Raw genomic sequence first — 102412 nt, forward strand, 5'->3', positions numbered from 1 at the left:
CCAAGGGCAAGATGGGTGGATGGCATCCTTGAAGTGACTGGACTGACCTTGAAGGAGCTGGGGGTGGTGACGGCCGACAGGGAGCTCGGGCGTGGGCTGGTCCATGAGGTCACGAAGAGTCGGAGACGACTGAACGAATGAACAACAACAACAAGCCAAATCAACACAGAAAAAGAAAATGGAAGGAATGATAAATACGATAAAAGATAAAACAGGTGAATTATGTAGAGCTATGAAAGAAAAATGGAAAGTATTTGAAGAATTTTATAAAGAATGATATCAAACCAAAGCAAGCCCCATAGAGGCAATTAGGAAATATGTGGAGGAAAATTGGGAGAGCAAGTTGGAGGAGAAAGATAAAGAGCTACTGGAACAACCTATTAAGAAGAAAGAAATAGGGGTACAAGAACCCCAAATAAATAAATAAACAAATAAATCAATAAATTGAGGCTGAAATACAACACTGCCTGAGCTCTGCGAGTGCAGCATTCTTCTGCCTGAAGCAGAGAGTGCTGTGATCAGGAATACCTAAAAGAAAAGAGGCTGAGACAGTGGCACCTTTTGCTTCCTGATGGTTTAATTAACTAATTCACACAAAACTCAAGCCAATACATACAATTATGTATGTATGAGGTGCCTATGAGGCTAAGAGGCTGGAGATGCAAATGTCTCCCAATCTCAAAGACTTCTGGCCCCAAGCTTACTCTGCAGCCACATTTTGGGGAGGGAAGCTCCTTCTACTTACTGAGATGCCTTGGGGGCCTCACTAGAGGCTTCCATTTCCCGGAAGAAGAGCTCTCTTCCCTCCAAATCCTTTCCTTACTTCATTTCCTTCCACTTGGAGGAACAAGACGATAGATTTCGCTGGGCTAGAGGCGCCTTTAGTCTCAGTTCCGGTACAAACCGGAAGTGCAAAGAGTAAACAAAGTCTCAAAGCAGCTTTCCTGAGCTCACGTGCGGCCCAAACCGGAACTGCGCTCTAGCCGTTGATTGGCCGGAGGGAGGCATGCAAGGGGCGGGGCTTAGGATTTAAAAAGACAGAGGCCCCTTTTTAAACTTGGTTCTCTCCTTGGTATTAAATATTTAATGCTTATTGTACTTAAACCATATTTGTCTTTTCTAATGTAATGCAAATCCTATGTAAAACCATGCTACGTATTTTTGACATTAATATTGAACTCTGAAATATGTACAGAAACCTATAGTCAATTTTAATTTTGAATCTATATATCTCTATGCATGTTCAGTGAGAGGCCGAGCTTCTCAGATGCTTCTGCAAAGGTGTTTAGAGTGGCTTGTGGGTCTTCTTCTGAATGCGCACAGACTACGTTATCATCAGCATATTGGAGTTCTATAACAGATGATGTAGGAATATTGTGTCCAATTCTGGGCACCACAATTCAAGAGAGATATTGACAAGCTGGAATGTGTCCAGAGGAGGGCGACTCAAATGATCAAGGGTCTGGAGAACAAGCCCTATGAGGAGCGGCTTAGGGAACTGGGCATGTTTAGCCTGAAGAAGAGAAGGCTGAGAGGAGACATGATAGCCATGTCTAAATATGTGAGAGGAAGCCACAGGGAGGAGGGAGCAAGCTTGTTTTCTGCTTCCTTGGAGACTAGGACGCGGAACAATGGCTTCAAACTACAAGAGAGGAGATTCCATCTGAACATTAGGAAGAACTTCCTGACTGTGAGAGCCGTTCAGCAGTGGAACTCTCTGCCCCGGAGTGTGGTGGAGGCTCCTTCTTTGGAAGCTTTTAAGCAGAGGCTGGATGGCCATCTGTCAGGGGTGATTTGAATGCAATATTCCTGCTTCTTGGCAGAATGGGGTTGGACTGGATGGCCCATGAGGTCTCTTCCAACTCTTTGATTCTATGATTCTATGATTCTATGATCTGCGTATGCTATCGGCTGTCCGTCTTTCTTCATGAAGAAACTAAAATAAAAACCTTGTTTTTTTCAATCTTTCATTGGGACTGTCTCCATCCTTCCGTGTCCCCGCGACGTGGACCTGAAAAGACAGTTCACCTACAATCAAAGCCCACCAACGATGGAATTGAACAGAAATTGGCACACCGTTCTCCCATGATCAACAGAAAATACTCAAAGGGTTTGGTGGGCAGTGTCCTTTGATTTTGGAGTTGTAGTTCACCTAAATCCAAATATGACTGTGGACTCAAACAATGATGGATCTGGACCAAACTCTACACGAATACTCAACATGCCTAAATGTGAACACTGGTGGAGTTTGGGGAAAACTGAAATGACCCAAACTTGGCACACAGAACGCCCATGACCAGCAAAAAATAATGAAAGGGTTAGGTGAGCATTGGCCTTGAGTTTGGGAGTTGTAGTTCACCTACCTCCAGAAAGCATTGTGGACTCAAACAATGATAGATCTGGACTAAACTTGGCACAAATACTCAATATGCCCAGATGTGAACACTGTTGGGAGTTTGGGGAAAATAGACCTTGACATTTGGGAGTTATAGTTGCTGGGATTTATAGTTCACCTACAATCACAGAGCATTCTGAACCCCACCAACGATAGAACTGGGCCAAACTTCCCACACAGAACCCCCATGTGGGCCACAGCAACGCGTGGCAGGGGATGGCTGGTATAATTGTAATATCTTATTATTAGTAGTAGTATTAGTATTATATTGCATTACATTATAACATTATGCATTATTTCTGCTGTGCTGGTACAGCTGTACAAGGAGCTCCAACTTCTTTTTCTTTCTATTGAGTGTTTGCATGTATTCCAAAGTTCCATGCATTTTGCAATAAGGTGGCTTCCCTTGGTTTGCAATCATAGGGCCAAGGACCCATCAATTATCATTATGTTCTTTAGTTCCGCCCCTTTTTCTGGGTTAAGGAGGGAAAAGGGGGACCTCTAGTTCAGTTCACACAAAGAAGCCTTTCTGACAGGACATGAATCACTTCCACCCGAAGAAAGCTTCGTCTTTTACAGCTTTGCTGGGGGGATCCAGTCCCACAGCTCTACAGAGAACAACGGCTTAGCCTTTGTATTGTCGAAGGCTTTCATGGCTGGAATCATTCAGTTCTTGTGGGTTTTTCGGGCTATATGGCCATGTTCTAGAAGCATTTCTCCTGACGTTTCGCCTGCATCTATGGCAAGCTTCCTCAGAGGTGAGGAAGCTTGCCATAGATGCAGGCGAAACGTCAGGAGAAATGCTTCTAGAACATGGCCATATAGCCCGAAAAAAACCAAAAGAACTGGGCTTAGCCTTTGTTGGGGAATTTAGTTCCACAACTCTACAGCCAGCCTTCACTGGGAAACATAGGACTTCTTTCCTCTTGGAAATCTACACAGAGACTTTGGCCTGGTAAGGACCTCTCATGGCAGCCATAAAGCAAATTGGAACCGGGTGTAGGGGCCCCACGCCAGCAAAGCCTAAATACAGACTGTCCAGGGAGGGGTGAAGGATTTCCCTTGTAGAAGGAAGAAACAGTTTATGAATGTAACGAGAGCATCTGCTTGTCCAGTTTTATTGGATTCTTTTCAATTGGTTCAACTTGAGGATGTGGACAGGATCCTTGGAGAGGTGCGACCCACCACATGCATCCTAGACCCCTGCCCATCCTGGCTGATCAAGGAAGCCAGAGGGGGTTTGGCGGAGTGGGTGAAGGTGATGGTTAATGCCTCCTTACAGGAAGGAAAATTTCCAGCGAGCTTAAAACAAGCTATTATAAAACCGCTGTTGAAGAAACCATCACTGGATCCCACTCAATTCTATCGGCCAGTTTCCAATCTCCCCTACTTGGGCAAAGACATAGAACGTGTGGTGGCAACACAACTCCAGGGGTTTCTGGTAGACACTGATTATCTAGATCCAGCACAGTCTGGCTTCAGGCCGGGACATGGAACTGAGACAGCCTTGGTCGCCTTGGTAGATGATCTTCGCAGGGAACTGGACAGGGGGAGTGTGTCCCTGTTAGTTCTGCTGGACCTCTCAGCGGCTTTCGATACCGTCGATCACGGTATCCTTCTGGGGCGCCTCATGGACATGGGGCTCGGGGGCACTGCTTTACAGTGGCTCCGATCCTTCCTCGAGGGACGGACCCAGAAGGTGTTATTGGGTGACACCTGTTCGGCCCCACAACCGTTGTTGTGTGGAGTCCCACAGGGTTCAATTCTGTCCCCGATGTTATTTAACATCTACATGAAGCCGTTGGGAGAGATCATCCGGAGTTTCGGAATGAGATGTTATCTCTACGCAGATGATGTCCAAATCTGTCACTCCTTTCCACCTGTCACCAAGGAGGCTGTCCAGACCTTGAACCGGTGTTTAGCTGCTGTGTCGGACTGGATGAGAGCTAGCAAATTGAAACTGAATCCAGACAAGACAGAGGTCCTACTGGTCAGTCGTAAGGCCAAACAGGGCATAGGGTTACAGCCTGTGTTAGACGGGGTGACACTCCCCCTGAAGACGCAGGTTCGCAGCTTGGGAGTGATCCTGGACTCATCGCTGAGCCTGGAACCCCAGGTCTCGGCGGTGGCCGGGAGAGCTTTCGCACAATTAAAACTTGTGCGCCAGCTGCGCCCGTACCTTGGGAAGTCAGATCTGGCCACGGTGGTCCACGCTCTTGTCACATCCCGGTTGGATTACTGCAACGCACTCTACGTGGGGTTGCCTTTGAAGACTGCTCGGAAATTACAACTAGTACAGCGGGAAGCAGCCAGATTGCTCACCGGAGCGACGTACAGGGAGCACACCACCCCCCTGTTGCGTCAGCTCCACTGGCTGCCGATCCAATTCCGAGCACCATTCAAAGTGCTGGTTTTAACCTACAAAACCCTATACGGTTCCGGCCCAGTGTATTTGTCCGAACGGATCTCCTTCTACGTCCCACCTTGGAGTTTAAGATCATCTGGGGAGGCCCTGCTCTCAACCCCGCCTCTATCTCAAGTGAGGTGGCGGGGACGAGGAGCAGGGCCTTCTCGGTGGTGGCCCCTCACCTATGGAACTCACTCCCCGGGGAGATCAGATCAGCGACCTCCCTTCTGTCATTCAGAAAAAAGCTGAAGACCTGGATTTGGGACCAAGCTTTTGGACATTCTGGCAGCTAAAATAAGGACCCATTGATGAGCAGGAATTGTTGGAATGAATGGACATTTCGGAACTCTGAATCTCACTGTGCATGATACTGTTTTTATTATATTATGTAGTGATATGTTTTAATGCTGCTAAATGTTTATACTGTTTTATATATGCTGTATATTTTGACAGGCATCAAATTTGTGCCTTTGTTTGTAGGCCGCCCTGAGTCCCCCCTTGGGGGTGAGAAGGGCGGGGTAGAAGTAACTGCAATAAATAAATAAATAAATGAAGAAAGTTGCCTGTCCCTTGTGGACAAGATTTAAGCAAGCCACCAGTTGATTCAAAGCCTTGAAGTATTTGTTTGATTTATTGAAGATTTAAGCAACAAGAAAAAAAAATGTTGAACTTTCTAAGTCTTTAAAAGAACTTTGTGTGGAGAAATCCGAAAGGCCTCTCAACCGAGGCCCCCTCGGCCTCCCGCTGGGCATATAGAAAACACGTCCTGCCTCTTTCATAGGCCCAGCGCATGACAGCACATCTGCAGTGTAGATGCACCCAAAAACAACCTGTATTTTTATTTTATTTCATTTTATTTATTATTATGGCATATATTTCTATTTGTCCTTGGCACTTTTGGCAGATCTCAGTGTCATCAGTCTTTGCTTTGGCTTCAGGGGGAATGAACGGACCCTCATGCCACTTCCAATGCCGTGGCCCAATACTGTGTAGTTGCACATAGCCGTGAGCCTTTTCCACCGAAGGGAGTTGCAAACCCCAGGGTCCCATAGCCCTAAGCCGTGGGAGTTCCAAACCGCATTCATTCTGCAGTGTAGACGCGTTGCCTTTTGGCCTTCAGCAAATGTAGTTGAAGAACAGCCGGATTTGGCTCCAAACCACATCGCCCCCGGGGTGGACCTGGTTGGAACCGTAGGCGATGGTCATGTCCCAGGCGTCGATGAAGGCCACTCGCAGACCTTTAAAAATGTCCCGTAGGACGAGGTTCTGAGCAAAGCCATGGAAGTCCCCCAAGCGCTCCACATCTATGTCCAGTTCCCGAGTGTTTTCTCCCTTGATGACCACTTTCGTCTCGGGGCTCCGCAAAAGAAGGCGCTGGACGGCCTCCCGGATGTTGATCATCCGCCGGATAAAAATCTGGATGGGGAAAGGGCGGAAGTGTTGCCCGAAGGCCAGGACCAGGACCGTTCTGGCATCCCCCGCTATGCGGTCGATCTCTCGGGTCACGTAGCTGTGGCCCTTCGTCGTGTATTCCTGGCCGCTGAGAAACGGGTGGTTGTGCTTGATCCACCTGATGTGGATGTTTGCGTCCAGGTCCACCGCCATCATGTTCTGGTGGTTTCCAACTCCATGAGTGTCGAGGTATTGAAACCCTGTGATGAGAAGAGACACAACATCAAGGCAAGCCATGAAAGTGAAGAAACCGCAAGTCCAAAATACCCTCCTCCAGATATTAAAGTCCAAAACACCTGGAGGGGAGGGCCATAGTTTGCCCATGCCTCCAATAAAGGTATTGAAGGATGCTAAGCAAGGGGCTTGGAATGAAATTAACAACAAAATAGAAATATACCCTTTCTAAATGTTTTTAAGAAACAAGATGTGACATGTAGAAGATACTTTCTTACACAGGATGTGTTATGGTTAACTTCAAAGGTTGTAATATAGTGCAGAGTCTGCATGTACAAGAAGGTACTTTCCTTCGAAAGGTCTGTAGAAAAAGGGCAACATGGAAGAAAATGTTTTTAATAAACAAGATGTGACATGTAGAAGGTACTTTCTTACACAGGATGTGTTATGGTTAACTTCAAAGGTTGTAATATAGTGCAGAGTCTGCATGTACAAGAAGGTACTTTCCATCAAAAGGTCTGTAGAAAAAGGGCAACACGGAAGAAAATGTTTTTAATAAACAAGATGTGACATGTAGAAGGTACTTTCTTACACAGGATGTGTTATGGTTAACTTCAAAGGTTGTAATATAGTGCAGAGTCTGCATGTACAAGAAGGTACTTTCCATCAAAAGGTCAAGGGAGAGGGGCTGGAAAGAGAGTACTTTCCATGACAAAAAAAATGTTCTTGTTTACTTAAATAAAATAAAATACAAATCCAGGCTGTTTTTGGGTGCATCTACTCTGCAGAAATAATGCATAATGTTATAATATAATGCACTATAATACTACAACTGAAAGGGTCTTTGGGTGAAATTTGCAAATGCTAAGCATTTTGAATGAAATTAACAGCAAAAGAGAAATATACCCTTCCTCTGTAGAAAAAGGGCAACACGGAAGAAAATGTTTTTAAGAAACAAGATGTGACATGTAGAAGGTACTTTCTTACACAGGATGTGTTATGGTTAACTTCAAAGGTTGTAATATAGTGCAGAGTCTGCATGTACAAGAAGGTACTTTCCTTCGAAAGGTCTGTAGAAAAAGGGCAACATGGAAGAAAATGTTTTTAAGAAACAAGATGTGACATGTAGAGGTCGGAAGTTGTGTTGTGGTTAAGTTCAAAGGTTGTGGTTAAGCGCAGAGTCTGCATGTACAAGAAGGTACTTTCCATCAAAAGGTCAAGGGAGAGGGGCTAGAAAGAGAGTACTTTCCATGACAAAAAAAATGTTCTTGGCTGCAGTTTTTATGTAGATATCTATCTGTGTGTGTGGGTTTTCTGTAAACGGTGTGACCCAATTGTTGATCTGGTTTACGGATGACGAGAACATCTAGAAAAAGCAGTCTTCCTTCATTTTCTTTTTCCATGGTGAACTGGATGTTTGGGTGGACACAGCATATTATTCAAGAACACAGAAATGCTGGACCGCTCTCACAACCACCATGTCAGACGACACAGAGAAGCCATGGAAATCCACAAGCATGTGGACAGTTTCAACAGAAAGGAGGAAACCATGAAAATGAACAAAATCTGGCTACCAGTATTTAAAAAACTCTAAAATTACAACAGCACAACAACAGAGAGGAAACAAACAAGGACATCTAATCACCTCTCAACAAAAGATTGCTCCACGCACTGCCAGGCAATCAAATGCTAGGTTCTTGTGGGTTTTTTCGGGCTATAGGGCCATGTTCTAGAGGCATTTCTCCTGACGTTTCGCCTGCATCTATGGCAAGCATCCTCAGAGGTAAGATGTGCCTGGTCTTAACACCTCTCAACAAAAGATTTTCCCAGGCTCAGCCAGGCCTTCAAATGCTAATGAAGGTGGTCAGTTGAAACATTCACACCTAGCTCCAGCAGTGAAGAGCTCTTTGCCCCACCCCAGCCATTCCACAGATATATAAACCCATTGTCCTAATTCCAACAGACCTCACTACCTCTGAGGATGCTTGCCATAGATGCAGGCGAAACGTCAGGAGAAATGCCTCTAGAACACGGCCCTATAGCCCGAAAAAACCCACAAGAACCTAGTGATTCCAGCCATGAAAGCCTTCGACAATAAATCAAATGCTAATCAAGGTTGTCAGTTGAACCATTCACACCTAGCTCCAGCAGACAAGAGTCCTTTGTCCCAACCTGGTCATTCCACGGATATATAAACCCTTTTTCCTACTTCCAACAGACCTCACTACCTCTGAGGATGCTTGCCATAGATGCAGGGGAAACGTCAGGAGAGAATGCCTCTAGAACATGGCCATATAGCCCGAAAAAACCTACAACAACCTATTATTATGATTATGATTATGATTATTATTAGACAGCTAATCACCTCTCAACAAAAGATTGCCCCAGGCACTGCCAGGCCATCAAATGCTAATCAAGGTGGTCAGTTGAACCATTCACACCTAGTTCCAGCAGACAAGAGTCCTTTGTCCCACCCTGGTCATTCCACAGATATATAAACCCCTTTTCGCTAGTTACAACAGACCTCACTACCTCTGAGGATGCTTGCCATAGATGCAGGGGAAACGTCAGGAGAGAATGCCTCTAGAACATGGCCATATAGCCCGAAAAAACCTACAACAACCTATTATTATTATTATTATTATTATTATTATTAGACAGCTAATCACCTCTCAACAAAAGATTGCCCCAGGCACTGCCAGGCCATCAAATGCTAATCAAGGTGGTCAGTTGAACCATTCACACCTAGCTCCAGCAGACAAGAGTCCTTTGTCCCACCCCGGTCATTCCACAGATATATAAACCCCTTTTCGCTAGTTCCAACAGACTTCACAACCTCTGAGGATGCTTGCCATAGATGCAGGCGAAACATCAGGAGAGAATGCTGAAGAGAAGGCTGAGAGGAGATATGATAGCCATGTATAAATATGTGAGAGGAAGCCACAGGGAGGAGGGAGCAAGCTTTGGCAGAAGCTGGGGCTAACAGTGGGAGCTCACTCCACTTGTTTTCTGCTTCCTTGGAGACTAGGACGCAATGGAACAATGGCTTCAAACTACAAGAGAGGAGATTCCATCTGAACATGAGGAAGAACTTCCTGACTGTGAGAGCCGTTCAGCAGTGGAACTCTCTGCCGCGGAGTGTGGTGGAGGCTCCTTCTTTGGAAGCTTTTAAGCAGAGGCTGGATGGCCATCTGTCAGGGGTGATTTGAATGCAATATTCCTGCTTCTTGGCAGAATGGGGTTGGACTGGATGGCCCAGGAGGTCTCTTCCAACTCTTTGATTCTATGAATGCCTCTAGAACATGGCCATATAGCCCGAAAAAACCTACAACAACCTATTATTATTATTATTATTATTAGACAGCTAATCACCTCTCAACAAAAGATTGCCCCAGGCAATCTAAGAGCTGGCGTTGTCCTTAGACACCGCCAAGGTCTTGTGGCCAACATGACTGCATGGAGCGCCCTTACCTTCCAGGTGGATCTAGTCACATTTGCATGTTTTTGAACTGCTAGGTTGGCAGAAGCTGGGGCTAACAGTGGGAGCTCACTCCGCTCCCCGGATTCGAACCCGCGACCTTTCGGTCAACAAGTTCAGCAGCTCAGCGGTTCAACCCAGTGTGCCACTGGGGACTCCATGTATATATATTAATGGGAACAAGAAGCCATAGGCGAAAGTGCTATAGGGATACTCGGAGGGTGAACATACTGTGCACTTTCTTTGTGAGATGCTCGAGCCATTGCCGCACCGTTGAGTCGCCCATAAGGTAAATGTGCTTCCCTCTCAGGCAGGTGTTCATCATGTAGTCCATGTGGCTGTAAACGGGCACAGTGCACAAAACGGAGTGCCAGTAATTCTGCCAGAAGAAGCCGCTGGGCGACGGGGAGTTCATCCCGAGGGGGCATTTGTTGTCTTTCGGGGTCCTCTCCTTGCCTGGAACAATAGAAGGCAAAGGTGTCTATGGCAGTGGTTCTCAACCTTCCTAAAGGTGGGCATTGACTTTGAGTTTGGGAGTTGTAGTTCACCTTCATCCAGAGAGCACTGTGGATTCAAACAATGATGGATCTGGACCAAATTTGGCAGGAATATTCCATATGCCCAAATATAAACACAGATGGAGTTTGAGGGAAAATAGACCTTGACATTTGGGAGTTGTACTTACTGGGATTTATAGTTCACCTACAATCAAAGAGCATTCTGAACTCCACCAACAACAGAATTGGGCCAAACTTCCCGCACAGAACTCCCATGACCAACATATATATGCTGGAATGATTTGGTGGGCATTGACTTTGAGTTTGGGAGTTGTAGTTCACCTTCATCCAGAGAGCATTGTGGATTCAAACAATGATGGATCTGGACCAAAGTTGGCAGGAATATTCCATATGCCCAAATATAAACACAGATGGAGTTTGGGGGAAAATAGACCTTGACATTTGGGAGTTGTACTTACTGGGATTTATAGTTCACCTACAATCAAAGAGCATTCTGAACCCCACCAACATGCAGATGAACATTGACGGCACAACGTTGTCAGCCATTTTGGATGTGTGTTTAACCCACATACATTTGACCCCGCTTTAACTACTCACTTTGACAAGGTAGGACGCGAATCGATCCAAACCGTTTAGAGGTTTCAACTCCAATGTTGGAACTTCAAAGAGAGAGAGAGAGAGAGAGGAAAGAGTTGCTAGGATGATAACAAGGCACAACTTATCAAAAGAGCCACTGTTTTAATATACAATTAAGCAGACTGAGCCCTGGTTTGTTCTTGTATGGGCGACTGCCAATGAATACAAAGCACTGGGGGTTCTGTTTCGGAGGAAGAAGCTGACTGTGAGGGAAATAAACTGTCAGTTGGAACTTTGTTGCGTTCGCTACTGCATGCTTTTGAATTAAAGCCTTCCAACTTTGTTTCTGGGGTCACTATTTCTCCAGAAAGCTACAGATCCGGACACTGACCAAAGCATCTTTGGGTATTACTTATTTATTATTTCTTTATTTACTAGCTGTACCCGGCATGCTTTGCTGTGGCCAACCTTCCCTCTTTTCTCTCCTTCTTGCCCTCCTTCCTTCACTCCCTCTTTATTTCCTTCCTACCTTCCTTCCTTCCTTCCCTTCTTTCTGTCTCTTCTTCCTTCTTTCTCTCTTTCCTTCCCTCCCTCTTTCTCTACATCTTTCCCCCTTCCTTTGCTCCCTCTTTCCTTCCTTCTTTCCTTTTTTTATTTCCTTCTCTGCTTCCTTCCTTCTCTAACTTTCCTTCCCCTGTTTTCCTTTCCCTCCCTTTCCCTCTCTTTTTTCCTGCCCTTCTTTCCCTCCTTCCTTCACTCCCTCTTTCCTTCCTTCCTTCCCTTCTTTCTTTCTGTCCTTTCTTTCTTCTCTCTTTCCTTCTTTCCTTCCCTCCCTCTTTCTCTACATCTTCCCCCCTTCCTTCGCTCCCTCTTTCCTTCCTTCTTTCCTTTTTTCCTTTCCTTCCTTCCTTCTCTAAATTTCCTTCCCCCGTTTTACTTTCCCTCCCTTTTTCTCTCTTTTTTCTGCCCTTCTTTCCCTCCTTCCTTCACTCCCTCTTTCCTTCCTTCCTTCCCTTCTTTCTTCTCTTTCCTTCTTTCCTTCCCTCCCTCTTTCTCTACATCGTCCCCCTTCCTTCGCTCCCTCTTTCCTTCCTTCTTTCCTTTTTTTCCTTTCCTTCTCTCCTTTCTTCCTTGCTTCTCTAAATTTCCATCCCCCGTTTTTCTTTCCCTCCCTTTTTCTCTCTTTTTTCTCCCCTTCTTTCCCTCCTTCCTTCACTCCCTCTTTCCTTCCTTCCTTCCTTCCTTCCTTCCTTCCTTCCTTCCCTTCTTTCTGTCTCTTCTTCCTTCCTTCTCTCTTTCCTTCTCTCCCTCTTTCTCTACATCTTCCCCCTTCCTTCGCTCCCTCTTTCCTTCCTTCTTTCCTTTTTTCCTTTCCTTCTCTCCTTCCTTCCTTGCTTCTCTAAATTTCCTTCCCCGTTTTACTTTCCCTCCCTTTTCCTCTCTTTTTTCTCCCCTTCTTTCCCTCCTTCCTTCACTCCCTCTTTCCTTCCTTCCTTCCTTCTTTCTGTCTCTTCTTCCTTCCTTCTCTCTTTCCTTCTCTCCCTCTTTCTCTACATCTTCCCCCCTTCCTTCGCTCCCTCTTTCCTTCCTTTTTTCCTTTTTTATTTCCTTCTCTCCTTCCTTCCTTCTCTAACTTTCCTTCCTTTCCCCTTTTCCTCTCTTTTTTCTGCCCTTCTTTCCCTCCTTCCTTCACTCCCTCTTTCCTTCCTTCCTTCCTTCCTTCCCTTCTTTCTGTCCTTTCTTTCTTCTCTTTCCTTCTTTCCTTCCCTCCCTCTTTCTCTACATCTTCCCCCTTCCTTCGCTCCCTCTTTCCTTCCTTCTTTCTTTTTTTTCCTTTCCTTCTCTCCTTCCTTCCTTGCTTCTCTAAATTTCCTTCCCCGTTTTTCTTTCCCTCCTTTTTTCTCTCTTTTTTCTCCCCTTCTTTCCCTCCTTCCTTCACCCCTCTTTCCTTCCTTCCTTCCCTTCTTTCTGTCTCTTCTTTCTTCCTTCTCTCTTTCCTTCTTCCCTCCCTCTTTCTCTACATCTTCCCCCTTCCTTCGCTCCCTCTTTCCTTCCTTCTTTCCTTTTTTTCCTTTCCTTCTCTCCTTCCTTCCTTCCTTCTCTAAATTTCCTTCCCCGTTTTACTTTCCCTCCCTTTTTCTCTCTTTTTTCTCCCCTTCTTTCCCTCCTTCCTTCACTCCCTCTTTCCTTCCTTCCTTCCCTTCTTTCTGTCTCTTCTTTCTTTCTTCTCTTTCCTTCTTTCCTTCCCTCCCTCTTTCTCTACATCTTCCCCCTTCCTTCGCTCCCTCTTTCCTTCCTTCTTTCCTTTTTTTACTTTCCTTCTCTCCTTTCTTCCTTGCTTCTCTAAATTTCCTTCCCCTGTTTTACTTTCCCTCCCTTTTTCTCTCTTTTTTCTCCCCTTCTTTCCCTCCTTCCTTCACTCCCTCCTTCCTTCCTTCCTTCCTTCCTTCCCTTCTTTCCTTCTCTCCCTCTTTCTCTACATCTTCCCCCCTTCCTTCGCTCCCTCTTTCCTTCCTTCTTTCCTTTTTTTCCTTTCCTTCTCTCCTTCCTCTAAATTTCCTACCTTCCCCCTTTTCCTTTCCCTCCCTCTTTCTCTTTTCTTCTATACCTCTTTCCTTCCTCCTCTCTTTGCTTCCATGCTTCCTTCTCCCTTTCCTTCTTTCTTTCTCTTCCTCTTTCTTTTTTTTCTCCCCTTCCCTCCCTCTTTCTTCCCTCTTTTCTGTATTGTCATTTAGCTTTTCGTCATTTAGTTTTTGGGGGCTTTGTAAGTCCCTTCTGCTATGTTTTTCAGTGTTTTCATGAGTGAAGGACATACATCGGGTTGTTAGGTGTCTTGTGTCCAAATTTGGTGTCAATTCATCCAGTGGCTTTTGAGTTCTGTTCATACCACAAACGAACATTACATTTTTATTTATATATATATATATAGACTAGCTGTACCCGCCACGCGTTGCTGTGGCCAACCCTCCCTCCCTCTTTCTCTCCTTACTTCCTCTTCCCCTCCTCTTTTCCTTTCCCTATTTCTCATCTTTCTTCCATCTCTACCTGTTTCGTTCCTCCCTTTCTTTGCTCTTTGGTTATATCCTTCCTTCCTTCCTTCCTTCCTTATCTTTCTTTCCTTCTCTCCTTCCTTCCCTCTCTTTTTCCTTTCACTTTTTTATTTCCTTCTCTCCTTCCTTGCTTCTCTACCTTTCTTTCTTTCCTTCCTTCCCTATCTTTCTTTCCTTCTCTCCTTCCTTCCCTCTCTTTTTCCTTTCACTTTTTTATTTCCTTCTCTCCTTCCTTCCTTCCTTCCTTCCTTTCTTCCTTCCTTCCTTCTTCCCCTCCCTCCTTCTCTCCTTCCTTCCTTCCTTCTTTCCCTCCCTCCTTCTCTCCTTCCTTCCTTCCTTCCTTCCTTCCTTCCTTCTTTCCCTCCCTCCTTCTCTCCTTTCCTTCCTTCCTTCCCCCTTTCCCTCCTTCATTCCTTCCCTCTTTCCCTCCTTCTCTCGTTACTTCTTGACTGTCCTATTTAATATTGTATTTACATCTTACATAGAAAGAAGGAAAGGAAGAAGGAAGGAAGGAGGGACAGGAAGGAAGGAAAATGAAAGGAAGGAGGAAAAGAAGGGAAGGAAGGAAAAGAAAGGAGGGACAGGAAGGAAGGAAGGAAGGAGGGAGGGAGGGAGGGAGGGAAAGGAAGGAGGGAGGGAAGGAAATGAAGGGAAAGGAAATAAAGAAAGGGAAGGAAGGAGGAAAGGAAGGGGGAAGGGAGGAAAAGAAGGAAAGGAAGAAGGAACAGAGAGGAAGGGAAAGAGGGAAAGAAGGAAAGGGAAGGAAGGAAGGAAGGAAGGAAGGAAGGAAGGAAGGAAGGGAAGGGAAGGGAAGGGAAGGGAAGGGAAGGGAAGGGAAGGGAAGGAGAAGGAAGAAAGAAGAAAAGAAGAAGGAAGAAAGGAGGGAAAGGAAGGGGAAGGAAATGAAGGGGAAGGAAATGAAGGGGAAGGAAATGAAAGGGAAATAAGGAGGAAAGGGAGGGAGGGAGGGAGGAAAAGAAGGAAAGGAAGAAGGGACAGGAAGGAAGGGGAGCAGGGAAAGAAGGAAAGGAAGGAAAGGAAGGAGAATGAAGGAAGAAGGAGGGAAAGGAGGGAAGGAGGGAAGGAAATGAGGGGGAAGGAAATAAAGAAAGGGAAGGAAGGACAGGAAGGAAGGGAAGTAGGGAAAGAAGGAAAGGAAGAAGGAAGGAGGGACAGGAAGGAAGGGAAGAGCAGAGTGTGGTGGAGGCTCCTTCTTTGGAAGCTTTTAAACAGGGGCTGGATGGCCATCTGTCAGGGATGATTTGAATGCAATATTCCTGCTTCTTGGCAGAATGGGGTTGGACTGGATGGCCCAGGAGGTCTCTTCCAACTCTTTGATTCTATGATTCTATAGGAGTGGGAGGAAGGAAGGGAAGGGAGTGAGGGAGAGAAGGAAGGTCCTTCACTCAAGCACCGTCGACCTTCCTCGCCTCCTCCTCCTCCTCCCTTTCTTCCTTGCCTGGGGCCTCCACTGCTGCCTCTGCCACTCATCTGCCCCTTCCTCTTCCAACAGGGAAAGGAGGAGGAGGAGGAGGAGACCGCCCTTCTGACATAGCAGGGAAAGAGAAGGGGCTCCATGCGGCAAGCCTCCACCTCCACTCCCGTGGTGCCCACTCTTGCTTGTGTGTGTGTGGTCATGCATGCATGCCTTTAATGGCCGGATGTTTCCTCGCGAGGAGAAGGGGCCGTGGCCATGAATCTCTTTCTGGGCATGCAGTTTCTCCTTTGTGGACATGCAGTTTAGAAGTCCTTTCTGCTTTTTGTTTTCGTCGGTTTTTTTTTTTTAGTGAAGGCCATTCATTGGGCTGTTAGGTGTCTTGTGTCCAAATTTGGTGCCAATCCCCCCAGTGGTTTTTGAGTTCTGTTAATCCCACAAACGAACATTACATTTTTATTTATATAGATTTGCCGTATTTATATACCGTCCCTCTGAGCCCGGAGGCGATTCGAAGCTCGAGATGAGCACCAACCTCCAGAGTCGGACACAACTGGACTTAACATCAGGGGACAACCTTTACTTTTTCATTGTATCTAATGGGTTGCAACCGTCAACTCCAACCCAGCGGATACCGAGGTCCCACTGCCTTTGAGGGTCTCTGTTGTCAGAGGTGCACAGCAGAAGGATTGCTAGATCAGCAGACACTGTGTTTCAAAATAAGGACTCTAGTTACAAAAGAAACTAAGTTTTACTAAGCACGTTCAAAAGACACGTCATACTACAGCGAGCTACAAATCAGGAACTAGTCAAAACGAAAGTCTCGTCACATCTGCTTATTTATTTATGTATTTATTTACCTTACTTCTATACGGCTGTTCTCAGCCCGAAGGCGACTCACAGCGGTTCACAACAAGTACGAACAGCAAAAATTCAGTGCTACAGTATAGAAACAGTTAACAACCTAACACACATTACACGACCCATTCACTGTCGTCTCATCATCAAAAACATGTTCCAGATTCGTCATCCATTGTTCCATTCCAGTGTTCATTAACCAATCATTGCACTAATTATTCGAACGCCTGCTCAAACAGCCAGGTCTTCACTTTTTTGCGGAATACCATTAGAGATGGTGCTAGTCTAATGTCCGTAGGAAGGGCGTTCCACAGCCGAGGAGCCACCACCGAGAAGGCCCTATCTCTCGTCCCCGCCAGCCGAGCTTGAGAAGCAGGTGGGATCGAGAGCAGGGTCTCCCCGGAAGATCTCAAAGTCCTGGTGGGTTCATAGGCAGAGATGCGGTCAGATAGGTAGCTTGGGCCCGAACCGTTTAGGGCTTTAAAGGCCAACGCCAGCACTTTTAATTCAGCCCGGTAGCAGATCGGTAGCCAGTGGAGTTGGCGCAACAGGGAGGTTGTATGCTCCCCTGTTAAAATCATGGCTGCCGAGCGTTGGGACTAGTTGGAGCTTCCGAGCTGTCTTCAAAGGCAACCCCATGTAGAGAGCGTTGCAGTAGTCTAAACGGGATGTAAGCAGAGCGTGGACTACCAAAAAGCCAATGGGATTTTGGCCTGCATCAATAGGAGCATAGTGCCAAGATCCAGGGAAGTAATGCTACCCCTCTATTCCACCTTGGTTAGACCGCACGTGGAATACTGTGTCCAATTCTGGGCACCACAATTCAAGAGAGATATTGACAAGCTGGAATGTGTCCAGAGTAGGACTAAAATGATCAAGGGTCTGGAGAACAAGCCCTATGAAGAGCGGCTTAAAGAGCTGGGCATATTTAGCCCGAAGAAGAGAAGACTGAGAGGAGATATGATAGCCATGCATAAATATGTGAGAGGAAGTCACAAGGAGGAGGGAGCAAGCTTGTTTTCTGCTGCCCTGGAGACTAGGACTCGGAACAATGGGTTCAAACTACAAGAAAGGAGATTCCATCTGAAAATGAGGAAGAACTTCCTGACTGTGAGAGCCGTTCAGCAGTGGAACTCTCTGCCCTGGAGTGTGGTGGATGCTCCTTCTTTGGAAGCTTTTAAACAGAGGCTGGATGGCCATCTGTCAGGGGTGATTTGAATGCAATATTCCTGCTTCTTGGCAGAATGGGGTTGGACTGGATGGCCCATGAGGTCTCTTCCAACTCTAGGATTCTATTATTCTATTATTCTATTATTCTACCATGGCCAAGTCAGACTTCCCAAGGTACGGGCGCAGGTGGCGCACAAGCTTTAACTGTGCAAATGCTCCCCTGGTCACCGCCAAAACCTGGGTTTCCAGGCTCAGCGATGAATCCAGGGTCACACCCAAGCTGCGAACCTGCGCCTTCAAGGGGAGTGTGACCCCGTCCAACACAGGCTGTCACCCTATACCCTGTTCGGCCTTGCGACTGACCAGGAGTACCTCTGTCTTGTCTGGATTCAATTTCAATTTGTTCGCCCTCATCCAGACCGTCACAGCGGCCAGGCACCGGTTCAGGACTTGGACAGCCTCCTTAGTAGCAGGTGGGAAGGAGTGACAGAGTTGGACATCATCCGCGTACAGATGACACTGTACCCCGAAACTCCGGATGATCTGAGACTAGTTACTCCCTTCCATTCCCAGCAAGAGCAAACATTATCTTATTTCTCTCAAGGTTACTTAATCACAGCCTCATGGAATACTTCTTGGGAGGAGAGCAATGTCCAATCTCGATAAAATAGTAAAGAGTAGAGACATCAGACTGGCAACCAAGATCCATTGCCTAGTCAAAGCCATGGTATTCCCTGTAGTCACCTACGGATGTGAGAGCTGGACCTTAGGGAAGGCTGAGCGAAGGAAGAGAGATGCTTTTGAGCTGTGGTGCTGGAGGAAAGTGCTGAGAGTGCCTTGGACTGCGAGAAGATCCAACCAGTCCATCCTCCAGGAAATAAAGCCCGACTGCTCACTGGAGGGAAGGAGACTAGAGACAAAGTTGAAGTACTTTGGCCACATCATGAGGAGACAGGAAAGCCTAGAGAAGGGAATGATGCTGGGGAAAGTGGAAGGCAAAAGGAAGAGGGGCCGACCAAGGGCAAGATGGATGGATGGCATCCTTGAAGTGACTGGACTGACCTTGAGGGAGCTGGGGGTGGTAACGGCCGACAGGGAGCTCTGGCGTGGGCTGGTCCATGAGGTCACGAAGAGTCGGAGACGACTGAACGAATGAACAACAACAACACAGCGTTTCTAATACACTGTGTAATCCATCTTGGAAATACATAGAAGCACATTTAAAACACATACATAACTAAATTAATCCTGACGTCTATGAGAGCCAAATACCTGTGCAAAATACTCCGCTCCAAGTAAGTGAGGTGGGAGACCTTGGTGTGGGAGGACTTGAGCCCGACGAAGGCTTGGCAGGAGATGTTCTTGGGCTTCAGGCAGTAGAAGGCCTCTTGGTCGCGTCGGTCTAGATATTCGCACAGCTCTTCCTTTGGGATCCTTTCCATGGAGCATTTGGTCGAAACCCTGGCTGTCCCGTTCAAGAAGAAGCCCGTGAAGGTAATTCTGTCGTAGCCTCTCTTCCTCGCCACCCAGAGTGCCGAGACCCCTTCACTGGGATGGAAGAGTAAGATGGAGACCCTCACCTCCCCTTCCCAGAGTAAGGGGAAGCGGATCAAGTACGTCCCGTTGCCAAAGTCTTGGATGTTCCCACTGGCTCCGGCCCTGAGGTACGGGGAGAAGATCCTGGCCCTCAAGAAGTCTCCTCCGTGGGTCTTTCTCTGTCTTGACTGGTCAAACATGTCCAGCCGGACCATCAGCTGCTCCCCAAGACAGTAGGCCGCCTTGGGGTTGTACAACCTGGCCCAGCTCGGGTGAGCGTTGGAGACGGCCCCGAGGTTGGGCAAAGGCACCCGGGGGAAGCGCCGGTCCAGTTTGGCCACCAGCTCTTGGACTTCTCGCTCTATTTGGGCCTGAGCCTGGCTTAGAGGGGCATCTCCGCTGGGAAAAATGTTGCTCCTGCCATCTTGGATTGAAAGATTAAAAAATATATTCTGAATAATGGATAGATAAATAAGGATAGAACAGATATGGGCAAACTTTGGCCCTTCGGGTGTTTTGGACTTCAACTCCCACAATTCCTAACAGCCTACCGGCTGAGGCTGTCAAGAGGGAAAAGGAAAGGGACTGAGGCTGTCGAGAGGAAAAAGGAAAGGGACTAAGGCTGTCGAGAGGGAAAAGGAAAGGGACTGAGGCTGTCGAGAGGAAAAAGGAAAGGGACTGAGGCTGTCGAGAGGGAAAAGGAAAGGGACTGAGGCTGTCGAGAGGAAAAAGGAAAGGGACTGAGGCTGTCGAGAGGGAAAACGAAAGGGACTGAGGCTGTTGTGAGGGAAAACGAAAGCTACTGAGGCTGTCGAGAGGGAAAAGGAAAGGGACTGAGGCTGTCGAGAGGGAAAAGGAAAGGGACTGAGGCTGTCGAAAGGGAAAAGGAAAGAGACTGAGGCTGTCGAGGGGGGGAAGGAAAGGGACTGAGGCTGTTGAGAGGGAAAAGGAAAGGGACTGTGGCTGGCGAGAGGGAAAAGGAAAGGGACTGGGGCTGTTGAGAGGGGAAAGGAAAGGGACTGAGGCTGTCGAAAGGGAAAAGGAAAGGGACTGAGGCTGTCGAGAGGGGAAAGGAAAGGGACTGAGGCTGTCGAGAAGGGAAAGGAAAGGGACTGAGGCTGTCGAGAAGGGAAAGGAAAGGGACTGAGGCTGTCGAGAAGGGAAAGGAAAGGGACTGAGGCTGTCGAGAAGGGAAAGGAAAGGGACTGAGGCTGTCGAGAAGGGAAAGGAAAGGGACTGAGGCTGTCGAGAGGGAAAAGGAAAGGGACTGAGGCTGTCGAGAGGGAAAAGGAAAGGGACTGAGGCTGTCGAGAGGGAAAAGGAAAGGGACTGTGGCTGGCGAGAGGGAAAAGGAAAGGGACTGAGGCTGTCGAGAGGGAAAAGGAAAGGGACTGTGGCTGGCGAGAGGGAAAAGGAAAGGGACTGTGGCTGGCGAGAGGGAAAAGGAAAGGGACTGGGGCTGTCGAGAGGGAAAAGGAAAGGGACTGAGGCTGTCGAGAGGGAAAAGGAAAGGGACTGAGGCTGTCGAGAGGGAAAAGGAAAGGGACTGTGGCTGTCAAGAGGGAAAAGGAAAGGGACTGAGGCTGTCGAGAGGGAAAAGGAAAGGGACTGTAGCTGTCAAGAGGGAAAAGGAAAGGGACTGAGGCTGTCGAGAGGGAAAAGGAAAGGGACTGAGGCTGTCGAGAGGAAAAAGGAAAGGGACTAAGGCTGTCGAGAGGGAAAAGGAAAGGGACTGAGGCTGTCGAGAGGAAAAAGGAAAGGGACTGAGGCTGTCGAGAGGGAAAAGGAAAGGGACTGTGGCTGTCGGTGGGAAAAGGAAAGGGACTGTGGCTGTCGAGAGGGAAAAGGAAAGGGACTGTGGCTGTCGGTGGGGAAAGGAAAGGGACTGTGGCTGTTGAGAGGGAAAAGGAAAGGGACTGTGGCTGTCGGTGGGGAAAGGAAAGGGACTGTGGCTGTCGAGAGGGAAAAGGAAAGGGACTGTGGCTGTCAAGAGGGAAAAGGAAAGGGACTGAGGCTGTCAAGAGGGAAAAGGAAAGGGACTGAGGCTGTCAAGAGGGAAAAGGAAAGGGACTGAGGCTGTCAAGAGGGAAAAGGAAAGGGACTGAGGCTGTCAAGAGGGAAAAGGAAAGGGACTGAGGCTGTCAAGAGGGAAAAGGAAAGGGACTGTGGCTGTCGGTGGGAAAAGGAAAGGGACTGTGGCTGTCGGTGGGAAAAGGAAAGGGACTGTGGCTGTCGAGAGGGAAAAGGAAAGGGACTGAGGCTGTCGGTGGGAAAAGGAAAGGGACTGTGGCTGTCGAGAGGGAAAAGGAAAGGGACTGAGGCTGTCGAGAGGGAAAAGGAAAGGGACTGTGGCTGTCGAGAGGGAAAAGGAAAGGGACTGAGGCTGTCGAGAGGGAAAAGGAAAGGGACTGTAGCTGTCGAGAGGGAAAAGGAAAGGGACTGAGGCTGTCGAGAGGGAAAAGGAAAGGGACTGAGGCTGTCGAGAGGAAAAAGGAAAGGGACTGAGGCTGTCGAGAGGGAAAAGGAAAGGGACTGAGGCTGTCGAGAGGAAAAAGGAAAGGGACTGAGGCTGTCGAGAGGGAAAACGAAAGGGACTGTGGCTGTCGGTGGGGAAAGGAAAGGGACTGTGGCTGTCAAGAGGGAAAAGGAAAGGGACTGTGGCTGTCAGTGGGGAAAGGAAAGGGACTGTGGCTGTCAGTGGGGAAAGGAAAGGGACTGTGGCTGTCAGTGGGAAAAGGAAAGGGACTGTGGCTGTCGAGAGGGAAAAGGAAAGGGACTGTGGCTGTCAGTGGGAAAAGGAAAGGGACTGTGGCTGTCAGTGGGAAAAGGAAAGGGACTGTGGCTGTCGAGAGGGAAAAGGAAAGGGACTGTGGCTGTCAGTGGGAAAAGGAAAGGGACTGTGGCTGTCAAGAGGGAAAAGGAAAGGGACTGTGGCTGTCAGTGGGAAAAGGAAAGGGACTGTGGCTGTCGAGAGGGAAAAGGAAAGGGACTGTGGCTGTCAGTGGGGAAAGGAAAGGGACTGTGGCTGTCAGTGGGAAAAGGAAAGGGACTGTGGCTGTCAGTGGGAAAAGGAAAGGGACTGTGGCTGTCAGTGGGAAAAGGAAAGGGACTGTGGCTGTCAGTGGGAAAAGGAAAGGGACTGTGGCTGTCAGTGGGAAAAGGAAAGGGACTGTGGCTGTCAGTGGGAAAAGGAAAGGGACTGTGGCTGTCAAGAGGGAAAAGGAAAGGGACTGTGGCTGTCAGTGGGAAAAGGAAAGGGACTGTGGCTGTCAGTGGGAAAAGGAAAGGGACTGTGGCTGTCAGTGGGAAAAGGAAAGGGACTGTGGCTGTCAGTGGGAAAAGGAAAGGGACTGTGGCTGTCGAGAGGGAAAAGGAAAGGGACTGTGGCTGTCGGTGGGGAAAGGAAAGGGACTGTGGCTGTCAGTGGGAAAAGGAAAGGGACTGTGGCTGTCAGTGGGAAAAGGAAAGGGACTGTGGCTGTCAGTGGGAAAAGGAAAGGGACTGTGGCTGTCAAGAGGGAAAAGGAAAGGGACTGTGGCTGTCAGTGGGAAAAGGAAAGGGACTGTGGCTGTCGAGAGGGAAAAGGAAAGGGACTGTGGCTGTCAGTGGGGAAAGGAAAGGGACTGTGGCTGTCAGTGGGAAAAGGAAAGGGACTGTGGCTGTCAGTGGGGAAAGGAAAGGGACTGTGGCTGTCAGTGGGGAAAGGAAAGGGACTGTGGCTGTCAGTGGGAAAAGGAAAGGGACTGAGGCTGTCAAGAGGGAAAAGGAAAGGGACTGTGGCTGTCAAGAGGGAAAAGGAAAGGGACTGTGGCTGTCAAGAGGGAAAAGGAAAGGGACTGTGGCTGTCAGTGGGGAAAGGAAAGGGACTGTGGCTGTTAGTGGGAAAAGGAAAGGGACTGAGGCTGTCAAGAGGGAAAAGGAAAGGGACTGTGGCTGTCAGTGGGGAAAGGAAAGGGACTGTGGCTGTCAAGAGGGAAAAGGAAAGGGACTGTGGCTGTCAAGAGGGAAAAGGAAAGGGACTGTGGCTGTCAAGAGGGAAAAGGAAAGGGACTGTGGCTGTCAAGAGGGAAAAGGAAAGGGACTGTGGCTGTCAAGAGGGAAAAGGAAAGGGACTGTGGCTGTCAGTGGGGAAAGGAAAGGGACTGTGGCTGTCAAGAGGGAAAAGGAAAGGGACTGTGGCTGTCAAGAGGGAAAAGGAAAGGGACTGTGGCTGTCAGTGGGGAAAGGAAAGGGACTGTGGCTGTCAGTGGGAAAAGGAAAGGGACTGTGGCTGTCAAGAGGGAAAAGGAAAGGGACTGTGGCTGTCAAGAGGGAAAAGGAAAGGGACTGTGGCTGTCAGTGGGGAAAGGAAAGGGACTGTGGCTGTCAGTGGGGAAAGGAAAGGGACTGTGGCTGTCGGTGGGGAAAGGAAAGGGACTGTGGCTGTCGAGAGGGAAAAGGAAAGGGACTGTGGCTGTCAGTGGGGAAAGGAAAGGGACTGTGGCTGTCAAGAGGGAAAAGGAAAGGGACTGTGGCTGTCGAGAGGGAAAAGGAAAGGGACTGTGGCTGTCGAGAGGGAAAAGGAAAGGGACTGTGGCTGTCAAGAGGGAAAAGGAAAGGGACTGTGGCTGTCAAGAGGGAAAAGGAAAGGGACTGTGGCTGTCAAGAGGGAAAAGGAAAGGGACTGTGGCTGTCAAGAGGGAAAAGGAAAGGGACTGTGGCTGTCGAGAGGGAAAAGGAAAGGGACTGTGGCTGTCGAGAGGGAAAAGGAAAGGGACTGTGGCTGTCGGTGGGGAAAGGAAAGGGACTGTGGCTGTCGGTGGGGAAAGGAAAGGGACTGTGGCTGTCGAGAGGGAAAAGGAAAGGGACTGTGGCTGTCAAGAGGGAAAAGGAAAGGGACTGTGGCTGTCAGTGGGGAAAGGAAAGGGACTGTGGCTGTCAGTGGGAAAAGGAAAGGGACTGTGGCTGTCAAGAGGGAAAAGGAAAGGGACTGTGGCTGTCAAGAGGGAAAAGGAAAGGGACTGTGGCTGTCAGTGGGGAAAGGAAAGGGACTGTGGCTGTCAGTGGGGAAAGGAAAGGGACTGTGGCTGTCGGTGGGGAAAGGAAAGGGACTGTGGCTGTCGAGAGGGAAAAGGAAAGGGACTGTGGCTGTCAGTGGGGAAAGGAAAGGGACTGTGGCTGTCAAGAGGGAAAAGGAAAGGGACTGTGGCTGTCGAGAGGGAAAAGGAAAGGGACTGTGGCTGTCGAGAGGGAAAAGGAAAGGGACTGTGGCTGTCAAGAGGGAAAAGGAAAGGGACTGTGGCTGTCAAGAGGGAAAAGGAAAGGGACTGTGGCTGTCAAGAGGGAAAAGGAAAGGGACTGTGGCTGTCAAGAGGGAAAAGGAAAGGGACTGTGGCTGTCGAGAGGGAAAAGGAAAGGGACTGTGGCTGTCGAGAGGGAAAAGGAAAGGGACTGTGGCTGTCGGTGGGGAAAGGAAAGGGACTGTGGCTGTCGGTGGGGAAAGGAAAGGGACTGTGGCTGTCAAGAGGGAAAAGGAAAGGGACTGTGGCTGTCGGTGGGGAAAGGAAAGGGACTGTGGCTGTCAGTGGGGAAAGGAAAGGGACTGTGGCTGTCAAGAGGGAAAAGGAAAGGGACTGTGGCTGTCAGTGGGGAAAGGAAAGGGACTGTGGCTGTCGGTGGGGAAAGGAAAGGGACTGTGGCTGTCGAGAGGGAAAAGGAAAGGGACTGTGGCTGTCGGTGGGGAAAGGAAAGGGACTGTGGCTGTCAGTGGGGAAAGGAAAGGGACTGTGGCTGTCAAGAGGGAAAAGGAAAGGGACTGTGGCTGTCGGTGGGGAAAGGAAAGGGACTGTGGCTGTCGAGAGGGAAAAGGAAAGGGACTGTGGCTGTCGAGAGGGAAAAGGAAAGGGACTGTGGCTGTCAGTGGGGAAAGGAAAGGGACTGTGGCTGTCAGTGGGGAAAGGAAAGGGACTGTGGCTGTCAAGAGGGAAAAGGAAAGGGACTGTGGCTGTCGAGAGGGAAAAGGAAAGGGACTGTGGCTGTCGAGAGGGAAAAGGAAAGGGACTGTGGCTGTCAAGAGGGAAAAGGAAAGGGACTGTGGCTGTCAAGAGGGAAAAGGAAAGGGACTGTGGCTGTCAAGAGGGAAAAGGAAAGGGACTGTGGCTGTCAAGAGGGAAAAGGAAAGGGACTGTGGCTGTCGAGAGGGAAAAGGAAAGGGACTGTGGCTGTCGAGAGGGAAAAGGAAAGGGACTGTGGCTGTCGGTGGGGAAAGGAAAGGGACTGTGGCTGTCGGTGGGGAAAGGAAAGGGACTGTGGCTGTCGAGAGGGAAAAGGAAAGGGACTGTGGCTGTCGGTGGGGAAAGGAAAGGGACTGTGGCTGTCAAGAGGGAAAAGGAAAGGGACTGTGGCTGTCGAGAGGGAAAAGGAAAGGGACTGTGGCTGTCGAGAGGGAAAAGGAAAGGGACTGTGGCTGTCAAGAGGGAAAAGGAAAGGGACTGTGGCTGTCAAGAGGGAAAAGGAAAGGGACTGTGGCTGTCAAGAGGGAAAAGGAAAGGGACTGTGGCTGTCAAGAGGGAAAAGGAAAGGGACTGTGGCTGTCGAGAGGGAAAAGGAAAGGGACTGTGGCTGTCGAGAGGGAAAAGGAAAGGGACTGTGGCTGTCGGTGGGGAAAGGAAAGGGACTGTGGCTGTCGGTGGGGAAAGGAAAGGGACTGTGGCTGTCGAGAGGGAAAAGGAAAGGGACTGTGGCTGTCGGTGGGGAAAGGAAAGGGACTGTGGCTGTCGGTGGGGAAAGGAAAGGGACTGTGGCTGTCAAGAGGGAAAAGGAAAGGGACTGTGGCTGTCGGTGGGGAAAGGAAAGGGACTGTGGCTGTCGGTGGGGAAAGGAAAGGGACTGTGGCTGTCGGTGGGGAAAGGAAAGGGACTGTGGCTGTCAGTGGGGAAAGGAAAGGGACTGTGGCTGTCGGTGGGGAAAGGAAAGGGACTGTGGCTGTCAGTGGGGAAAGGAAAGGGACTGTGGCTGTCAGTGGGGAAAGGAAAGGGACTGTGGCTGTCGAGAGGGAAAAGGAAAGGGACTGTGGCTGTCAGTGGGGAAAGGAAAGGGACTGTGGCTGTCGAGAGGGAAAAGGAAAGGGACTGTGGCTGTCAAGAGGGAAAAGGAAAGGGACTGTGGCTGTCAAGAGGGAAAAGGAAAGGGACTGTGGCTGTCGAGAGGGAAAAGGAAAGGGACTGTGGCTGTCGAGAGGGAAAAGGAAAGGGACTGTGGCTGTCGAGAGGGAAAAGGAAAGGGACTGTGGCTGTCAAGAGGGAAAAGGAAAGGGACTGTGGCTGTCAAGAGGGAAAAGGAAAGGGACTGTGGCTGTCGAGAGGGAAAAGGAAAGGGACTGTGGCTGTCAAGAGGGAAAAGGAAAGGGACTGTGGCTGTCAAGAGGGAAAAGGAAAGGGACTGTGGCTGTCAAGAGGGAAAAGGAAAGGGACTGTGGCTGTCGAGAGGGAAAAGGAAAGGGACTGTGGCTGTCGAGAGGGAAAAGGAAAGGGACTGTGGCTGTCAAGAGGGAAAAGGAAAGGGACTGTGGCTGTCAAGAGGGAAAAGGAAAGGGACTGTGGCTGTCAAGAGGGAAAAGGAAAGGGACTGTGGCTGTCGAGAGGGAAAAGGAAAGGGACTGTGGCTGTCGAGAGGGAAAAGGAAAGGGACTGTGGCTGTCGAGAGGGAAAAGGAAAGGGACTGTGGCTGTCAAGAGGGAAAAGGAAAGGGACTGTGGCTGTCAAGAGGGAAAAGGAAAGGGACTGTGGCTGTCGAGAGGGAAAAGGAAAGGGACTGTGGCTGTCAAGAGGGAAAAGGAAAGGGACTGTGGCTGTCAAGAGGGAAAAGGAAAGGGACTGTGGCTGTCAAGAGGGAAAAGGAAAGGGACTGTGGCTGTCGAGAGGGAAAAGGAAAGGGACTGTGGCTGTCGAGAGGGAAAAGGAAAGGGACTGTGGCTGTCAAGAGGGAAAAGGAAAGGGACTGTGGCTGTCAAGAGGGAAAAGGAAAGGGACTGTGGCTGTCAGTGGGGAAAGGAAAGGGACTGTGGCTGTCGGTGGGGAAAGGAAAGGGACTGTGGCTGTCAGTGGGGAAAGGAAAGGGACTGTGGCTGTCAAGAGGGAAAAGGAAAGGGACTGTGGCTGTCGAGAGGGAAAAGGAAAGGGACTGTGGCTGTCAGTGGGGAAAGGAAAGGGACTGTGGCTGTCAGTGGGGAAAGGAAAGGGACTGTGGCTGTCAGTGGGGAAAGGAAAGGGACTGAGGCTGTCAAGAGGGAAAAGGAAAGGGACTGTGGCTGTCAGTGGGGAAAGGAAATGGACTGTGGCTGTCAAGAGGGAAAAGGAAAGGGACTGTGGCTGTCAGTGGGGAAAGGAAAGGGACTGTGGCTGTCGGTGGGGAAAGGAAAGGGACTGTGGCTGTCAGTGGGGAAAGGAAAGGGACTGTGGCTGTCAAGAGGGAAAAGGAAAGGGACTGTGGCTGTCGAGAGGGAAAAGGAAAGGGACTGTGGCTGTCGAGAGGGAAAAGGAAAGGGACTGTGGCTGTCAAGAGGGAAAAGGAAAGGGACTGTGGCTGTCAAGAGGGAAAAGGAAAGGGACTGTGGCTGTCAAGAGGGAAAAGGAAAGGGACTGTGGCTGTCGAGAGGGAAAAGGAAAGGGACTGTGGCTGTCAAGAGGGAAAAGGAAAGGGACTGTGGCTGTCAAGAGGGAAAAGGAAAGGGACTGTGGCTGTCAAGAGGGAAAAGGAAAGGGACTGTGGCTGTCGGTGGGGAAAGGAAAGGGACTGTGGCTGTCAATGGGGAAAGGAAAGGGACTGTGGCTGTCGGTGGGGAAAGGAAAGGGACTGTGGCTGTCGGTGGGGAAAGGAAAGGGACTGTGGCTGTCGGTGGGGAAAGGAAAGGGACTGTGGCTGTCAATAGGGAAAGGAAAGGGACTGTGGCTGTCAAGAGGGAAAAGGAAAGGGACTGTGGCTGTCAAGAGGGAAAAGGAAAGGGACTGTGGCTGTCAAGAGGGAAAAGGAAAGGGACTGTGGCTGTCGGTGGGGAAAGGAAAGGGACTGTGGCTGTCAATGGGGAAAGGAAAAGGGACTGTGGCTGTCAATGGGGAAAGGAAAGGGACTGTGGCTGTCGGTGGGGAAAGGAAAGGGACTGTGGCTGTCGGTGGGGAAAGGAAAGGGACTGTGGCTGTCGGTGGGGAAAGGAAAGGGACTGTGGCTGTCAATAGGGAAAGGAAAGGGACTGTGGCTGTCAAGAGGGAAAAGGAAAGGGACTGTGGCTGTCAAGAGGGAAAAGGAAAGGGACTGTGGCTGTCAAGAGGGAAAAGGAAAGGGACTGTGGCTGTCGGTGGGGAAAGGAAAGGGACTGTGGCTGTCAGTGGGGAAAGGAAAGGGACTGTGGCTGTCGGTGGGGAAAGGAAAGGGACTGTGGCTGTCGGTGGGGAAAGGAAAGGGACTGTGGCTGTCAGTGGGGAAAGGAAAGGGACTGTGGCTGTCGGTGGGGAAAGGAAAGGGACTGTGGCTGTCGGTGGGGAAAGGAAAGGGACTGTGGCTGTCAGTGGGGAAAGGAAAGGGACTGTGGCTGTCAGTGGGGAAAGGAAAGGGACTGTGGCTGTCGGTGGGGAAAGGAAAGGGACTGTGGCTGTCAATGGGGAAAGGAAAGGGACTGTGGCTGTCAAGAGGGAAAAGGAAAGGGACTGTGGCTGTCAGTGGGGAAAGGAAAGGGACTGTGGCTGTCAAGAGGGAAAAGGAAAGGGACTGTGGCTGTCAGTGGGGAAAGGAAAGGGACTGTGGCTGTCAGTGGGGAAAGGAAATGGACTGTGGCTGTCAAGAGGGAAAAGGAAAGGGACTGTGGCTGTCAGTGGGGAAAGGAAATGGACTGTGGCTGTCAAGAGGGAAAAGGAAAGGGACTGTGGCTGTCGAGAGGGAAAAGGAAAGGGACTGTGGCTGTCAAGAGGGAAAAGGAAAGGGACTGTGGCTGTCAAGAGGGAAAAGGAAAGGGACTGTGGCTGTCAAGAGGGAAAAGGAAAGGGACTGTGGCTGTCGGTGGGGAAAGGAAAGGGACTGTGGCTGTCAGTGGGGAAAGGAAAGGGACTGAGGCTGTCAAGAGGGAAAAGGAAAGGGACTGTGGCTGTCAGTGGGGAAAGGAAATGGACTGTGGCTGTCAAGAGGGAAAAGGAAAGGGACTGTGGCTGTCGAGAGGGAAAAGGAAAGGGACTGTGGCTGTCAAGAGGGAAAAGGAAAGGGACTGTGGCTGTCAAGAGGGAAAAGGAAAGGGACTGTGGCTGTCAAGAGGGAAAAGGAAAGGGACTGTGGCTGTCGAGAGGGAAAAGGAAAGGGACTGTGGCTGTCAAGAGGGAAAAGGAAAGGGACTGTGGCTGTCAAGAGGGAAAAGGAAAGGGACTGTGGCTGTCAAGAGGGAAAAGGAAAGGGACTGTGGCTGTCAAGAGGGAAAGGAAAGGGACTGTGGCTGTCAATAGGGAAAGGAAAGGGACTGTGGCTGTCGGTGGGAAAAGGAAAGGGACTGTGGCTGTCAATAGGGAAAGGAAAGGGACTGTGGCTGTCGGTGGGAAAAGGAAAGGGACTGTGGCTGTCGGTGGGGAAAGGAAAGGGACTGTGGCTGTCGGTGGGGAAAGGAAAGGGACTGTGGCTGTCAGTGGGAAAAGGAAAGGGACTGTGGCTGTCAGTGGGGAAAGGAAAGGGACTGTGGCTGTCAGTGGGAAAAGGAAAGGGACTGTGGCTGTCAGTGGGGAAAGGAAAGGGACTGTGGCTGTCAGTGGGAAAAGGAAAGGGACTGTGGCTGTCGGTGGGGAAAGGAAAGGGACTGTGGCTGTCAAGAGGGAAAAGGAAAGGGACTGTGGCTGTCAAGAGGGAAAAGGAAAGGGACTGTGGCTGTCAAGAGGGAAAAGGAAAGGGACTGTGGCTGTCAAGAGGGAAAAGGAAAGGGACTGTGGCTGTCGAGAGGGAAAAGGAAAGGGACTGTGGCTGTCAGTGGGAAAAGGAAAGGGACTGTGGCTGTCAGTGGGGAAAGGAAAGGGACTGTGGCTGTCAAGAGGGAAAAGGAAAGGGACTGTGGCTGTCAGTGGGAAAAGGAAAGGGACTGTGGCTGTCAGTGGGAAAAGGAAAGGGACTGTGGCTGTCGGTGGGGAAAGGAAAGGGACTGTGGCTGTCGGTGGGGAAAGGAAAGGGACTGTGGCTGTCAGTGGGAAAAGGAAAGGGACTGTGGCTGTCGGTGGGGAAAGGAAAGGGACTGTGGCTGTCAAGAGGGAAAAGGAAAGGGACTGTGGCTGTCAAGAGGGAAAAGGAAAGGGACTGTGGCTGTCAAGAGGGAAAAGGAAAGGGACTGTGGCTGTCAAGAGGGAAAAGGAAAGGGACTGTGGCTGTCGAGAGGGAAAAGGAAAGGGACTGTGGCTGTCAAGAGGGAAAAGGAAAGGGACTGTGGCTGTCAAGAGGGAAAAGGAAAGGGACTGTGGCTGTCAAGAGGGAAAAGGAAAGGGACTGTGGCTGTCAAGAGGGAAAAGGAAAGGGACTGTGGCTGTCAAGAGGGAAAAGGAAAGGGACTGTGGCTGTCAAGAGGGAAAAGGAAAGGGACTGTGGCTGTCAGTGGGAAAAGGAAAGGGACTGTGGCTGTCGGTGGGGAAAGGAAAGGGACTGTGGCTGTCAAGAGGGAAAGGAAAGGGACTGTGGCTGTCGGTGGGGAAAGGAAAGGGACTGTGGCTGTCAAGAGGGAAAGGAAAGGGACTGTGGCTGTCGGTGGGGAAAGGAAAGGGACTGTGGCTGTCAAGAGGGAAAAGGAAAGGGACTGTGGCTGTCGGTGGGGAAAGGAAAGGGACTGTGGCTGTCAAGAGGGAAAGGAAAGGGACTGTGGCTGTCGGTGGGGAAAGGAAAGGGACTGTGGCTGTCAGTGGGGAAAGGAAAGGGACTGTGGCTGTCAGTGGGGAAAGGAAAGGGACTGAGGCTGTCAAGAGGGAAAAGGAAAGGGACTGTGGCTGTCAAGAGGGAAAAGGAAAGGGACTGTGGCTGTCAGTGGGGAAAGGAAAGGGACTGTGGCTGTCGGTGGGGAAAGGAAAGGGACTGTGGCTGTCAGTGGGGAAAGGAAAGGGACTGTGGCTGTCAGTGGGGAAAGGAAAGGGACTGTGGCTGTCAAGAGGGAAAAGGAAAGGGACTGTGGCTGTCAAGAGGGAAAAGGAAAGGGACTGTGGCTGTCAGTGGGGAAAGGAAAGGGACTGTGGCTGTCGGTGGGGAAAGGAAAGGGACTGTGGCTGTCGGTGGGGAAAGGAAAGGGACTGTGGCTGTCAGTGGGGAAAGGAAAGGGACTGTGGCTGTCAGTGGGGAAAGGAAAGGGACTGAGGCTGTCAAGAGGGAAAAGGAAAGGGACTGTGGCTGTCAGTGGGGAAAGGAAATGGACTGTGGCTGTCAAGAGGGAAAAGGAAAGGGACTGTGGCTGTCAGTGGGGAAAGGAAATGGACTGTGGCTGTCAAGAGGGAAAAGGAAAGGGACTGTGGCTGTCGGTGGGGAAAGGAAATGGACTGTGGCTGTCAAGAGGGAAAAGGAAAGGGACTGTGGCTGTCAGTGGGGAAAGGAAAGGGACTGTGGCTGTCAGTGGGGAAAGGAAAGGGACTGTGGCTGTCGGTGGGGAAAGGAAAGGGACTGTGGCTGTCAGTGGGGAAAGGAAAGGGACTGTGGCTGTCAGTGGGGAAAGGAAAGGGACTGAGGCTGTCAAGAGGGAAAAGGAAAGGGACTGTGGCTGTCAGTGGGGAAAGGAAATGGACTGTGGCTGTCAAGAGGGAAAAGGAAAGGGACTGTGGCTGTCAGTGGGGAAAGGAAATGGACTGTGGCTGTCAAGAGGGAAAAGGAAAGGGACTGTGGCTGTCGGTGGGGAAAGGAAATGGACTGTGGCTGTCAAGAGGGAAAAGGAAAGGGACTGTGGCTGTCAGTGGGGAAAGGAAAGGGACTGTGGCTGTCAAGAGGGAAAAGGAAAGGGACTGTGGCTGTCAGTGGGGAAAGGAAATGGACTGAGGCTGTCAAGAGGGAAAAGGAAAGGGACTGTGGCTGTCAGTGGGGAAAGGAAATGGACTGTGGCTGTCAAGAGGGAAAAGGAAAGGGACTGTGGCTGTCGGTGGGGAAAGGAAAGGGACTGAGGCTGTCAAGAGGGAAAAGGAAAGGGACTGTGGCTGTCAGTGGGGAAAGGAAATGGACTGTGGCTGTCGGTGGGGAAAGGAAATGGACTGTGGCTGTCAAGAGGGAAAAGGAAAGGGACTGTGGCTGTCGGTGGGGAAAGGAAAGGGACTGTGGCTGTCGGTGGGGAAAGGAAAGGGACTGTGGCTGTCAAGAGGGAAAAGGAAAGGGACTGTGGCTGTCAGTGGGGAAAGGAAATGGACTGTGGCTGTCAAGAGGGAAAAGGAAAGGGACTGTGGCTGTCGGTGGGGAAAGGAAATGGACTGTGGCTGTCAAGAGGGAAAAGGAAAGGGACTGTGGCTGTCAGTGGGGAAAGGAAAGGGACTGAGGCTGTCAAGAGGGAAAAGGAAAGGGACTGTGGCTGTCAGTGGGGAAAGGAAAGGGACTGTGGCTGTCAGTGGGGAAAGGAAAGGGACTGTGGCTGTTGGTGGGGAAAGGAAAGGGACTGTGGCTGTCAGTGGGGAAAGGAAAGGGACTGTGGCTGTCAGTGGGGAAAGGAAAGGGACTGTGGCTGTCAATGGGGAAAGGAAAGGGACTGTGGCTGTTGGTGGGGAAAGGAAAGGGACTGTGGCTGTCAGTGGGGAAAGGAAAGGGACTGTGGCTGTCAAGAGGGAAAAGGAAAGGGACTGTGGCTGTCAGTGGGGAAAGGAAAGGGACTGTGGCTGTCGGTGGGGAAAGGAAAGGGACTGTGGCTGTCAGTGGGGAAAGGAAAGGGACTGTGGCTGTCAAGAGGGAAAAGGAAAGGGACTGTGGCTGTCGGTGGGGAAAGGAAAGGGACTGTGGCTGTCAGTGGGGAAAGGAAAGGGACTGTGGCTGTCAGTGGGGAAAGGAAAGGGACTGTGGCTGTCAAGAGGGAAAAGGAAAGGGACTGTGGCTGTCAGTGGGGAAAGGAAAGGGACTGTGGCTGTCAAGAGGGAAAAGGAAAGGGACTGTGGCTGTCGGTGGGGAAAGGAAATGGACTGTGGCTGTCAAGAGGGAAAAGGAAAGGGACTGTGGCTGTCAGTGGGGAAAGGAAAGGGACTGTGGCTGTCGGTGGGGAAAGGAAATGGACTGTGGCTGTCAAGAGGGAAAAGGAAAGGGACTGTGGCTGTCAATGGGGAAAGGAAAGGGACTGTGGCTGTCGGTGGGGAAAGGAAAGGGACTGTGGCTGTCAGTGGGGAAAGGAAAGGGACTGTGGCTGTCAGTGGGGAAAGGAAAGGGACTGAGGCTGTCAAGAGGGAAAAGGAAAGGGACTGTGGCTGTCAAGAGGGAAAAGGAAAGGGACTGTGGCTGTCAAGAGGGAAAAGGAAAGGGACTGTGGCTGTCAATAGGGAAAGGAAAGGGACTGTGGCTGTCAAGAGGGAAAAGGAAAGGGACTGAGGCTGTCAAGAGGGAAAAGGAAAGGGACTGTGGCTGTCAAGAGGGAAAAGGAAAGGGACTGAGGCTGTCAAGAGGGAAAAGGAAAGGGACTGTGGCTGTCAATAGGGAAAGGAAAGGGACTGTGGCTGTCAGTGGGAAAAGGAAAGGGACTGTGGCTGTCGGTGGGAAAAGGAAAGGGACTGTGGCTGTCGGTGGGGAAAGGAAAGGGACTGTGGCTGTCGGTGGGAAAAGGAAAGGGACTGTGGCTGTCAAGAGGGAAAAGGAAAGGGACTGTGGCTGTCGGTGGGGAAAGGAAAGGGACTGTGGCTGTCGGTGGGGAAAGGAAAGGGACTGTGGCTGTCGGTGGGGAAAGGAAAGGGACTGTGGCTGTCAAGAGGGAAAAGGAAAGGGACTGTGGCTGTCGGTGGGGAAAGGAAAGGGACTGTGGCTGTCGGTGGGGAAAGGAAAGGGACTGTGGCTGTCAGTGGGAAAAGGAAAGGGACTGTGGCTGTCGGTGGGAAAAGGAAAGGGACTGTGGCTGTCGGTGGGAAAAGGAAAGGGACTGTGGCTGTCGAGAGGGAAAAGGAAAGGGACTGTGGCTGTCGAGAGGGAAAAGGAAAGGGACTGTGGCTGTCGGTGGGAAAAGGAAAGGGACTGTGGCTGTCGGTGGGGAAAGGAAAGGGACTGTGGCTGTCGAGAGGGAAAAGGAAAGGGACTGTGGCTGTCGGTGGGGAAAGGAAAGGGACTGTGGCTGTCAGTGGGGAAAGGAAAGGGACTGTGGCTGTCGGTGGGGAAAGGAAAGGGACTGAGGCTGTCAAGAGGGAAAAGGAAAGGGACTGTGGCTGTCAAGAGGGAAAAGGAAAGGGACTGTGGCTGTCAGTGGGGAAAGGAAAGGGACTGTGGCTGTCGAGAGGGAAAAGGAAAGGGACTGTGGCTGTCAGTGGGGAAGGGAAAGGGACTGTGGCTGTCGGTGGGAAAAGGAAAGGGACTGTGGCTGTCGAGAGGGAAAAGGAAAGAGACTGTGGCTGTCGGTGGGGAAAGGAAAGGGACTGTGGCTGTCGAGAGGGAAAAGGAAAGGGACTGTGGCTGTCGGTGGGAAAAGGAAAGGGACTGTGGCTGTCGGTGGGAAAAGGAAAGGGACTGTGGCTGTCGAGAGGGAAAAGGAAAGGGACTGTGGCTGTCGGTGGGAAAAGGAAAGGGACTGTGGCTGTCGGTGGGGAAAGGAAAGGGACTGTGGCTGTCGGTGGGGAAAGGAAAGGGACTGTGGCTGTCGAGAGGGAAAAGGAAAGGGACTGTGGCTGTCGGTGGGAAAAGGAAAGGGACTGTGGCTGTCGGTGGGAAAAGGAAAGGGACTGTGGCTGTCAGTGGGAAAAGGAAAGGGACTGTGGCTGTCAGTGGGGAAAGGAAAGGGACTGTGGCTGTCGGTGGGGAAAGGAAAGGGACTGTGGCTGTCGGTGGGAAAAGGAAAGGGACTGTGGCTGTCGGTGGGAAAAGGAAAGGGACTGTGGCTGTCGGTGGGGAAAGGAAAGGGACTGTGGCTGTCGGTGGGGAAAGGAAAGGGACTGTGGCTGTCGAGAGGGAAAAGGAAAGGGACTGTGGCTGTCGGTGGGAAAAGGAAAGGGACTGTGGCTGTCGGTGGGAAAAGGAAAGGGACTGTGGCTGTCAGTGGGAAAAGGAAAGGGACTGTGGCTGTCAGTGGGGAAAGGAAAGGGACTGTGGCTGTCGGTGGGGAAAGGAAAGGGACTGTGGCTGTCGGTGGGAAAAGGAAAGGGACTGTGGCTGTCAATGGGGAAAGGAAAGGGACTGTGGCTGTCAATGGGGAAAGGAAAGGGACTGTGGCTGTCGGTGGGAAAAGGAAAGGGACTGTGGCTGTCAATGGGGAAAGGAAAGGGACTGTGGCTGTCAATAGGGAAAGGAAAGGGACTGTGGCTGTCAATAGGGAAAGGAAAGGGACTGTGGCTGTCAATAGGGAAAGGAAAGGGACTGTGGCTGTCAATGGGGAAAGGAAAGGGACTGTGGCTGTCAATAGGGAAAGGAAAGGGACTGTGGCTGTCGGTGGGAAAAGGAAAGGGACTGTGGCTGTCAATGGGGAAAGGAAAGGGACTGTGGCTGTCAATGGGGAAAGGAAAGGGACTGTGGCTGTCAATGGGGAAAGGAAAGGGACTGTGGCTGTCAATAGGGAAAGGAAAGGGACTGTGGCTGTCAATAGGGAAAGGAAAGGGACTGTGGCTGTCAATAGGGAAAGGAAAGGGACTGTGGCTGTCAATAGGGAAAGGAAAGGGACTGTGGCTGTCAATGGGGAAAGGAAAGGGACTGTGGCTGTCGGTGGGGAAAGGAAAGGGACTGTGGCTGTCAATGGGGAAAGGAAAGGGACTGTGGCTGTCAATAGGGAAAGGAAAGGGACTGTGGCTGTCGGTGGGAAAAGGAAAGGGACTGTGGCTGTCGGTGGGGAAAGGAAAGGGACTGTGGCTGTCGGTGGGAAAAGGAAAGGGACTGTGGCTGTCGGTGGGGAAAGGAAAGGGACTGTGGCTGTCGGTGGGGAAAGGAAAGGGACTGTGGCTGTCAATGGGGAAAGGAAAGGGACTGTGGCTGTCAATGGGGAAAGGAAAGGGACTGTGGCTGTCAATGGGGAAAGGAAAGGGACTGTGGCTGTCAATGGGGAAAGGAAAGGGACTGTGGCTGTCAATGGGGAAAGGAAAGGGACTGTGGCTGTCGGTGGGGAAAGGAAAGGGACTGTGGCTGTCAATGGGGAAAGGAAAGGGACTGTGGCTGTCAATGGGGAAAGGAAAGGGACTGTGGCTGTCAATGGGGAAAGGAAAGGGACTGTGGCTGTCGGTGGGAAAAGGAAAGGGACTGTGGCTGTCAATGGGGAAAGGAAAGGGACTGTGGCTGTCGGTGGGGAAAGGAAAGGGACTGTGGCTGTCAATGGGGAAAGGAAAGGGACTGTGGCTGTCAATGGGGAAAGGAAAGGGACTGTGGCTGTCAATGGGGAAAGGAAAGGGACTGTGGCTGTCAATGGGGAAAGGAAAGGGACTGTGGCTGTCAATGGGGAAAGGAAAGGGACTGTGGCTGTCAATGGGGAAAGGAAAGGGACTGTGGCTGTCAATGGGGAAAGGAAAGGGACTGTGGCTGTCGGTGGGGAAAGGAAAGGGACTGTGGCTGTTGGTGGGGAAAGGAAAGGGACTGTGGCTGTCAATAGGGAAAGGAAAGGGACTGTGGCTGTCGGTGGGGAAAGGAAAGGGACTGTGGCTGTCAATGGGGAAAGGAAAGGGACTGTGGCTGTCAATGGGGAAAGGAAAGGGACTGTGGCTGTCGGTGGGGAAAGGAAAGGGACTGTGGCTGTCAATGGGGAAAGGAAAGGGACTGTGGCTGTCAATAGGGAAAGGAAAGGGACTGTGGCTGTCGGTGGGAAAAGGAAAGGGACTGTGGCTGTCGGTGGGGAAAGGAAAGGGACTGTGGCTGTCGGTGGGGAAAGGAAAGGGACTGTGGCTGTCAAGAGGGAAAAGGAAAGGGACTGTGGCTGTCAAGAGGGAAAAGGAAAGGGACTGTGGCTGTCAATAGGGAAAGGAAAGGGACTGTGGCTGTCAATAGGGAAAGGAAAGGGACTGTGGCTGTCAATAGGGAAAGGAAAGGGACTGTGGCTGTCGGTGGGAAAAGGAAAGGGACTGTGGCTGTCAATAGGGAAAGGAAAGGGACTGTGGCTGTCAATGGGGAAAGGAAAGGGACTGTGGCTGTCAATGGGGAAAGGAAAGGGACTGTGGCTGTCAATAGGGAAAGGAAAGGGACTGTGGCTGTCAATAGGGAAAGGAAAGGGACTGTGGCTGTCAATGGGGAAAGGAAAGGGACTGTGGCTGTCAAGAGGGAAAAGGAAAGGGACTGTGGCTGTCAATAGGGAAAGGAAAGGGACTGTGGCTGTCAATGGGGAAAGGAAAGGGACTGTGGCTGTCAATGGGGAAAGGAAAGGGACTGTGGCTGTCGGTGGGAAAAGGAAAGGGACTGTGGCTGTCAGTGGGGAAAGGAAAGGGACTGTGGCTGTCAAGAGGGAAAAGGAAAGGGACTGTGGCTGTCGGTGGGGAAAGGAAAGGGACTGTGGCTGTCAATGGGGAAAGGAAAGGGACTGTGGCTGTCAATAGGGAAAGGAAAGGGACTGTGGCTGTCGGTGGGGAAAGGAAAGGGACTGTGGCTGTCGGTGGGGAAAGGAAAGGGACTGTGGCTGTCAATAGGGAAAGGAAAGGGACTGTGGCTGTCAATGGGGAAAGGAAAGGGACTGTGGCTGTCGGTGGGAAAAGGAAAGGGACTGTGGCTGTCAAGAGGGAAAAGGAAAGGGACTGTGGCTGTCGGTGGGAAAAGGAAAGGGACTGTGGCTGTCAAGAGGGAAAAGGAAAGGGACTGTGGCTGTCGGTGGGGAAAGGAAAGGGACTGTGGCTGTCGGTGGGGAAAGGAAAGGGACTGTGGCTGTCGGTGGGGAAAGGAAAGGGACTGTGGCTGTCGGTGGGAAAAGGAAAGGGACTGTGGCTGTCGGTGGGAAAAGGAAAGGGACTGTGGCTGTCGGTGGGAAAAGGAAAGGGACTGTGGCTGTCAGTGGGAAAAGGAAAGGGACTGTGGCTGTCAATGGGGAAAGGAAAGGGACTGTGGCTGTCGGTGGGAAAAGGAAAGGGACTGTGGCTGTCGGTGGGAAAAGGAAAGGGACTGTGGCTGTCGGTGGGGAAAGGAAAGGGACTGTGGCTGTCGGTGGGGAAAGGAAAGGGACTGTGGCTGTCAAGAGGGAAAAGGAAAGGGACTGTGGCTGTCAATAGGGAAAGGAAAGGGACTGTGGGTGTCGGTGGGGAAAGGAAAGGGACTGTGGCTGTCGGTGGGGAAAGGAAAGGGACTGTGGCTGTCAATAGGGAAAGGAAAGGGACTGTGGCTGTCAATGGGGAAAGGAAAGGGACTGTGGCTGTCAAGAGGGAAAAGGAAAGGGACTGTGGCTGTCGGTGGGAAAAGGAAAGGGACTGTGGCTGTCAAGAGGGAAAAGGAAAGGGACTGTGGCTGTCGGTGGGGAAAGGAAAGGGACTGTGGCTGTCGGTGGGGAAAGGAAAGGGACTGTGGCTGTCGGTGGGGAAAGGAAAGGGACTGTGGCTGTCGGTGGGAAAAGGAAAGGGACTGTGGCTGTCGGTGGGAAAAGGAAAGGGACTGTGGCTGTCGGTGGGAAAAGGAAAGGGACTGTGGCTGTCAGTGGGAAAAGGAAAGGGACTGTGGCTGTCGGTGGGAAAAGGAAAGGGACTGTGGCTGTCAAGAGGGAAAAGGAAAGGGACTGTGGCTGTCGAGAGGGAAAAGGAAAGGGACTGTGGCTGTCGAGAGGGAAAAGGAAAGGGACTGTGGCTGTCAAGAGGGAAAAGGAAAGGGACTGTGGCTGTCGGTGGGGAAAGGAAATGGACTGTGGCTGTCAAGAGGGAAAAGGAAAGGGACTGTGGCTGTCGGTGGGGAAAGGAAAGGGACTGTGGCTGTCGGTGGGGAAAGGAAAGGGACTGTGGCTGTCGGTGGGGAAAGGAAAGGGACTGTGGCTGTCAATAGGGAAAGGAAAGGGACTGTGGCTGTCAATGGGGAAAGGAAAGGGACTGTGGCTGTCAAGAGGGAAAAGGAAAGGGACTGTGGCTGTCGGTGGGAAAAGGAAAGGGACTGTGGCTGTCAAGAGGGAAAAGGAAAGGGACTGTGGCTGTCGAGAGGGAAAAGGAAAGGGACTGTGGCTGTCAATAGGGAAAGGAAAGGGACTGTGGCTGTCGGTGGGGAAAGGAAAGGGACTGTGGCTGTCGGTGGGGAAAGGAAAGGGACTGTGGCTGTCAATAGGGAAAGGAAAGGGACTGTGGCTGTCGGTGGGGAAAGGAAAGGGACTGTGGCTGTCGGTGGGGAAAGGAAAGGGACTGTGGCTGTCAATAGGGAAAGGAAAGGGACTGTGGCTGTCAATGGGGAAAGGAAAGGGACTGTGGCTGTCAATAGGGAAAGGAAAGGGACTGTGGCTGTCGGTGGGGAAAGGAAAGGGACTGTGGCTGTCGGTGGGGAAAGGAAAGGGACTGTGGCTGTCAATAGGGAAAGGAAAGGGACTGTGGCTGTCAATGGGGAAAGGAAAGGGACTGTGGCTGTCAAGAGGGAAAAGGAAAGGGACTGTGGCTGTCGGTGGGAAAAGGAAAGGGACTGTGGCTGTCAAGAGGGAAAAGGAAAGGGACTGTGGCTGTCGGTGGGGAAAGGAAAGGGACTGTGGCTGTCGGTGGGGAAAGGAAAGGGACTGTGGCTGTCGGTGGGGAAAGGAAAGGGACTGTGGCTGTCGGTGGGAAAAGGAAAGGGACTGTGGCTGTCGGTGGGAAAAGGAAAGGGACTGTGGCTGTCGGTGGGAAAAGGAAAGGGACTGTGGCTGTCAGTGGGAAAAGGAAAGGGACTGTGGCTGTCGGTGGGAAAAGGAAAGGGACTGTGGCTGTCAAGAGGGAAAAGGAAAGGGACTGTGGCTGTCGAGAGGGAAAAGGAAAGGGACTGTGGCTGTCGAGAGGGAAAAGGAAAGGGACTGTGGCTGTCAAGAGGGAAAAGGAAAGGGACTGTGGCTGTCGGTGGGGAAAGGAAAGGGACTGTGGCTGTCGGTGGGGAAAGGAAAGGGACTGTGGCTGTCAATAGGGAAAGGAAAGGGACTGTGGCTGTCAATGGGGAAAGGAAAGGGACTGTGGCTGTCAAGAGGGAAAAGGAAAGGGACTGTGGCTGTCGGTGGGAAAAGGAAAGGGACTGTGGCTGTCAAGAGGGAAAAGGAAAGGGACTGTGGCTGTCGAGAGGGAAAAGGAAAGGGACTGTGGCTGTCGAGAGGGAAAAGGAAAGGGACTGTGGCTGTCGGTGGGGAAAGGAAAGGGACTGTGGCTGTCGGTGGGGAAAGGAAAGGGACTGTGGCTGTCGGTGGGGAAAGGAAAGGGACTGTGGCTGTCGGTGGGGAAAGGAAAGGGACTGTGGCTGTCAGTGGGAAAAGGAAAGGGACTGTGGCTGTCGGTGGGAAAAGGAAAGGGACTGTGGCTGTCGGTGGGAAAAGGAAAGGGACTGTGGCTGTCGAGAGGGAAAAGGAAAGGGACTGTGGCTGTCGGTGGGAAAAGGAAAGGGACTGTGGCTGTCGAGAGGGAAAAGGAAAGGGACTGTGGCTGTCGGTGGGGAAAGGAAAGGGACTGTGGCTGTCAGTGGGGAAAGGAAAGGGACTGTGGCTGTCGGTGGGGAAAGGAAAGGGACTGAGGCTGTCAAGAGGGAAAAGGAAAGGGACTGTGGCTGTCAAGAGGGAAAAGGAAAGGGACTGTGGCTGTCAGTGGGGAAAGGAAAGGGACTGTGGCTGTCAGTGGGAAAAGGAAAGGGACTGTGGCTGTCGGTGGGAAAAGGAAAGGGACTGTGGCTGTCGGTGGGAAAAGGAAAGGGACTGTGGCTGTCGGTGGGAAAAGGAAAGGGACTGTGGCTGTCGGTGGGAAAAGGAAAGGGACTGTGGCTGTCAGTGGGAAAAGGAAAGGGACTGTGGCTGTCAGTGGGAAAAGGAAAGGGACTGTGGCTGTCAGTGGGGAAAGGAAAGGGACTGTGGCTGTCAATGGGGAAAGGAAAGGGACTGTGGCTGTCGGTGGGAAAAGGAAAGGGACTGTGGCTGTCGGTGGGAAAAGGAAAGGGACTGTGGCTGTCGGTGGGAAAAGGAAAGGGACTGTGGCTGTCGGTGGGAAAAGGAAAGGGACTGTGGCTGTCAGTGGGAAAAGGAAAGGGACTGTGGCTGTCAGTGGGAAAAGGAAAGGGACTGTGGCTGTCGGTGGGGAAAGGAAAGGGACTGTGGCTGTCAATGGGGAAAGGAAAGGGACTGTGGCTGTCAATAGGGAAAGGAAAGGGACTGTGGCTGTCGGTGGGAAAAGGAAAGGGACTGTGGCTGTCAATGGGGAAAGGAAAGGGACTGTGGCTGTCAATAGGGAAAGGAAAGGGACTGTGGCTGTCGGTGGGGAAAGGAAAGGGACTGTGGCTGTTGGTGGGGAAAGGAAAGGGACTGTGGCTGTCAATGGGGAAAGGAAAGGGACTGTGGCTGTCGGTGGGAAAAGGAAAGGGACTGTGGCTGTCGGTGGGGAAAGGAAAGGGACTGTGGCTGTCAATGGGGAAAGGAAAGGGACTGTGGCTGTCAATAGGGAAAGGAAAGGGACTGTGGCTGTCGGTGGGAAAAGGAAAGGGACTGTGGCTGTCGGTGGGGAAAGGAAAGGGACTGTGGCTGTCGGTGGGGAAAGGAAAGGGACTGTGGCTGTCAAGAGGGAAAAGGAAAGGGACTGTGGCTGTCAAGAGGGAAAAGGAAAGGGACTGTGGCTGTCAATAGGGAAAGGAAAGGGACTGTGGCTGTCAATAGGGAAAGGAAAGGGACTGTGGCTGTCAATAGGGAAAGGAAAGGGACTGTGGCTGTCGGTGGGAAAAGGAAAGGGACTGTGGCTGTCAATAGGGAAAGGAAAGGGACTGTGGCTGTCGGTGGGAAAAGGAAAGGGACTGTGGCTGTCGGTGGGAAAAGGAAAGGGACTGTGGCTGTCGGTGGGAAAAGGAAAGGGACTGTGGCTGTCAGTGGGAAAAGGAAAGGGACTGTGGCTGTCGAGAGGGAAAAGGAAAGGGACTGTGGCTGTCGAGAGGGAAAAGGAAAGGGACTGTGGCTGTCGGTGGGAAAAGGAAAGGGACTGTGGCTGTCAATAGGGAAAGGAAAGGGACTGTGGCTGTCGGTGGGAAAAGGAAAGGGACTGTGGCTGTCGGTGGGAAAAGGAAAGGGACTGTGGCTGTCAATGGGGAAAGGAAAGGGACTGTGGCTGTCAGTGGGGAAAGGAAAGGGACTGTGGCTGTCAGTGGGAAAAGGAAAGGGACTGTGGCTGTCGGTGGGAAAAGGAAAGGGACTGTGGCTGTCGGTGGGAAAAGGAAAGGGACTGTGGCTGTCGGTGGGAAAAGGAAAGGGACTGTGGCTGTCAGTGGGAAAAGGAAAGGGACTGTGGCTGTCAGTGGGAAAAGGAAAGGGACTGTGGCTGTCAGTGGGGAAAGGAAAGGGACTGTGGCTGTCAATGGGGAAAGGAAAGGGACTGTGGCTGTCGGTGGGAAAAGGAAAGGGACTGTGGCTGTCGGGGGGGAAAGGAAAGGGACTGTGGCTGTCGGTGGGAAAAGGAAAGGGACTGTGGCTGTCGGTGGGAAAAGGAAAGGGACTGTGGCTGTCGGTGGGAAAAGGAAAGGGACTGTGGCTGTCAGTGGGAAAAGGAAAGGGACTGTGGCTGTCAGTGGGAAAAGGAAAGGGACTGTGGCTGTCGGTGGGGAAAGGAAAGGGACTGTGGCTGTCAATGGGGAAAGGAAAGGGACTGTGGCTGTCAATAGGGAAAGGAAAGGGACTGTGGCTGTCGGTGGGAAAAGGAAAGGGACTGTGGCTGTCAATGGGGAAAGGAAAGGGACTGTGGCTGTCAATAGGGAAAGGAAAGGGACTGTGGCTGTCGGTGGGAAAAGGAAAGGGACTGTGGCTGTCAATGGGGAAAGGAAAGGGACTGTGGCTGTCGGTGGGGAAAGGAAAGGGACTGTGGCTGTTGGTGGGGAAAGGAAAGGGACTGTGGCTGTCAGTGGGGAAAGGAAAGGGACTGTGGCTGTCAATGGGGAAAGGAAAGGGACTGTGGCTGTCAATAGGGAAAGGAAAGGGACTGTGGCTGTCAATGGGGAAAGGAAAGGGACTGTGGCTGTCAATGGGGAAAGGAAAGGGACTGTGGCTGTCAATAGGGAAAGGAAAGGGACTGTGGCTGTCGGTGGGAAAAGGAAAGGGACTGTGGCTGTCAATAGGGAAAGGAAAGGGACTGTGGCTGTCGGTGGGGAAAGGAAAGGGACTGTGGCTGTTGGTGGGGAAAGGAAAGGGACTGTGGCTGTCAATGGGGAAAGGAAAGGGACTGTGGCTGTCAGTGGGAAAAGGAAAGGGACTGTGGCTGTCGGTGGGGAAAGGAAAGGGACTGTGGCTGTCGGTGGGGAAAGGAAAGGGACTGTGGCTGTCAATGGGGAAAGGAAAGGGACTGTGGCTGTCAATAGGGAAAGGAAAGGGACTGTGGCTGTCGGTGGGAAAAGGAAAGGGACTGTGGCTGTCGGTGGGGAAAGGAAAGGGACTGTGGCTGTCGGTGGGGAAAGGAAAGGGACTGTGGCTGTCAAGAGGGAAAAGGAAAGGGACTGTGGCTGTCAATAGGGAAAGGAAAGGGACTGTGGCTGTCAATAGGGAAAGGAAAGGGACTGTGGCTGTCAATAGGGAAAGGAAAGGGACTGTGGCTGTCGGTGGGAAAAGGAAAGGGACTGTGGCTGTCAATAGGGAAAGGAAAGGGACTGTGGCTGTCGGTGGGAAAAGGAAAGGGACTGTGGCTGTCGGTGGGAAAAGGAAAGGGACTGTGGCTGTCGGTGGGAAAAGGAAAGGGACTGTGGCTGTCAGTGGGAAAAGGAAAGGGACTGTGGCTGTCGAGAGGGAAAAGGAAAGGGACTGTGGCTGTCGGTGGGAAAAGGAAAGGGACTGTGGCTGTCGGTGGGAAAAGGAAAGGGACTGTGGCTGTCAGTGGGGAAAGGAAAGGGACTGTGGCTGTCAGTGGGGAAAGGAAAGGGACTGTGGCTGTCGAGAGGGAAAAGGAAAGGGACTGTGGCTGTCGGTGGGAAAAGGAAAGGGACTGTGGCTGTCGGTGGGAAAAGGAAAGGGACTGTGGCTGTCGGTGGGAAAAGGAAAGGGACTGTGGCTGTCAGTGGGGAAAGGAAAGGGACTGTGGCTGTCGAGAGGGAAAAGGAAAGGGACTGTGGCTGTCGGTGGGAAAAGGAAAGGGACTGTGGCTGTCGGTGGGAAAAGGAAAGGGACTGTGGCTGTCGGTGGGAAAAGGAAAGGGACTGTGGCTGTCGGTGGGAAAAGGAAAGGGACTGTGGCTGTCGGTGGGAAAAGGAAAGGGACTGTGGCTGTCAGTGGGAAAAGGAAAGGGACTGTGGCTGTCGGTGGGAAAAGGAAAGGGACTGTGGCTGTCGGTGGGAAAAGGAAAGGGACTGTGGCTGTCGGTGGGAAAAGGAAAGGGACTGTGGCTGTCGGTGGGAAAAGGAAAGGGACTGTGGCTGTCAGTGGGAAAAGGAAAGGGACTGTGGCTGTCGAGAGGGAAAAGGAAAGGGACTGTGGCTGTCGGTGGGAAAAGGAAAGGGACTGTGGCTGTCGGTGGGAAAAGGAAAGGGACTGTGGCTGTCAATGGGGAAAGGAAAGGGACTGTGGCTGTCAGTGGGGAAAGGAAAGGGACTGTGGCTGTCGAGAGGGAAAAGGAAAGGGACTGTGGCTGTCGGTGGGAAAAGGAAAGGGACTGTGGCTGTCGGTGGGAAAAGGAAAGGGACTGTGGCTGTCGGTGGGAAAAGGAAAGGGACTGTGGCTGTCGGTGGGAAAAGGAAAGGGACTGTGGCTGTCAGTGGGAAAAGGAAAGGGACTGTGGCTGTCAGTGGGAAAAGGAAAGGGACTGTGGCTGTCAGTGGGGAAAGGAAAGGGACTGTGGCTGTCAATGGGGAAAGGAAAGGGACTGTGGCTGTCGGTGGGAAAAGGAAAGGGACTGTGGCTGTCGGTGGGAAAAGGAAAGGGACTGTGGCTGTCGGTGGGAAAAGGAAAGGGACTGTGGCTGTCGGTGGGAAAAGGAAAGGGACTGTGGCTGTCAGTGGGAAAAGGAAAGGGACTGTGGCTGTCAGTGGGAAAAGGAAAGGGACTGTGGCTGTCGGTGGGGAAAGGAAAGGGACTGTGGCTGTCAATGGGGAAAGGAAAGGGACTGTGGCTGTCAATAGGGAAAGGAAAGGGACTGTGGCTGTCGGTGGGAAAAGGAAAGGGACTGTGGCTGTCGGTGGGGAAAGGAAAGGGACTGTGGCTGTCGGTGGGGAAAGGAAAGGGACTGTGGCTGTCAAGAGGGAAAAGGAAAGGGACTGTGGCTGTCAAGAGGGAAAAGGAAAGGGACTGTGGCTGTCAATAGGGAAAGGAAAGGGACTGTGGCTGTCAATAGGGAAAGGAAAGGGACTGTGGCTGTCAATAGGGAAAGGAAAGGGACTGTGGCTGTCGGTGGGAAAAGGAAAGGGACTGTGGCTGTCAATAGGGAAAGGAAAGGGACTGTGGCTGTCGGTGGGAAAAGGAAAGGGACTGTGGCTGTCAATAGGGAAAGGAAAGGGACTGTGGCTGTCAATGGGGAAAGGAAAGGGACTGTGGCTGTCAATGGGGAAAGGAAAGGGACTGTGGCTGTCAATAGGGAAAGGAAAGGGACTGTGGCTGTCAATAGGGAAAGGAAAGGGACTGTGGCTGTCAATGGGGAAAGGAAAGGGACTGTGGCTGTCAAGAGGGAAAAGGAAAGGGACTGTGGCTGTCAATAGGGAAAGGAAAGGGACTGTGGCTGTCGGTGGGAAAAGGAAAGGGACTGTGGCTGTCAATAGGGAAAGGAAAGGGACTGTGGCTGTCGGTGGGGAAAGGAAAGGGACTGTGGCTGTCGGTGGGGAAAGGAAAGGGACTGTGGCTGTCGGTGGGGAAAGGAAAGGGACTGTGGCTGTCGGTGGGAAAAGGAAAGGGACTGTGGCTGTCAATAGGGAAAGGAAAGGGACTGTGGCTGTCAATAGGGAAAGGAAAGGGACTGTGGCTGTCGGTGGGAAAAGGAAAGGGACTGTGGCTGTCGGTGGGGAAAGGAAAGGGACTGTGGCTGTCGGTGGGAAAAGGAAAGGGACTGTGGCTGTCGGTGGGAAAAGGAAAGGGACTGTGGCTGTCGGTGGGAAAAGGAAAGGGACTGTGGCTGTCGGTGGGGAAAGGAAAGGGACTGTGGCTGTCGGTGGGAAAAGGAAAGGGACTGTGGCTGTCAATAGGGAAAGGAAAGGGACTGTGGCTGTCAATAGGGAAAGGAAAGGGACTGTGGCTGTCGGTGGGGAAAGGAAAGGGACTGTGGCTGTCGGTGGGGAAAGGAAAGGGACTGTGGCTGTCGGTGGGAAAAGGAAAGGGACTGTGGCTGTCGGTGGGAAAAGGAAAGGGACTGTGGCTGTCGGTGGGAAAAGGAAAGGGACTGTGGCTGTCGGTGGGAAAAGGAAAGGGACTGTGGCTGTCAATAGGGAAAGGAAAGGGACTGTGGCTGTCGGTGGGAAAAGGAAAGGGACTGTGCCTGTCGGTGGGAAAAGGAAAGGGACTGTGGCTGTCAATGGGGAAAGGAAAGGGACTGTGGCTGTCGGTGGGAAAAGGAAAGGGACTGTGGCTGTCAATGGGGAAAGGAAAGGGACTGTGGCTGTCAATAGGGAAAGGAAAGGGACTGTGGCTGTCAATGGGGAAAGGAAAGGGACTGTGGCTGTCGGTGGGGAAAGGAAAGGGACTGTGGCTGTCGGTGGGGAAAGGAAAGGGACTGTGGCTGTCGGTGGGGAAAGGAAAGGGACTGTGGCTGTCAATGGGGAAAGGAAAGGGACTGTGGCTGTCAATGGGGAAAGGAAAGGGACTGTGGCTGTCGGGGGGGAAAGGAAAGGGACTGTGGCTGTCGGTGGGAAAAGGAAAGGGACTGTGGCTGTCAATGGGGAAAGGAAAGGGACTGTGGCTGTCGGTGGGAAAAGGAAAGGGACTGTGGCTGTCAATGGGGAAAGGAAAGGGACTGTGGCTGTCAATAGGGAAAGGAAAGGGACTGTGGCTGTCAATGGGGAAAGGAAAGGGACTGTGGCTGTCGGTGGGGAAAGGAAAGGGACTGTGGCTGTCGGTGGGGAAAGGAAAGGGACTGTGGCTGTCGGTGGGGAAAGGAAAGGGACTGTGGCTGTCAATGGGGAAAGGAAAGGGACTGTGGCTGTCAATAGGGAAAGGAAAGGGACTGTGGCTGTCGGTGGGAAAAGGAAAGGGACTGTGGCTGTCGGTGGGAAAAGGAAAGGGACTGTGGCTGTCAATGGGGAAAGGAAAGGGACTGTGGCTGTCGGTGGGAAAAGGAAAGGGACTGTGGCTGTCAATGGGGAAAGGAAAGGGACTGTGGCTGTCAATAGGGAAAGGAAAGGGACTGTGGCTGTCAATGGGGAAAGGAAAGGGACTGTGGCTGTCGGTGGGGAAAGGAAAGGGACTGTGGCTGTCGGTGGGGAAAGGAAAGGGACTGTGGCTGTCGGTGGGGAAAGGAAAGGGACTGTGGCTGTCAATGGGAAAAGGAAAGGGACTGTGGCTGTCAATGGGGAAAGGAAAGGGACTGTGGCTGTCGGGGGGGAAAGGAAAGGGACTGTGGCTGTCAATGGGGAAAGGAAAGGGACTGTGGCTGTCAATGGGGAAAGGAAAGGGACTGTGGCTGTCAATGGGGAAAGGAAAGGGACTGTGGCTGTCAATGGGGAAAGGAAAGGGACTGTGGCTGTCAATGGGGAAAGGAAAGGGACTGTGGCTGTCGGGGGGGAAAGGAAAGGGACTGCGGCTGTCAATGGGGAAAGGAAAGGGACTGTGGCTGTCGGTGGGGAAAGGAAAGGGACTGTGGCTGTCAATGGGAAAAGGAAAGGGACTGTGGCTGTCAATGGGGAAAGGAAAGGGACTGTGGCTGTCAATGGGGAAAGGAAAGGGACTGTGGCTGTCAATGGGGAAAGGAAAGGGACTGTGGCTGTCAATGGGGAAAGGAAAGGGACTGTGGCTGTCGGTGGGGAAAGGAAAGGGACTGTGGCTGTCAATGGGGAAAGGAAAGGGACTGTGGCTGTCGGGGGGGAAAGGAAAGGGACTGCGGCTGTCAATGGGGAAAGGAAAGGGACTGTGGCTGTCGGGGGGGAAAGGAAAGGGACTGCGGCTGTCAATGGGGAAAGGAAAGGGACTGTGGCTGTCGGGGGGGAAAGGAAAGGGACTGCGGCTGTCAATGGGAAAAGGAAAGGGACTGTGGCTGTCAATGGGGAAAGGAAAGGGACTGTGGCTGTCAATGGGGAAAGGAAAGGGACTGTGGCTGTCGGGGGGGAAAGGAAAGGGACTGTGGCTGTCAATGGGGAAAGGAAAGGGACTGTGGCTGTCGGGGGGGAAAGGAAAGGGACTGCGGCTGTCAATGGGGAAAGGAAAGGGACTGTGGCTGTCGGGGGGGAAAGGAAAGGGACTGTGGCTGTCAATGGGGAAAGGAAAGGGACTGTGGCTGTCAATGGGGAAAGGAAAGGGACTGTGGCTGTCAATGGGGAAAGGAAAGGGACTGTGGCTGTCGGGGGGGAAAGGAAAGGGACTGCGGCTGTCAATGGGGAAAGGAAAGGGACTGTGGCTGTCAAGAGGGAAAGGAAAGGGACTGTGGCTGTCGGTGGGGAAAGGAAAGGGACTGTGGCTGTCAAGAGGGAAAGGAAAGGGACTGTGGCTGTCGGTGGGGAAAGGAAAGGGACTGTGGCTGTCGGGGGGGAAAGGAAAGGGACTGTGGCTGTCAATGGGGAAAGGAAAGGGACTGCGGCTGTCGGGGGGGAAAGGAAAGGGACTGTGGCTGTCGGGGGGGAAAGGAAAGGGACTGTGGCTGTCAATGGGGAAAGGAAAGGGACTGCGGCTGTCGGGGGGGAAAGGAAAGGGACTGTGGCTGTCGGTGGGGAAAGGAAAGGGACTGTGGCTGTCGGTGGGGAAAGGAAAGGGACTGTGGCTGTCAATGGGGAAAGGAAAGGGACTGTGGCTGTCGGTGGGGAAAGGAAAGGGACTGTGGCTGTCAAGGGGGAAAAGGAAAGGGACTGTGGCTGTCAATGGGGAAAGGAAAGGGACTGTGGCTGTCAGTGGGGAAAGGAAAGGGACTGTGGCTGTCAGTGGGAAAAGGAAAGGGACTGTGGCTGTCGGTGGGGAAAGGAAAGGGACTGTGGCTGTCGGGGGGGAAAGGAAAGGGACTGCGGCTGTCGGGGGGGAAAGGAAAGGGACTGTGGCTGTCGGTGGGGAAAGGAAAGGGACTGTGGCTGTCGGTGGGGAAAGGAAAGGGACTGTGGCTGTCAATGGGGAAAGGAAAGGGACTGTGGCTGTCAATGGGGAAAGGAAAGGGACTGTGGCTGTCAATGGGGAAAGGAAAGGGACTGTGGCTGTCGGTGGGGAAAGGAAAGGGACTGTGGCTGTCAATGGGAAAAGGAAAGGGACTGTGGCTGTCAATGGGGAAAGGAAAGGGACTGTGGCTGTCAATGGGGAAAGGAAAGGGACTGTGGCTGTCGGGGGGGAAAGGAAAGGGACTGCGGCTGTCAATGGGGAAAGGAAAGGGACTGTGGCTGTCAAGAGGGAAAGGAAAGGGACTGTGGCTGTCGGTGGGGAAAGGAAAGGGACTGTGGCTGTCAAGAGGGAAAGGAAAGGGACTGTGGCTGTCGGTGGGGAAAGGAAAGGGACTGTGGCTGTCGGGGGGGAAAGGAAAGGGACTGTGGCTGTCAATGGGGAAAGGAAAGGGACTGCGGCTGTCGGGGGGGAAAGGAAAGGGACTGTGGCTGTCGGGGGGGAAAGGAAAGGGACTGTGGCTGTCAATGGGGAAAGGAAAGGGACTGCGGCTGTCGGGGGGGAAAGGAAAGGGACTGTGGCTGTCGGTGGGGAAAGGAAAGGGACTGTGGCTGTCGGTGGGGAAAGGAAAGGGACTGTGGCTGTCAATGGGGAAAGGAAAGGGACTGTGGCTGTCGGTGGGGAAAGGAAAGGGACTGTGGCTGTCAAGGGGGAAAAGGAAAGGGACTGTGGCTGTCAATGGGGAAAGGAAAGGGACTGTGGCTGTCAGTGGGGAAAGGAAAGGGACTGTGGCTGTCAGTGGGAAAAGGAAAGGGACTGTGGCTGTCGGTGGGGAAAGGAAAGGGACTGTGGCTGTCGGTGGGGAAAGGAAAGGGACTGTGGCTGTCGGTGGGGAAAGGAAAGGGACTGTGGCTGTCGAGAGGGAAAAGGAAAGGGACTGTGGCTGTCAGTGGGAAAAGGAAAGGGACTGTGGCTGTCGGTGGGGAAAGGAAAGGGACTGTGGCTGTCGGTGGGGAAAGGAAAGGGACTGTGGCTGTCGGTGGGGAAAGGAAAGGGACTGTGGCTGTCAATGGGGAAAGGAAAGGGACTGTGGCTGTCAATGGGGAAAGGAAAGGGACTGTGTCTGTCGGTGGGGAAAGGAAAGGGACTGTGGCTGTCGGTGGGGAAAGGAAAGGGACTGTGGCTGTCGGTGGGGAAAGGAAAGGGACTGTGGCTGTCAATGGGGAAAGGAAAGGGACTGTGTCTGTCGGTGGGGAAAGGAAAGGGACTGTGGCTGTCAATGGGGAAAGGAAAGGGACTGTGGCTGTCAATGGGGAAAGGAAAGGGACTGTGTCTGTCGGTGGGGAAAGGAAAGGGACTGTGGCTGTCAATAGGGAAAGGAAAGGGACTGTGGCTGTCAATGGGGAAAGGAAAGGGACTGTGTCTGTCGGTGGGGAAAGGAAAGGGACTGTGGCTGTCGGTGGGGAAAGGAAAGGGACTGTGGCTGTCAATGGGGAAAGGAAAGGGACTGTGGCTGTCGGTGGGGAAAGGAAAGGGACTGTGGCTGTCGGTGGGGAAAGGAAAGGGACTGTGTCTGTCGGTGGGGAAAGGAAAGGGACTGTGTCTGTCGGTGGGGAAAGGAAAGGGACTGTGGCTGTCGGTGGGAAAAGGAAAGGGACTGTGGCTGTCAATGGGGAAAGGAAAGGGACTGTGGCTGTCGGTGGGAAAAGGAAAGGGACTGTGGCTGTCGGGGGGGAAAGGAAAGGGACTGTGGCTGTCAATGGGGAAAGGAAAGGGACTGTGGCTGTCAATGGGGAAAGGAAAGGGACTGTGGCTGTCGGTGGGGAAAGGAAAGGGACTGTGGCTGTCAATGGGGAAAGGAAAGGGACTGTGGCTGTCAATGGGGAAAGGAAAGGGACTGTGGCTGTCGGTGGGGAAAGGAAAGGGACTGTGTCTGTCGGTGGGGAAAGGAAAGGGACTGTGGCTGTCGGTGGGGAAAGGAAAGGGACTGTGTCTGTCAATGGGGAAAGGAAAGGGACTGTGTCTGTCGGGGGGGAAAGGAAAGGGACTGTGTCTGTCAATGGGGAAAGGAAAGGGACTGTGGCTGTCGGGGGGGAAAGGAAAGGGACTGTGGCTGTCAATGGGGAAAGGAAAGGGACTGTGTCTGTCGGTGGGGAAAGGAAAGGGACTGTGGCTGTCGGTGGGGAAAGGAAAGGGACTGTGGCTGTCAATGGGGAAAGGAAAGGGACTGTGTCTGTCGGTGGGGAAAGGAAAGGGACTGTGGCTGTCAATGGGGAAAGGAAAGGGACTGTGGCTGTCAATGGGGAAAGGAAAGGGACTGTGTCTGTCGGTGGGGAAAGGAAAGGGACTGTGGCTGTCGGTGGGGAAAGGAAAGGGACTGTGGCTGTCAATGGGGAAAGGAAAGGGACTGTGGCTGTCAATGGGGAAAGGAAAGGGACTGTGTCTGTCGGTGGGGAAAGGAAAGGGACTGTGGCTGTCAATAGGGAAAGGAAAGGGACTGTGGCTGTCAATGGGGAAAGGAAAGGGACTGTGTCTGTCGGTGGGGAAAGGAAAGGGACTGTGGCTGTCGGTGGGGAAAGGAAAGGGACTGTGGCTGTCGGTGGGGAAAGGAAAGGGACTGTGTCTGTCGGTGGGGAAAGGAAAGGGACTGTGTCTGTCGGTGGGGAAAGGAAAGGGACTGTGGCTGTCGGTGGGAAAAGGAAAGGGACTGTGGCTGTCAATGGGGAAAGGAAAGGGACTGTGGCTGTCGGTGGGAAAAGGAAAGGGACTGTGGCTGTCGGGGGGGAAAGGAAAGGGACTGTGGCTGTCAATGGGGAAAGGAAAGGGACTGTGGCTGTCAATGGGGAAAGGAAAGGGACTGTGGCTGTCAATGGGGAAAGGAAAGGGACTGTGGCTGTCGGTGGGGAAAGGAAAGGGACTGTGGCTGTCAATGGGGAAAGGAAAGGGACTGTGGCTGTCAATGGGGAAAGGAAAGGGACTGTGGCTGTCGGTGGGGAAAGGAAAGGGACTGTGTCTGTCGGTGGGGAAAGGAAAGGGACTGTGGCTGTCGGTGGGGAAAGGAAAGGGACTGTGTCTGTCAATGGGGAAAGGAAAGGGACTGTGTCTGTCGGGGGGGAAAGGAAAGGGACTGTGTCTGTCGGTGGGAAAAGGAAAGGGACTGTGTCTGTCGGGGGGGAAAGGAAAGGGACTGTGGCTGTCGGGGGGGAAAGGAAAGGGACTGTGGCTGTCGGTGGGAAAAGGAAAGGGACTGTGGCTGTCAATGGGGAAAGGAAAGGGACTGTGGCTGTCGGTGGGAAAAGGAAAGGGACTGTGGCTGTCAATGGGGAAAGGAAAGGGACTGTGGCTGTCGGTGGGAAAAGGAAAGGGACTGTGGCTGTCGGGGGGGAAAGGAAAGGGACTGTGGCTGTCAATGGGGAAAGGAAAGGGACTGTGGCTGTCAATGGGGAAAGGAAAGGGACTGTGGCTGTCAAGAGGGAAAAGGAAAGGGACTGTGGCTGTCGGTGGGGAAAGGAAAGGGACTGTGGCTGTCAATGGGGAAAGGAAAGGGACTGTGGCTGTCAATGGGGAAAGGAAAGGGACTGTGGCTGTCGGTGGGGAAAGGAAAGGGACTGTGTCTGTCGGTGGGGAAAGGAAAGGGACTGTGGCTGTCGGTGGGGAAAGGAAAGGGACTGTGTCTGTCAATGGGGAAAGGAAAGGGACTGTGTCTGTCGGGGGGGAAAGGAAAGGGACTGTGTCTGTCGGTGGGAAAAGGAAAGGGACTGTGTCTGTCGGGGGGGAAAGGAAAGGGACTGTGGCTGTCGGGGGGGAAAGGAAAGGGACTGTGGCTGTCGGTGGGAAAAGGAAAGGGACTGTGTCTGTCGGTGGGAAAAGGAAAGGGACTGTGTCTGTCGGTGGGGAAAGGAAAGGGACTGTGGCTGTCGGTGGGAAAAGGAAAGGGACTGTGTCTGTCGGGGGGGAAAGGAAAGGGACTGTGGCTGTCGGTGGGGAAAGGAAAGGGACTGTGTCTGTCGGGGGGGAAAGGAAAGGGACTGTGGCTGTCGGTGGGGAAAGGAAAGGGACTGTGGCTGTCGGTGGGGAAAGGAAAGGGACTGTGGCTGTCGGTGGGGAAAGGAAAGGGACTGTGGCTGTCGGTGGGGAAAGGAAAGGGACTGTGGCTGTCGGTGGGGAAAGGAAAGGGACTGTGGCTGTCGGTGGGAAAAGGAAAGGGACTGTGTCTGTCGGGGGGGAAAGGAAAGGGACTGTGGCTGTCGGTGGGGAAAGGAAAGGGACTGTGTCTGTCGGGGGGGAAAGGAAAGGGACTGTGGCTGTCGGTGGGGAAAGGAAAGGGACTGTGGCTGTCGGTGGGGAAAGGAAAGGGACTGTGGCTGTCGGTGGGGAAAGGAAAGGGACTGTGGCTGTCGGTGGGGAAAGGAAAGGGACTGTGTCTGTCGGTGGGGAAAGGAAAGGGACTGTGGCTGTCGGTGGGAAAAGGAAAGGGACTGTGTCTGTCGGGGGGGAAAGGAAAGGGACTGTGGCTGTCAAGGGGGAAAGGAAAGGGACTGTGTCTGTCGGTGGGGAAAGGAAAGGGACTGTGGCTGTCGGTGGGAAAAGGAAAGGGACTGTGGCTGTCGGTGGGAAAAGGAAAGGGACTGTGTCTGTCGGGGGGGAAAGGAAAGGGACTGTGGCTGTCAATGGGGAAAGGAAAGGGACTGTGGCTGTCGGTGGGGAAAGGAAAGGGACTGTGGCTGTCGGTGGGAAAAGGAAAGGGACTGTGGCTGTCAAGGGGGAAAGGAAAGGGACTGTGTCTGTCAAGGGGGAAAGGAAAGGGACTGTGGCTGTCGGTGGGGAAAGGAAAGGGACTGTGGCTGTCGGTGGGAAAAGGAAAGGGACTGTGTCTGTCGGGGGGGAAAGGAAAGGGACTGTGGCTGTCAATGGGGAAAGGAAAGGGACTGTGGCTGTCGGTGGGGAAAGGAAAGGGACTGTGGCTGTCGGTGGGGAAAGGAAAGGGACTGTGGCTGTCGGTGGGGAAAGGAAAGGGACTGTGGCTGTCGGTGGGGAAAGGAAAGGGACTGTGGCTGTCGGTGGGAAAAGGAAAGGGACTGTGGCTGTCGGTGGGGAAAGGAAAGGGACTGTGGCTGTCGGTGGGGAAAGGAAAGGGACTGTGGCTGTCGGTGGGGAAAGGAAAGGGACTGTGTCTGTCGGTGGGGAAAGGAAAGGGACTGTGGCTGTCGGTGGGAAAAGGAAAGGGACTGTGTCTGTCGGGGGGGAAAGGAAAGGGACTGTGGCTGTCAATGGGGAAAGGAAAGGGACTGTGGCTGTCGGTGGGGAAAGGAAAGGGACTGTGGCTGTCGGTGGGGAAAGGAAAGGGACTGTGGCTGTCGGTGGGGAAAGGAAAGGGACTGTGGCTGTCGGTGGGGAAAGGAAAGGGACTGTGTCTGTCGGTGGGGAAAGGAAAGGGACTGTGTCTGTCGGTGGGGAAAGGAAAGGGACTGTGTCTGTCGGTGGGGAAAGGAAAGGGACTGTGTCTGTCGGTGGGGAAAGGAAAGGGACTGTGTCTGTCGGTGGGGAAAGGAAAGGGACTGTGGCTGTCGGTGGGAAAAGGAAAGGGACTGTGGCTGTCGGTGGGGAAAGGAAAGGGACTGTGGCTGTCGGTGGGGAAAGGAAAGGGACTGTGGCTGTCGGTGGGGAAAGGAAAGGGACTGTGTCTGTCGGTGGGGAAAGGAAAGGGACTGTGTCTGTCGGTGGGGAAAGGAAAGGGACTGTGTCTGTCGGTGGGGAAAGGAAAGGGACTGTGGCTGTCGGTGGGGAAAGGAAAGGGACTGTGGCTGTCGGTGGGAAAAGGAAAGGGACTGTGGCTGTCGGTGGGGAAAGGAAAGGGACTGTGGCTGTCAATGGGGAAAGGAAAGGGACTGTGGCTGTCGGTGGGAAAAGGAAAGGGACTGTGGCTGTCAATGGGGAAAGGAAAGGGACTGTGGCTGTCGGTGGGGAAAGGAAAGGGACTGTGGCTGTCGGTGGGAAAAGGAAAGGGACTGTGTCTGTCGGTGGGGAAAGGAAAGGGACTGTGGCTGTCGGTGGGAAAAGGAAAGGGACTGTGTCTGTCGGTGGGGAAAGGAAAGGGACTGTGGCTGTCGGTGGGGAAAGGAAAGGGACTGTGTCTGTCGGTGGGGAAAGGAAAGGGACTGCGGCTGTCGGTGGGAAAAGGAAAGGGACTGTGGCTGTCGGTGGGAAAAGGAAAGGGACTGTGGCTGTCGGTGGGGAAAGGAAAGGGACTGTGTCTGTCAATGGGGAAAGGAAAGGGACTGTGGCTGTCGGTGGGAAAAGGAAAGGGACTGTGTCTGTCAATGGGGAAAGGAAAGGGACTGTGGCTGTCGGTGGGAAAAGGAAAGGGACTGTGGCTGTCGGTGGGAAAAGGAAAGGGACTGTGGCTGTCGGTGGGAAAAGGAAAGGGACTGCGGCTGTCGGTGGGGAAAGGAAAGGGACTGTGGCTGTCGGTGGGGAAAGGAAAGGGACTGTGGCTGTCAATGGGGAAAGGAAAGGGACTGTGGCTGTCGGTGGGGAAAGGAAAGGGACTGTGGCTGTCAATGGGGAAAGGAAAGGGACTGTGGCTGTCGGTGGGGAAAGGAAAGGGACTGTGGCTGTCAATGGGGAAAGGAAAGGGACTGTGGCTGTCGGTGGGGAAAGGAAAGGGACTGTGGCTGTCGGTGGGGAAAGGAAAGGGACTGTGGCTGTCAATGGGGAAAGGAAAGGGACTGTGGCTGTCAATGGGGAAAGGAAAGGGACTGTGGCTGTCGGTGGGGAAAGGAAAGGGACTGTGGCTGTCGGTGGGGAAAGGAAAGGGACTGTGGCTGTCAATGGGGAAAGGAAAGGGACTGTGGCTGTCGGTGGGGAAAGGAAAGGGACTGTGGCTGTCAATGGGGAAAGGAAAGGGACTGTGGCTGTCAATGGGGAAAGGAAAGGGACTGTGGCTGTCAATGGGGAAAGGAAAGGGACTGTGGCTGTCAGTGGGGAAAGGAAAGGGACTGTGGCTGTCAATGGGGAAAGGAAAGGGACTGTGGCTGTCGAGAGGGAAAGGAAAGGGACTGTGGCTGTCGGTGGGGAAAGGAAAGGGACTGTGGCTGTCAATGGGGAAAGGAAAGGGACTGTGGCTGTCGAGAGGGAAAGGAAAGGGACTGTGGCTGTCGGTGGGGAAAGGAAAGGGACTGTGGCTGTCGGTGGGGAAAGGAAAGGGACTGTGGCTGTCAATGGGGAAAGGAAAGGGACTGTGGCTGTCAATGGGGAAAGGAAAGGGACTGTGGCTGTCGGTGGGGAAAGGAAAGGGACTGTGGCTGTCGGTGGGGAAAGGAAAGGGACTGTGGCTGTCAATGGGGAAAGGAAAGGGACTGTGGCTGTCAATGGGGAAAGGAAAGGGACTGTGGCTGTCGGTGGGGAAAGGAAAGGGACTGTGGCTGTCGGTGGGGAAAGGAAAGGGACTGTGGCTGTCAATGGGGAAAGGAAAGGGACTGTGGCTGTCGGTGGGGAAAGGAAAGGGACTGTGGCTGTCAATGGGGAAAGGAAAGGGACTGTGGCTGTCAGTGGGGAAAGGAAAGGGACTGTGGCTGTCAATGGGGAAAGGAAAGGGACTGTGGCTGTCAATGGGGAAAGGAAAGGGACTGTGGCTGTCAATGGGGAAAGGAAAGGGACTGTGGCTGTCAGTGGGGAAAGGAAAGGGACTGTGGCTGTCAATGGGGAAAGGAAAGGGACTGTGGCTGTCAATGGGGAAAGGAAAGGGACTGTGGCTGTCAGTGGGGAAAGGAAAGGGACTGTGGCTGTCGGTGGGGAAAGGAAAGGGACTGTGGCTGTCGGTGGGGAAAGGAAAGGGACTGTGGCTGTCGGTGGGGAAAGGAAAGGGACTGTGGCTGTCAATGGGGAAAGGAAAGGGACTGTGGCTGTCAATGGGGAAAGGAAAGGGACTGTGGCTGTCGGTGGGGAAAGGAAAGGGACTGTGGCTGTCGGTGGGGAAAGGAAAGGGACTGTGGCTGTCAATGGGGAAAGGAAAGGGACTGTGGCTGTCAATGGGGAAAGGAAAGGGACTGTGGCTGTCGGTGGGGAAAGGAAAGGGACTGTGGCTGTCGGTGGGGAAAGGAAAGGGACTGTGGCTGTCGGTGGGGAAAGGAAAGGGACTGTGGCTGTCAATGGGGAAAGGAAAGGGACTGTGGCTGTCGGTGGGGAAAGGAAAGGGACTGTGGCTGTCAATGGGGAAAGGAAAGGGACTGTGGCTGTCAATGGGGAAAGGAAAGGGACTGTGGCTGTCGGTGGGGAAAGGAAAGGGACTGTGGCTGTCGGTGGGGAAAGGAAAGGGACTGTGGCTGTCAATGGGGAAAGGAAAGGGACTGTGGCTGTCAATGGGGAAAGGAAAGGGACTGTGGCTGTCGGTGGGGAAAGGAAAGGGACTGTGGCTGTCGGTGGGGAAAGGAAAGGGACTGTGGCTGTCAAGGGGGAAAGGAAAGGGACTGTGGCTGTCGGTGGGGAAAGGAAAGGGACTGTGGCTGTCAATGGGGAAAGGAAAGGGACTGTGGCTGTCGGTGGGGAAAGGAAAGGGACTGTGGCTGTCAATGGGGAAAGGAAAGGGACTGTGGCTGTCGGTGGGGAAAGGAAAGGGACTGTGGCTGTCGGTGGGGAAAGGAAAGGGACTGTGGCTGTCAATGGGGAAAGGAAAGGGACTGTGGCTGTCGGTGGGGAAAGGAAAGGGACTGTGGCTGTCGGTGGGGAAAGGAAAGGGACTGTGGCTGTCAATGGGGAAAGGAAAGGGACTGTGGCTGTCAATGGGGAAAGGAAAGGGACTGTGGCTGTCGGTGGGGAAAGGAAAGGGACTGTGGCTGTCGGTGGGGAAAGGAAAGGGACTGTGGCTGTCAAGGGGGAAAGGAAAGGGACTGTGGCTGTCGGTGGGGAAAGGAAAGGGACTGTGGCTGTCAATGGGGAAAGGAAAGGGACTGTGGCTGTCGGTGGGGAAAGGAAAGGGACTGTGTCTGTCGGTGGGGAAAGGAAAGGGACTGTGGCTGTCAATGGGGAAAGGAAAGGGACTGTGGCTGTCAATGGGGAAAGGAAAGGGACTGTGGCTGTCGGTGGGGAAAGGAAAGGGACTGTGGCTGTCGGTGGGGAAAGGAAAGGGACTGTGGCTGTCGGTGGGGAAAGGAAAGGGACTGTGGCTGTCAATGGGGAAAGGAAAGGGACTGTGGCTGTCGGTGGGGAAAGGAAAGGGACTGTGGCTGTCAATGGGGAAAGGAAAGGGACTGTGGCTGTCAATGGGGAAAGGAAAGGGACTGTGGCTGTCGGTGGGGAAAGGAAAGGGACTGTGGCTGTCGGTGGGGAAAGGAAAGGGACTGTGGCTGTCAATGGGGAAAGGAAAGGGACTGTGGCTGTCAATGGGGAAAGGAAAGGGACTGTGGCTGTCAATGGGGAAAGGAAAGGGACTGTGGCTGTCGGTGGGGAAAGGAAAGGGACTGTGGCTGTCAATGGGGAAAGGAAAGGGACTGTGGCTGTCAAGGGGGAAAAGGAAAGGGACTGTGGCTGTCAATGGGGAAAGGAAAGGGACTGTGGCTGTCAATGGGGAAAGGAAAGGGACTGTGGCTGTCAATGGGGAAAGGAAAGGGACTGTGGCTGTCAATGGGGAAAGGAAAGGGACTGTGGCTGTCGGTGGGGAAAGGAAAGGGACTGTGGCTGTCGGTGGGGAAAGGAAAGGGACTGTGTCTGTCGGTGGGGAAAGGAAAGGGACTGTGGCTGTCGGTGGGGAAAGGAAAGGGACTGTGGCTGTCGGTGGGGAAAGGAAAGGGACTGTGGCTGTCGGTGGGGAAAGGAAAGGGACTGTGGCTGTCGGTGGGGAAAGGAAAGGGACTGTGGCTGTCGGTGGGGAAAGGAAAGGGACTGTGGCTGTCAATGGGGAAAGGAAAGGGACTGTGGCTGTCAATGGGGAAAGGAAAGGGACTGTGGCTGTCAATGGGGAAAGGAAAGGGACTGTGGCTGTCGGTGGGGAAAGGAAAGGGACTGTGGCTGTCAATGGGGAAAGGAAAGGGACTGTGGCTGTCAATGGGGAAAGGAAAGGGACTGTGGCTGTCAATGGGGAAAGGAAAGGGACTGTGGCTGTCAATGGGGAAAGGAAAGGGACTGTGGCTGTCGGTGGGGAAAGGAAAGGGACTGTGGCTGTCGGTGGGGAAAGGAAAGGGACTGTGTCTGTCAATGGGGAAAGGAAAGGGACTGTGGCTGTCGGTGGGGAAAGGAAAGGGACTGTGGCTGTCGGTGGGGAAAGGAAAGGGACTGTGTCTGTCAATGGGGAAAGGAAAGGGACTGTGGCTGTCGGTGGGGAAAGGAAAGGGACTGTGGCTGTCGGTGGGGAAAGGAAAGGGACTGTGGCTGTCAATGGGGAAAGGAAAGGGACTGTGGCTGTCGGTGGGGAAAGGAAAGGGACTGTGGCTGTCAATGGGGAAAGGAAAGGGACTGTGGCTGTCAATGGGGAAAGGAAAGGGACTGTGGCTGTCGGTGGGGAAAGGAAAGGGACTGTGGCTGTCGGTGGGGAAAGGAAAGGGACTGTGTCTGTCAATGGGGAAAGGAAAGGGACTGTGGCTGTCGGTGGGGAAAGGAAAGGGACTGTGGCTGTCGGTGGGGAAAGGAAAGGGACTGTGGCTGTCGGTGGGGAAAGGAAAGGGACTGTGGCTGTCAATGGGGAAAGGAAAGGGACTGTGGCTGTCGAGAGGGAAAAGGAAAGGGACTGTGGCTGTCGAGAGGGGAAAGGAAAGGGAATGTGGCTGTCAATGGGGAAAGGAAAGGGACTGTGGCTGTCGGTGGGGAAAGGAAAGGGACTGTGGCTGTCAATGGGGAAAGGAAAGGGACTGTGTCTGTCGGGGGGGAAAGGAAAGGGACTGTGGCTGTCAATGGGGAAAGGAAAGGGACTGTGGCTGTCAATGGGGAAAGGAAAGGGACTGTGGCTGTCGGTGGGGAAAGGAAAGGGACTGTGGCTGTCGGTGGGGAAAGGAAAGGGACTGTGGCTGTCGGTGGGGAAAGGAAAGGGACTGTGGCTGTCGGTGGGGAAAGGAAAGGGACTGTGGCTGTCGGTGGGGAAAGGAAAGGGACTGTGGCTGTCGGTGGGAAAAGGAAAGGGACTGTGTCTGTCGGGGGGGAAAGGAAAGGGACTGTGGCTGTCGGTGGGAAAAGGAAAGGGACTGTGTCTGTCGGGGGGGAAAGGAAAGGGACTGTGGCTGTCAATGGGGAAAGGAAAGGGACTGTGGCTGTCGGTGGGGAAAGGAAAGGGACTGTGGCTGTCGGTGGGGAAAGGAAAGGGACTGTGGCTGTCAATGGGGAAAGGAAAGGGACTGTGGCTGTCAATGGGGAAAGGAAAGGGACTGTGGCTGTCAATGGGGAAAGGAAAGGGACTGTGGCTGTCAAGGGGGAAAAGGAAAGGGACTGTGGCTGTCAATGGGGAAAGGAAAGGGACTGTGGCTGTCAATGGGGAAAGGAAAGGGACTGTGGCTGTCAATGGGGAAAGGAAAGGGACTGTGGCTGTCAAGGGGGAAAAGGAAAGGGACTGTGGCTGTCAATGGGGAAAGGAAAGGGACTGTGGCTGTCAAGGGGGAAAAGGAAAGGGACTGTGGCTGTCAATGGGGAAAGGAAAGGGACTGTGGCTGTCAATGGGGAAAGGAAAGGGACTGTGGCTGTCGAGAGGGAAAGGAAAGGGACTGTGGCTGTCAATGGGGAAAGGAAAGGGACTGTGGCTGTCAATGGGGAAAGGAAAGGGACTGTGGCTGTCAAGGGGGAAAAGGAAAGGGACTGTGGCTGTCAATGGGGAAAGGAAAGGGACTGTGGCTGTCAATGGGGAAAGGAAAGGGACTGTGGCTGTCGGTGGGGAAAGGAAAGGGACTGTGGCTGTCGGTGGGGAAAGGAAAGGGACTGTGGCTGTCAATGGGGAAAGGAAAGGGACTGTGGCTGTCGAGAGGGAAAGGAAAGGGACTGTGGCTGTCAATGGGGAAAGGAAAGGGACTGTGGCTGTCAATGGGGAAAGGAAAGGGACTGTGGCTGTCAATGGGGAAAGGAAAGGGACTGTGGCTGTCAATGGGGAAAGGAAAGGGACTGTGGCTGTCAATGGGGAAAGGAAAGGGACTGTGGCTGTCAATGGGGAAAGGAAAGGGACTGTGGCTGTCAAGGGGGAAAAGGAAAGGGACTGTGGCTGTCAATGGGGAAAGGAAAGGGACTGTGGCTGTCAATGGGGAAAGGAAAGGGACTGTGGCTGTCAATGGGGAAAGGAAAGGGACTGTGGCTGTCAATGGGGAAAGGAAAGGGACTGTGGCTGTCAATGGGGAAAGGAAAGGGACTGTGGCTGTCAAGGGGGAAAAGGAAAGGGACTGTGGCTGTCAATGGGGAAAGGAAAGGGACTGTGGCTGTCAATGGGGAAAGGAAAGGGACTGTGGCTGTCAAGGGGGAAAAGGAAAGGGACTGTGGCTGTCAATGGGGAAAGGAAAGGGACTGTGGCTGTCGGTGGGGAAAGGAAAGGGACTGTGGCTGTCAATGGGGAAAGGAAAGGGACTGTGGCTGTCAATGGGGAAAGGAAAGGGACTGTGGCTGTCAATGGGGAAAGGAAAGGGACTGTGGCTGTCAAGGGGGAAAAGGAAAGGGACTGTGGCTGTCAATGGGGAAAGGAAAGGGACTGTGGCTGTCAATGGGGAAAGGAAAGGGACTGTGGCTGTCAATGGGGAAAGGAAAGGGACTGTGGCTGTCAAGGGGGAAAAGGAAAGGGACTGTGGCTGTCAATGGGGAAAGGAAAGGGACTGTGGCTGTCAATGGGGAAAGGAAAGGGACTGTGGCTGTCAATGGGGAAAGGAAAGGGACTGTGGCTGTCAATGGGGAAAGGAAAGGGACTGTGGCTGTCAATGGGGAAAGGAAAGGGACTGTGGCTGTCAAGGGGGAAAAGGAAAGGGACTGTGGCTGTCAATGGGGAAAGGAAAGGGACTGTGGCTGTCAATGGGGAAAGGAAAGGGACTGTGGCTGTCAATGGGGAAAGGAAAGGGACTGTGGCTGTCAAGGGGGAAAAGGAAAGGGACTGTGGCTGTCAATGGGGAAAGGAAAGGGACTGTGGCTGTCAATGGGGAAAGGAAAGGGACTGTGGCTGTCAATGGGGAAAGGAAAGGGACTGTGGCTGTCAATGGGGAAAGGAAAGGGACTGTGGCTGTCAATGGGGAAAGGAAAGGGACTGTGGCTGTCAATGGGGAAAGGAAAGGGACTGTGGCTGTCAATGGGGAAAGGAAAGGGACTGTGGCTGTCAAGGGGGAAAAGGAAAGGGACTGTGGCTGTCAATGGGGAAAGGAAAGGGACTGTGGCTGTCAATGGGGAAAGGAAAGGGACTGTGGCTGTCAATGGGGAAAGGAAAGGGACTGTGGCTGTCAAGGGGGAAAAGGAAAGGGACTGTGGCTGTCAATGGGGAAAGGAAAGGGACTGTGGCTGTCAATGGGGAAAGGAAAGGGACTGTGGCTGTCAATGGGGAAAGGAAAGGGACTGTGGCTGTCAATGGGGAAAGGAAAGGGACTGTGGCTGTCAATGGGGAAAGGAAAGGGACTGTGGCTGTCAATGGGGAAAGGAAAGGGACTGTGGCTGTCAAGGGGGAAAAGGAAAGGGACTGTGGCTGTCAATGGGGAAAGGAAAGGGACTGTGGCTGTCAATGGGGAAAGGAAAGGGACTGTGGCTGTCAATGGGGAAAGGAAAGGGACTGTGGCTGTCAAGGGGGAAAAGGAAAGGGACTGTGGCTGTCAATGGGGAAAGGAAAGGGACTGTGGCTGTCAATGGGGAAAGGAAAGGGACTGTGGCTGTCAATGGGGAAAGGAAAGGGACTGTGGCTGTCAATGGGGAAAGGAAAGGGACTGTGGCTGTCAATGGGGAAAGGAAAGGGACTGTGGCTGTCAATGGGGAAAGGAAAGGGACTGTGGCTGTCAATGGGGAAAGGAAAGGGACTGTGGCTGTCAAGGGGGAAAAGGAAAGGGACTGTGGCTGTCAATGGGGAAAGGAAAGGGACTGTGGCTGTCAATGGGGAAAGGAAAGGGACTGTGGCTGTCAATGGGGAAAGGAAAGGGACTGTGGCTGTCAAGGGGGAAAAGGAAAGGGACTGTGGCTGTCAATGGGGAAAGGAAAGGGACTGTGGCTGTCAATGGGGAAAGGAAAGGGACTGTGGCTGTCAATGGGGAAAGGAAAGGGACTGTGGCTGTCAATGGGGAAAGGAAAGGGACTGTGGCTGTCAATGGGGAAAGGAAAGGGACTGTGGCTGTCAATGGGGAAAGGAAAGGGACTGTGGCTGTCAAGGGGGAAAAGGAAAGGGACTGTGGCTGTCAATGGGGAAAGGAAAGGGACTGTGGCTGTCGGTGGGGAAAGGAAAGGGACTGTGGCTGTCGGTGGGGAAAGGAAAGGGACTGTGGCTGTCGGTGGGGAAAGGAAAGGGACTGTGGCTGTCAATAGGGAAAGGAAAGGGACTGTGGCTGTCAATGGGGAAAGGAAAGGGACTGTGGCTGTCAATGGGGAAAGGAAAGGGACTGTGGCTGTCAATGGGGAAAGGAAAGGGACTGTGGCTGTCAATGGGGAAAGGAAAGGGACTGTGGCTGTCAATGGGGAAAGGAAAGGGACTGTGGCTGTCAATGGGGAAAGGAAAGGGACTGTGGCTGTCAATGGGGAAAGGAAAGGGACTGTGGCTGTCAAGGGGGAAAAGGAAAGGGACTGTGGCTGTCAATGGGGAAAGGAAAGGGACTGTGGCTGTCAATGGGGAAAGGAAAGGGACTGTGGCTGTCAAGGGGGAAAAGGAAAGGGACTGTGGCTGTCAATGGGGAAAGGAAAGGGACTGTGGCTGTCAATGGGGAAAGGAAAGGGACTGTGGCTGTCAAGGGGGAAAAGGAAAGGGACTGTGGCTGTCAATGGGGAAAGGAAAGGGACTGTGGCTGTCAATGGGGAAAGGAAAGGGACTGTGGCTGTCAATGGGGAAAGGAAAGGGACTGTGGCTGTCAATGGGGAAAGGAAAGGGACTGTGGCTGTCAATGGGGAAAGGAAAGGGACTGTGGCTGTCAATGGGGAAAGGAAAGGGACTGTGGCTGTCAATGGGGAAAGGAAAGGGACTGTGGCTGTCAATGGGGAAAGGAAAGGGACTGTGGCTGTCAATGGGGAAAGGAAAGGGACTGTGGCTGTCAATGGGGAAAGGAAAGGGACTGTGGCTGTCGGTGGGGAAAGGAAAGGGACTGTGGCTGTCAATAGGGAAAGGAAAGGGACTGTGGCTGTCGGGGGGGAAAGGAAAGGGACTGTGGCTGTCAATGGGGAAAGGAAAGGGACTGTGGCTGTCAATGGGGAAAGGAAAGGGACTGTGGCTGTCAATGGGGAAAAGGAAAGGGACTGTGGCTGTCAAGGGGGAAAAGGAAAGGGACTGTGGCTGTCAAGGGGGAAAAGGAAAGGGACTGTGGCTGTCAAGGGGGAAAGGAAAGGGACTGTGGCTGTCAATGGGGAAAGGAAAGGGACTGTGGCTGTCAAGGGGGAAAAGGAAAGGGACTGTGGCTGTCAATGGGGAAAGGAAAGGGACTGTGGCTGTCAAGGGGGAAAAGGAAAGGGACTGTGGCTGTCAATGGGGAAAGGAAAGGGACTGTGGCTGTCAAGGGGGAAAAGGAAAGGGACTGTGGCTGTCAAGGGGGAAAGGAAAGGGACTGTGGCTGTCAATGGGGAAAGGAAAGGGACTGTGGCTGTCAAGGGGGAAAAGGAAAGGGACTGTGGCTGTCAATGGGGAAAGGAAAGGGACTGTGGCTGTCAATGGGGAAAGGAAAGGGACTGTGGCTGTCAATGGGGAAAGGAAAGGGACTGTGGCTGTCAATGGGGAAAGGAAAGGGACTGTGGCTGTCAATGGGGAAAGGAAAGGGACTGTGGCTGTCAATGGGGAAAGGAAAGGGACTGTGGCTGTCAATGGGGAAAGGAAAGGGACTGTGGCTGTCAATGGGGAAAGGAAAGGGACTGTGGCTGTCAATGGGGAAAGGAAAGGGACTGTGGCTGTCAAGGGGGAAAGGAAAGGGACTGTGGCTGTCAAGGGGGAAAGGAAAGGGACTGTGGCTGTCGGTGGGGAAAGGAAAGGGATTGTGGCTGTCAATGGGGAAAGGAAAGGGACTGTGGCTGTCAATGGGGAAAGGAAAGGGACTGTGGCTGTCAATGGGGAAAGGAAAGGGACTGTGGCTGTCAATGGGGAAAGGAAAGGGACTGTGGCTGTCAATGGGGAAAGGAAAGGGACTGTGGCTGTCGGGGGGGAAAGGAAAGGGACTGTGGCTGTCAATGGGGAAAGGAAAGGGACTGTGGCTGTCAATGGGGAAAGGAAAGGGACTGTGGCTGTCAAGGGGGAAAAGGAAAGGGACTGTGGCTGTCAATGGGGAAAGGAAAGGGACTGTGGCTGTCAAGGGGGAAAAGGAAAGGGACTGTGGCTGTCAATGGGGAAAGGAAAGGGACTGTGGCTGTCAATGGGGAAAGGAAAGGGACTGTGGCTGTCAAGGGGGAAAAGGAAAGGGACTGTGGCTGTCAATGGGGAAAGGAAAGGGACTGTGGCTGTCAATGGGGAAAGGAAAGGGACTGTGGCTGTCAATGGGGAAAGGAAAGGGACTGTGGCTGTCAATGGGGAAAGGAAAGGGACTGTGGCTGTCAATGGGGAAAGGAAAGGGACTGTGGCTGTCAATGGGGAAAGGAAAGGGACTGTGGCTGTCAATGGGGAAAGGAAAGGGACTGTGGCTGTCAATGGGGAAAGGAAAGGGACTGTGGCTGTCAAGGGGGAAAGGAAAGGGACTGTGGCTGTCGGTGGGGAAAGGAAAGGGACTGTGGCTGTCAATGGGGAAAGGAAAGGGACTGTGGCTGTCAAGGGGGAAAGGAAAGGGACTGTGGCTGTCAATGGGGAAAGGAAAGGGACTGTGGCTGTCGGGGGGGAAAGGAAAGGGACTGTGGCTGTCAATGGGGAAAGGAAAGGGACTGTGGCTGTCAATGGGGAAAGGAAAGGGACTGTGGCTGTCAAGGGGGAAAAGGAAAGGGACTGTGGCTGTCGGTGGGGAAAGGAAAGGGATTGTGGCTGTCAATGGGGAAAGGAAAGGGACTGTGGCTGTCAATGGGGAAAGGAAAGGGACTGTGGCTGTCAATGGGGAAAGGAAAGGGACTGTGGCTGTCAAGGGGGAAAGGAAAGGGACTGTGGCTGTCAATGGGGAAAGGAAAGGGACTGTGGCTGTCGGGGGGGAAAGGAAAGGGACTGTGGCTGTCAATGGGGAAAGGAAAGGGACTGTGGCTGTCAATGGGGAAAGGAAAGGGACTGTGGCTGTCAAGGGGGAAAAGGAAAGGGACTGTGGCTGTCAATGGGGAAAGGAAAGGGACTGTGGCTGTCAAGGGGGAAAAGGAAAGGGACTGTGGCTGTCAATGGGGAAAGGAAAGGGACTGTGGCTGTCAATGGGGAAAGGAAAGGGACTGTGGCTGTCAAGGGGGAAAAGGAAAGGGACTGTGGCTGTCAATGGGGAAAGGAAAGGGACTGTGGCTGTCAATGGGGAAAGGAAAGGGACTGTGGCTGTCAATGGGGAAAGGAAAGGGACTGTGGCTGTCAATGGGGAAAGGAAAGGGACTGTGGCTGTCAATGGGGAAAGGAAAGGGACTGTGGCTGTCAATGGGGAAAGGAAAGGGACTGTGGCTGTCAATGGGGAAAGGAAAGGGACTGTGGCTGTCAATGGGGAAAGGAAAGGGACTGTGGCTGTCAAGGGGGAAAGGAAAGGGACTGTGGCTGTCGGTGGGGAAAGGAAAGGGACTGTGGCTGTCAATGGGGAAAGGAAAGGGACTGTGGCTGTCGAGAGGGAAAGGAAAGGGACTGTGGCTGTCAATGGGGAAAGGAAAGGGACTGTGGCTGTCAATGGGGAAAGGAAAGGGACTGTGGCTGTCAATGGGGAAAGGAAAGGGACTGTGGCTGTCAATGGGGAAAGGAAAGGGACTGTGGCTGTCAATGGGGAAAGGAAAGGGACTGTGGCTGTCAATGGGGAAAGGAAAGGGACTGTGGCTGTCAATGGGGAAAGGAAAGGGACTGTGGCTGTCAATGGGGAAAGGAAAGGGACTGTGGCTGTCGGTGGGGAAAGGAAAGGGACTGTGGCTGTCAATGGGGAAAGGAAAGGGACTGTGGCTGTCGGTGGGGAAAGGAAAGGGACTGTGGCTGTCAATGGGGAAAGGAAAGGGACTGTGGCTGTCAAGAGGGAAAAGGAAAGGGACTGTGGCTGTCGGTGGGGAAAGGAAAGGGACTGTGGCTGTCAATGGGGAAAGGAAAGGGACTGTGGCTGTCAATGGGGAAAGGAAAGGGACTGTGGCTGTCAATGGGGAAAGGAAAGGGACTGTGGCTGTCGGTGGGGAAAGGAAAGGGACTGTGGCTGTCGGTGGGGAAAGGAAAGGGACTGTGGCTGTCAATGGGGAAAGGAAAGGGACTGTGGCTGTCAATGGGGAAAGGAAAGGGACTGTGGCTGTCGGTGGGGAAAGGAAAGGGACTGTGGCTGTCAATGGGGAAAGGAAAGGGACTGTGGCTGTCGGTGGGGAAAGGAAAGGGACTGTGGCTGTCAATGGGGAAAGGAAAGGGACTGTGGCTGTCAAGAGGGAAAAGGAAAGGGACTGTGGCTGTCGGTGGGGAAAGGAAAGGGACTGTGGCTGTCGGTGGGGAAAGGAAAGGGACTGTGGCTGTCAAGGGGGAAAGGAAAGGGAATGTGGCTGGCGAGAGGGAAAAGGAAAGGGACTGAGGCTGTCGAGAGGGGAAAGGAAAGGGAATGTGGCTGGCGAGAGGGAAAAGGAAAGGGACTGAGGCTGTCGAGAGGGAAAAGGAAAGGGACTGAGGCTTTCGAGAGGGACTAAGGAAAGGGACTGAGGCTGTCGAGAGGGAAAAGGAAAGGGACTGAGGCTTTCGAGAGGGACTAAGGAAAGGGACTGAGGCTGTCGAGAGGGAAAAGGAAAGGGACTGAGGCTTTCGAGAGGGACTAAGGAAAGGGACTGAGGCTGTCGAGAGGGAAAAGGAAAGGGACTGAGGCTTTCGAGAGGGACTAAGGAAAGGGACTGAGGCTGTCGAGAGGGAAAAGGAAAGGGACTGAGGCTTTCGAGAGGGACTAAGGAAAGGGACTGAGGCTGTCGAGAGGGGAAAGGAAAGGGACTGAGGCTGTCGAGAGGGAAAAGGAAAGGGACTGAGGCTGCTGAGGAGGCAAAGGAAAAGATCCTTACCCGAAACTGCTGCAGTGACGCCATGCCTCCCGAAAGCTTTGATAATTTTCTTGAGCGTGCAAGGAAAAAGTAACACAAGACATTCACAACGCTGCAGTAGCGGGTTGTTACACTTTTACTCAATTACACTTTTTCTATTACTACCTCATCCAGGGTTTGATCATTTTACCTCGCCTTGAGAAACTACAACTCCCACGATCCCGTAACATTGAGTGGTTTAAGTGGTGTCCAGAAAGCTGACAGGCCATTGGTTCTCAACCTTCATAATGCTGCGACCCCTTAATGCAGTTTCTCATGTTGTGAGGTGCCTTGATAAACTACAACTCCCACGATCCCATTACATTGAGTGGTTTAAGTGGTGTCCAGAAAGCGGATAGGCCAGAGGTTCTCAACCTTCCTTCCCCCCTTCTTCCTCTCTTTCGTTCCTTCTCTCCTTCCTTCCCTCTTTCAATTTTTATTTCCTTCTCTCCTTCTTTCCTTCTCTACCTTCTCTACCTTTCTTTCTTTCCTTCTCTCCTTCTTTCCCTCTTTCCCGCCCTTCTTCTTTCCTTCTCTACCCTTCTTACCTTCCTTCTCTCCTTCTTCCTCTTCTCTCCCACTTCCCTTCTTGTCTTCTCTCCTTCCTTCCTTCTCTAACCTTCTTTCTTTCCTTCCCTCTTTCCTTCCCTCCTTCTTTCTCTCCTTCCCTCCTTCTTTCTCTTCTCTCCCTCTTTCTCTCCTGTCTTCTCTCCTTCCTTCCTTCTCTAGCCTTTTTTCTTTCCTTCCTTCTCTCTTTCCCTCCTTCTTTCCCTCTTTCTCTCTCTCCTTCCTTCCTTCTCTACCCTTCTTTCCTTCCTTCTCTCCTTCCCTCCTTCTTTCTCTTCTCTCCCTCTTTCTCTCCTGTCCTCTCCTGTCTTCTCCCCGTCCTTCCTTCTCTAACCTTTTTTCTTTCCTTCCTTCTCTCTTTCCCTCCTTCTTTCCCTCTTTCTCTCCCTCCTTCTTCCTTCCTTCCTTCCTTCCTTCTCTTCCCTTCTTTCCTTCCTTCTCTCCTTCCCTCCTTTCTCTTCTCTCCCTCTTTCTCTCCTGTCTTCTCCCCGTCCTTCCTTCTCTAACCTTTTTCTTTCCTTCCTTCTCTCTTTCCCTCCTTCTTTCCCTCTTTCTCTCCCTCCTTCTTCCTTCTCTACCCTTCTTTCCTTCCTTCTCTCCTTCCGTCCTTCTTTCTCTTCTCTCCCTCTTACTCTCCTGACTTCTCTCCTTCCTTCCTTCCTTCCTTCCTTCCTTCCTTCCTTCCTTCCTTCTCTAGCCTTCTTTCTTTCCTTCCTTCTCTCTTTCACTCCTTCTTTCCCTCTTTCTCTCCCTCCTTCCCTCCTTCCTTCCTTCTCTCCTTCCCTCCTTTTTTCTCTTCTCTCCCTCTTTCTCTCCTGTCTTCTCCCCTTCCTTCCTTCCTTCCTTCCTTCCTTCCTTCCTTCTCGAACCTTCTTTCTTTCCTTCCTTCTCTCTTTCCCTCCTTCTTTCCCTCTTTCTCTCCCTCGTTCTCTCCTTCCTTCTCTACCCTTCTTTCCTTCCTTCTCTCCTCCCCTCCTTCTTTCTCTTCTCTCCCTCTTTCTCACCTGTCTTCTCTCCTTCCTTCCTTCTCTAGCCTTCTTTCTTTCCTTCCTTCTCTCTTTCACTCCTTTCCCTCTTTCTCTCCCTCCTTCTCTCCTTCATTCCTTCTCTACTCTTCTTTCCTTCCTTCTCTCCTTCCCTTCTTCTTTCTCTTCTCTCCCTCTTTCTCGCCTGTCTTCTCTCCTTCCTTCCTTCTCTAGCCTTCTTTCTTTCCTTCCTTCTCTCTTTCCCTCCTTCTTTCCCTCTTTCTCTCCCTCCTTCTCTCCTTCCTTCCTTCTCTACCCTTCTTTCCTTCCTTCTCTCCTTCCCTCCTTCTTTCTCTTCTGTCCCTCTTTCTCGCCTGTCTTCTCTCCTTCCTTCCTTCTCTAGCCTTCTTTCTTTCCTTCCTTCTCTTTTTCACTCCTTCTTTCCCTCTTTCTCTCCCTCCTTCTCTCCTTCCTTCCTTCTCTACCCTTCTCTCCTTCCCTCCTTCTTTCTCTTCTCTCCCTCTTTCTCTCCTGTCTTCTCTCCTTCCTTCCTTCCTTCCTGCCTTCCTTCTCGAACCTTCTTTCTTTCCTTCCTTCTCTCTTTCCCTCCTTCTTTCTCTCTTTCTATCCCGCCTTCTCTTCTAATGCCGCAACCCCTTAATACAGTTCCTCATGTTGTGAGGTGCCTTGAGAAACTACAACTCCCACGATCCCATTACATTGAGTGGTTTAAGTGGTGTCCAGAAAGCGGATAGGCCAGTGGTTCTCAACCTTCCTTCCCCACTTCTTCCTTTCTTTCGTTCCTTCTCTCCTTCCTTCCCTCTTTCAATTTTTATTTCCTTCTCTCCTTCCTTCCTTCTCTACCTTCTCTACCTTTCTTTCTTTCCTTCTCTCCTTCTTTCCCTCTTTCCCGCCCTTCTTCTTTCCTTCTCTACCCTTCTTTCCTTCCTTCTCTCCTTCTTCCTCTTCTCTCCCTCTTCCCTTCTTGTCTTCTCTCCTTCCTTCCTTCTCTAATCTTCTTTCTTTCCTTCCCTCTTTCCTTCCCTCCTTCTTTCTCTCCTTCCCTCCTTCTTTCTCTTCTCTCCCTCTTTCTCTCCTGTCTTCTCTCCTTCCTTCCTTCTCTAGCCTTTTTTCTTTCCTTCCTTCTCTCTTTCCCTCATTCTTTCCCTCTTTCTCTCTCTCCTTCCTTCCTTCTCTACCCTTCTTTCCTTCCTTCTCTCCTTCCCTCCTTCTTTCTCTTCTCTCCCTCTTTCTCTCCTGTCCTCTCCTGTCTTCTCCCCGTCCTTCCTTCTCTAACCTTTTTTCTTTCCTTCCTTCTCTCTTTCCCTCCTTCTTTCCCTCTTTCTCTCCCTCCTTCTTCCTTCCTTCCTTCCTTCCTTCTCTTCCCTTCTTTCCTTCCTTCTCTCCTTCCCTCCTTTCTCTTCTCTCCCTCTTTCTCTCCTGTCTACTCCCCGTCCTTCCTTCTCTAACCTTTTTCTTTCCTTCCTTCTCTCTTTCCCTCCTTCTTTCCCTCTTTCTCTCCCTCCTTCTTCCTTCTCTACCCTTCTTTCCTTCCTTCTCTCCTTCCGTCCTTCTTTCTCTTCTCTCCCTCTTACTCTCCTGACTTCTCTCCTTCCTTCCTTCCTTCCTTCCTTCCTTCCTTCTCTAGCCTTCTTTCTTTCCTTCCTTCTCTCTTTCACTCCTTCTTTCCCTCTTTCTCTCCCTCCTTCCCTCCTTCCTTCCTTCTCTCCTTCCCTCCTTTTTTCTCTTCTCTCCCTCTTTCTCTCCTGTCTTCTCCCCTTCCTTCCTTCCTTCCTTCCTTCTCGAACCTTCTCTCTTTCCTTCCTTCTCTCTTTCCGTCCTTCTTTCCCTCTTTCTCTCCCTCGTTCTCTCCTTCCTTCCTTCTCTACCCTTCTTTCCTTCCTTCTCTCCTCCCCTCCTTCTTTCTCTTCTCTCCCTCTTTCTCACCTGTCTTCTCTCCTTCCTTCCTTCCTTCCTTCCTTCCTTCCTTCTCTAGCCTTCTTTCTTTCCTTCCTTCTCTCTTTCACTCCTTCTTTCCCTCTTTCTCTCCCTCCTTCCCTCCTTCCTTCCTTCTCTCCTTCCCTCCTTTTTTCTCTTCTCTCCCTCTTTCTCTCCTGTCTTCTCCCCTTCCTTCCTTCCTTCCTTCCTTCTCGAACCTTCTCTCTTTCCTTCCTTCTCTCTTTCCGTCCTTCTTTCCCTCTTTCTCTCCCTCGTTCTCTCCTTCCTTCCTTCTCTACCCTTCTTTCCTTCCTTCTCTCCTCCCCTCCTTCTTTCTCTTCTCTCCCTCTTTCTCACCTGTCTTCTCTCCTTCCTTCCTTCTCTAGCCTTCTTTCTTTCCTTCCTTCTCTCTTTCACTCCTTTCCCTCTTTCTCTCCCTCCTTCTCTCCTTCATTCCTTCTCTACTCTTCTTTCCTTCCTTCTCTCCTTCCCTTCTTCTTTCTCTTCTCTCCCTCTTTCTCGCCTGTCTTCTCTCCTTCCTTCCTTCTCTAGCCTTCTTTCTTTCCTTCCTTCTCTCTTTCCCTCCTTCTTTCCCTCTTTCTCTCCCTCCTTCTAGCCTTCCTTCCTTCTCTACCCTTCTTTCCTTCCTTCTCTCCTTCCCTCCTTCTTTCTCTTCTGTCCCTCTTTCTCGCCTGTCTTCTCTCCTTCCTTCCTTCTCTAGTCTTCTTTCTTTCCTTCCTTCTCTCCTTCCCTCCTTCTTTCCCTCTTTCTCTCCCTCCTTCTCTCCTTCCTTCCTTCTCTACCCTTCTCTCCTTCCTTCTCTCCTTCCCTCCTTTCTGTTCTCTCCCTCTTTCTCTCCTGTCTTCTCCCCGTCCTTCCTTCTCTAACCTTTTTTCTTTCCTTCCTTCTGTTTTTCCCTCCTTCTTTCCCTCTTTCTCTCCCTCCTTCTCTCCTTCCTTCCTTCTCTACCCTTCTTTCCTTCCTTCTCTCCTTCCCTCCTTCTTTCTCTTCTCTCCCTCTTTCTCTCCTGTCTACTCCCATTCCTTCCTTCCTTCCTTCTTTCCTTCCTTCTCTCTTTCCCTCCTTCTTTCTCTCTTTCTCTCCCGCCTTCTCTTCTAATGCCGCGACCCCTTAATACAGTTCCTCATGTTGTGAGGTGCCTTGAGAAACTACAACTCCCACGATCCCATAACATTGAGTAGTTTAAGTGGTGTCCAGAAAGTGGATAGGCCAGTGGTTCTCAACCTGCCTTCCCCCCTTCTTCCTCTCTTTCGTTCCTTCTCTCCTTCCTTCCCTCTTTCAATTTTTATTTCCTTCTCTTCCTTCCTTCTCGACCTTCTCGACCTTTCTTTCTTTCCTTCTCTCCTTCTTTCCCTCTTTCTCTCCCTTCTTCTTTCCTTCTCTACCCTTTTTTCCTTCCTTCTCTTCTTCCCTCCTTCTTTCTCTTCTCTCCCTCTTCCCTTCCTGTCTTCTCTCCTTCCTTCCTTCTCTAACCTTCTTTCTTTCCTTCCCTCTTTCTTTCACTCCTTCTTTCTCTCTTTCTCTCCCTCCTTCTCTCCTTCCCTCCTTTCTCTTCTCTCCCTCTTTCTCTCCTGTCTTCTCTCTTTCCTTCCTTCTCTAACCTTTTTTCTTTCCTTCCTTCTCCCTTTCCCTCCTTCTTTCCCTCTTTCTCTCCCTCCTTCTCTCCTTCCTTCCTTCTCTACCCTTCTTTCCTTCCTTCTCTCCTCCCCTCCTTCTTTCTCTTCTCTCCCTCTTTCTCACCTGTCTTCTCTCCTTCCTTCCTTCTCTAGCCTTCTTTCTTTCTTTCCTTCCTTCTCTCTTTCACTCCTTCTTTCCCTCTTTCTCTCCCTCCTTCCCTCCTTCTCTACCCTTCTTTCCTTCCTTCTCTCCTTCCCTCCTTCTTTCTCTTCTCTCCCTCTTTCTCGCCTGTCTTCTCTCCTTCCTTCCTTCCTTCTCTAGCCTTCTTTCTTTCCTTCCTTCTCTCTTTCACTCCTTCTCTCCTTCCTTCCTTCTCTACCCTTCTTTCCTTCCTTCTCTCCTTCCCTCCTTCTTTCTCTTCTCTCCCTCTTTCTCTCCTGTCTTCTCCCCGTCCTTCCTTCTCTAACCTTTTTTCTTTCCTTCCTTCTCTCTTTCCCTCCTTCTTTCCCTCTTTCTCTCCCCCTCCTTCTCTCCTTCCTTCCTTCTCTACCCTTCTTTCCCTCCTTCTTTCCTTCCCTCCTTCTTCCTCTTCTCTCCCTCTTCCCTTCCTGTCTTCTCTCCTTCCTTTCTTCTCTAACCTTCTTTCTTTCCTTCCCTCTTTCCTTCCCTCCTTCTTTCTCTCCCTCCTTCTCTCCTGTCTTCTCTCCTTCCTTCCTTCCTTCCTTCCTTCTCTAGCCTTTTTTCTTTCCTTCCTTCTCTCTTTCCCTCCTTCTTTCCTTCCCTCCTTCCCTCCTTCTTCCTCTTCTCTCCCTCTTTCTCTCCTGTCTTCTCCCCGTCCTTCCTTCTCTAACCTTTTTTCTTTCCTTCCTTCTCTCCTTCCCTCCTTCTTTCCCTCTTTCTCTCCCTCCTTCTCTCCTTCCCTCCTTCTCTATCCTTCTTTCCTTCCTTCTCTCTTTCCCTCCTTCTTTCTCTTCTCTCCCTCTTTCTCTCCTGTCTTCTCTCCTTCCTTCCTTCCTTCCTTCCTTCCTTCTCGAACCTTTTTTCTTTCCTTCCTTCTCTCTTTCCCTCCTTCTTTCTCTCTTTCTCTCCCGCCTTCTCTTCTAATGCCGCAACCCCTTAATACAGTTCCTCATGTTGTGAGGTGCCTTGAGAAACTACAACTCCCACGATCCCATAACATTGAGTGGTTTAAGTGGTGTCCAGAATGTGGACAGGCCAGTGGTTCTCAACCTTCCTAATGCCGCGACCCCTTAATACAGTTCCTCATGTTGTGGTGACCGCCAACCATAATAAATATCTGATACGCAGGATTCATTGGACCAAATTTGGCACAAATACCTGACAACTACAACTCCCAAATGACAAAATCAATCCCCAACCTCACCAGTATTCATATTTATTGATCTGGACCAAACTTGGTGCGGATACTCAAAATGCCCAAATGTCAACACTGGTGAAGTTTGAGGAAAATAGAACTTGTCATTTGGGAGTTGTAGTTGCTGGGATTTATAGTTCACCTACAATCAAAGAGCATTCTGAACTCCACCAACAAAGAAATTGAATCAAACTTGGTACACAGAACTCCCATGACCAAGAGAAAATGCTGGAAGGGTTTGGTGAGCATTGACCTTGAGTTTGGGAATTGTAGTTCACCTACATCCAGAGACTCAAACAATGATGGATCTGGACCAAACTTGGCACAGATACTCAATATGTCCAAATGTGAACATTAGTGGAGTTTGGGGGAAATAGAATCTTGACATTTGGGAGTTGTAGTTGCTGGGATTAATAGTTCACCTACAATCAAAGAGCATTCTGAACTCTACCAACGATGGAATTGAACCAAATTTGGCACACAGAACTCTCAAGAGCAACAGAAAATACTGGAAGAGTTGGATGGCATTGACCTTGACTTTTTGGAACTGTAGTTCACCTGCCTCTATAGAGCATTGTGGATTCAAACAATTATGGCTCTGGACCAAACTTGGTACAAATACTCAATATGCCCAAATGCGAACACTGGTGAAATTTGGGGAAAATGGACCTTGACATTTGGGAGTTGTAGTTGCTGGGATTTATAGTTCACCAACAATCAATGAGCACTCTGAACTCCACTAGCGACAGAATTGAACCAGATTTGGTACACAGAACTCCCATGAGCAATAGAAAATACTGGTAGGGTTTGGTGTGCATTGTCCTTGAGTTTTGGAATTTTAGTTCACCTGCCTCCAGAGAGCACTGTGGACTCAAACAATGATGGATCTGGACCAAACTTGGTACAAATACTCAATATGCCCAAGTGCGAACACTGGTGTGGTTTGGGGAAAATGGACCTTGACATTTGGGAGTTGTAGTTGCTGGGATTTATAGTTCACCTACAATCAAAGAGCATTCTGAACTCCACTAGTGACGGAATTGAACCAAATTTGGTACACAGAACTCCCATGACCAACAGAAAATACTGGTAGGGTTTGGTGTGCATTGTCCTTGAGTTTTGGAATTGTAGTTCACCTGCCTCCAGAGAGCACTGTGGACTCAAACAATGATGGATCCGAACCAAACTTGGTACGAATACTCAATATGCCCAAATGCGAACACTGGTGGGGTTTGGGGAAAATGGACCTTGACATTTGGGAGTTGTAGTTGCTGGGATTTATAGTTCACCTACAATCAAAGAGCACTCTGAACTCCACTAGCGACGGAATTGAACCAAATTTGGTACACAGAACTCCCATGACCAACAGAAAATACTAGAAGGGTTTGGTGTGCATTGTCCTTGAGTTTGGGAGTTGTAGTCCAGATCCAGAGAGCAAGAAAAGGGCTGTTGGTGGGAAGATTCACCGTCTGTTTCCAAAACGGAAGAGAAGGTCAGGCGGAGAGATCTTCAGCCTTCTGTGCCAAAGGGCTTCCTAAGATGTCTTTGGCAACTCCTCTGAAACCCACTCGTGACCCCCCAGGTTTAGTGAAAGTTTGGTTGCCTGAGCTTTAGCCTCTTCTGCCCAAGAGTGATGGTGCCTTGATAAACTACAACTCCCACAATCCCATAGTATTGAGTGGTTGAAGTGGTGTCCAGAAAGCAGTAGGCCAACATCTGAATGATGTCTTGGCGAAGGCTTTCATGGCCAGAATCACGGGGTTGTTGTTGGTTTTTTCGGGCTATATGGCCATGTTCTAGAGGCACTCTCTCCTGACGTTTCGCCTGCATCTATGGCAAGCATCCTCAGAGGTAGTGAGGTCCGAATGATGGATGAATCAGTGGCATTATAGAAAACATGGGTTCCTACCTTGATGTCCATTTGGTGGAAATAGTAGCTGAGGACGAAAATGGCTCCAAAAAGGAGAAGCAAGAAAGTCGTCTTTTTCATCCTATCCTTTTTTTTTGTGGGGGGCAAAGATCTCCCCCTTTACGCTCCAGGTCCAGATCCGCCCCTACCAACAATCCTGTAGGTGCGCTAGAACCTCCGGCCGCGCATTGCACATCATCACAAAAGAATTCCCGGCAAACCTGGCAGTTGGGTTCTTTCTAACAGCAGGTTCACCTTGGATGGAGCTGAGAGAAGATTCTTTTGTGGGCATTAGGGTTGGCTTGACGTGCCTTCCTCTTGGCACGTTTCTCTCTTTCGCCCTCCATTCGTGCCTCTTCAAATTCTACAGCACTGCTGGTCACAGCTGACCTCGACGTGGAGCACTCAAGAGCCAGGGCTTCCCAGTTCTCAGTGTCTATGCCAGAGTTTTGAGCCCATCTTTCAATCTCTTTTCCTGTCCTCCAACATTCAGTTTTCCGTTCTTGAGTTCGGAGTACAGCAACTGCTTTGGGAGACGGTGGTCGAGCATCCGGACAACGGAGTTGATGGCGGAGGAGCATCGCTTCAGTGTTGGTGGTCTTTGCTTCTTCCAGCACACTGACATTTGTCCCCTTGTCTTCCCCAGAGATTTGCAGGATTTTCCAGAGGCAGCACTGATGGAATCATTCTAGGAGTTGCATGTGATGTCTGTAGACAGTCCACGTTTCGCAGGTATAGAGCAGGGTTGGGAGGACAATAGCTATATAAACAAGCATCTTGGTATCCCTATGGATGTCCCAGTCCGCAAACACTCTCTGCTTCATTTGGAAAAATGCTGCACTCGCAGAGCTCAGGCGGTGTTGTATTTCAGCCTCAATCTTGACGTCTGTAGACAGTCCACGTCTCGTAGGCGTATATCAGGGTTGGGAGGACAATAGCTTTATAAACAAGCACCATGGTTTCCCTACGGATGTCCCGGTCCTCAAACACTCTCTGCTTCATTCGGAAAAATGCTGCACTCGCAGAGCTCAGGCGGTGTTGTATTTCAGTGTCAATCTTGACGTCTGTAGACAGTCCATGTCTCGCAGGCATATAGCAGGGTTGGGAGGACAATAGCTTTATAAACAAGCACCTTGGTATCCCTACGGATGTCCCAGTCCTCAAACACTCTCTGCTTCATTCGGAAAATGCTGCACTCGCAGAGCGCAGGCGGTATTGTATTTCAGTCTCAGTGTTGACATCTGTAGACAGTCCATGTCTTGCAGGCGTATAGCAGGGTTGGGAGGACAATAGCTTTATAAACAAGCACCTTGGTATCCCTACGGATGTCCCAGTCCTCAAACACTCTCTGCTTCGTTCGGAAAAATGCTGCACTTGCAGAGCTCAAGCGGTGTCATATTTCAGTGTCAGTGTTGATGTCTGTAGACAGTTCACGTCTCGCAGGCATATAGCAGGGTTGGGAGGACAATAGCTTTATAAACAAGCACCTTGGTCTCCCTACGGATGTCCCGGTCTGCAAACACTCTCTGCTTCGTTCGGAAAAATGCTCCACTCGCAGAGCTCAAGCGGTGTCGTATTTCAGTGTCAGTGTTGATGTCTGTAGATAGTCCACGTCTCGCAGGCGTATAGCAGGGTTGGGAGGACAATAGCTTTATAAACAAGCACCATGGTTTCCCTACGGATGTGAACACTGGTGGAGTTTGGGGAAAATAGAATCTTGACATTTGGGAGTTGTAGTTGCTGGGATTTATAGTTCACCTACAATCAAAGAGCATTCGGGACTCCACCAATGATGAAATTGAACCAAGCTTGGCACACAGAACTCCCATGACCAAGAGGAAATACTGGAAGGGTTTAATGGGCATTGACCTTGAGTTTTGGAGTTGTAGTTCACCTACATCCAAAAAAACACTCCCTCAAAACAATGATAGATCTGGAACAAACTTGGCACTCAAAATGCTTAAATGTGAACACTGGTGGAGTTCAGAGAAAATAAACCTTGACATTTGGGAGTTGTAGTTGCTGGGATTTATAGTTCACCTACAATCAAAGTGCATTCTGAACTCCACCAATGATGGAATTGAACCAAACTTGGCACACAGAACTCCCATGACCAAGAGGAAATACTGGAAGGGTTTAAAGGGCATTGACCTTGAGTTTTGGAGTTGTAGTTCACCTAGCACTCTGAACTTGACCAATGATGGACCTGGAACTAACTTGGCGCACAGAACCCCAATAACCCCAATAACCAACAAAACATACTGGAGGTCTTTGGGGGGATTTATAGGAGTTGTAGTTCACCTACACCCAGAGCGCACTATGAACCCAAACCATGATGGATCTGGACCAAACTGGGCATGCATTCCCAATAGATTAGATTAGCCTCCACCCTTCAATCCTTCCATTTGTAGATGTTCAGCAGGTACGAGCAAACCCTTGAGTAGGGGTAATGGATCCATATGAAACTGACACTTGGCACCTTGTGAATTGACGACAGTTTTATCTATTGTTTTAAAATTGTATTATTTTTATATAATGCTGCATGTGTTGACGGGAGTTGTTATTATAATTTTACGCGACTTATTTTACACTTTTGTACAATTTTTACCTGTTGTATGTTATATGTGCATATATATGTTATATGCACCTTCGGGGAGATGGCGGAAGGATAATAATAATAATAATAATAATAATAATAATAATTTTACTAGCCGTCCCCTGCCATGCATTGCTGTGGCCCACACTGGTGGTCATGGGGGTTCTGCGTGGGAGGTTTGGCGCAATTCTATCATTGGTGGGGTTCAGAATGCTCTGTGATTGTAGGTGAACTATAAATCCCAGCAACTACAACTCCCAAATGTCAAGGTCTATTTTGCCCAAACTCCCCCAGTGTTCACATTTGAGCATATTGAGTATCCATGTAGAGTTTGGTCCAGATCCATCATTGTTTGAGTCCACAGTGATCTCTGGATGTAGGTGAACTACAACTCCAAAACCAAAGGACACTGCCCACCAAAACCTTTCAGTATTTTCTGTTCGTCATGGGAGAACTGTGTGCCAAATTTGGTTCAGTTCCATTGTTGGTGGGGTTCAGAATGCTCTTTGATTGCAGGTGAACTATAAATCCCAGCAACTACAACTCCCAAATGACAACATCAATTTTTTGAAAGAAGGACATACATTGGGTTGTTAGGTGTCTTGTGTCCAAATTTAGTGTCAATTCATCCAGTGGTTTTTGTGTTCTGTTAATCCCACAAACGAACATTACATTTTTATTTATATAGATTAATTTTGAGGGGAATTGGCCTGGTCATTTTGGAGTTGTAGGTATTGGGATGTATAGTTCACCTGCAATCAATGAGCAGTCTGAACTCAATCAGAGATGGAATTGGACCAAACTTGGCACACAGAGTCCCCATAACTAGCAAAAAAAATACTGGAGGTCTTTGGGGAAAATTCATCTTGATTTGGGGGAGTTGTAGTTCACCTCCATCCAGAACCCAAACAATGATGGATCTGGACCAAACTTGGCATACCCGATCTGCCCATCTGGGCATACCTGATATGCCCACATTTGAATACTGGTGGGTTTTGAGGAGAATTGGCGTGGGTATTTTGGAATTGTAGGTACTGGGATGTATAGTTCACCTGCAATCAGTGAACACTCTGAATTCCACCTAAAATGGAATTGGACCAAACTTGGCACACAGAGCCCCCATAACCAGCAAAGAAAATACTGGAGGTCTTTGGGGAAAATTCATCTTGATTTGGGGGAGTTGTAGTTCACCCACAACCAGAGAGCATTGTGAACCCAAACAATGATGGATCTGGACCAAACTTGGTATGCATACCCGATATGCCCACATTTGAATACTGGTGGGTTTTGAGGAGAATTGGCGTGGGTATTTTGGAATTGTAGGTACTGGGATGTATAGTTCACCTGCAATCAATGAACACTCTGAACTCCACCAGAGATGGAATTGGAGCAAACTTGGCATGCAGAGCCCCAATGACCAGCAAAAAATACTGGAGGTCTTTGGGGAAAATTCATCTTGATTTGGGGGAGTTGTAGTTCACCCACCACCAGAGAGCAATGTGAACCCAAACACCGATGGATCTGGACCAAACTTGGCACACAGACCTGATATGCCAAAATTTGATTACTGGAGGAGTTTAGGAGAACTGACCTTTCTTTCTGGGATTTGTAGTTCACCCACAACCAAAGAAACAGTGACCTCCGCCGACGATGGACCTGGACCAAACTTGGTACACAGAACCTCCATGACCAACCGAACCTGCTGTAGGGGTTTGAGGGAAGTGGCTCACCATAGTGGGAGTTGTAGTTTACCCTGCAGAGCTAGAGAGCACACTGAAACCCACCAATTAGGAAACTAGAGCAGGTATGGATAAACCCAGGCCCAGGGGACGGATGTGGCCTCTTGGGCTCTTTTCTCAGGACCTCCTCTCTATCTCCATCCTATCCTTCCTGCCTTCTCTCTTTCCTTCCATCCCTTCTACTCTTTCGTCTTTCCTTCCTTCCCTCTTTCCTTCCTCCTTCCATCCCTTCTACTCCTTCGTCTTTCCTTCCTCCTTCCATCCCTTCTACTCTTTCGTCTTTCCTTCCTCCTTCCATCCCTTCTACTCAGTCTTTACTTCCTTCCCGCTTTCCATCCCTTCTACTCTTTCGTCTTTCCTTCCTTCCCTCTTTCCTTCCTCCTTCCATCCCTTCTACTCCGTCTTTCCTTCCTTCCCGCTTTCCTTCCTCCTTCCATCCCTTCTACTCCGTCTTTCCTTCCTTCCCTCTTTCCTTCCTCCTTCCATCCCTTCTACTCTTTCGTCTTTCCTTCCTTCCCTCTTTCCTTCTTCCTTCCATCCCTTCTACTCCGTCTTTCCTTCCTCCTTCCATCCCTTCTACTCTTTCGTCTTTCCTTCCTTCCCTCTTTCCTTCCTCCTGCCATCCCTTCTACTCTTTCGTCTTTCCTTCCTTCCCTCTTTCCTTCCTCCTTCCATCCCTTCTACTCCGTCTTTCCTTCCATCCCTTCTACTCTTTCGTCTTTCCTTCCTTCCCTCTTTCCTTCCTCCTTCCATCCCTTCTACTCTTTCGTCTTTCCTTCCTTCCCTCTTTCCTTCCTCCTTCCATCCCTTCTACTCCCTCTTTCCTTCCTCCTTCCATACCTTCTCTTTCGTCTTTCCTTCCTTCCCTCTTTCCTTCCTCCTTCCATCCCTTCTACTCCCTCTTTCCTTCCTCCTTCCATCCCTTCTACTCTTTCGTCTTTCCTTCCTTCCCTCTTTCCTTCCTCCTTCCATCCCTTCTACTCCCTCTTTCCTTCCTCCTTCCATCCCTTCTACTCTTTCGTCTTTCCTTCCTTCCCTCTTTCCTTCCTCCTTCCATCCCTTCTACTCCCTCTTTCCTTCCTCCTTCCATCCCTTCTACTCTTTCGTCTTTCCTTCCTTCCCTCTTTCCTTCCTCCTTCCATCCCTTCTACTCTGTCTTTCCTTCCTTCCCTCTTTCCTTCCTCCTTTCCGCCCATGCCTGATCTAGAACAAACTTCTCCAACACAACCAATGGAGTTTCTTGGTGTTTGGTCAAAAGATATTTGGCTCCCTGCACGCCTTCTATTCTTATCAGGTTTATACTAATTTATGCAATGCTTTTGATATTAAATAAATATTAAAAAACCTAGCGTGATGGGAGTTGTAGTTAACCACAACCTTATGCATTTTGTACCATTTTAAAATGGTATAAAATTTTTAAATGGTATGAAATTTTAAAATAACTAAGTTGGGTATCCGGCAACACCGGATACCCAAGCTAGTTATTGAAAGAATGTGGCTTCTTTGTAGGTACTGGGATGTATAGTTCACCTGTAACTATAAGCTGGAATGGAAATCAGATCCCCCCCCCCCCGAGTTATTCAATGCAGTTCTAGCCCCAAACTGGGAAAAAAGGTGGAATATAAATGAAGAGAAACAATACAAGATGCAGATCAAGAACTCCAAAGTTTATTTCCAACCATCAAAATAACACCATGTGATCTTAGAATGAGAATCCAAACTCAGGCCTCCTAGAACATTATTTTAAGTTTGCAGCTCATTGGTATCGACCCTTTTTCTTAATAATAATAATAATAATAATAATAATAATAATAATACTTTAAAGACTGGCACAAACCAGTAAAGGTGGTCCCAGTGATGATCGGCACACTGGGTGCAGTGCCTCAAGACCTTGGCCTGCACTTAAACACAATCAGCGCTGACAAAATGACCATCTGCAGAAGGCCACCTTACTGGGATCTGCACGCATTATTCACCGATACATCACAAATAATAATAATAATAATAATAATAATAATAATAATAATAATAATAAGATTGAACTGTAAAGACTGGCATAAACCAGTAAAGGTGGTCCCAGTGATGATGGGCACACTGGGTGCAGTGCCTCAGGACCTTGGCCTGCACTTAAACACAATCAGCACTGACAAAATAACCATCTGCAGAAGGCCATCTTACTGGGATCTGCACGCATTATTCACCAATACATCACACAGTCCTAGACACTTGGGAAGTGTTTGACGTGTGATCCAATACAACAGCCAGCAGAGAGTCTGCTGTGGACTCATCTTGTTGTGTTTCTAATAATAATAATAATAATAATAGACACTTGGGAAGTGTCCGGCGTGTGATCCAATACAACAGCCAGCAAGAGTGTCTGCTGTGGACTCATCTTGTTGTGTTTCTATTATTATTATTATTATTATTATTATTAAACTTTATTTGTACCCCACTAGCATCTCCCAAGGGATTCGATGCGGCTTACAAAGGACAAGGCCTCAACACAACAACAAGACAATTCAAAGCAAATTAAAAACATAAGCAATAACAAACATTTCTAATAATAATAATAATAATAATACCAATTTCCCCCAGAATTGGGATACATTCATCTCAGGCAATCTTTGATCACGTAGGCCTGTCCAGCTGTTGACTCATCATCTTGTTGTGTTTCTAATAATAATAACAATGATAATAATAATAATAATGGGTTGTTGTAGGTTTTTTCGGGCTATATGCCCATGTTCTAGAGCAGTGGTTCTCAACCTTCCTTAGTACAGGTCCTCATGTTGTGGTGACCCCCAACCATAACATTATTTTCGTTGCTACTTCACAACTGTAATTTTGCTACTGTTATGAATGGTCATCTAAATATCTGAGATGCAGGATGTATTTTCAGTCACTGGACCAAATTTGGCACAAATACCCAATACTCCCAAATTTGAATACTGGAGAGGTTGGGGGTGATTAATTTTGTCATTTGGTAATGCTGGAGTTGCTAGGATTTATAGCTCACCTAAAATCAAAGAGCCTTCTGAATTCCACCAGTGATGGAACTGAATCAAACTGGGCACAGAGAATTCCCATGACCAAGAGAAAATACTGGGAAGGTCTGGTGGACATTGACCTTGAGTTTTTTGGAGTTGTAGTTCACCTACATCCAGAGAACACTGTGGACTCAAGCAACGATGGAGCCGGATCAAAGTTGGCACAAATACTCAATATGCCCAAATGTGAACACTGGTAGAGGTTGGAGAAAATAGACCTTGCCATTTGGGAGTTGTAGTTGCTGGAATTTATAGTTCACCTACATTCAAAGAGCATACTGAACTCCACCAAAGATGGAATTGAATCAAACTTGGCACACAGAACTCCCATGACCAAGAGAAAATACTGGAAGGGCCTGGGGGGAATTGACCTTGAGTTTTGGAGTTGTAGTTCACCTACATCCAGAGAGCACTGTGGACTCAAACAATGATGGATCTGGACCAAACTTGGCACGAATTCTCATTATCCCCAAATGTAAACACTAGTGGAGTTTGGGGAAAATAGACCTTGACATTTGGGAGTTGTAATTGTTGGGATTTATAGTTCAGACACAATAAAATAGCATTCTGAACCCCACCAATAGAATTGGACCAAACTTTCCACACAGAACCCCCATGACCTATGTTTTCTGATGGTCTTTGGCGACCCCTCTGACACCCCCTCGCGACCCCCAGGTTGAGAAACACTGTTCTAGAGGCATTCTCTCCTGACGTTTCGCCTGTATCTATGGCAAGCATCCTTAGAGGTAGCCACCCATTGACCAATAAAGACCAAACTTGGCATACAGAACTGCCATTACCCACTTTCTTGGACAGCACCGAGTCCCCAAACTAGTAGTAAATAAAACAAAACCAGTGTTGATGCTTCTGGCAGCGGCAGCAGCAGGACCTTCAAAGCCCACCAAAGTTGCATTGAGGAAAAAGCAAGGACACCGCAGGGACTTGAACCCCGTCCCGGAATCCGGGAGCGCCAACCACCGGCGTCTTTTGCTTTTTTTTTTTTTTGCAATGCAACAAAGGAGAAAAGCAAAACCTGAGAAAACAGATTGTTCTCTCAGGAAAAGAAAAACCTTTAAATTCATTTGTTTATTTGTATTTGGAATTAGGACGAAATCTCTTCCGTAAAGCTTCCACTTCTCTACCTTCGTTTATTGCGACCTGAAAGAGTCTTAGCAGACAGTTTTGCAGACACCCGCCCCAAAAGCCACCGAGCACACAATTCACAAAGGCTGCCTAAAGTCAGTACAGTACTACCCAACCCAGCATTCCCAGTTCACAACTCATATGCTATCTTAGCCATGTTATTTGAAGAGACAACATTGAAGAACATTAGGCTGGTTAGAAATGAGATCCCTGCTGGGCACTTATGAGTATATATTGCGGGGTTATCTCAGAGAATTCACAAGTTAAGGTAGTTACCTTGCTTCCAAGGAAAGAGTTACAGGCTTTCTAGTTCGAAACGGGGCATTTTAAAGGCGTTACCTTGAGAGCAGCAGCACGGGGCAGGATCCAGGTTTTAGTATTATGGAGTCAGTGCTTTTGTGTGGTCTGAGTTACGTTCCTGGAAAATGCTTAGCAAGAGAAAACGGGTTGCGGCACAATCCCTGCCCTCCTCCCATGTCAACATTGGTCCGTGAGGCTAAAATTACGACCATCACGGCTATAAACATAGTTATTGGCCATTGTTGCAGAGTTACTGCGAAAGGCATTGTGTGGGTATATTGTATATATATATATTTTGTCAAATCTGTATTTGTTCTGCTTCCAATTGAATTGCCATTCAGCAGAAAAGGAGGCCGGGGTGCTTAAGGCTTGTGGGTCTCCTCTCTTGAGGTTTTCAACCAAGAATCGCCGGGGATATCCTCTTGCCTTGAAGACAACGAGGATCTCAACCCTGAAGAACGGAGGCGGTGGCGGTATTTATACAAAGGGGAGAGTGGGCGGGGCTAACCACCAGAAAGGTTTTCCAAATCTATCTAGAAGGTTCCAAAGCATATGTGCAATTCACAGTTGACCATGATGGGAAAATCCTCTTGCCTTGAAGACAACGAGGATCTCAACCCTGAAGAACGGAGGCGGTGGTGGTACTTATACACACAAGGGGAGAGTGAGCGCCAGAAAAGTTTTTCAAATCTATCTATGTGCGATTCACAGTTGACCACGATGGGGAAATCCTCCTGCCTTGAAGACAACAAGGATTTCAACCCTGAATGGCGCAGATCAGCATGAAGCTGGGGTTCAAGAGGTATAAATCTGAGGAAGCGGAACAGGGAGGCAGAGTTAAACCTCCCCCGGAAAAAGCCTTTCCCGTGTTACGCTGGGTGTGGAAAGAGAGAAAAGACGGTTCACCTGTTCTTTTTTGTCCATTGCCGTGTGATTTCCTTGAGTGTCGGGGATTTTCTCCTCCCCTCCTGATCTGTGGAAAGCAATCTCGAGAAGACAAGGGGCGTCCCACCCCGCAAATACAACCCCAAAGAAAGTGGGGGGAGAAAATAAAGAGAGGTCCTGAATGATGCCTTACGGAGAAGGTGGGTGACTTCTGTGAAGAGCTGGCTTTGTTTAGAAGGTCGGGCGGTTCTCGGAGCAACTGTTAAGAAACTAGACAAGGAGAGACCCCCCCGAGACACAAAAAGCAATGCACTAAAAAAAGTAAAGTCGCTAGGTGATTAAATGTGATGGGGAACTTGCCGGAAGAGCTGCTTGCAGGTTTGTTTTCGGGTGTGAATGTGATCTCAAGATGCATCTGGAAGAGACTTAAAGGCTTCAGTGCCCCCCACCTCCTCCCCACTTTTTTGCCAAAGAGGAACAAAGAGAGCTGAGGTTACCTAAAGCGGCACAAACGCAACCCCTTTCATACAAGTTTTTAAAATCCAAGAGTTTCCTTTCAAACCACAGGCACTGGGGTTCCTCTCCTCCAACAATCACTACTCCACACAAGAGAAAAGCCGATTTGATTCATCATATGCTTTGCACAAGCAGACCACGCACACGGCACCATGTTACTTGCCAACTGAACAGATCTGCTTCAGGCAGTGCTTATCTCGGGTCTGCAAAACAAGAAGAGCTAGAGAACAGGTCAGCCCTCCCCCCTCCCAACTGGCTTAGAGAAAATCACCTTTTTTGTTACACATTAGGACATAAAAATCACTATTTTTTGTTATACGTAGGAGATAAAAATCACTATTTTTTGTTATACGCAGGACATCAAAATCACTATTTTTTGTTATACGTAAAATATAAAAATCACTATTTTTGTTATACATAGGATATAAAAATCAGTATTTTTTGTAATACGTAGAACATTAAAATATCTCTATTTTTTGTTATACGTAGGACACAAAATCACTTTTTATTGTGATACGTGGGACATAAAAATAATTATTTTTTGTTATACATAGAACATTAAAATATCACTATTTTTTGTTATACGCAGAACATAAAAATCACTATTTTTTGTTATACGTAGGAGATAAAAATCAGTATTTTTTGTAATACGTAGAACATAAAAATCACTATTTTTTGTTATACGTAGAACATAAAAATCTATTTTTTTGCTATAGGTAGGACATAAAAATCAGTATTTTTTGTAATACGTAGAACATAAAAATCTATTTTTTTTGTTATACGTAGGACATAAAAATCACTATTTTTGTTATACGTAGGATATAAAATTCACTTTTTTTGTTATACATAGAACATAAAAATCAGTATTTTTTGTAATACGTAGAACATAAAAATTACTATTTTTTTGTTATATGTAAGACATAAAAATCTCTATTTCTTTGTTATACGTAGGACATAAAAATCATTATTTTTTGTTATATGTAGAACATAAAAATCAGTATTTTTTGTAATACGTAGGACATAGAAATGACTATTTTTTTGTTATATGTAAGACATAAAAATCTCTATTTTTTTGTTATACGTAGGACATAAAAATCAGTATTTTTTGTTATACGTAGAACACAAAAATCACTATTTTTTGTTACACACAGGACATAGAAATGACTATTTTTTTGTTATGCGCAGCACATTAAAAGAATCACTTTGTTATACGTTAGGAGCGCAACTCACTAGATAGGCCTTGGTAGGATGCACATGGGCACAGAGGGGTGACAGAAGGAGAATCAGCTCTGGACAGCTTCACAAGAGATGAACTAGAGCAGCTACCATTATGGGATGGAGCCTCTGAAAACAAAACACTCAAGAGTTGCCCCTCCCCGTGACCTCCACCCGCGGCCCAATGTTAGCTGGGGAAGAGATGGCACCACAAGCACTGCAGCAGGAAATGGATGCAAGCAGATGGAAAGGGCATGCGGAGTCCTCAATCGGCAGACTTGGTGAGCGTGAGGAGTTCGGGTTCAATGCAGAGACAAGACAAGGAGACTAACGAAATCCTCCATCAATTTAGGTCTGGCCTTGCTTAATGCGCCAAGCTCTGGAAGAGAGCATTTTTTGTGCCGGAAGACACGAAGAAGTACATTACTTACCCCAAGCTGCTTTAAGTGTTTTTTCCCCCCTCTGGTCTAGTTTTGGGTATTTTAGACAAATCCCTCGGTTATATATCTCTGTATATATATGTATATACATCACTTTTCCTTAGTTTACAATGCCTCTACGCTGCCAAATGCCTGGGTCTACACTTGGGTCTGAGCGGAATGAGGAAGGGAAGAAAAATAGGCTTTTTTTTTTTTTGCAAAGTCACTCCTGCCTTATTTAGAGAAGCAAATCTTCTGCTCAGTTTCTGCTCACGTCCAATAAAGTTGGTGAAGAAAGTGCCTGAAAGATCGAGAAGAATGCCCCCCGCCCTTGCCAAAAACAAAGCCCCAAGGACCATTCACAAATGCAACAACAACAACTTTTATTTCAAATAATAATAATAATAATAAAGACAGAACTTCCTATTCTTTCCGAATGCGAGTCGTTTTATTATTTTATGTTGCCTATCTCTGACATCTTTGGGCGCAACTTTTGATATTTATTTTAGTGATTAGCCCATTTGCCGTATGTAAACACGGGTGTCACGAGAAATTACATAAGCTATTATGCAAGCATTAGTAACCTGAGTGTTTATCAGACTCCATCTCACATCTTTGGGTGCAATATTTGAGTGCCACGAGGACACACGTAGTATATTTTAATGATTAGCCCATTCGCCGTACGAAAACACGACTTATTATATAAGCTATTACGTTACGTTATTATGCAAGCATTAGTAACTTGAGTATTATCACTACTCCAAAGATGGGTATCTATCTTACTCAATCTCACAAGAAGTGGGCTGGATGGATACAAATGGGCACAAGGCAACCGAGGCCAGGGAGATTTCAATAATAATAATAATAGTAATAATAATAATAATTTCAAGGGGGCAGGCGCTCCCGGCAACCCAGCACACCCCGAGATAAGCAGCCAAAGGGAAGCCAGTGCAATGGCTGGCTGGGGGCTCCTACCGCTTGTCAACCCAACTCTGAAAACAGCATTTTCCCAGCTTTCCTTGACATGCAATCCCATAGAAGTGGTCACTTATCTGTCACGGATATTTTGTCGGCTTTAGACAGCTCCAGACCTCCGCTCCTGAGTAGGGACAAGCACCTGTCTGAGGCAAACAACACAGAACAAGCCTCCTCCTCCTCATCTCCAATCCAGAAAGACAGCCGATCGAACATATTTTTTTATATCACTTTGCATTATTCTCTCTCCTCCTCCTTCATTTCCATTCATATTTAGGAATAATTCACATCACAGATTTGGGTAGCAGTGGAAAACATCTTGGCCGATTTTTGAATTATTTTTTTCCCCTGGAGATTCTCTTTTTCAATTTAAAAGACCATACATGTGTCGAAAATGGCATTTTTCTGTCTCCTCACTTCTCAATTCCTCAATCAATGCAGATTTTCCAATTTTTGCCTGTTCCTGGCTTAGGGCTTTTTTTTGCTGGGTTTTCCCCACTCCGGGACGAGCCTTGCTTTTTTAAAAACATCTGGGACTTTATTTTTTTCCATCAAACAAGGACATTTTCTGCCTTTTTTTTGTTTTGGTTTTACTTATCATTCCCAAGGAGATGCTCCCTTCCGCTTTATGGGATGCCATACTTTTTTTCTCAGGCTCCGAGAGGCCCGGCCTTTTGGCGACGGATCTGAAAAAAGGTCTAGACAAGAGTTGTGCCCCACACACGCCCCGCCCCACACAAGACAAAAAGACATTTCCAAGCTAAGTGCATTCAAGGCAGGTTGCTCACTTTTAATGGTCTGCGTCATTGCGCGGCATACATCTGCTCGTGACCAGTTTGGCCTGGTTATTATGTCGGTTACAAGACTCGGTTACGCAAGAGAGAGGCATCAACAGATCGGTCATTCTTTGGCAATCAAAAGCAGGAGGTCTTACTTGAATTTACATTACACAAGCTACCATCAGAAGGACTCACACACCACCAGGCTCAATAAGCTCCTTCCTTCTCCCTGAAGCCCTTTTAAGGCTATTAAGCACCTGGAAAAAAGGCCAAAAGAAAACCACAGGCTACTGCATCGGAAGTACAAAGGTTTCCACCCCATCCTGACAACATTTGCTTAAGCCCCATTATCCACTGGGAACCCCAAATCCAAGAAATACAAGGTTTCCACCCCATCCTGATAACATTTGCTATTGCTAGGAACCCCAAATCTGGGAAATACAAGGTTTCCACCCCATCCTGATAACATATGCCATTATCTGCTAGGAACCCCAAATCCAGGAAATACAATGGTTTCCACCCCATCCTAACATTTGCCATTATCTGCTAGGAACCCCAAAATCCTGTAAATACAAGGTTTCCACCCCAACCTGACAACATTTGCCATTATCTGCTTGGAAACCCAAAATCCTGGAAATATAATGGTTTCCACCCCATAATCCTGGAAATACAATGGTTTCCACCCCATCTTAACACTTGCCTAAGCCCCCTTATCCACTGCAAACCCCAAATCCACATGCCTTCTCCTCCCCTTTAGAGGGGAACGTGGGAGTGGCAACTCAACTCATCTTGAACCCACAGCATTTCAGCTGGAAAGGGACTTTTTCTGAAGCCTTTGCATTCTCTGTACTGAATACGGCATTGCAAATTACTTGCCCAGCCAGGCTTAGAAGTTCAGCGTTCTTACTACGTCCCCCAGGCCTAACTTTTACGGTTTTCCTGGGGAAAGAATCAAAGAGAGCGGTGTTTATCCTGACGCCAACGCCCACCCGGCCCCCGGCATTACCCAAGGAAGAGACACCTCTACGCACGGAACCACCAACCGCAAGACATCTCATCTCGCTCCTTTTGTCACTTAGCTTGCCAGCTCTGCTGAAACTGGGAGACGGTCTCAATACAACCTCCAATTTGTGGCACCTCCTTGCTTGCCCGAATCTCGCCACAGTCCTGCTAAACACCAGGGGTCGCTACCGTACCTGCAAAGAGGCTGGAAAGAAGCTGGGGTTGACCCTCCCACCCTCCCCGACAACACTAAATAAATCACACTCTCCCACTGTATACTTAGCACTTGAAAAGGGGGAAAAAGTCCTCTTGGGTTGGGCTTTGTTTGGGTTCCCCTCCTGCGCTTTCTTTGGCTCCATGAAAGGGCCCTTGGTTCGGGTTCCCCTCCATAAAAGGGTCCAACAAGGGGATCCCTTTCCTTCTTCCTCAAAGCTGCAAAATATCCTTGTAACATTGGAGCCATCCTCAAAAAGGATTCCCTTGGCTTACAAATACTTTGTATCTTTGTTTGTAGGTATCTTCTGGAGCTAGGCATGCTCACACCTGAAGGAACAAAAACTCAACAAGATTGGGGTCCCCCCTCTCCCCTAAAAGGCAGGCTACAATATGGGGGAGTCTCACCCTTCTTTTCCTTTCCTCTTTTGTGTCCACTGGCTGCATCTCTCCTCGACTCAAAACATCAGAACCACACAAGGCCTACCATCTACCTCTCCGGGACCAGGAGGGCAAAAGCAGCACTTCTAACCTCAGCAAGACGGCTGGCTTCCTCTCTCTTTTCTCTGCTTCCCATGGTTTCTGCCTGCAAGGAAAAACACCTGCGACACCCCCAAGGAAGAAAGACACCCCTGGACAGACAAGGTGGTTGGATGTTACCAACTGCTTCGAAACTGGTCTTCGCGCCATCTCCCTCCTTCCTCCTCAAATGGGGTCCTGGGTCCTCTTTCTACAGCCTACGCTTCTTCCTCTCGGGACATCATCTGCTGGTTTTGCCTTCCTTCTTTCCACCCAACGCTTCTCTTTCTATCTCCGCCACACGACGCCAAAAAATGCCACCTTTTCCTCACGCCACGTAGTTTACGATCAAGAGTCCTCGGGTATGGTTTTTCGGAAGCCTTCCCTACCGCCTCCCTTCTTTGCAAGAGCCTATCCAAACATAGTCCTGGGTTGGGGGGGGGGGGCAAGGCAAGTGCCCACAAAATGGCCGCTCAGCAAGCATTTCCCAAGTACGCCACACCTTCACTATCGCCTGCAAGCACTGGGGAATTTAGCATTGTCCTTTCTCCCCTGCTTTTGGCTAGATAGCACAACAAATTACAGCTCTCTTCCCCCCTTTTCTCTCTCTCTTTGGATCCTCTTCTACCTTTTTCTCTTCTTTCTTTCCTTCTCTCTTCTAGATGACCTCTACCTTTCTTCTTGTCTTCTTTCCTGCCTTGATCTCTTCTACTTTCCTTCCTGCCTTCTCTCTTCTAGGTTGGTTTCTACTTGCCTTTCTTCTACGTCGCCTTCTACCTTTCTTTCTCTTTTAGGTTGACTTCTACCTTTCTTTTTCTCTTCTAGGTTGATTTTTACTTGCCTTCTACCTTTCTTTCTCTCTTTTAGGTTGTTTTTTACTTGCCTTTCTTCTACGTTGCCTTCTACCTTTCTTTCTCTTTTAGGTTGATTTTTACTTGCCTTTCTTCTACGTTGCCTTCTACCTTTCTTTCTCTCTTCTAGGTAGATTTTTACTTGCCTTTCTTCTACGTTGCCTTCTACCTTTTCTTTCTTCCTTCTACCTTTCTTTCTCTCTTCTAGGTTGATTTTTACTTGCCTTTCTTCTATGTTGCCTTCTACCTTTCTTTCTCTCTTCTAGGTAGATTTCTACTTGCCTTTCTTCTACGTTGCCTTCTACTTTTCTTTCTTCTACTTTGCCTTCTACCTTTCTTTCTCTCGTCTAGGTTGATTTCTACTTGCCTTTCTTCTACGTTGCCTTCTACTTTTCTTTCTTCTACTTTGCCTTCTACCTTTCTTTCTCTCTTCTAGGTAGATTTCTACTTGCCTTTCTTCTACGTTGCCTTCTACTTTTCTTTCTTCTACTTTGCCTTCTACCTTTCTTTCTCTCGTCTAGGTTGATTTCTACTTGCCTTTCTTCTATGTTGCCTTCTACCTTTCTTTCTTTCTTCTACGTCGCCTTCTACCTTCCTTTCTTTCTTTTACTTTGCCTTCTACCTTTCTTTTTCTCTTCTAGGTTGATATCTACTTGCCTTCTACCTTTCTTTCTTTCTTTCTTTCTTCTACGTTGCCTTCTACCTTTCTTTCTTCTACGTTGCCTTCTACCTTTCTTTCTCTCTTCTAGGTAGATTTCTACTTGCCTTTCTTCTGCGTTGCCTTCTACCTTTTCTTTCTTCCTTCTACCTTTCTTTCTCTCTTCTAGGTTGACTTCTACTTTCCTTTCTTCTACGTTGCCTTCTACCTTTCTTCCTCTCTTCTAAGCCTTGTCTTCTGTTTTTCTGCCTTCAGCAACTAACTTTTAAGCTTTTTCTAGTTGCCTTTCCTTTATCAAACTCTGCTCAAAGCAGGCTTTCTACCTTTCCTATGTTTATATTCAAACCTATTGAATTAGTTTGCAATATAAACATTTTCTTACATCTTCGCTTAGTAATCTTTGAAATCTTCAGTATATATATATTTTCTCTCAATAGCCCTACCATTATCTTCATTAGTTGTCTTGTTTTTTCTCTAATTTTTCAGCTGTTTTAGTTTTAAGTTTTTCAGCAGTTTTCTGTAGTTTTAGTTTTCAAATTTTCAGCATTTTTCTCTAGTTTTAGTTTTCAAATTTTCAGCCGTTTTCTGTAGTTTTAGTTTTCAAATTTTCAACAGCTTTCTGTAGTTTTAGTTTTCTGTTTCTCAGCATTTTTCTCTAGTTTTAGTTTTCAAATTTTCAGCAGTTTTCTCTAGTTTTAGTTTTCAAATTTCCAGCATTTTTCTCTAGTTTTAGTTTTCAAATTTTCAGCCGTTTTCTGTAATTTTAGTTTTAAAATTTTCAGTATTTTTCAGCTTTTTAAAAACTTGCCTTCTGCTGGACTTTTTAAGCCTGCCGTCGATCAACCAACTATTTTCCTCCCTGTTTTTAAGTTTAGTCTTCATTCTTCTTTCTCTTCCAATATTCTTTTCGTTTAGAAGAAGAGTTACTTATTTAATGCTTCGTTTTAAGTTATAAACTATAATTAATATTACAGCGTAAAATTTCCTTCTTCTATTTTAGAAATATTCGCTCTTAGCGATATTAGCTATAGTTTATAAAAGACGGCTCAATGTTTTAAGTTTTCTTTTTAAGCCTATCTCCGCAGACGCCCTCTCTCACAATCCCTTCCTTCCTGCCTGGCGCTGCCTGCCTCTCTGAGCAGGGAGGGGCCGGAGATGGCTTTTATAGTCCGGGACAGGCTCACTCCCTGGAATGCGATCCGATCCTTCCGCATGACATCACAGAAAAATAGTCCCTGGCCTCATCAGCACAATGCTGTACTTTTGGCCCTGTAAAAATAGTTCCTTAGGATCTGAATCATGCACATCATAGGCATTGCGTCGATACCATTCTGTTTCTTTGAGTCAATAACATGTGAACCGTTCAGAAACGCCCTTCTCTGGATTGTTTTGAAGCCGAGGCCGGATGGCTATCTGTTGGGAGGGATCGGATTGTGCCGCACTGCATGACAGACTGTTCTGGATGGCCTTTGGGGATCCCTTCTCACTTTGTGACTACTAGCTTGGGGACCCAGCAATGCCCGGGTTATTTGAAAAAGCTGACACTTTGGATAAGGGAGAACTACAACTCCCAGATTCCAAACGCAATCACTCCCCTAGGCCGTAGTCATAGTTGGCCATGTTGGGCCTATGTGCCAAGTTTGGTCTAGACTCTAGATCCATCGTCGGCTGGGTTTAGTGCTTTTTGGATATGGCTGAACTATAATTCCCAGATTCCAAAAGCAATCACTCCCCAAGCCAGTATTCGTAGTTGGCCATGTTGGGCATATGTGCCAAGTTTGGTCTAGATCCATCGTCGGCTGGGTTTAGTGCTTTCTGGATATGGGTGAACTATAATTCCCAGATTCCAAAATCAAACACTCTCCAAGCCAGTATTCGTAGTTGGGCCTGTGTGCCAAGTTTGGTCTAGATCCATCGTCAGCTGGGTTTAGTGCTCTCTGGATATGGGTGAACTATAACTCCCAGATTCCCAAAGCAGTCACCCCCAAACCCTGCCAGTATTAACAGTTGGCCACGTTGGGTCTGTGTGCCAAATTTGGTCTAGATCCATCGTCGGCTGGGTTTAGTGCTCTCTGGATATGGGTGAACTATAATTCCCAGATTCCCAAAGCAGTCACCCCCAAACCCTGCCAGTATTAACAGTTGGCCACGTTGGGTCTGTATGCCAAATTTGGTCTAGATCCATCGTCGGCTGGGTTTAGTGCTTTCTGGATATGGGTGAACTATAACTCCCAGATTCCCAAAGCAGTCACCCCCAAACCCTGCCAGTATTAACAGTTGGCCATGTTGGGTCTGTGTTCCAAGTTTGGTCTAGATCCATCGTCGGCTGGTTTTAGTGCTCTCTGGATATGGGTACCCCGGGATTTGTAGTTTGGTGGGAGTATTTTCTGCCTCACAGCCTCCTGTGTGCAATGAATGTTAATGGAGGAGAGCCGCCATTTTGTTTGGTGTGTGGACAAAATGGCTGCTACTTTCCTCACAAAACGCCTCATTTGCATCCCGGGATTTGTAGTCTGGTGGGAGTATTATTTTGCCTCACAGCCTCCCGTTTGCAATGAATGTTAACGGAGGAGAGCCGCCATTTTGTTTGGTGTGTGGACAAAATGGCCTCCACTTTCCTCACAAAATGCCTCATTTGTACCCTGGGATTTGTAGTTTGGTGGCAGTATTTTTTGTCTCACAGCCTCCCTTTTGCAATGAATGTTAATGGAGGAGAGCCGCCATTTTGTTTGGTGTGTGGACAAAATGGCCACCATTTTCCTCACAAAACGCCTCATTTGTACCCTGGGATTTGTAGTTTGGTGGGAGTATTTTTTGCCTCACAGCCTCCCGTTTGCAAATAATGTTAATGGAGGAGAGCCACCATTTTGTTTGGTGTATGGACAAAATGGCCACCATTTTCCTCACAAAACGCCTCATTTGTACCCCGGGATTTGTAGTCTGGTGGGAGTATTTATTGCCTCACAGCCTCCCGTTTGTAATGAATGTTAATGGAGGAGAGCCGCCATTTTGTTTGCTGTGCGGACAAAATGGCCACCACTTTCCTCACAAAACGCCTCATTTGTACCCTGGAATTTGTAGTCTGAGGCTGTGAGGAATGGTGGGAGTTGAAGTCCAAAACACCTAATGGGCTCAAGACCGCCCTTTTAAAAAGAACCTTGTGATGCTACAACTCCCATGGAGCCGAGTGGTGTCAAACTGCATTAATTCCACAATACAGTGCAAATGATTAAAAAATACTCCCACCAAACTACAAATCCCAGGGTACAAAAGGAGGCATTTTGTGAGGAAAACAGTGGCTATTTTGTCCACACACCAAACAAAATGGCGGCTCTCCTCCATTAACATTCATTGCACACAGGAGGCTGTGAGGCAAAAAAATACTGCCACCAAACTACAAATCCCGGGGTACAAATGAGGCATTTTGTGAGGAAAACAGTGGCCATTTTGTCCACACACCAAACAAAATGGCGGCTCTCCTCCATTAACATTCATTACAAACAGGAGGCTCTGAGGCAAAAAATGCTCCCACCAAGCTACAAATCCCGGGGTACAAAAGGAGGCATTTTGTGAGGAAAACAGTGGCCATTTTGTCCACACACCAAACAAAATGGCGGCTCTTCTCCATTAACATTCATTGCACACGGGAGGCTGTGAGGCAAAAAAATACTCGCACCAGACTACAAATCCCGGGGTACAAATGAGGCATTTTGTGAGGAAAGTGGTGGTCATTTTGTCCACACAGCAAACAAAATGGCGGCTCTTCTCCATTAACATTCATTGCAAATGGGAGGATGTGAGGCAAAAAAAATACTCCCACCAGACTACAAATCCCGGGGTACAAATGAGGCATTTTGTGAGGAAAGTGGTGGACATTTTGTCCACACACCAAACAAAATGGCGGCTCTCCTCCATTAACATTCATTGCACACAGGAGGCTGTGAGGCAAAAAAATACTGCCACCAAACTACAAATCCCGGGGTACAAATGAGGCATTTTGTGAGGAAAACAGTGGCCATTTTGTCCACACACCAAACAAAATGGCGGCTCTCCTCCATTAACATTCATTGCACACGGGAGGCTGTGAGGCAAAAAAATACTCGCACCAGACTACAAATCCCGGGGTACAAATGAGGCATTTTGTGAGGAAAGTGGTGGTCATTTTGTCCACACAGCAAACAAAATGGCGGCTCTCCTCCATTAACATTCATTACAAACAGGAGGCTCTGAGGCAAAAAATGCTCCCACCAAGCTACAAATCCCGGGGTACAAAAGGAGGCATTTTGTGAGGAAAACAGTGGCCATTTTGTCCACACACCAAACAAAATGGCGGCTCTTCTCCATTAACATTCATTGCACACGGGAGGCTGTGAGGCAAAAAAATACTCGCACCAGACTACAAATCCCGGGGTACAAATGAGGCATTTTGTGAGGAAAGTGGTGGTCATTTTGTCCACACAGCAAACAAAATGGCGGTTCTTCTCCATTAACATTCATTGCAAATGGGAGGATGTGAGGCAAAAAAAATACTGCCACCAAACTACAAATCCCAGGGTACAAATGAGGCATTTTGTGAGGAAAGTGGTGGTCATTTTGTCCATACACCAAACAAAATGGCGGCTCTTCTCCATTAACATTCATTGCAAATGGGAGGCTGTGAGGCAAAAAAAAATACTCCCACCAGACTACAAATCCCGGGGTACAAATGAGGCATTTTGTGAGGAAAGTGGTGGACATTTTGTCCACACACCAAACAAAATGGCGGCTCTTCTCCATTAACATTCATTGCAAAAGGGAGGCTGTGAGGCAAAAAAATACTCCCACCAAACTACAAATCCCGGGGTACAAATGAGGCATTTTGTGAGGAAAGTGGTGGTCATTTTGTCCACACAGCAAACAAAATGGCGGCTCTTCTTCATTAACATTCATTGCAAATGGGAGGCTGTGAGGCAAAAAAAATACTGCCACCAAACTACAAATCCCGGGATACAAATGAGCCATTTTGTGAGGAAAGTGGTGGTCATTTTGTCCATACACCAAACAAAATGGCGGCTCTTCTCCATTAACATTCATTGCAAATGGGAGGATGTGAGGCAAAAAAAATACTGCCACCAAACTACAAATCCCGGGGTACAAATGAGGCATTTTGTGAGGAAAGTGGTGGTCAATTTGTCCATTAACATTCATTGCAAATGGGAGGCTGTGAGGCAAAAAAATACTGCCACCATACTACAAATCCCGGGGTAAACATGAGGCATTTTGTGAGGAAAGTGGTGGTCATTTTGTCCACACACCAAACAAAATGGCGGCTCTTCTCCATTAACATTCATTGCCTGAGGCTGTGAGGAATGGTGGGAGTTGAAGTACAAAACAACTAAATGGGCCTAAGTTGGCCTCAAATCCTTCTCTATTGCAAACTACAAATCCCAGGTCTCTTATTTCCAAAGAGAAAGGAGAGAGTCAATGTTTTTGTGTCCTTTTTGGGGCAGGAGTGTGTGTGTGTGTAATCACTGCTTGTGTCGCAATAACAGTTGTTGTTTGGCCCTCAAAATGGAGGGCTTGTTTTAGCTCGACGCTTTGATTGGCTGAGGGGAAAAACAAAGGGGGCGGAGGGATACCAGGCGGAGGAGGACGAGGAGAAGTTGCGCGCGCAGCTGCGGAGGGATCCCTGCGCTCGATGGGAGGGGGGAGTGAGTGAGTGCGGCAGGCCGGATCTAGCCGGCTCAAACCGGTTCCAGCCAGTCCTGCCTAATGGCGGCTGGGTGCCGCAGTGCCTCGGGGCGCATGCGCGGAGTCCAACCCGCTCCCTTCCTTTCCCCCCTCCCTTCCCTCAACTCTGCCAAGTTCCAGAACTTGAGAGAAAGGAAGGAAGGAAAGGAAAGAGAGAGGATTTCTGTTGGGAGGACTTAGTTGTCCCTAGTTACTGTCTAAAATCAGGACAGTAAATGAACCAGGACACTCAAAAAACATGGGAACGCCAGACAGGAAGCAATAACTTTGCAGCTTCAAAGCCTGGCTGCTTCCTGCCTGGGGGAATCCTTTGTTGGGAGGTGTTAACTGGCCCTGATCACTGTCTAAAATCAGGACAGTAAAGAAAGAGGGGAATTCCAGACAGGGAACAATCAGGGCCATCTAACACCTCCCAACAAAGGATTTCCCCCAAGCAGGAAGCAGCCTGGCATTGAAGCTGCAAGGTCATTCAATGCTAATCAAGACAAGTTGGGAGGTGTTAACTGGCCCTAATCACTGTCTAAAATCAGGACAGTAACGAAAGAGGAAAACTCAAGAAACAGAGGAATTCCAGACAGGGAACAATCAGGGCAATCTAACACTTCCCAACAAAGGATTTCCCCCAAGCAGGAAGCAGCCAGGCATTGAAGCTGCAAGGCCATTCAGTGCTAATCAAGACGGCCGATGGCAACATTCGCACTTGCCTCCAACAGACAAGAGTTCTTTCTCCCGCCCTGGATGTTATTCCACAGATATACTGTATATAGGATTCCCCCAGGAAGGAAGCAGCCAGGCTTTGCAACTGCAAGGCCATTCAATGCTAATCAAGATGGCCAATGGCAACATTCGCACTTGCCTCCAACAGACAAGAGTTCTTTCTTTCACCCTGGATGTTATTCCAGATATAGTGTATATAGGATTCCCCCAGGCAGGAAGCAGCCAGGCTTTGCAGCTGCAAGGCCATTCAATGCTAATCAAGACGGCCGATGGCATCATTCACACTTGCCTCCAACAGAAAAGAGTTCTTTCTCCCGCCCTGGATGTTATTCCACAGATATACTACTGTATATAGGATTCCCCCAGGCAGGAAGTAGCCAGGCTTTGCAGCTGCAAGGCCATTCAATGCTAATCAAGACGGCCGATGGCATCATTCACACTTGCCTCCAACAGAAAAGAGTTCTTTCTCCCGCCCTGGATGTTATTCCACAGATATACTACTGTATATTGGATTTCCCCAGGAAGGAAGCAGCCAGGCTTTGAAGCTGCAAGGCCATTCAATGCGAATCAAGACGGCCGATGGCAACATTCGAACTTGCCTCCAACAGACAAGAGTTCTTTCTCCCGCCCTGGATGTTATTCCACAGATATACTACTGTATATTGGATTTCCCCAGGAAGGAAGCAGCCAGGCTTTGAAGCTGCAAGGCCATTCAATGCGAATCAAGACGGCCGATGGCAACATTCGCACTTGCCTCCAACAGACAAGAGTTCTTTCTACCATCCCGGATGTTATTCCACAGATATACTGTATATAGCATTCCCCCAGGCAGGAAGCAGCCAGGCTTTGAAGCTGCAAGGCTATTCAATGCTAAATAAAATGGCCAGTGGACAATATCAACAGAAAAGAGGGCCTGGACTATATTTATGTGGGACAGCCATTACTGAATGTGATTGAACTTTATTTCTAAATAAACAGACATAAGTGTGCACTGAAGATCTATACAAACTCACCCCAAGGAATGAAAGAAAGAAATGAGGAAGGAAAGGGAAAAGAAAGAACAAAGAAAGGAAAGGGAGGAAAGAAAGGGGAAGAGAAGGAGAAAGGAAGGAAGATGAAAGAAGGGAGAGAAGGAAGGATAAAAAGGAAAAGAGGTAGGAAAGAATGAGGAAGGAAGGAAGGAAGATAAAAGGAAAGAAAGGAAGAGAAGGAAGGATAAAAAGGAAGGGAAAAGAGGAAGGAAAGAGGAAGGTGGGAAGGAAGAAAAAGAAGAGAGGAAAGAATGAGGAAGAAAAGGGGAGGAAGGAAAGAAAGAGAAAGAAAAAGGGAGAGGAAAGAAGCGAAGAGAGGGAGGAAAGAAGGAAGAAAGGAAGATGAAAGAAAGGGAGAGAAGGAAGGATAGAAAGGAAGGGAAAAGAGGAAGGAAAGAATGAGGAAGGAAGAAAAGAGGAAGGAGGGAAGGAAGAAAAAGAAAGACAGAGAGGTAGGAAAGAACGAGGAAGAAAAGGGAAGGGAAGAAAGAAGAGAGGAAAGAAGTGAAGAGAGGTAGAAAGGAAGGAAAGAAGGAAGAAAGATGAAAGAAAGGGAGAGAAGGAAGGATAGAAAGGAAGGGAAAAGAGGGAGGAAAGAATGAGGAAGGAAGGAAAGAGGAAGGGTAGAGAAAGGAAGAACGAGGAAGGAAAGAGAGTGAGGAAAGGAAAAAGGAAGCAAAGGAAGAGAGGGAGAAAGGAAGGAAAGAAGGAAGAAAGGATAAAAAGAGAAGGAGGGATAGAAGAAAGGAGGAAGGAAGAAAGGGAGTGTGGGATGGAGGAAGGAAGGAAAGAAAGAGAGGAAAGAATGAGGAAGAAAAGGGAAGGAAGGAAGGAAAGGAGAGAAAGAAAAAAGGGAAACTAGTGAAGAGAGATAGAAAGGAAGGAAAGAAGAAAGAAAAGATAAAAGGAAAGAAAGGGAGAGAAGGAAGGGTAGAACGGAAGGGAAAAGAGGAGGAAAAGAAAGGAAGGCAGGGAAGAGAAAGCAAGGGAAGAACGAGGAAGGAAAGAGGAAAGAAAAAAG

General features: G+C 50.1%; 1 protein-coding gene and 1 long non-coding RNA gene across 2 annotated transcripts; both read right to left on the reverse strand.

Moving 5' to 3' along the window:
- Positions 1-5833: 5833 nt before the first annotated feature.
- Positions 5834-90698, reverse strand: LOC132764370 (NXPE family member 4-like). Its single transcript, XM_067472620.1, has 5 exons — positions 90680-90698; positions 18786-19554; positions 11022-11083; positions 10138-10362; positions 5834-6454 (listed from the first exon to the last, which is right to left on the reverse strand). Exons 1-5 carry the CDS (start codon positions 90696-90698, stop codon positions 5919-5921), a joined length of 1611 nt encoding a protein of 536 aa, XP_067328721.1. The 3' UTR covers positions 5834-5918.
- Positions 90699-93132: 2434 nt separating this feature from the next.
- Positions 93133-94190, reverse strand: LOC132764368 (uncharacterized). Its single transcript, XR_010910397.1, has 3 exons — positions 93959-94190; positions 93253-93923; positions 93133-93181 (listed from the first exon to the last, which is right to left on the reverse strand). It is a non-coding gene; the product is annotated as an uncharacterized lncRNA (long non-coding RNA).
- Between the last annotated feature and the right edge of the window lie 8222 nt (positions 94191-102412).

Source organism: Anolis sagrei, chromosome 12, assembly GCF_037176765.1.
Source record: "Anolis sagrei isolate rAnoSag1 chromosome 12, rAnoSag1.mat, whole genome shotgun sequence".
NCBI classification, from domain to species: domain Eukaryota; kingdom Metazoa; phylum Chordata; class Lepidosauria; order Squamata; family Dactyloidae; genus Anolis; species Anolis sagrei.

Bases quoted from the DNA above. Each gene is read 5' to 3' on its own strand.
- LOC132764370 (XM_067472620.1), bottom strand. The intron at 10,363-11,021 runs GTGAGTAGTTAA...CTATTGTTCCAG, and splicing joins TCGCGTCCTACCTTGTCAAA to GCAAGGAGAGGACCCCGAAA. The intron at 6,455-10,137 runs GTATGTTCACCC...TTCTCATCACAG, and splicing joins TCTCACAAAGAAAGTGCACA to GGTTTCAATACCTCGACACT.